Below are 110,268 nucleotides of genomic sequence, written 5' to 3'. Positions count from 1 at the left end.
CTATCCATGTTACAAGTAGGGTAACAAAGTCATAAGCAGACTTGTTACCGCTTGTTCGATCGCTTGTTGTTCGACAAGGGCTCGTATGATCATTAGGGATCTCGTCCGCATCTCTTCCTTAGGCACCTTCATTCACGCTCCAATACCGAGGAGTTTTCCTTGAAGTAGTTTCGTTCCTCGATGTGAAGTTAGTTGTGGCTCTTCCGTAGCAACCGTTTGCGGAAGCTATGGTTATGTCCGCAGCGACTCGTGAGTGTCTGCGGTTTTGTCACCCCATATTCGCTTGAAACGGGTTTGTTGCTCGGATGTGGCCCTTGAAGGATCAGGAGTCAGGGTTGCTGATGTGCGTTCGCGTACATTCCCTTCCTTCTTCTTGTTAAAGAAGTTGTTCATGCACCCTCTGTGGTTGTGAACCGGACAGGAGGGATTTGAAGCTTGAAGAGAATGAAGGCAATGCGGTTAACCTGTTTCTGAGATGCAGTTCAGTCCAAAGAACAACGCTGGTTCTGAGTATCTGACACACCTGAACGGGCTCGTGTGTGTCGTTTCTGCATATTCCACGTGTGCTCGTGGGTAGTGCGGATAGGTATTATACCCCCTTATAGTGTGGAGATATATATTTTTGCCTATTTTTAGGGGTATGTAAAAAAACGACATGCGGTATGGGTTATGGTGCGGTATACCAGAGAAACCGCATGCCGCTTATAATTGGATAATGTAGTCGCTTTTTGTTGCATACGTGGCTGATCTCACGTGTGAGTTGGTGGAAGTTGGTGAGATCATTCTGGCATGTGCTGAAATGAAAGGACATTTGCACTGCCCGAGGCATTAAATGCACTGTAGCAAGGAGTGTAAATGTCTCTCTTGTTAGGCGCGTGGGTGGCCACGCGCGCGTGGTAACCGTCAGCGGAAACGGCGCTCGACACGTGTAGCCGCATAATTGGTTCTTTTTGAACGTGATGATTCGTTTCTCCCTCCGCATTAATTGCGATGGGTATATAAGGGGAAACCGTTCATGGTTTCCCCTCACTTATTCGAAATTTCAAAAATTTGCCAGTGAGAGAAAGAAAGTTACTTTGTCTTCTCCGATCAATTGTTTGAAGTTTCCGGTGAGGTTTTTTGAGTTTTTCGAACTCATTTTCTGTATTTGTGATGGCTGAACCATCGAATCCACACAAGGTGGAGGGTGAGAACCCTGAACAGCCGGTAGTGGCGGCTGATGAAGATGAAGATGATGACGTTGATGCTGCCGGTGGTGGGCTACCGGTGTTGAAGTGGTCAAAGAGTGGTTTTAAAAACCTGATGACCACTATTCATATGGCTGACGACTGGAAGGCTACTTACCCACAAGAGGGGGACACCGGTGCCGATGCTCCGGCCGGTTATATTACAATGTGGGCAGATTTTTTCACCGAAGGCAACCTTCGGTTGCCGGTGACGGTGTTTGTTGCGGAGGTGTTGGAGTACTATCATCTCCATATCTCCCAACTTAGTCCATTTGGGATGTTCCGAATCAGGAACTTTGAGTATACCTTTCGTGCTCATGGGCTGCCCATTACTATTGAAAATTTCCGGCGGTTTTACCAGCTGACGGTAAACACCGGTTTTTTCTCTTTTACTCAACGTCATGGGAGTTTGAAGTTGATGACACCCCCTAAGGGTGTGACCGGCTGGAAGAAGAAATTCTTCTATGTTAAAGCCTGTGCGGTATATGCCAATATGACTTTCCGGGATGTCAATATTGGTGTCACTGATGAAGATATTCCTGTTGCCACTGCGAAGACTGTGGACTGGTTCTCTAGGCTGCGGCCTATTGAACTCAAGAAGTTAGACAACAACCAGCTGTGGGTGTTGCGGATGATGCTTACTAGGCCGGACAGGAAGGCAAGGCTCCTTGTGCGGGAAAAGAGTGGTGGTAAGCCTGTTACTCTTTATTGTTTTCCTTGCTTCATTATCCTTGTAGTAATATGCATGCATGTGTTGTATCAGAGCCTGCGGTTGGTCTGTGGAGGATGTTTGAGCCCGATTTCAAGGGCAAAGTTGAGCTGATTCCGGTTGAGCTACGGGAAGGTTTTAATCTAGAAATTTTGGCAACTTCCGCGTACCCAATCGTGATGTGTTGCAGGCACCCGTGCCAGAAGGCCCAGGTATATATATATATATATATATTTTTGTAGTTGTTCTTGTTTTCATAGATCACCTTTGTAACTTGTTCGCTTCATTGTTTCGATGCAGGTATTCTTGGGGATCTGGGGAAGTTTGAAAAGCGCATCCCCAAGAAGCACATGGAAAGGAAGCAGGTGAAGAAAACCACGCGGGGTCGTGGTAAGGAGAAGGCTGAGGGCTTAGTTGCCCCTCCTCCGGTGTCTCAGGCCGCAGGTACCTATCGATTATCGATCTTGTTATCGCAGATATACCGATTACGTGGTAGTATCTGATACCCTTGAGGGTTTGGGTGTTCTAGGTGGTGGTGCGGCTGCGGGTGGAACTGCTGCGGGTCCCCCCGTTGTTGGTGAGAAGAGAGAACCAGAGCAAAAGGCTGCTGGTGGTGGTGAACCGAAGCGTCGGAAGCTGCAGTCTAAAAGGGCTGCTCCCGTGCAAAAGAAACCTGCGGTTACTGCTGGTGAGTATAACTTTCTGCATTGTTTTGCATGCACATCGTGTTGGATTAATAGTTATTGCTCTTTGTATTTGCAGAACCACAAGATGCAGGTTTTTCGTTCTTCGATTTTCCTTTGTCTCCTTCGCATACCGCTGCTGTGGATGCGGGGGTGCCAAAGGAGCCTGAGGTGCCAAAGGAGCCTGCGGCACCTTTTGAGGTGATTCCTGATCCCACCGTGCAGGTGGAGAATACGGTGGAGAAGACTGTTTCCCAGATATTTGATACTGTGGATTCCTCCAACAATCTGATCTCTCCCAATGAGGGTGATGGATTGGACTTGAGGTTTTCAGATGTTGGGAAACAGAAGTCGGATGCTGAGCCGCGGCAGACTGATGCTGAGCCACAGAAATCTTCTGCTGGTGAGAAGGTTACCGGTTCTTCTTCCGGTGGTGCGGGTTATGATGGGCCTCCTATTCAGCCTGGGGAGTCTGAATTGGAGTACTATTACCGCACCTACACACAGGATCGAAGTACAGCTTATCATCGACCCCCCTGGACTGTGATGCAGGGGGATGATATTTCGAACGATCCTTCCGCGTGCAGGGAGATTTTGGGTGGTCTGGGCACCCAATTTGAAACTGAACGTGCCCGTGCCGCACCCCGTGAGCTGCGCATCAACCAACTTTCTTCGATGCTAGTAGGAAGTTTCATTGTGGCGAATGCCATTTTGGAAGATTACAAGATGCTAGGCTGCAGGGAAGAAGAAGCTACTCGTTTGCGGGCCGAAGCAGAAGAGTTGGTGAAGGCTGCTCATGCGGGTGCGGAGCAGCTTGAAAGAGATAGAGCTGCTTTTGATAAGCAGAAACAGACTGCAGAGTGGGCTGCAACTGCTGAGCTGAAACAGGTTCGTACTCTTGCCAAGTTACTTTCTGATGAACGCAAGAGTTGGAACGAAAAGTTTTCCAATGAGCGCAAGAAGTGGAATGAATCTTGGGCTAAGCAGAATGACAATCTGTTTCGTGCTCGTCAGGAGTTGACGAATGCCAAGGCAGTGAACGTTGCCTTGGGCAAAGAGAAGGCTGCAGCTGAGGTGATTGCGGTTAAAGCGCAGCAGGCGGAGGCCCGGGCAGTAAAGGCGCTTGAAGAGGCCAAGGAAACGGGGGCTCATGCTGCAAAGGCCCTTGAGGAGGCCAAAGAGGGTGAGAGTCGCTTTTCTAAGACTCTTGAGGCGGCGAATGCTGAGCGCACCCGTTTGGATCAAGTTGTTGCCAGCCTTCAGGTATGATTCGTTATTTCTGTTTGTATTTTTCTTTCCGCCTTTTGAGAATGTGTACTGATTTTGAGTAAACTGTGTTTTGCTATTTGAAAGGCTGAAGTTCAGGCCCGGGAGGTCGCGGTTACAGAACTCACAGCCCGCGTGACTGTTGCGGAAGATCGGGCTAATGCTGCCGTTGAAGCCAGAGATGCTTTGACTTCTTCGCTCCAACAACTTGAGGCTGATCGTGAGTGGATGCGGAGTCAAGGCATTGCACATGTAAGTATTTTGTGACTTTGTATCAAAGGTTAACCATATGATGACCTTATTATCCTTTTGTTGCAGATTGTTCAGGCCATCATGGATGCTCCTGAAACCGCAACTGGGTTGGACTTGGTCAAAGAACGTGCCCGCGATGCCGGTTTTAAAGCTGGTTACAGCCGCTGTATCGGTCATATAAACGTCATGTCTGAAGGCGGTTTAACTGAAGAGCGATCCGGGTTTCGCGACGTGGATACCGAAGGGCGCCTTAACGCAGCTGTTGCCTCCTTTTATGATACGTCCCTCTCTTGCGTGGAGAAGTTGGACGAATGTTTAGAGGCTGCGGATTACGTTGACCGGTTGCGGATGCTGTATGCCGATGTAGAAGAGGAAAATCCCGCTGGTGGCGGCCAAGATGGCGCGGGTACCAGTGGTACAAAATAGGGTTTAGGTTGGCTAGTGTGCCCCCTTTTTTGTTTTCCTTTTGTAAATGTTGGAAACTCTATGTAATCCATTAAGCACCGCGTGGGTGCTTGAATTTTTTGAATATAAAGTTTGTTGTTCAATTTGTACAAGTGTTTTTACTTCTTGCATGTTTGAACGTATGTATGCGGAACTCTACCCATTTGTGAATGGGGTCAAGTATACTCCATACCTTTGTCGTATGAGTACGCGTCAATTCCGTCATTTGCCCTGTTAGGGTTTAGAATTGTGTAAGTTTTGTAAAAACTTGTATATCCGGAACTCTACCCATTTGTGAATGGGGTTAAGTATACTCCATACCTTTGTCGTATGAGTATGCGTCAATTCCATTGTTTACCTTTTTAGGGTTTAGGAATTGTGTAAGTTTTGTAAAAACTTGTATATCCGGAACTCTACTCATTTGTGAATGGGGTCAAGTATACTCCATACCTTTGTCGTATGAGTACGCGTCAATTCCATTGTTTGCCTTTTTAGGGTTTAGGAATTGTGTAAGTTTTGTAAAAACTTGTATATCCGGAACTCTACCCATTTGTGAATGGGGTCAAGTATACTCCATACCTTTTTCGTATGAGTACGCGTCAATTCCATTGTTTACCTTTTTAGGGTTTAGGAATTGTGTAAGTTTTGTAAAAACTTGTCTATCCGGCCAGATAGATACTTAATATTCTGCCTTTTGCTGGCCTATTACAATATTTGTGTGTGGTTGGCACTTTGTGTGGGTATCGCGAATGAAGATTTTGCCAATCTGTTTTTGCGGATACCGCAAAGTGGAACACGCATTTGTAATAGTAGTAACAAACAATATTGCATTGAATTGCTCTTTTATTTAATTGCAAATGGCCTGCGGCCCGATAGGTTACATGAAATGTAAAAACATGGCTTACATGTAACAGCGTCTAAGCTGTTGTGCATTCCATGTACGTGCGATAGGTTCGCCTTCTAACGTTTGCAATTTGAACGCGCCTTTTCCCAAGACCTCATTGATGAGGTAGGGTCCTTCCCACTTGGGGGCAAGTTTTCCTGGGCGTTCAGCATTAGATGCTTCATTGTCACGGAGGACGTAGTCTCCCGGGTTAAAAGTACAAACGCGGACCCGCGAGTTGTAGTACTTTTCCAGTTTGTATTTGTACTTGGCCTCATTGATGGCAGCGTTTTCACGCCTCTCTTCCAAGAGGTCTAAGTCAATCCTGCGTTCCATACTGTTGTCTATTTTTTCAATAGCCAACATTCTGACAGAAGGGATGCCTACTTCCGCGGGGATCACCGCTTCTGAACCATAGACTAGGCTGAAGGGTGTTTCCCCATTGCTCGTTTTTGGGCTCGTACGGTGAGCCCATAGGATACTTGGGAGTTTATCGACCCAACCACGTCTGGCTGTTCCCAACCGTGCTTTGATGCCTTCCACTAGACTTTTATTGATACTTTCGACTTGGCCATTCCCTTGTGGGTGTGCCACTGATGAGAATATGTGCTCAATATGCAGTTCTTCTAGCCATTTTTGGAATTCGTCGGCAGCAAAGTTGGTGCCGTTATCGGTGACGATGCACATTGGTAGACCGAAACGGCAGATGATGTGTTCACATATGAATTTTCTTGTTATCATAGCAGTGGTCGAGGCGAGCGGTTTTGCCTCTACCCATTTTGTGAAGTAATCAACCGCTAGTATGATAAATTTGGCCGCACCTGGTGCGTCAGGAAAAGGTCCTACAATGTCGATTGCCCATTTCTGGAAGGGCCATGCGGTGGTGACCGGGACCAGGTTGTTTTTGGGGCGCAAAGTTTTTGGAGCATGTCGTTGACAGTTGATACATTTGCGCAATTCTTTGACGGCGTTCAGGTGCATGCCGGGCCAGTAATACCCAGCATTCATGATTTTGACCACTACCATGCGTGGTCCTGCGTGGATGCTGCACATGCCCTCGTGTATCTCTCTGATGAGGTATGTGGCATCCTGGGGGTTGACGCATCGTAGGAGGGGCCCTAGGTATGATTTGCGGTATAAGATACCGTCTCCCATTTGATAATGGCATGCTTTGTATTGTAGCTTGCGTGCCTCTGACTTGCTTTCGGGAGTCACACCTGATTGCAAATATGCAATAATTGGTGTCATCCAAGATGTTGTGCCGTATTGGATGACGTTGACCTCGCAGGGGTACTGAAGGATTTTGTAGAATTTCGATACGTATCTCCTTTGCCAGGTGTTGGAAGCTGGTGGATGCCAGTTTGGAGAGTGCGTCTGCGGATTTGTTTTCACTTCTGTTAATATGTCGGATATTAAATGAAGTGAACTTTGATGTTAGTTGCAGGGCTTGCTCGAGGTAGAGGATCATGATATCCCCCTTTGCGGCATAGTCGCCGCGTATCTATCCTGCAACCAACAAAGAGTCGACGTGTGCTTCCAGATGTTGCACGCCGAGTTTGACTGCTAAACGTAGTCCTGCCAGTAAGGCTTCATACTCGGCCTCGTTATTTGTGCTTTTGAAATCGAGGCGGATTGCATATGTAAGTTCTTGGCCATCAGGGCTGACGAGTCGCAGACCTGCGCCCGCACCTTCTTCGTTGGAGGCCCCATCGGTAAATAGTGCCCATGTTTCTGAGGAAGATGGTGTTGGTGCAGGGTTTTGTGCTTCTTCGCATTCTTGGATGCGATTCACCGGTACTTCGGCGGCGAAATCAGCTAAGATTTGGCCTTTAATCGCGGGGCGCGGTTTATAGTTCAGCGTGTGCGCGCCCAGCTCTATTGCCCATTTTGCTAATCTCCCAGAGATGTCAGGTTTGGATAGGATCAGGCCGATCCTGTAATTGGTTAGCACCGTGATGACATGGTTCGCGAAGTAGCGTCGCAGCCGTCTTGATGCGTGCACTAGTGCTAATACCAATTTTTCCATTATTGAGTACCTTGTTTCTGGGTCGTTGAGCATCTTGCTGATGTAATAGATGGGTGTTTGAACCCCCTCCCGCTCCACTATCAATACCGCACCTACCGCGTTGTCCGCGACAGATAGGTATAATATGAGTGGCTCATTCTTGCGTGGTGCGGTCAAAGTTGAGAGTTGTATCAAACACTCCTTCATTTCCCGGAAAGCGTTCTCCGCCTCTGCGGTCCACTGGAATTGTTCCTTCTTTAAACAGTTCCACAGGGTCTTGATGAAGGGATAAGACTTAGCTGCATGGTTGGCTAAGAATCTATTTAGTGCGGCTAGGCTGCCGGCCAGCCGTTGCATGTCTTTCATCGTTGAAGGCGATGGCATGCGCTCGATCGCCTGAACTTTCTACGGGTTTACCTTTAATCCATCTTTGGTCACGATGAACCCAAGGAATTTGCCTTCTTCCATTCCAAACGAGCATTTTCCTGGATTGAGCTTTATGTTAACGCTTCGCAGAGTCTGGAATGTTCTTTCGATGTCTGTGAGCATGGTATCTTCCTCCATGCTCATGACGACTAGGTCGTCCATGTAAATTTCGACACTTTTGCTTATTTGCCCGCGGAAAGTGTCATTTATCAGTTTTTGGTAGGTTGCGCCCGCGTTGCGCAACCCAAACGGCATTTTTGTATAACAGTAATTCCCGGTAGGAGTGCGGAATGCCGTTTTGTCTTCATCCTCGATTGTCATTTGTACCTGGTGGTAACCTTTGTAGCAATCAAGGAAGCACTTCCATCTGAATGGTGCCAGATTATCGACTTTTTCATCGATTTCTGGGAGTGCGTAACAATCCTTTGGGCAGGCTTTGTTGAGGTCCTTGTAATCGACGCACATGCGCCAGCCCCCGGATGGTTTTTCTACCATGACTGGGTTGGATAACAAAGTCTGGTATTTAACTTCCCGCAGGATGCCTGCGGAGAGCAGTTCTTCCACCTGCTCTTGCATCGCCTGGTTTTTAGCGGATCCAAGGTGGCGTTGGCCTTGGATCACCGGTTTGATACCTGGCAAGGTATTTAAGTGATGTTGCGCAATATCACGTGGAACCATGTCATGTCTACGGGTGTCCAAGCGAAAATATATTGGTTCCTGAAGAGAAGTTGCTTCAGGTGCGCTTTGGTGGTCGGGGACAAGGCGTGACCCAATGTAATCTTTTGTTCTGGGTATCTCGCGTTGAGAACCCATTTTTCTGGTTGGTTGTTGGGAGTGGGCCTTGCGACTTTGGTCGGACGTATTTCGTCCGACATCATGACGTCTCTTCGTGCGTAGATTATCGCGACCCCCGATTCGATTGGGAAACCGACAGCAGAATGGGGGACGGACGTAATCATATTGAAATCGCCTTGGGATTCCCTCCCGAGGAGTACGTCATATCTGGAGGTGTGAGGTACAACCATGAAGTTTACCTCTTCTGTTCTTGTGTGCCTTCCGCTGGTAAGACGCACAGGAAAAGTAATCTGGCCCAGGGGAAAGACTGTTTCCCCTGCGAACCCGGCCAACGGGTAATCTACTGCTTGCAACCGATCTTTGTCCTCCTGGTCGAACTGGTTGAAGCATTGTTCGTAGATTATATCAGAAGTACTGCCCGAGTCGATGAATAGACGCTCGGTGCAGTAATGTGCCAGTTGGCCTGTAATTACGACGGCGCGCCTGTCGCGCGGTCCGCCTCGGAATTTTGGAAAGACGACTTGCTCGTCTTTCCAGTCATTGTCCGGCCTTCTCGCCGCTTTGTGCGGCCTACCTTTACCTCTGTTGATCATGTGCGTGGAGGCCACATACATGGTCTTCTTCCCGGAGGAGGTGCCTTCGCCATGAGGGGTGATACGCTTGGTGGGTTTTTATCCACCCGGCAAAAGATGTTGCAGTTTCCCCTCTTTTAAGGCTCGCTCAATCTCCAGCCGGAGACTGATGCAGTTGTTGGTGGTGTGGCCCGAGTTCTTGTGATACTCACAATAGAGTGTGAGATCCTGATTTTTCTTGGACTTCATTGGTTGGGCCGGTCGCAAGAGCTGTGCGTCCGTGAGAAGGACTTCGCTTGGCGACACAGTGATCTCGGTCCAGTTGCGTACCCGAGAATCTTTCTTTGGGGCCCGGTTGTCCCGTTGGGGATTGTAGTTCCTTGGGTCAAACGGGTTGGTCCGCGGGAAGTATGGTTTAGAAATATCGCGATTTGCAATGTCTCGGTTGCGTTTATTGTTACGCTTGGACCCTTGGTGGGAGGTTTCGGCTTGGGGCTGTGCCTTTGCCACATGCGGTTCGAGAGACCGCTGCGTCTGGGCGTATGTCTTGACCGCGGCAATGACATCTTCCCATTTTTTGGGCAATCCCTCCTTGCCAGAGATGGTCATAACTATCTGCCTGTCCCTGACGGCCTTGATGAAATGGTTCCGTGCCATCTGTTCTTACACGTCACCTATCTCTAGGCACTCTTTATTGTACCGGACGACGAATCCTTCTAAAGATTCGTCGTCCCTTCGCCAGATGTTCATGACGTCCAACGAGTCACGTACGTGACGTCGTTGCTGGCTGAAATAGGCGAGGAACTTTGCGTGCAAGTCCTCGAATGAGGCCAGTGATCCCACTGGCAAAGAATCGAACCATGCCCTGGCCAGGCCCGTGAGGGTCTGGGGGAAAAAGTTGCACCAGGTAGGTTCGTCCCACAGGCCGTTGCACCCCGCACCCATGAAAATGTTCATGTGGTCGTCCGGGTCGGTCGAACCACTGTATTTCCCCACATGGAATGGAAATTTCGTTGTGGTGACATGGGCTCGTGCAATTCGCGGGGCGAATTTGGAGTTTTCGGCCGCAGCCTTTGGTCTGTAGGGTTTATTCTCAGGGCGCTTTGCAGCCCTGAGGTATGTATTGCGGGGGTGAGTGGGAGGAACATAGTTGCGTCCTCCCGGTCTGCTGCAGGTGTCATGCGAATCTCCATAATATGTATGGTCGTCCGGGTCGGTATGACCATACCCTTCGGTGTATGGCTGTGGGCCCAACCGGCTCTGAATTCCCGAGCCGTGTCGGGATGCGGACCGTCGCCTGTCCTCACCGTAAGGACCTAGGCGGGTATGCACTGGTCCCCTGGTGTGGGACCCGTACGAGGAATCATCCTCGTTGATTGTGTGGACCGAACAGTAAGATGATCCGCGGTCTTCACGTCTGCTTCTCGAAGCTGGACGTGAATGTGCCCTGCCTTCGTATTGTAAAATACGATCGGCAGGGGTGTGCGGTGCTGGGGTGGGCCCAGCTTGTATCTGCGCTTCCGCACAAGCGCGGTTGTATGTTGCATTCAGCAGGGTTGCCTGCTGGTCGTACCAGGTATGAAGGTCCATGCCTAGTGGGATCACAGATGCGTACTGTGATAAGTCGTGTCCGAACGTAAGGGATGGGCCCCTTTGCGTCGACGGACCGATATGTCCGGGTTGCGAGGTTGAGGGGTTGACCCCTACCGGAACTAGGTTTGTGGGATTTTGGTTATCCCCAGTGTTGTTTTGGTGATCAGTCATGATCTTGAGAGAGGGAAAAGGATGGTTGAAAAAGTGCTAAGAGTAGCGGTGGGCGCCAATGATGAAACAATGGTTAACCGGGCAGGGTTAACTCACTGGTCTCGTCAAGAAGGGTTAATCCCTTCCTCTCGAGGATCGCTGGCTGGATCACCGGTGGGTTGATCTCCTGCACAAGGAAACAAACCGTGACTCGTAACAAGGAGGATGGGGTGGGGGGTGCTCCTTGTTACCACTCTCCGGCGTGAGAATCAGTAATCTGCTTGGGAAGCAAAGTATGATAGTAGTAGTAGTGAGAGAGTTGTGAAGAGATACCTCAAACCTGGTTTGGGGTTGGTATTTATAGCCGAGGAGTGAAGGAGGAGGATGAGGACAGACTGACGACGTGCTGCACCTTTGCAGGTGTGTCAGGCTTGTCGGGTGTGGAGGTTACGCCACGTCAGTCTGTTACTTACGTAGCCCTGACAGATGACTGTTATTGGCGCTACTTGCACTGGTGTGTCAGTCCCACTTGTTGGGCGTATAGGATGCGGTGCGAGCCGCATCGCTGCCTGCGGTAACATCTGATGTTATCGCGTCTCTTGCTTGTGATCAAGAAATACGCGAGATGCGGTGCTAGCCGCATCGTCGCCTGTGGTGACTGTTGCTGTTATACAGCTTCCTTGTATTGATAGAAGTGTTCACTGGACGCGGTGCGAGGCCGCATCGCTGTGAATACTTCCGTTTTCATACACCAGATGTGATGCTACGCCGCATCACTCTACCGTTCTAATATTCCAGGTAAGTCCTCCATCACTGGACAGATTGGATTCACCCACTGTGTCGATGCGTTCCCGCATGGACATAAGTAGGTTGTTAGCTAATGGGGGTTTTGATAAGGGTAATGGTCACTCGCGATCGATGCTGACGCGAGATCTGGGACCATACCCCTTCAGCCCCTTTATATATATAAAAATAAAATAAAAAAGAAATTACAAAGAAAATGAATTTAATTGGTAAAATAAATGTGGGCCCCATCACCATCCCTATAACGCTCGCCAAGAAGTTAACGAATTTGCCCATAATGCCCCATAGTGACCAGGAAATGGGAAAAAGACGCCATGGGACGCCAAAGATGGTGAGATGGCAAAGCCACTGAGCCACACCACCTGCTCTTATAATTTACTACTTTTCTCTATGTTTTCCATTTTTATCTTAATGAACTATTTCTTTTCTAAATATATTCTAACAAAAAAATAAAGCAATATTAAACATCATTTAAATACCAACTTAAACAAAACCGACAATCTTTAACCTTAAAAATAACCGACAATCGTTTGCATGGGTAATAAATTAACTATGGCTAGATTTCAAAAAATAAAACCCGTAGGATTTTCTTTTTGCATTTGTAATACGTTTAATATGCTTTTGTTGATAATACAAAACTTAGTTTGATTCCTTTTTTATAAGACCCGACCCGACTGATCTAAACCGGACTGGACCAAAAGATTTATTATATAACAATAGAAAAACAATTCAGAAAAATTTCCGCTCCCATAAAAAAAATTTCTGGGTCCGTCCACTGTTTAGAAAGGTTTTTTTACCCGTAAGAAGCCAATGATGTCATCCGTAATTTTGGTCACCTCTACTCTCTTGCTCGAGAAAACCACCTCAATCCGTGTTTTCCAAATGAGCTAATAAGAGATAAGAATTATCGATTCGACCATCTTCTTTTTTACCTCCGATCCAGCAACAACTTCATGAAGATTTTTAAGATCCAAAAACGAAAATGCATATACCAAGAGGACAATCATTGCCATATCACCAAATAGATATGACATGAGGTGAGATTGTGTTCAACAACCATATAATATACTAGGAAGTATATTTAGGCTATGAGGTGTGGATAGAGCCCCATAGGGCTTTATCAAGTCCACATAGGATTCACGTCAGCTATGGAGCCCCTTTAATTTGGAGGGTGTGGATGGAGCCTCTATTAAACAAAATAAAAAAAAAAAAACATTTGATTGGTCCAAATTGAAGGTTTAGGCGCTATAGAGTGTTACCATGATGGAGCCCCACATGAAGGGTGTAGTGATGGATGGTGACGTGGCGGGGATGGAGCCCCATGGAGCCCCCACACCTCATAGCCTTAGGTAAGAATAAAGTAGGGTATGATTAGGGACATTATATATTCACATATTATCTTAAATGTTGTTTTTTTAAAACCTTTGCAATACTCTACTAAAAATAAAGATATTAAATTCCATATTCTATGGTATATGTATTCTTGAAAATAATAGCATTAAAAAGTTATCGGATTTTATAAAAAATGGAGTTAATGATGATGTCTATTCCTTCTTTTGCTATTCCACCCATACTCTACATAAAAAAATGGAGTTAATGATGATGTCTATTCCTTCTTTTGCTATTCCACCCATATTCTACATAAGATTAGATATGAATGTTTTCACAGTTTAATCAATCCAGTGCTATAAAAGGGGAGACATCTACTACAAAGTATATCTTTTTTTAGGACAATGATTCACAGACCAATTAGTTTGGGGGAAGTGGGAAGGTTTACCCACTTATATGGGGTGACGAATTGTGTCTCCGGTTCAAATTGACAATAATATGTCAACCGTGGGATTCCTACTCGTGACCTGGGTGATCAAAGGCCTAACCGGATGATCTAGCCGTCCAAAAAAGTATCTTTTTTTTTTTTTGGATATACCATGAAACACAAAATTTTATTATCTTTGAGTGTATAACATTGCTAAACTTTTTTTTTGTGTGAGATATACCATAGATAGAAAATTTTTTATCTTTGATTTGAGTGTATAATATTGCTAATGTTTTTTTAATTATTTTAAGATGGCATGTGATTATATCACCTCATAGGTAATTATACAACCTAATAGTACATGAACATATAACCATGGTACTTATGTCCTTCGCCTAAAATACACGTGTCGCATTTTGATGGCTTCCGACCTCTCACAAATATAACATTCGTATAATAATTGCCCCACGTACATATATACACACACGCACACCTACACACTAGAGGGGTGCCCTCGCATACATAGGGAGGTCTATATTAACTTTGAGTACACTCAAGATCAACTATCGAACCGATATAGCAGAAGACTTGCTTAGAACGCTCGGTCAAGAATTACTTTAACATAGTCATTCACATTTCACTTTTGTTGTGAGCAGTACGAATGTACACTTAATGATTCAAATAAATCTAATTTGCAGTTATGGTAAAAACGGTATCACATTAAACCTTTATGAAGCCCTCGAGTTGTTCATTGCAAGAGAAATCACATATCCAAACACCACTACTCTAATAAGCAACATAAATCTCTCTTTAATTTCTCTTTAAATTTGAAATATACCATAGACCACAACAAACATAAAAAAGGAAAAGAAAATTATAAAAAAATGTGACCAATGGCTTTGATTAATACAAAAGGAAGGTGGTGTGGACCATGAACAAAACTAGATACAATTACACCAGCTGTAGCTCTTATGTAATGGTTTGTCAATTGCCAAGAAACGAAAACCGTTTTTGGCGATTATTTATAATCCGATCCTTTGGGGATGATGTTCCCGCTTGCCGCATAAGCTCTGTCAGCACACAATTATCATCTTATCAGACTCCCAATTTACAATATATTCATTTGTGTGTACAAAATGAGAATTTTGATCTTTTGATCATGAAGGGGACAATCATGATGTGAAAGACATAACAGAGGGAACAATCAACCACTAAAATATGATCTTTTTTTTTCTAAACGGCTAACTCACACACCCTTTAAACCTACTTTTAGTTCAGTACGGTTTTTTTATTTATATATTTTATTTAAATAGTTTAAAATTCTCACTAATAATATATTTAACACATTTTTTGGATATTGTATAATACATAATATTTATCTATGCAATGTTTTTGTATGAAAGATCTTGATTTTATTCGGAATTTAATATATCTTCGTTTGTGTTCATGAACGATTGTTTGTGTTCGTTTATGTTCATAAATACTTGTCTGTGTTCATGAGCGTTCCTTTGTGGTCATGAACATTCGTTTGTGTTTACGTTCGTTACCTGAAATTAACGAACAAATATGAACACATTCATTTCCTTAACGAACGAACACCAACAGAAAATCTCGTTCGGTAAGTGTTCATAAACAGTTCGTGAACAGACGTATATCCTTAACGAACTTCGTTTGGTTCATTTGCAGCGCTATCTCCCGCTGTGTATGTGTACGTGTGTATGTACATGTATTTGTATACATGTATATATGCATATGCATATAGGAACTAGAGCTATCTGAAAGAATGGAAGAATAAACTCACCTCGTTTTCTTTCAAGCTCTTCTGCGAGTTCTTCTTTCCATCTTCTTTGTCTCTCTGAGAAGCTTGCACTACAATTAACATGTTTTAATCTTAAAGTCTTGATTGCATTTTGTTGTAATTAGCACATATAGCATGTAACAAGAGATTACTAACAACAAACCTTGGACTAATGGCATGTTTTTGAGAATCAAGAACATTCTCATTCAATTGAGCATGTGAAGGTGACAAACATTCATGCAGATTTGGATCATTTACGCCCCCGATATTTGATACTCGGTCAGATCTATTAGCGGATCTGCCGATATAAGAAACATCAACAGCTGAAGATAGCCTCTTTCTTAGCAGCCTGTTATTACTATTAGGTGATTTGCTTTTAGGCGGTAAGTTGAGGTGACTTGATGAGTTTTCCTTGTTTTCGTTCCCAACGGGAGAAATGGCTGCGTTTAAGGAGTTGTAAAACTCTTCGTATAGAGGCGTTTGCATCTTCTTTAAATCTAAAGCCTGTATAGGTAACCGAAAAGATTAAGTAAGTTAACCTCTACTATAGGTCGCAATTTCGGCACATCTTTTTAAAAAATGGTTAGAACGGGTTGAAGTAGTCCGAAGTGTTTATTGCAATTCTCACGGTTCTCTACATAATTGGAATGAAAACAACTTCCTAGTTATTTAATTTAAGGATTTAGATTATTTATGTGACAAAATTGTCTTGTTTAGAAGAAAAAATAATTAGATAAAAAAGTGTATGGGAACTAGAGGTGGGCAAAAAACCGGTTTGAAAAAAAAAAACGAACTGGTTTGGAAAAAAAATCCGGTTTCAACCCGACTCGGCCCGACAGTTTGGATAGTGGTTCATATTCTCGATCTCTAAAAGCGGTTTATAAACCGAAACGATTCTAAAAATCAGGTTTTTTTTTACCCAAACGGGTTTATAAACCGGCTCGGATTGATTCAATCGATTTGGGATTTGATCCTTGGAAACCGGTTTGGAAAAAAAACAGGTTTGTTTTTCCCTAAAAAACCGGTTTGGTTTTTTTTATGAAAAAAAAGAAAACATTGTGGGCGGCTTTCAACCAGTTCGACCCATTTGACTCGTTTTCTTTTTAGCTAACTTCTTTCTATTCTACTAGACTGGTTAGATCCAATTGTCAATCAAATGGATCAAAACTGCCAAACTTTAGCTTTATTACAGAAAAAAAAAAAAAAACTGTAAAAGAATTCACCTTCTCATCCAGAAATGCTCTTATCTTTATTTCTGTATCTTCTTCATCTTCCTCAACTCCAGGAGTCCCATTAGGAAACGTAAAATCATTGTCTTCATTACCTAATTCTCCAGGGATCTCTGTACTAATTTCCGCAACTTGACATGAAAACAAGTTCACAGCGTTTGTTCCCACTTCCGGACTTCCATCAAACCGGCAGGACCAGTCATCATCGGGTTCATTCATGGGATTAAAACTCTGTCTCAAACAAGATATTAATAATAACCTCGTTAGCATTAAGATACCCTCGTTCGAAATATGTGTATGTGTATGTGTATTTGTTATACCTTATTGACATTATTAGTGAGTAAAGTGGAATCAAGTTTCATAGATTTGCCAGCCATGAGATCATCATCCAACTGACACATGTCATCGTCGTATCTGTTTGAACCCCACATTGGTCCTCCGGAAAATTTCTCAGGGTATATAGTCGAGCACCTCACACTATTCATATTTTGAGCATCCATGGTACCATGCTTTGTTTTCATCTCTGGGCTAATGCTGCATTAACAATCACCTTTGCATTTGTTATTGCAAAATCTACAGGCGGCAAAATGGGATCCGATTGCTCGGGCAGGTTTAATAACAGGTCAAATCAGTTTAGATACATTTTTTGTCCATTTGACCCAAAACAGTTTTGTCCAATTTTTTTTTTAACTTTTTAAAAATAAATCTTGAGTCAAGTATGATTAGAAAATTTGTTTTATTTCAAAACTAGAGAAGTTTATGAATAAAATACACTTCAGATGACTTTTGACAAGTTTCATTTTGAGCGCTTTTTTTTACCCTTTTGACCCGTTAGCATAGTTGTTAATAGCGCTCATAGCAGGCACTATAGCGAATAGTGTAGCGAAGTGCTCATGTGTCGCTATCTGATTTTGGCGCCTCCATAGCGGGTAAATAGCGGGATTTTTGTTTTTGTTTTTTTCTGTTTCAATATAAATAGCGGGATTTTATAGGTATAAAATAGCGAGATTTTAGGATTTATGTTAAATATACGTATAAAACAGCGTATTTGGATATAATATACATATAGAAATAGGGATTTTAGGTTTTATGTTAAATATACATATAAAACAGCGTATTTGGATATAGTATACATATAAAATATTTCTAAAATTTTCTTCACGTGTGTCGCTAAACATAAAATAGCGCCTGCTATTTCATCGCTGTCACTACGTAGCGTATAGGTAGCTTGTCGCTATTGTCCGCTATTCGCTATTAACAACTATGCCCATTAGAGATAAAAGCACAACCTGAATCAACCCATTCATACGTATATGGGTGAAAAATACGTATTCGATAGCTAAAACTAATATAGCTAATAAAAACAAGCTGATGACAAAAAATCTTACGGTTTTGTGGGTTCCTGCCTAGACGTTGATAATTGATTGCCAGATGTGTCCTGATATCAAGAAAAAATGGCAAGATTTTGAATACTAATGGTAAAAGAATCTTTGATTCTAAGAAACTGAATTACGGATGCTTCATGCAAGAACCTTAACCATAACTGATGTGCGAAAGACCGGATGAGTCTCGTTATACTCCCCAGTGACAAAAGGATGCTGCAAAGAATCATCAAAAACCATGAAACCGAACATTTTTTTAAGTTGAAGAGGAAAAGAAAAATGCTCTAAATACAAATGTGAGAATCACCTGCAGCAACTCGGATGCATTAGACCGGAGATCCGGTTCCCTGCAAGCGCGTTGGAAATTATTTAAATGTAAGAAATAAAAATAAAATGTTAAATATGTAGAGGATAATATATATTAGATGTGAACAAAGAAATGAGAAGTCCGTGCTGCCATGCATAAGGATGGACAAAATAATAGACAGTTGTATGAAATAAATAACAATTACAAGAACGTAAACAAAATACATACTTTTGAAGGCATTTTAATAGAAACTCCTTTGCCTCAGAAGAAAGATGGTCCGGTATAGGTGGATGAGCTTTTGTTGTTCCTATATGGAAGAGAGCAGCAACCTGAAGGGAACACACATAATTTACTACGCATGTAAATAGCGACAAGCTACCAATATGTCGGGCTAGTGAAGACTTTATTGGGTCGGTTGTTTAATAAATACCCCTCATTGTAATTGTAATCTTGCGCCTTCTGTAATTTTTAGTTTTTTGATAAGTATAAATAGCGATGCCCATTAGGATTCTTTTTTGTTTCACGATTGAAAAAAGAAGCGTATTTAGATGAAATATACATGTAAAAATAGCATATTTTGATTAAATACTACTTTATCGCTAAACATGAAATCGCGGGCACTGTTTCGTTGCTATCACTACGTAGCATATAGTGTTAGGTATCAAGTGACGCAGCGGAACCAACACACACACAGACGATAAACACGCAAACAAAAATAAACACGGCACAAAATTTTTACGTGGGCACAACGCCACGTAGCGCACTATAGCGAGCACTATAGCCGCTATTGACAACTAGGGTGTGTGTGTGTGTGTCATAACTGATTCTAAAACATTAACCAGAAACTGTCACATTCCAGTGCACTCACAAATTCACAATGCATAAACAGATGCATGTAAATACCTACCTCCTGATATTGTTCGCTCCATGGAGGCTTTCCGGTTGCCATTTCGATAACAGTACATCCAACACTCCATATATCAGCAGAGCTACCAATAAAACAAGGTAAACATAATTCATCTAATGGTGCAAGTGAGTGTATGACTGCATACTGTAAGTCTTAATGTTTTGTATCATTTCCACATGTATAGCGTACATACGCATGAGTTGTGTTATTTCACTTACAAGCTATGGCCAGTCTGAAGTATAACTTCAGGAGCCATCCAATACGGGGTGCCCTTCATTGATTTCGCACCAGTCATTGTAGCCTACAGGATTATACGAAAGCACTCAGTTACAGAGAGATTTTTTCAAACAGAAATAAATATTAAATATTGAATCAGATAGCGTGCATACCAGCTCAACAACTTTCTTGGAGGCCCCAAAATCTGCAAGTTTAATCTGTCCTTTATTATCGACAAGTATATTTGCCCCCTGCGAGATCATTTGTCACATTTTTTATATATAATATATACACACACTAATGGCTAACACCATACTGTACAGCTAGGGGTGCAAATGAGCCAAGCGGCTCGAGAAAAAGCTCGAAACGAGCCGAGCTTTATAGAGCCCGAGCCGAGATTGAGCCTAAAAAAAAGCTCGTTTATTTATCGAGCCCGAGCCTGGCATGTGAAGCTGTCAGGCTCGTCGAGCCTTAGGGTAATATTAGTTTTTATTAATATTTAATAATATTTACCTCTTATTTAAAGTTGTCTAGTAAACGAGCTGAGCCGAGCTTATTTAAACTTGTTTACGAGCTGAGCCCGAAGCTAAAAATAAGCCTGTTTAGTAAACGAGCCCGAGCTTCACTTATCGAGCTTGTGAACCTAAACGAGTCTATTATTTTTCTTTAATATATTAACTAATAGATAATGAACGAGCCGGGCTCGAGACAAGCTTGAGCTCGGGCTTGGCTCGGCTCGTTTGCACCCGTGTACTGCTTACGGACACACCCATATATATTTGAAATTACCTTAATGTCCCTGTGCATGATACCATTTTTGTGGAGATACTCCAGCCCCAATAATATTTGCTTTGTGTACATTCTTATCACCTGCTCCGTGTACAAACTAGAGATAAGTTTGAATTTCCAAATGTTAAAAAAGTTTAACGAGAAATTCTGAAATTTCAAAACTGTCCACTATATATTTTGTCTTTAGAAGGGAAATCAGCCTTTAGTAACATTAGAATTTCGAGAACCGTAATTCTAAATTCACAACATCTTTCTAACCTTACGACGATTTATAATAAATTATGAAAACAGTAACTTACCGATTCAGGGAAGGAACCAAATTTTCCAAGGAGTGATGAGATGGATCCACCGGGAACGAATTCCAAGAAGATATTTAAAGACTCCTCCTCTCTAGCGGTTCCCAGGTACCTCTGTAACGTAATTTAAAAAAAAAGTTAGTTGAATTATGATAGAAATCGCCATTCACAAATTGCAAGATGATTAATAGGTACTTACAACAATATTTGGATGTGAAAGATTCTTTAATAGCTTCACCTCTTCTTCCAGCTCCCGGATGTGTGCCTATCATGTTTGAAATTTTGAGTTTAATTAAATATTATTTAAATCCCAGTAAATAACCATTTTTTGTTCATTATGAAAGACTATCTACGTTTAAGTCGGTAAATGATTATCAAGCAAGAGTGAAAACTAGCATGGCATATAAGAGATGTTATCATAATGAAAGAATTACTAGGTAAAAGGTTGAATTTTCTATGATCGACTCCACAAATTAAAATCTTCAGTAACAAAGCTTACTTGCTTAAATATGTATGACAAAACTATAAAAGTACACAACTAAAACATATATCTTCTCTACCACATGTCAAATTATGGATCTAACTTTATGAACGGGAAAAATACTAGATTCTCAGTTTTCCCTCTATCTAACAATACCTATCCACCAAAACCTCAATGGGCAATGTGTGTGTTGTATTTAATTGCTTATATGACTTCCTTTACTAGAGGAAGAAAAGGTGATCCACAAGGCTAGTAGATTATTAAATAAATTGGCCCGTATAGATGGATCATGAATCAGTACTTAAATCGACCAAAGAACTACTTGAGTCACATTCAATTACAGTTTTGGACACAAAAAATAATAACTAGATATAAGGAGGAAGAAAAGTGGAAACAACGGCCATATTAACCACTGAAGAAAAAAAAATATAGCCCAAATTAATAAAAAAATATGAACATAACCCCAAACACAAAAAAGCACAACATGAAAGCTTAATTTTTATATAATTTAAACTAGTTTGCCCTTCACAATTGTATTTTAAACTACTAATCTGTAAATAGTAATTGAACCAGTTACGGACCGAAGTGGATCATGATTCATTAGCTAACAGATCAAATTTTGACCTACTTAGATAGATAATCAAATCATATCAAATTACTTAGCAAAAATTTAAGCTTATGCTAATAGAAACACACCTGTGTTTTGTCTTTCGAAGCCGTATTCACAATAATTGAAACCTGCATATCAATAATCCAAATCACAAGTCAACACCAAATCAACAAAATTATTAAGTAATAACACCACAAATAACATCTATCATAAATCATAAATAATCATATAATTAACATCAAATTAAGCCTTAAACCTGTTTAACAGCAAGTAACTCCCCCGAATCCAGATTCATCCCCATATAAACCCTACCAAACGCTCCACAACCGATTAATTCCCCTTTCCGCCACCGGATCTGAGAACCGGCCTCTTCTTTCTTCATCCTCCTCGGTGGCGGTAGTGCTTGAACAGACGATTTATTAAAAAGTCCGATTCTCGATTTTCGAATGCTCGAACCGATTTTTTCAACAAATCCGCCGAACGAGGCACCGACGCCGTCGTCATTGCCGGCGGCGGCGGCTGAGGGTTTGAAGACTAGCGATCGGCGAACGGATCCGATGAAATCTTGCATTGTCTGGTGTGGAGTGTGAATTTGAGGATGATTAAGTGATGAATTTGAACATGAAATTGTGTAGTGATGAGAGAGAGAGAGAGAGCCGTTGCTAATATTGAGTTTGAAAATTGGAAAAATAAAGAAATGGAAAAATGGGAGTTTACGTTGGGGGATTTTTTGTTTATGCGAATCAATTTTGCCCTAAAAAGACTCCTTTTATTTTAATGTAATAATAATTAAAGAGTGTTGTAGTTTGACTCTTGTGTCCTTTTTAAGTATATACCGAAGTGATTCCCTCTTTGAACGGTTACTTATAAAAAAAATCATACGGGACTTAATTGGTTTTTTAACATTTTGTTATACATAAGCATGCAAACGAACCAAACGTTCGACGAACAGTTTGTAAATCGTTTGGTAGGAAGTTTGTTTGTGTTCGTTCGTTTATTAAACAAACAAACACGAACAAGAAATTTTGTTTATTTAGTTAAATGAACGAACATGAACAGAGGCCGCGTTCGTTCATTTATGTTCATGAACGTTTGGTATCGTATTCGTTTATGTTCGAGAGTTTATTAGTGTTTTTAACTTTTATATTTTATTTAAATTTAAATAATAGTTCATTAATGTTTTTAACATTTATATTTTATTTAATAGTTCAAAGTTCCAACAAATAAAATATTTAGTAAGGGGATATTGGATTTAAATAAGCACAACTTTCACCAATTGGCCGATAATGCTCCCAATTTTCGCTTTGTACACCAGAACTTCCAACTTTCAACTTATTGGCCGATAACACTCCCTAACTAACTGAACCCTAACCCAGTTAGTTTTTGCTGACTTGGCATCTGATGTGGGCTGACGTGGCATATGATGTGGCAGCTGACATGGAAATGTTTGATGACGTGGGAGCTGACATAGCATTTTTGATGATGTGGCGGCTGACATCAGCTAACTGGGTTAGGGTTCAGTTAGTTAGGGAGTGTTATCGGCCAATAAGTTGACGTTGGGAGTGCTGGTGTACAAATTGAAAGTTGGGAATGTTATCGGCCAACTGGTAAAAGTTGAGGTTATTTAAATCCAATAACTCTTTAATAAGTGTTAGTGCATTATATACTTTGTTCATGAACGTTTGTTTGTGTTCGTTTGTTTTCATTTGTGTCATGAACATTAGTTTGTGCTCATTTGTGTTCATCAACGTTCGTTTTTGTTCGTTGCCTAAAATTAACAAACAAACACAAACGAACACGAACAAGTTCATTTCCTTAACAAATGAACACAAACATAACATCTTGTTCAGTAAGTGTTCATGAACAACTCGTGAGCACATATATTTCTTAAAAATCGAACATAAATAACGTCTTGTTACTTAAAACCATATAAATAGTTATGTATATATTGTTTTTATGTGATCTATATAAAATTTGTTACTTAAAACCATATAAATAGTTATGTATATTGTATTTTGTGATACGAATTTCGTTCTCTTTGTGCATTTAGGTATCTTCCATACACTACCTACAAATGCTTATACGACTTGCATGATTAGTTAACAGTCATGTTTTGGTTTATCAGTTTTGGATAATCACTTTTATGTTGGTTCAGAGCTTAAGATAAACTAAAATTAACCTATTTATCCTTTTTTTATAGAATTTATGGAAAACTTTGTCCTCGTTTCACAAAAAGTTAATATTTTTCATGGAATTTCATGGAATTTCGTAATCTTTCAAATTATATAAAAAGATGTCAAGCATCTACAAATATGATCAGCTATTTTCGGAGAAAAACATATGCTAACTGTGGGTTTACTTGTGTGATTAATAGTGACTAAGTGTACATTAGGCTGCACGGTATGGAGGACCATCCTGGTCCGTCCTCTACCGGCGACGAACCGCCCTCCACGCCGCCCCCCTCCGTCACCGTCTTCGACGTCGAGCTGCGGACGTTCAAGACGATCCAAGCTGGTGGGCCCCCTTTGTTTGTGATTTGTACACCATATGTAGACCTTGTTTCTTATCCCTATACTTTTCCATCAACCTCTGTATAATGTGTAACGTTTCCATAGTTAACCATCCTGGCATAAAATCAAACTGGTTCACCGTAACTTGAGTTTATTTTCTAACTCTAGTCTTAATCACCCTCACCCAATGTTTCATAGTGTGGCCTATCAACTTAATCCCTCTACAATTCTCACACGCATTCAACATCTTCTTTGTTCTTATATAGTGGCACTATGACACTATTCCTCCATTAATATGACATTCTTTCAGATTTGATGAAAGACTGAACAAATTTGTTAGCCATTGGGTTTCTTCATCTTCTAAACACTTTCACACCTCGACTGGGATGTTGTCCGTACCAACTGCCTTAGCCTTTCCCATCTCCCTAAGTGCTGCCATCACCTCTCAATGTGTGATCTCCTGACAATAGAAGTTATTATGTGGTCGCCTTTGAGTTGTGGGGATGTCGTTTTGCCATTGGTCAGTCCTCCTGTTGTTGAAGAGATTATGAAATTAGGTTTGCCATATCAACTTAATGTCTCGTTCCCTAACTAAACCTCCTCCATCGTTTCCCTTAATATACTTCCCTGCTCCTAGATCCTGCTTCCTACGATCCCTAGCTTTAGCACTCTTGAACATATCATGTTCCTTTTTTTTGTTTATAAGTGTTCATACATCTTCTTGTATGTTGTGTTCTTTGCCTCAGTCACTGCCTTCTTCGCCACCCTTTTAGCCTTTTTGTATCTCTTCCTCAATCTTACACTCACGCTCTCCTCCTCGTTTGTGCAATGGGTTCTCATTTCTTATGCAATGGGATCTGAAAATCGAGCAAGTATGGGAAGAGGTTGTACATAACTGACGGTAGACTGAGTGATATGAGATGGATAGACGGAGAGTTTGAAAATTAACTATGGCATATTATGGTGGCGGATTCATGGTAGGGTAGTAGCGATTTCAGGCGAGGTAACTGGTGGATGGTGTTGGTGTTTCAAAAGAAGAAGGGGGTGGGGGGAGCAATAAGAATGAAGAGGGGGAACCAATTGTTTTGGTGCTTCAAGGGATGTGAGTGCTAAGATGATGGTGGCGCAATGAAGATGGTGAGACCGATCTGGTGAGAAGGCAACAACGGTAGTGTATTATGGTGGCGATGGTGTTATAATGTGGTGGTCATGATGGTGTATTGTGATGGTGGTGGTGGTAGGTTGGTAGGATTTGATTTGTGGGTAAATAGATATAGAAAGATAGATGGTTTGAGTAGGTGTGTGTGCCTGCATATGTATATGTATATTTTTTGTTGATATTTTTAATGTTAACGGTATTTTGGTAATTTCACAAAAGGATATGATTTGTGGGTAAGTAGAGAGAGATGGGTTAAGTAGGTGTGTGTATGTGCGTTTGTGTCTGCATATGTATATGTATCTATTTTGATTTTATTTCTAATGTTAAGAGTATTTTGGTAATTTCATAAAATCTAACTGACAAAATCTAATAGAGTTTGTCTTTTGAACTTGAGAAACTAAGATTAGAAACCATTAATGTAACGCCCTGCTATTTCGTACTTTCTATATGTGGAAACCTTCGTTTATTATTCTATTTTTGGTAACTTTGTATTCTTGTAATCGTTCGCTCGTTGTAATCGATGTAAAATCCGATACTTAAATCATAATGAAATTCGTATTTTCGTTACATTTGAGTTTTATACGTCTTATACATGTTCATGCGCTCAAAAACATTATTCATGTGACACTTTATTCATACTTTGTGCTAAACATGTCAAACTTGCAAACTTGTAAACTATATGCTAAACTTATACAATTTCGATACTTATTTACAGCACATATACGTGTTTATACTTGTTTTATATTGGTAATATGAAATAATTACATTCTATACCCTTAAACATGTTTCTTGTACCTAAAATACCCTAAAATGCACTCAAAACATCGAAACTTGGAAGTTAAGGGGCTAAATTGTAAAAAAAAATCAAACTTCAGCCCACCTGGGGAGAGTCATGGCCCGCGAGAGGAATGGGCTTGGGCTTCGCGGCCCGCGAGAGCAGCCCAACTCGAAATCCTTTGATCAGACGCGATTTTTTGGCGCAATTTGGTGTGTTATTTGAGTTTTAAACTCATTTTGACATTAAATACCCAACCACAACCTAACCCAACACTCCCCTATAAATCCCACACCTAATCCTTACATTTTCCACTTTGCAACTTGTCTAAAACACTCTCAAATCAGTTCATATCTTGCTGCTAATCTGAAGTTCGAGCAGATTCATACCAAGTTACAAAAGTATGCACAACTTTCTCAATTTTTAACGGTTTTCATCCATTCTTCTTCCCACTTGCTTGGAACAATCTTAGGAACATTTCCAGGGGTTTTCCATGGAAAACCAAGCTCTGGAATGTCACCAAAAAGGCTTCAAAGTTGACTGTTTGTTTATGTTTTTCATTTAAACTTGTTAATCTTAGTTGAACTTGAGTCTAACTCATCTCAAACCTATGTCCTAATGCTCATAATCAATTGAATAGTTAGTTGGGCTTAAAAACAAGGCTGAGAAATTATTACTCAGAGGTTAAAACCTCACAAACATTCTGTTTTAAGAAGGGTTTTACCCACAAGAAGTCTTCAAGCTTAAAGCTTGATGTATGTGTGATTGTTAGACTAGCTTGGGCTATCTTTCATAAAAATCCACTCACTTCTTGATGTTTACCATAGATTAGATGTTCATATTTCATTATTCCTTGTAAGTTCATGACCCTCCTTGTTGTTTATAACAACAAGCGTAGCGGTGAACAATGGAGGTATCTAATTGGAAGCTTTGATCTTCCTACCTCATGCATTCTATGATACTTAGAGGTGCCTAAATGAAGACTTTAATCTTCTACCTCATACTTGACATATGTGATATTATATACACTATGTATTACTTATGTAACAACCAAATAATCGAACTCTTGGTGATGAACTAATGGACATTCGTCAAGCTAGTAGATTGTATCATCTTAGGCCTTGACAACTTGTCACGATTCTAATGGAACCTTGTTCCATGAAAACATTTAAAACTCTTTTAGAGTTTCATAGTATCAAGAACGAGTGTCGTAGGTGTTAGATGATTATTTTTTTATGTTTACTTTCATGTAATTTAAAATTTCGAATCTAAATCTTCCGATTTCCCCGAATTCAAACACCTATGTGTCACACCCCAACCGATGGCGGAAACATCGGGATGAGACGTACAAACTGTTCAAAGACATCATAACACTAAATGTGACAATATAATTAAATTCCATTTATTAAAATTCCAAAGTTTCATACATTGACATAAAAAGGAAATAACAAAACATCAAACATAGATTATTTCATAGGTGGGTTTCTAGGCCATCCTATTTATTTCTTCAAATCTTGATTCCTCATCCTGCAGTATGCATTTAAAATAAAGTCAACAAAACATGTTGGCGAGTATACAAGTTTGATAGTAGTATAATATGTTTGAAATAGATTAACATGCTCAAATCCACGTGACTATATGATTTCATATTAACAGTTATACTCGTAACGATGATATCTATGTGTTCAAACCAAAGTTTAACGCAATTAACATAGCCTAACCCTAGAAGGGTGGTAAATGAGTAACATAGAATAAACCTAACAATACCCATAATATTATGGGAGGGGCGTTACAACCTACAGCGCTGCCATTGTTAGGGGAGGCTTGCAAAGTTAATGAACACACAAATCATAAATGTTTAACAGTAGCATAACATGAATAACATGAGTCAAATAGATTCACATGAGATGTGGATTGAAAGTGCAAAAATGTTTAATATAGTGTGTTTGATATAGAAATGCATACTACACCCATAAGTGTAAAATAGAAAATGGGTCATGTATACTCACCTTAGGTTGCGTTGCGATTTTCTTGGAAAAGATTAAGAACAAGAGATTGCCCAAAAGAATGTGCACAAGAGATTTACCCTATTAATTTTGAGGATTTGTTAAATATTGGGAATTTATTTAAATAACAAGACATTTATAAAAATAATATTAATATTTCTAAAATAGCAATCATATGTCTCATATTTTTATATTTAATGAAATATATGACAATTTATTTTATAAATAAGTGAGTAAAACTAAATGTATAATATTAGAATAATATTTCTGATTTTTCCAACATATTATAAATACTAAAATTCTGGATTATTTAGATAATAATTTCCTATTATTATATATATAAAATAACAATTCTGATTATTAAATATATATATATATATATATATATATATATAAATGATAATTCTGCTTTAATAAAAATAATAATTCTGAATATAAATTCAGATTTAATAAAGTAATAATTCTGAAATATAAATTCTGATTTAAATAAATCATACTTCTGATTTTATAATATAAATTCTGAAAAATAATAAATTCTGATTTAAAATAAAAATTCTGATTTAAATAATAAATCTGATTATATAAATAATATTTCTGATTTTATAAAATAATATTTCAGATTTAAAATATATTATTAATAAATCTGTTTTTTTTAATATTAATCCTTATTCTAAATAGATATATTAATAATGTATTTGTATAAAATATATCTGATTATAGTTAAACTAGATTAGAACCCCGTGTATTACACGGGCTGAATAAATGTGAATTTATATATTAAATAATAAAATAATATATCTTTAAAAACTTTGTTTATTACATGGATTGAATACATATAATTTTATATACTAAAAAATAAAAAGTTATATCTTTAAAAACCCCTTGTATTGTTGTACAGGTTGAATAAATATAATTTTATACATCAAATAATGAAGACTAAATTGTCATTTTAGTACCTGAGTTTTGTCCAAATTTGTCATTTTAGTTCAAATAGTTTTTTTTTGCCTCTGGGTCCCTGACTTTTCCCTTTTGTTATCATTTTGATCACATACACTAACTCAATCCAAAAACTCCATCTTTAACCAGGGGTATTTTGGTGATTTTCATTTTAAATGTTTTCAATTGCCATTTTGATCCAATTCCAAAAAATCAAAAAAATTCCAAAAAAATTCTAAAAAATCATAAAAATTCTAAAAAATCATAAAAATCCGTTTCGGCGCGAACCGTTTCGAACCCGAACCGTTTCGAGCTGAACCGTTTCGACGCGAACCGTTTCGACCCGTAATTTACAAAAAAAATTATATCTTTAAAAAACCCCGTGTATTACACGTGTTGAATTTATATATCAAATAATAAAAAAATATATTTTTAAATACCTCATGTATTACACGGGTTGGATAAATGTAATTTTGTATAGTAAATGATAAAAAAAAGTTGTATGTTAAAAAACCCTGTGTGTTACACGGGTTGAATAAATGTAATTTTATATAGTTAATAATAAAAACTTATATCTTTAAAAAACCTCGTGTAATACACGAGTTGAGTTCTGATTAATTTCAGATTTTGATTTCCTGCATTTTCTCTCCTATTAAATAATAATAATTTTTCTCTCCTTAAAATTACATCTTAAGTCATATTCTTATTTTTATAAAACATATTTAAAAAATATGTAATATTTTATTTAAAATAAATATATTTAAAACATTTACTGATTATAAAAAGTTAAATATATTTAAAACATATTACTGATTATAAAGAGTCATAGACAATTTAAATATGTTACCTAAATTTGGATGTAAAAGTATAAACGTAAATATTAAAATAAAATCTCTCTACGATATAATAAAACTATAATGTAACCTATTCCTATATCTAAGGAAATTTATTATAAAAATAATAATTTAATATTAATAGTATATTTTCTAAATAAGTTTTTAATCTATACTATATCTCTACCTTATAATTATATATATTAAATAGTAGGGGATGGTTCAAATGAAAACCACTTTTATTGTGAAAACTCGAAAACTAACTAAAAAAAGCCTAAAAAACACACAAAATTTTTTTTTTCAATTTTTTTTTATAAAAATCGCTAGTTTTTATATATAAAAAAACTTTTTTTCAAAAAAAAAAAAAATTGTGTAGTGCACATGTGTAATAATACACATGTGTAGTACACATACATATGTGCAGTATTACACATGTGCACTACACAAATTTTTTTTTTTTTTTTTTTTTGAAAATTTTATTTTTATATTAAAAAACCTGCGAAATTTTGATTGCAAAAAAAAATTAAAAAATTTTTTTTTATGTTTTTTTGGCTTTTTTTAATTAGTTTTCGAGTTTTCACAATAAATAGTGGTTTTCATTTGAACCTTCCCCTTAAATAGTATATCTCTATGTATATCTCATAAATAATTATTTAATTTTAAATAATTATTTAATTTTAATAGGCTAAAAAATAGATGGCTCCAATGAGTGACATGTGTCCTCAAAGTGGTTTCTTTTATTATATAGTATAGATACATAAATAAATAGAGATTGTATTGACAATAATAATAATATTAATAATAAAACTGAATTTATAAAAGGAAACGGAACTGTAAATAAAAATTAAAAAAAAAAGAACGGAATCGGAAACTGTAATCGTAAAGGAATCGGTTACCGGCAGACGGCGGTGAAGGTGGTTGCAGACGGCGGCGAGTGGTGGCTCCGGTGTTCCACGGCGAAGGTGGTGGCTCCGGCTCCGGCGACGAAGTGAACGGAGATGAATCGAGTTCGAGTCGGGTTGTGGTTTGTTTCGGGAATCGACAATGAAAGGAATGAATGATGAAGGATTGGTCGGGTATAAATAGGAGATTGAAGTCGTCAGTTATGAACGTGGAAGGTCAACAGGAATTCCGATCAACCAGCCAAAAGGTCGAAGAAGAAACGAACAGTTCTGGGCGGTTTAAAGTTTAAATTCGCGATATTAATGAGATGTTAAATACAATGGTTTTTGGAATTCATAACGATAACGAAGACAGCCCAGTTGGTTAATGCGCGTGTTTGAGAACTAGTGGTCGCGGGTTCGAATCCGGTTCCCACGCGTATGAAACCCATTTTTTTTATAAACAGTTAATTGACTAACTGGGTTAGTCACTAACTGAGTTTTCTAACTCAGTTAGTGCTGCCCTTTGATAATATTAACCCAGTTAGCTGAAATAACTGGGTTTTCACTAACGGGGTTAGTTCAATTAACCAAAATACTCAAAATCATAAAAAAAATCAGTTTTTAATATTTATTTATTTAATTTTAATTATTAGTTTATTTATTTAAAATATTAATAAAATAATATAAAAATCAGTTTAACCCAAATTTTGATATTTTTACCGAATTAACGTATAAATTCCCAATTTTCGTACGGTTTAGGGTAATCTCTTGGCAACGATGAATTTAAGAGTTGAGATTAAGATGAAATTTCACTGTTTTTACGTGTTTAACATAGTTTCAACATGTTATTAATTGTTTCAACAATACATAGCATTCAAACACAAATATGGATAAAATCATGCATTTTCATTATGATTTCAAATCTCGAGTACAATTTGGGAATAGAATCAAATACCACAAAGGTACAACTTACAAAAATAGAAAGTACAAGTAGACTTGCCAAAAATGGAAAGATTGAAAATACGAGGTGTCACACTATGTTTTCTTCATGTAGAAGGACAAGGTGTTCCAAAGTAATCCATACACCAATATCACTCGCGGGATTTCAAGAAGGAAAGCTTGCAAAAACAGTGAGCATACTCGACCCCTTTTCCTTTTAATCACTTCTGGGTGCAACATGTATGCTATACAAACTACACTTCACTTTGAAACTATTTTAACAAACTCTATCCATTGTTGAAACATGAAACTATGTGTGATGCTTGTTAATCTCATATGCCATGTAAACTATCTGTGTTAATATATGCTCATTAACTTTGCTAGCCTACCTTAACAATTATAGCGCTATAGGATTAATGCACCGCCCACGAGACTTGGGGTATTGTTAAGTTAAACATGTTAACCTCCCGCGATACTTTGGGATAGGCAAAATTAAACGCGTTGGAAACTTGGGTTTGAACATATTGTTACACAATCTAGGCATACTAGTAACTCGCATATTACGATTCATGTTAGATATGAGTAACTTTTAGTCTATATTATGCTATGTAATCAAACTTGTATGCTCGCCAACTTTTTGTTGATATATTTTAATACACGTTGCAGGTTGATAGTTTGATGATGATGCGATGAAGAACAAAGATTAGGTGGACTTAGATACACACCTAAATTTAGTTTATCATTTGATGTTATGTTTTGTTGAACAATGTTATCTTTCTTTGAATCCTTGTATGACATTTAGTCTATTTATGAAATTTGAATTTTAATTATATTGTCACATAGTGTTATGAAGTCTCTTGCAATCTCGTTTTCGTCTCATCTCGATATTTCCGTCATCAGTTGGAGTGTGACAATTAAGACTCGAATCAAGACAAGCTTTGGATTAAAATAAAATGGTTAATATGCCCCAATCCATAAAGACTTAAAAAAGGACTTTACTATATCTAAAATCCATCAATATTTGATAAGGATGTGTTTTATTTCTTTGAAAAAATACTTTTATTATTATTTTTTAACCGCTGATCTTTCTCTCTAAAATCCTATACTAAATTACATCTTCCAAGGATTGAACGTTGGTCTTTTTATAATAGGTAATTCCTCTTAACCACTAGACCAAAACCTAAGTGGCTGATAGGATGTGTTTTAGGATCAAGATTAATGCTTATTATTAAAGGACCCATGTTAATCTTATTAAAGGACCGCATTGCGTTGATTTACGTCAAGATCTCGCCTGTTTACAAGAATCCGAACGTCCTCTCCTCAACGTGTGGGTTTGTGTCGACGTTTTAATGTTATTTTTTCACACTCTAACGCCACTGTAACGCATGAATTTTCGTTTACTAATTTACACTTTCCGTTTACTAACTAGTGTTTAACCCTCCTGCTGCTGGGCTTAGGTCATAAAACCGTGCTAGGCAGTAAGTAAACAACGACAAAAACCGAGAAAAAAGTAAAACAAAAAACGCGAATTTATACCGTCACGTGACGTCAAAATACGCAAAGACAAACGCGAACTTATACCGTGAGCTGGCGTAAAACATAAAGAAACTCAAATTTACAGCGATAAAACTTTAAGTTAAGAAAAAATAAAAAGAAAAACTTGTAGACCAACAAAATGAAACATAGATATAGAAGAGACTACAAATGTAATTCACAATAAAAGACCAAAAAAAATATCACTACAAGACAAACAACAAAAAGATTAAAAAACACCATCCTTTACCATTCTATGTGGTGAAATGAAAAAAAAAAAATTAATGGGTGACATTTTCGTAAATAAGTCTTAAAGTGTGGTGAAAATAAACGTAAAAATCAAAAGATTCATTTTGATAATTAAGCCTTAATTAAGGGATTGTTTTCTTAATGTATCTCTAAATGTTATATAGCAAGAATTACTATCGATGGAGTGGTGCGTTTCAACTTTTTTTAGACACAGAGAAATGAAAATTTGGGTATTTTTCCTTATTTGATTATTTATTATAAACGATACTTTTTTATCCATCTTTGAAACCAAGCAAAAATATAATACAACTATAAGAGCATTCACATTCTATCCATCAAATCTTGAGAGATGGGTTTTTAAATTATAAAAAGTGGTTTAAGTGGTTGTGAGTGGAGGAGAGAGAAAATGTTACTGTTCATCTGTATATTTGGGGGGACACTGTTCACCCTGTATAATTTTTTAATATATTTTAAAAGTGGTTGTGAGTAGAGGAGAGAGAAAATGTAATATATATTGAAAAGGAGAGAGAAAAAGTATTTGTTTTTAGTGGAAATATATTGATATAGGAGTTGTTTTTTAGTGGAATGTATGTATATTTTTAGTGGATTGGATGTGAATGCTCTAATAAACTATAATAAAGAGTGGTTTGCTTGTGGAGACCCTATTTTTTTGAGGGCCTAGGCCACCTAAATCTAGATTACTTATACTATAGGTCCGACTTTGGTTTATTAGCAAAGACAACTTTTAAACACCTAGATTTGAGAGAAGAATGTTTTGAATTCAAGTCTCTCATTCGTAGAGTTAAAAGAAATTTTTCGTTAAAAAATATAGTAAGGGCATGTTTGGCTAAACTTTGTGAAATAACTTATTGACTTATTGGTTTTTTGAAAAAATCAGTATAGAGTGACTTATTGGCTTTTTCCCCTCACATACATCCCTTTTACCAAATATCATTTTAGAGCTTATGACTTTTAAAAAAGACAATAAATCAGTAAATTGTTTCAAAAAGCTTAGCGAAACATGCTATAAGAATTACTAGTGCACATATAATTCATAAAGCTAAAGCTATATTACACAATGATATTTAAAATTTTGTTGACTTGAATAATAATAGTGGATTGCGACTTGTTTGTATCTTGTACTCTACTAATCAGAGCCCCATTCATTCCCCCATGTTCTCAATCGCAAGGTTACGTATGCCTCATCATCATCATCACTTTCCACACCTCCTACTTGCATCCATTTTCCAAGATATAACTCTTAAAGATCAATCATCAATGGGTGGTTTTGATATGGAATCGTTAGTAGATGCAACAGCAGGCGCTATTGGATCCCTCGCTAGCACCACCATCTTATACCCTTTAGATACCTGCAAAACTAAGTATCAAGCTGAATTACGTACCCCCAATCTCAGAAAATACAGGTATTTCTTCCACTTTGGGCTTTTTGTCTTCTCTAACTTCAGGGTTTTGTTGAGTTCTACCTCAATTAGATATTCTGATGATTTATGTGTGAATTATTACTAAAGTTAGGTTTTTGTATGAATTAAATTTGATCAACGTGATGAACTCCTGATAGTGACACCTGTGTATTGATAAGCATAATCACCCCCTCCCGGCCTCCCCCAATACACACACACCGCTCTGACTAGGCGGGTAACGGCGCTAAGGCCATGTGTTGTCAAATAGTGCCCCATGCCACATCAGCTGTCCGGGGCGCCAAACATCGTGCCAGATCGTTAACGGGGTGCCATCCAAGCCACCGCCATTCCAATAACGAGTGAGTGAGAGAGCTCATGCTTACGTGACAATGATGTGACAGTCACTTTTTGACGTGGCAGTAAAAAATTGTGAGACGGTAACGAAAGCCTAAGACTATCTCCAATGCTAAGGAGGCCCTTAGGCGCCCTTAGTTGCCTAGTAACCTGCCACATCATATCCATACAAATCCTTAAAATCCATACAAATCCTTAAAACCTCTCAATTTTATCTTCAACCATACAAATATCCTTACATATCCTTAGATTTTCCACATCGTCACCTGTTTTTTCTTTAAATTCAATTACTTAAATTATTGAAATGCATCTAAGTAATTCAATGATTAAATAGTTAATACAAGTAAATAGGTAATATCTAAAATAAAAAAAAAAGTACATTGATAAAAAAAATAAATACACATGCAACAGATTAGTTTTTTGAATTGGATTTTTCTGAATTTGCTTTTTAACTTAATTCCGTCAAGATATTTTTTACGCTATTTTTATATCGGTTTGTAATTCGGAATAAAACTTAACTCCATTAAGCTATTTTTAACACAGACTATTATCGGCCAAAAGTGGACCAATTCGGATTATTATCGGCAAATAACTGAGTTGGGATTATTATCGGCCAAATTGAAAAAGTTGAGATCATTTAAATCCAATTTGCCTTAAAAAAAAGATAAAAACATAACTAATGCATTACATAATAACAAAACTAAATTAGATTTAAACATAAACATTTAAAAATTAAACATCAGATTAGATGGTTGAAGCTGGTGGAGTTATCTAATTAAAATCTTATTTAATTAGCTAGTTGACAAATTATATAATATAAAATATGGCTTCAGTGGCACAATAACCAAAATCCTTTAGCCCTTGCAGACGGATCTATTATAGTTTTCGGATGAGAATTAATGGGCCCTTAAATGTGGATGATTCCACATCATCATGGGCATGGACGATTCAAATGCGTTGTGGATAGTCTAAGGAGGCCGGAGTTAGGTTGGTAACGGATGTGATGGGATGAGAGCATGGGGTCCACCAACTTTTCACCAATCAGACCATGCGTAGTCGTTGGGGTGAATAATGCCCCAGCCTAGGGTGTTTTGCGCCATGTGGCAACCCAGTCAGCAATGGGGCATTAACGGGCGTTTTCTAAAATGGGTGTAATGGGGATGTGGGGCATTATGTTAAATGAGATGTAATATAATCAGTGGCGGATTCAGGATTTTTTTTCAATGGCGTCCATTTTTTCGGTGTTCAAAATTTTCATAACAAAACGTTAAAATTTTCGGGTCGGTCCTCGGTTGGGTCGGGTCATAGCGATGTTTGAACTAGATTTAAAAAAAAAGGAAAAAGAGCTATACAAGGATTGAACCCATGACCTCTTGTTAGTAAAGAATAGGAATTTACCACTATACAAGGTTTCTTTTTCTTTCTATGGTGTCCACCTAATTGTATTTATGAGGTCCTTATACAATTTAATATACCGAAATTACTAATTTTTTAAAAAACATTAGGGTCCGGGGACCCCACTCACCCCGACCCACTCTATGTGGGTCCGCCCCTTAATATAATTAAATAAAACAAAACCATCAAAAAATCTTATTGGACAAAGAATAGGAAGATGAAGGGTGATTGGACAAACAAAATGGGGGAAGGCGTGGAAAATACAACGCCAAATGCCATTTTAGGTTGAAAAACCCCCCTAGGGGCCGAGCTTGGGAGTGTTTCGGGCGTGCTTGGGCTTAAAAACGCCTAAATCTATACGAGTACACATGGTCTCATGCACATTTGCACACACAATTCATTTTTTTTTTCTTGTATTTAATTTACATGTGAAACCATTAGGGGAGGCGGGCCACTACGTTATTTTTCCGTTATGGATCAATATAACGCGTTATACAATAACAATTCCCACCGCCGCCATAAACATTAACGCGTTATTGTATCACGAAATCCGATTTTCGTTATTTTTTCAACGCGTGATGATTTATTTTGTGAGGGTATTTGTTGGTTGGGGGAAATTGTTGGGTGTGGTGGTGAGTGATGACCACCCCCACTAAAAAAGGTTGTGAGTGATGAAAAAATGGTTGATGACATGGCAGAACTTGATTGGTGCTTGTGAGTGATAGAATTCTATCACTAGTGACCACCCCCCCTCCCCTTACAGATTTTTTGAGGAAAAAGTTAGTGAGATCCCCCTATCTACGTGACAATCACTTATACACTTTTTAGTTAAACCACTCCACATGGTGTGAATATTCATTTTAGCTAAATGTTAAATCTCATGTTGTTCATATATTGAACAGGAACCTATCTGACGTTCTATGGGAAGCGATTTCGAAACGTCAGATTCTTTCGTTGTTTCAAGGGTTAGGAACAAAGAACCTGCAATCATTTGTTTCATCATTCATATACTTTTATGGGTATAGCTTCTTTAGGAGGACGTATATCGAGAGGTCTGGATACAAGTCTATTGGTACCAAGGCTAACTTGCTTATTGCTGCTGCTGCGGGCGCTTGTACCGTTGCCATAACCCAGGTTAAATCACAAATCACATTAGTACATCTTATAATATATATTACATGTGGCAAGATTAGCGAGTTGGGTAATGGGTAACGTTTTTGGTATGGCTCGGTTGGGTTGACTCGGAACACTTTTTGTCCAGTACTTTTAGTTTTGTTTATAAGTAATTAGCGTGCCAATTTAATTTTTAAACAAAATGCTTTACAAAGTTTTGTGTGTAAAAATACACGAGTAACGGAGTAAGTACATGGATGGTCCTTGTGGTTAACCAAAATTTTGGATTTAGTCCCTAGCTTTCCAAAAGTACACAGATGGTCCCTGTGGTTTGTACTTTGTAATGGATTTAGTCCCCAACTTTTGCCAAAAGTACATGGATGGTCCCTGTGGTTTGCACTTTGTAACACATTTAGTCACTAAAAGTTGGGGACTAAACGCGTTACAAAGTGGAAACCATAAGGACCATCCGTGTACTTTTAGCAAAAGTTAAGGACTAAATGCGTTAAAAAGTGCAAATCGTAGGGACCATTCGTGTACTTTTGGAAAGCTAGGAACTAAATCCAAAATTTTGGTTAACCACAGGGACCAGCTGTGTACTTTTTTTGGGAGATTTCCGACCTATTTGACCCCTTTGCTTTTTAGCCAACTTTTTTGACTCTACACTTTGACCCGTTAGAGATGATACATAAACCGATTCGCTCATAAGTATATGGGTCGAAATTGATACCCCTAATAAACATATAGATGAACATGAATATGCAATCATATTATTGGTTGTTACCTAACATTGATGACTAAATCTGTGGTGTTTCTTCAGCCGTTGGATACAGCTGCATCAAGGATGCAAACAAGTGACTTTGGCAAGTCCAAAGGGCTATGGAAAACCCTTTCAGAGGAAACGTGGGGAGAAGCGTTTGATGGTCTCGGCATTTCAATTTTGCTCACAATAAATCCAGCAATTCAGGTAATTAGTTACCGAGGTATTAACATACAATCAATTATCCTTAACGGTTTCAGATTTTAGAATAAAATGCCATTTGCATCCCTGAGGTTTAGCCAGTTTTGCGACTTTCGTCCAAAGGTTTGAAATTTTGCCATTTTCATCCGGCTAGTTAACTCCATCCATTTTTCTCCGTTAAGTCAGGGGAAAAATAAACCTGTGGACGAAAGTCGCAAAACTGGCCAAACGACGAAAATGGCATTTTACCCCAGATTTTATAAGTAGTGTGTTTGACTTAAAAGTCAACATGCCGTATTCATTTGGACCGAAAGAGGGCATTTTGCCTGCCCTTACAAAAGAAACCGATTTACTTGATGAATGATGTTATCTCTAACCTGTTTTTTTTTTTTTTTTGTTTTTTTTTTTTTTTTGTTTTTTTTTTTCAGTACACTGCATTTGATCAATTGAAACAAAGACTATTGGCGGGACAGATTGGTAACCCGCAGTCACTTTCTGCCCTGAATGCTTTTCTGTTAGGGGCAGTGTCAAAATGTGCTGCTACCTGCTTGACATACCCAGCTATCAGGTAAATTCTTCTTTGCGGGTCAGATTATACAAATAGGTTAGTTTTGACTTTTCGAGTCAAACAATACTTTCTGATTCAAATTGATATATCAGTTATGTCACCAATTTCACACAATTTACGATTTCCGTATACATTCTTTTTGGGTAACCAGCTTTTTTTGAGGCTAGAAAAAACCACCAAAAAGTCAACTCGGTCAAAGGTAAATGAATAACGATAAACACTTGACAGTTGACACAGTTAGAACATAGAATAAAGTCAATATGGTCAAAGCTCCACGTCATCAGTCATATTACCGAAGTTGGTTAATTTTTATTTACGGAATTAGCCCACTAAAGAATGGACTCATAAAAGTCATTTTGAGTTGATTTTATAACTGTTTGACCAGAAAGTCAACTTGTAAATGTATAAAAGTTGAACTGAAACATGTACTACACGCAGATGCAAGGTAATGATTCAGGCTGCAGAATCAGATGAAGATATCAACGAGGACCCAGAAGTAAGATCAAGAAAAACAGTATCCGGGGCACTCCATGCTATATGGAACAAGGAAGGGTTCCTAGGATTCTTCAAAGGTTTACGCGCCCAAATCCTAAAAACCGTGCTAAGTTCAGCGTTGCTGTTGATGATCAAGGAAAAGATCACAAAGAGTACGTGGGTACTGTTTCTGGGAATAAGGAGATTCTTGTTTTTAAGCAGAAGCAGGATAAAAAGCTCTTGAATGAGATGGAATGTCGAGTGTAATTAAGACCAAATGTAATTAGTTAAATAAGATTAATTATTGTGTTAATCTTTGTTGTTTCAAACATAACGATGCCTGATTAGATATATTGTTTATGTGTTTGTTTTACTGCTACTTACATGTCTAAAACATCATTAGTTTAGTTGATAACAAAACAAAAGGTTAAATGAAAGATGAAACATCATCCGACATCCTGAACCCTGGTATCAAGTGTTTATATATGATCAAACTCAGGGCCGGCCCTGAGAATTCGTGTACCCTGTTCGAGCTCGAAAAAATGTGCCCTTAGGCCTTAACGAAATTGGGTATTTGGCTCACTAAAGGTCTAAACCTAATGCCAAAGGGGTTACTAACTAATATAAACCATAAGAATAGTTTTGTAAGGGGGGCTATGTTGGTGTTTGTATGGATGTACCAAATTAAAAAAATATTTTATATATACATACCAGGTTTTTTTCAAAAAAAAAAAAACGTGCCCCTTGAAATATCGGGCCCTGACCGGTGGTCCTCCCCGCCCACCCCAGGGCCGGCCATGATCAAACTTCATCTCGATGCGAATGATCATTCCCATAATCCCATGGCTTGATACAAACTCAATAAACCAAGTGATTCTGCATATAAGATCAAAGTTCGAGCTAGGGGTGTAAATGAGCTTGGCTCGTGGTCGAGTTCTATGTATAAGGTTCAAGCATGGCTCATCTTAGGCTAAACTCGTTTAGGTTTGACTTGATTCAAGCTTTTACGAGAAGGTTTGAATTAGTTCACGGATTACTCGACTCGTTTACACACATGGGTTAGCTATAAAACATCCACCTAAAGGACACAAGTAGAAAGAACAAAAAGTATTTAAAACAACAAATATTATAAATTAGTAATATTTTATCTATCAATCAGGGACTTGGGGTAATAAATTTACTGGATTATAAGGTTATCCAAGATAAAGAGAGAAAGTGGGGATTAGAGGTGTCGGTGGAGGGTGTTGATGGAGGTGGGTGGAGGTTGAAGATGAAGTACGTGGCTGAGGGTGGAGGTTGAAGATAAGTAGGTGGTGGGTGAGTTCCACAAATAAATAAAAAGATTATTGTTTTTTTTTAGTAAGGGCATTTTAGTAATTTTACATGGACTTAACGGCGAAAATTAACCGCCATCTACTCTAGGGACTATCCGAGTAACAACTTGACAAACCACAGGGAGCATGTGTGTAATTTCCAAAAGTTGGGAACTAAAAGTGAAATTTCACCAAACCACATGGACTATGCGGGCATTTTACTCTTAAAATCTTTAATGTTCTGAAAACCGGACTACTCCGACAACATGTGATCTTAAAAGCAACAAGGGATAATGGAAGAATCAATGGCTTTCCACTCGTTTTGGCCGGTATTGCTTTAGCTTCCATTGGTCTTTTTAATCCACTTAAAATCATCAGGTTTCTTTATGTTAGTCCATTAACTCGTAACTAAATTGATAGTATTTACGCTTACGATCTAACCAGTGTGGTTTTCCAATCATGCCCTTTAAAAGTAATGAAACTATTTTAGTTTTACCAAAACCTAAAATCTCAAAACCATAAAAGTAAAAGCTTTAAACGATGTGCATTATGTGTTGTACTGGTTGCAGTATATGTAGTACCAGTTGTATAAGTTCTTGTAAAAAGAGTAGGATTGCCAGTTGTTTTATATAGATCTCCAGTTGTTCATTAGGTGTCTATCTGATGACGATTTGAGTTATAAACCTGAGTACAAAGTGCCAAGTGCCTCTGATACGTGTCTTTCTCCTTCACAATTTAGGGTTTAAACCCCCAGACATGCCATTTACTCAATTACTCTTGTCCTTTAGTACGTTTGTTACACTTACACCATTATAATTTATTGATTTGTCATTTAGTCAACTTTCATTTACATCCCTTTACTTTACTTTTTTGTCATCTATGATTTGTCATCTAGTCAACTTTTGTTTACACAAAACTAAATCACGAATAGTGATTTTCTTGTCCGTTTGTACGTTTGTTATACTTACACCCTATACTTTATTGATTTGTCATTTAGTCAACTTTCATTTACACCCTTTTATTTTACTCTTTTGCCATCTAGTCAACTTTTGTTTACACTCGTCGTACTTTATTGTTTTGTCTTTAGTCAACTTTTATTTACACCCTTTTACTTTACTTTTTTGTCATTTATGATTTGTCATCTAGTCAACTTCCGTTTACACTCGTCGTACTTTACTCTTTTGCCATTTAATAAAGTTATCAAATATCTAGGGCTGACAATTAGATACATGTATATGACACGATTAGATCTGTTTACTTAAAAATGATTTTTTATCTTTTTAAAAAAAATCAAAATTAGAAGGCTAAGATCCAACATTTCTCCTTCTTGGTACATAAAACGTAAAACTGTGTTATAGACATGAGATATAAAGTAGTTAAACAAGTCGTATTCACGTTTAGAACTTGTGATATTCGTGTCATCAAAGACCTGTTAAACATGCTGAAACACGATTAGCCCTACGCCCCTGCAAATATCGATACCATAACCAGCTCAGCCTCCTGCAAGCGTAGCGCTAATGATCCCACTAAACCCACTAAACCAATAATTATTAAAAAAAAAATGAAACAACCATCACTAGTGCTCTAGTGGTGGTCACAGGTATTTTAGTTCCACCTATGGTGGGTCCGAGTGAGTTTTCCCCTTCAGGTCTCAAATTCAAGTCTGGGTGATAGGAGTTTCTCATTGAGGGGTTTAAATTGGGAATCTATTGTGTGAGAGGGCTCTCTAGCACGGACCCGGTTAAGACAACGTATGTTAGACCTCCCGACATTCACGAATAGTTCACGCCTTTCAAAAAAAATTAAAAATGAAAGAAAAACATTGTAGGCTAGGTCTATCACCCAGGAGGCCCGGAAACAAAAACATCCTAAACCCAAACCCCCAGAAACACATGTTTGCAGCACCCATTAACCTCTGTGTAAACCCTTTATTAGCTGCTACTCATCAAGCTAACGGCAGTAGCAGCGTTAGGGCAAGACCCAACACCAAAACCCAGATGGAGATCAGTGGGTTAGACAGTAACGGCCGCCAATTCAAGAACCCAGATGAAATGTGGCAAGAAGAAGTTGGTGATTCACAAAAGAAGCATGATTGGTACAGCAACGGTGTTGGCTACTGGCAAGTAAGTTCGTATCTTTTTTCATTTGTTAAAGAAAGTTGAAACCTTTTGTGTGAAAAAAGGGACTAGAATTGAAAAAGGGAGAATCTTGAATTTGTGGTTTGAAGGGTGTGGAAGCATCGGTGGAAGGTGTGCTGGGTGGATATGGGCATGTGAATGAGCCTGATATTAGTACAAGTGAGGCTTTTTTGAATACCCTTTTGGCTCGTTTCTTTCCTGATGCTGGTAGAAATCAGCATCTTGTAGCTCTTGGTTAGTTCTCTTACCCTTGTTTTTTTTTTTTATTCAATCGTGGTTGTAAATTTGTAATTGATTGAGATGAAGAAATGGGTGTGATTTTAGAATATTTGTTAGAAAAATAGGACTGATAGTGTGATTTTAGAACAAAGAAAATGGTCCTTGAGCTTGCTTCGTTGACTTGACTTGATTCAGGTAGGTCAAAGAAGGGAAGATCGTGTGATTGCGCGAGATTGTATTCCCTAGGGGTGTTCATTAGTTATTGAAACCGACCGGACCACCCAAACTGAAGCAAGTTGGCCGGTTTGAGATCCAAAGTGTTTATAGTTCATGGTTCGGTTTTGATGGTTTTAGCGGTTTGGTTCAGTTTGGAACTTGGAACCGGTCGTATAAACCGAACTAGCCTTTAATCTTTATTATTTTTAGAGTTAAATGCCATTTTAGTCCTTGTGGTTTGGGCCATTTTGCAAGTTTAGTCCAAAGGTTTCATTTTTCGCCTGTGGGTCCAAAAACGTTTCACCGTTGCCATTTTAGTCCACTGGGTTAACTTCATCCACTATTTCTGTTAACGAGAAGGGCAATTCGGTCATTTTATATGTAATTCTGTTAACTAGAAGGGCAATTCGGTCATATAAAATGACCGAATCTTCCTTCTAGTTAACAGAAATAATTGATGAAGTTAACCCAGTGGACTAAAAGGGCAACGGTAAAACCTTTTTGGACGAACAAGAAAAAAATGAAACCTTTGGACTAAACGGGCAAAATGGCTCAAACCAGAGGGCCCAAAATGGCATTTAACTCTTATTTTTATATGTTTTAAATGTTTGGTATCTGTATTATAATCACGAACCATCTTTTATCATTTTTTGAAATTTTAGTATCAACTAATGATTTTGGAAAGACAATAAAAAATGGATAACCACCAAAATTGGAACGTTAAAACTGGCTGGTTTGGTATGTCGTTTCCCAAAACCGTAGTTAGCGGCCCGGCTTAAAATTTTCGTCAAAACTCGTTGGGCTGGACTGTGAACACCCCTAGACTATGCACTTTATTTTTTTTCTTTATTCTGGATTAAAGGACAAGTAAGTTAGTGCCCCGTGTACTTCCCCTATAAATTATTGGAGTAAGGTTCCAAATCACTAGAAATTCGTTATGTTTCTTAAATTTCTATTTATGCCACTGTCAACACGATCGTATGGGGCAACCTACATCTTTTGAACTGTTTTGTTTCTTAGTTAATAATACTTGATTTTTTCCTTATATATTTTTCTTAACCATCTTTGTATAGCAAAACATAAATTTTGGCTTCTAATGTTTTAGTTTCTATTATTATCCTTATGTCTTCCCTATCAGTTTCTGGTTAGAATTTACTGTTTATCGAAGCAGTGGCGGATCTAGAAAATACTTATAGGGGTAACGTTTCAAAAAAAAAAGGTAACAAAATCGAAAAAACGTCAAAAAACATAATTTTTTTTTCCAATATTTACACTACCGCCGGAGTGTCAAGGGGTAGCGGCTACCCCTTATAATAAGGTAGGTCCGCCACTATATCGAAGATTCTTACTTATGTCTAAAAACTGCTGTGTAGATTGTGGTTCTGGAATTGGAAGGGTGACTAAGAATCTTCTTATAAGATACTTCAATGAGGTAATGACTGTCTTACCCTTCGTTTATCTTTTAAATAACCGAAGAATAAGTTTATGCTCAAAAGAAATTATAGAATTTGAATTTAATGTTCAGCAAATGCTTGTCACCGGTTAGTTGAAATATATTTGTTTCTAGGTTGACCTTCTTGAGCCTGTGTCACATTTCTTGGAGGCTGCTCGTGAGAATTTGTCTCCTGAAAATATGATGGTATCTGGGGACCACAAAGCCGTCAACTTTTATTGTACCCCACTGCAGGTATGGATAAATAGTCAAATACTATATGTGTGTGTGTATGTATGCGTGTTTACGCCTTTTGGATTCCATAGTTGTCAATAGCGGCTATAGCGACCGCTATAGCGCGCTATGTAGAGAGGCGACCAAGTGTCGCTATCTGGGTCATAGCGACAATTTTTTTTGATGTAAATAGCAATTAGATATAGCTATAAAATAGCTGGATTTATAGGTTTTTGTTAAATATACATGTAAAATAGCATATATACCAAGGTATTTTGATATAATATACATATAAAAATTTTCAAATTTTTTTTTCTAGTGTATCGCTATTTATAAAATAGCGGTCGCTATTCGCTATTAACAACTATGTTGGATTCGTTATGGAGCATATCTCTTGTCTCAAATTTATGGCTCAAAACTTTGGTGGCTCAAATTTTGGGGTTGGGGTTACCGGGTTAGGGTTCAAATTTAAGGGCTCAAACGTTAAGGTTTTTTTTTTTTTTTTCTGATTTATTTGTTATTGTTCTTGTTTCTTGAGCTTCTTTGATTATGCATAGAGCTTAATTGGTTCTGCTTATATAGATAGAATCATAGAACCCCTTTGGTTGTACATAAAGAAAAAAAATCTCATAAATAGGGCATTTCATAATTTTTTTAATATTATTAAATTGTGTGTAATTTATTTTAGTATCCAATTTTTCTGGTATTCAAGAATTAACAATGTGGTAAAAACCATCTAGGATTAATTTTATAAATCTTATATATTGTCTGGCCCCTTGTGAATGTGAAGCTATTGCCTCGGTTTTCGGGGCTAATATACTCCTAATGCTACTGTATTATCATTGTTACAGTGACGGAAATTCACAATATTAACGAGCAAGATATTATACTAAGTTTGTCAATTGTCATATTGTCATTAAAGCTGTACATTCATGGCGATTAGCTCTAAAAATTTGTTGTTCATATATCTTAGGAATTCACTCCAGATGCAGGAAGGTATGATGTCATATGGATTCAGTGGTGCATTGGCCATCTCGCTGATGACGACTTTGTGTCATTCTTCGAGAGAGCAAAGGTATAATCACATCCTTTTCCCCCCTACTTATACAAGTTGTATTGTACAAGTCTTTGTGGTTTCAACACATGGTTTTTTTATTAAAGACGCCAAAATGAAAGTTGGGAGGTCTCGTTTTATGTTTTTATAGTTCGTTGGCTTTTTGAGACTTTGCATACTGGTAGCCAATACGAACTGGTTATGACACGTACGTTTATTTATGTGTAGGCTGGGCTTAAACCGGGTGGATTTTTTGTTTTGAAAGAAAACCTTGCAAGATCTGGTAGGTTTTCTTTGTGTTACCCCTGTTTATGTTGCCTCCTTTTTAATGTATATTCCCTTGTACATTCTTGCCCTTAAAGTTTCTAAATATAATATTTTTCTTGATTAGTCGTAAAAAGAAAATAGTGATTGCAAAAAATTGTTGAACTTGGTCCTTGTTTTTGTTATAATCTGTAAAACAACAAAAGCTTTTGTTCTTAAGTTTGAGTTTGAGTTTAGGGTTTAGGTTCTTTAGAAATATTTACGTTAGCCGAGTCTTGACATTCATGGATTCAGGATTTGTGTTGGATAATGAAGATAAGAGCCTTACAAGGTCACACGTGTACTTCAAGGAACTCTTTAATCGGTGTGGGCTTCACATCTACGAGATGAAGGTAATTCCAGTTATCGTTCGAAGTTTTCATGTTGGCTAAATGCTCACTTCATTTTCTAACTTTTTTTATTAATTTTTTTTATGGTAAAGATGACATGGTTGAATGGTTTTTAGAAGTTATATTATTGCAAATTTGTCTTTCCTTATTTTATAACAATTATGCTGAAGTTATTTTTTATTACATAATATTTATAGTTTTTAGTTGGAGTGTATTTAGGGCTGTAAACGAACCGAACGAACACGAACAACACCATGTTCGTGTTCGTTCGCTAAGGAAATTAACATGTTCGCGAACTGTTCACGAATGCATACCGAACATAAGTTTATGTTCATGTTCGTTCATTAAGGAAATTTGGTTGTTCACGAACAGTTCGTGAACACTGGTCTCGAACACAAACGAACGCAAGCGAACACAAACGAATGCAAGCGAATAAAAAATAACGCAAACGAACATTTAACTTGAAAAAAAAATAAAAATAAAAATATGGTTATCCTTAAACATTGGATATAAGTAGTTAAATACAACCATCAAATGATAAATCAAAACACAAGAAGTCTAATACACCACCAAACGATGTCTTAGCATGTCCAAATGTTAGCTAACTTAGAAAAAATACAGGGTTTCAAGTTTTCAATATGTTTAGATAAAAGTTTATTATTTATAATTTTTAATATAATCAAACGAACACGGACGAACGTAACCGAACATATTACCGAACGTTCACGAACGCAGTCGAACGAACGAGACCAATGTTCGTGTTCGTTCGCTAAGCTAACCGAACGAAATTTTTTGTTCGTGTTCGTTCGTTAAGCTAATCGAACGAACATAAACGAGCTTCCAGCTGAACAGTTTACGAACTGTTCGCTGAACGTTCGGTTCGTTTACAGCCTTAAGTGTATTTTTGACGTTTGACCAATGGTGGACCCTTTGCTTATGTGTATTATAATATATGCTTCAGGATCAAAAGGGATTTCCAGATGAACTATTTCCTGTGAGAATGTATGCATTGACAACAGAAATTCCTAAAAGAGTCGGTACCTCAAGACCAAAACGAAAGTCAAATAGACCGGCCGTCATCAAGTAATGTGGTGTTGCTACACAGGCTCGAGTTTAGGGTCCTCTTTTGTCTGTAGGAGTTGTGATTTTGTGTCATAGCGTGAAAACAGTGTTTGTGAGTTCTATGTAAGTCATTTTTAATGGAAGGCAGAAAAATGACATTTTTGATTAGTCGGCATCGATTGTTTTTCAATCTAAGGATGTATGTTAGGTGTCGTGAATTCGGCATGTTCTTTGTTAAATGTAAGGTTTATAGCGACGAGGAATGTTTTGCTGCGTGTCCTGTTGAAGCCCATATTGCAGCCGGCGTGTTAGGCGGATTAATCACGCTAGGGACTGTTCGACTAGTGTAAGTGTGGCGCATGAATTATTGAAAGTTTGAAACACAACCAACCGAAAAAGAGGACAGATTATCAAAGATGGCGTTGGCCGTTGGTCCACTTCTCATTTCTCACGACGTTTCAGTTGTTCGTAGGGGTATAAACAAGTCATGCCGCTCATAAGTTACTTGTGATCGGTTGGCTAGAAGTTGGAATCAAATCGAGCTTAAATGAGCTCGTTTAATAAACAAGTCCGAGCTTCGCTTATTGAGTTCAAGTAGACTCGCAAGCCTAGACGGCCAAACAAACGTATTAATTTTATTATTTTTTGTTAATATATTAAACGCATATTTATATGATAAAATAGATAATATATAATGTTATATAAAACTATACATGTACACGTTTGTGGACCGTTTCTGAAATCTAAATTTGGATAGTCAGTGCAAACTGCTCATGAAATCCATAGTTGATGGCCGTACAACATAGTACCGATACCGATATTGAGTTAAATTTAAAACCGACTACCATACAGATGCTCGGTCGGTACCAGTATTTGATACGAAATTTCTAATGCATGTTAGGGTTGTAAATGAACAGAACGAACACGAACAAGGCCTTGTTCACGTTCATTCGTTAAGGATATAATGTGTTCACGAACAGCTGAGCTGATGAACACTTACCGAACGTGATTTTCTATTTCATTAAGGAAAGGTATGTGTTCACTAACGGTTCACGAACACATAAAATCGGCGAAGACGGCGGTGGCTAGAGGTGGACGATGAGAGGTAGCGGCGCTAGACCTTGAAGCCCTTATCTTTGAACGAAGGTCGATAATATTTTTCAATGTGAATAATGAGAAATAAAATGGAACGGGGCATAAACAGGGTGGAGATAGGATTTCTTATATTATTTCTATGGGTAATGAGATAAATAAGAATTAAAGAATATAAAAAGTTTAGATAAAATAAATAAATGCTAAAAAATCTTTAATGAACATAAACAAACGAACATGAACTAATGTTAACAAACACATTACTGAACACGAGACATCTGTTCATGTCCGTTCATTTAACTAACCGAACTTAATTTATTGTTCATGTTCGTTCATTAAGTAAACAAACGAACGTAAATGAACATCCCGCCAAACGGTTCACGAACTGTTCGTTGAACGTCGGTTCGTTTACATCTCTAAGCACGATATCTCTTTTTCAAATAAAATATGCATACGTAACACATGCCACCGAACTAAAAAATCACCTTATCTAACCATGCAAAAATGAATCTTGTCTTTACTCTTAATTCTTGTATACAAATTACATTTGGTCACATTCTCAACAACTAATTTCACCTCCGACCCCTTCCTCTACCTCTCCCTCTTCCACCTCCTCCCCGCCCTCTGCCGCCTCCTCCCCGCCCTCTACCGCCTCCTCTACCTCCACCACGGCCTCGACCCTGAAACCCTGATCTATCAGACTTCAACCCCAGTGACTGTATCCCCCTTCTTTTTTCACGCGGATTATCATCATCATACTCGTCTTCCTCATACTTCCCCTTGCTTCTTGCTATAAATGAGATCTCACGTGACCCACCAGGGCCCGCTTTAACCTTGTTGAAACCGTTTGAATTTTTATTATTTTCTAAAGCTTTTACCCTCTCTTCCAATGGCAGAGCATCCTCTTTCGCAAGTGACTTGCGGTTTCTAAACGCTTCTGCATGCCTCTCATCCTTCACTTCATACAATCTGCACGTTTTTAGATTTTTTTAATATATATCTGTTTGACCCGTTAGGGATATAAAGAACCCGAATCGACCCATGAACAGAAATGATGATTACCTTGGAGCACGAGTTTTCTTTCCGTCTTTACTTGTATTATCTGTATGTTTATCAGCCGAAGACTGATGTTCTTCTGATGCATCGGAATCACTTTGATGATCTTCATCTTCTTCGATAAACGGGTCGAAATGTTCCTTCACTAGCGATTGCTGCACAGGTGCAGCTAAAGGATGCAAAGCCCGATACTCCATAGAGTTTTCATCAACTTCGAAGTCCTGAAAAGATTATTACAAAAATGGATCATTGAGTGATAACAAAAAAAGGGTCTCAATTAGGGCTGCAAACGAGCGAACCGTTCGAGAACCATTCGGCGGAAAGTTCATTTGTGTTCGTTCACAAACACGAACAAGAAATTCTGTTCCTTTAGTTAAATGAACGAACATGAACAGAGGCCGTGTTCGTTCATGTATGTTCATGAACGTTCGGTAACGTGTTCGTTTATGTTCGATAGTTCATTGGTGTTTTTCGTTTTTATATTTTATTTAAATACTTCAAAATTCCGATAAATAAAAAATCTAATAAGGGTCAGTGTATTATGTATTATGTTCGTGAACGCATGTTTGTGTTCGTTTGTTCCATTTGTGTTCATGAACATTAGTTTGTGTTCATCAACGTTCGTTTTCGTTCGTTGCCTAAAATTAATAAACGAACACGAACACGTTCATTTCCTTAACAAACGAACACGAACATAAAATCTCATTTGGTAAGTGTTCATGAACAGTTCGTGAACACATATATTTCTTAACAAACAAACACGAACAAGGTCTTCTTCGTGATCGTTCGGTTCGTTTGCAGCCCTAATCTCAATAAACAAATCTAACAATTAAAATCAGTTTCTTAAGGCAAACGTTAAAATTCTAGAAGCATTTAAATTTTTAAGGAAAAGATAGTCTCATACCTCATTACTAAACAAAGATTTGAACCGGTCATCTTGTAGAACATCGGAAGTGAGTCCCTTCTTTTTCTTATTTGGCTTCTTGGTGTCGACTACATCGGTTTCTTTTTTAGTGGCTTCTAATTCCTCATCTTCTAGAAGACGTTTTGCAAGACTCCGGTTAACCTTAGGCAGCTTCTTCTTAATCTGAAAGAAAAGACAATAATCCCAAAATCACACACATATGTGAAAAAACACTCATCAGCATAATAAAAAAAAGTCGACCACAAAAACAAAATAACCGTAATCCGAGTACTGCGTTCCTGCTCTTCCTTCTCCCGCTTTCGTTTCTCTATATACTCTTCGTATACCATTGGATTAGCCGCTGCCTGAGCCTACAAATACGTTTCAACACAAAAATTTACAACAAATAATAAATACCAGAAAAAAGAGGGTTACTTAAAAAGGAGAGGATCATGAGAAAACTCTATCAAACGATTGATATTTGTGTTGAATTTTTCTAGGGTTTAGAGTTTAATTTTTAAAGGTTAGGGTTTAGCTTTTAGCCGTTAGCATTTAGGGCATGGTTTTAAAAAACGCTTGAGGCGTGCGCCTCAAGACGCGCCTCGAGGCAAAACGGCCAAAAAACGAGCCTGAGCGCGCCTCATGGTGTTTTTAATGTATATGCGCCTCAGAGGGGCTGAGGCGCTAAGAAAGCTGCGCCTCAGGTGCGCCTCAAGGGATTTTGACAGCTGTTTTTTACGTTTTTGACTTTTTGTGTCAATTTCAAGCATTTCATGTCTTTTTAATGTGTGTTTTTGATGATTTTGATGAATCTGTTGATGAACTTAGTTAGTATTAGTATTTTCATAATATATATAATTTTTATATTTATTTATTAATACCGCCTAGGCGTACGCCTCGTGAGGCGAAGGGAAAACGCCTCGAAACTCATTTTCGTTCTTTTAAACCTTGATTTAGGGTTAAGCTTTTAGGGTTTAGGGTCTAGTTTTTTGGGGTTTAGGGATTAGGATTTACAGTTTAGTAATGGTCAGATAGAGTTTTCTTGAGTTTTCTTGAGTTTTCTCACAAACAGGAGTTTTCTCATGATCCCTCCCCAACTTACACAACAATTTGTAGTATCCAACATAATTTTTTTTCTTAAATCACCTTTTTATAGAGGCGGAAATCGATAAAGAACCCATGCATGTAGGCTCGTAGAAGATTTGTGCCAATTAAATTGGTCAGATTCAACTTCTCAAGCTCCTCCTTTGTCAAAAATTTGTAATCATCATAAATAGTTGTTTGTGCATCCTCCTCCAGCTCTTCCTACATATAGACATGTTTATAATAAGCTCCAAAAAAAACAGAAATTTAATCTAATATCAATATTTCAAATACATACCGTTAGGTTTTCCATGTATGAACACCACTTTGGAGCGGGTCCCAAAGATGGTAAGAAATAAGACGGGATTTGGCTGGTGTCTAGAGCCAATAGCATTAGTCCACTTTCATTGAACACACACATATCGTTTATGGCTCCACCGGTTGGTTCAATACTGGTCATTCCTTCACCCTAAGACCAACGAAAAGTCGAAAAACCCCCGTCATTTTAATTGTGTATATTTAATATGATTCTATCATAGATTTTTAATAACGTATTAACAATAAACAATCATGAAGTTGTATGTTCACGACATGCTAATTCTTTTTTAATTATGCCTGACAATTTATAGGATCAGATACACCACTCAAGGTACTTTTGGCAAAAGTTGGGGACTAAATGCGTTACAAAGTGCAAACGACAGGGATCATCCATGTACTTTAATAAAGTTGGGAACTAAATTCAAAATTTTACAGGGGCCATCCATGTACTTAACTCATTATCTCTCTCTCTCTCTCTATATATATATATAATACACACTTACAGTTTCTGGGTCCCAAATCCGAACAATATGCTTATCAGTAGTAATTAGCTTTGGCCTCTCGGAGTTGAGAGTTTGATGCCACTTGATATTCAATATAGGGCTTCCATACCTATATATATATATTGCCAAATTAATAAAAAAAATACAGCAACGTTAAAATTGTAAAAGCCTGAAATGCTAGCTTACATGTGATCTTTTACTCGAAGAGGAGATGATGAGCGCAGATCATAAATCATCACCTGAAAAATAGTAAAATTAAGTTTTTTTTTTTAAATTACAAATTTGACAAGGAAAGACTAACCAATCATACAACAATTGTGTTCGGCATGATAGAACATAATGTAAAATACGGAAATTTGACGGTGAGATTTTGAGAATACCTTTCCACCACTGCTTCCAACAGCCATGTGATAGCCTCCATCTCCGTCGAACTCTATAGCGGTAACCTCCTACATGATACAAGAATTCGATAAGTGTTTAACTCCAAACCACAACCCTACGCTACAATAAATGAATTTCTATTAAATAATAATAATATTTAGCATTTTTGCATTTAAATTACACTAGTTAGTAGTTACGGTCTACACGTTTTCCGAAGTGCCTAGTCCTCAATTGCTAAATCTAGAAAAGACTGTATAGGACTTTTTAGAAATAGATCAAGCCAAATAACTGGTCATAGTCTCCTACGACTACAACCCGTCAATAAAATTATTCATCAAATTGTAATGATGGCATATCATATAAAAAATTAAAGTTTTAATCTGCATGAAGAAAACAACCTCATCACCCTCGGTTACAGACGTAACCGCATTGAGCCTGGCAACCGAAGATTTTATTCGCATGTCAAAGCATTCAACGGCACCATCCTCACCGCCACCAGCAATTAGCCCATGATACTTGCTAAAATAATTACAAAAAATATAATATAAAAACGTTTTAACTACAAAATGAGCAAAATGCAATATCATCTACGAGGCCTAACTCACCTTCTTGAGACTACATTTAGTGCTGGGGATTGTGTGTTAAGAGAAGATAGAAATCGTCCCTGCGTAAAAAGGGTTTATATTAGCTCCAATTATAAACAAAAAAGATTAATAGTAGAGTAAAATGTCATTTTCATCCCTAAGGTTTGGCCAAATTTGCGACTTCCGTCCAAAGGTTTGTTTTTCCGCATCTGGATTCAAAAGGTTTGAAATCTTGCCATTTTTCATCCGGCTCGTTAACTCCATCCATATTTCTCCGTTAAGTCAGAGGTATTTCCGTCTTTTTTCTTAACTTAAAGGGCAATTCGGTTTTTTTACATAAGGTGAAAAAGATTGAATTATCCTTTAAGTTAACAAAAAACAAGCCTTTGGACGAAAGTCTTTGGACGAAAAACAAGCCTTTGGACGAAAGTCGCAAAATTGGCCAAACCTCAGGGACGAAAATAGCATTTTACTCTTAATAACATCTCATAATAACAGATAAATAGTGAATGTGTTTGGCAAATAACCTGCTCTAAGTTAATTCTGTATAGATCGGGAGAAGAAGCCGCACATATCAAATCACATGACCAACAATCGTATAAAATATCCCTTCCCATCCTACTCACACAAGAAGGGATCGAATAAGATTGCAGAGAAATACACATTTATGTTAAATAGAAAAATGTGTTATGAGAGACGGTTAAGAACCTTGGAATGCGTAAACTGTAATGACTTCCGTATTTAGCGTGTAGATTAACAGAACGATCGGCACAAAGGAATGCAAGCTTTGAATAATCATCACTCAACACCTGTTTAAAAGTGAAAATAAATATCAGATTTTAAAGTATAATACAAACAAAGAGATACAGATTTTAATAATTTAAGCAAAAAAAAAAAACCTGGAAATTGATAATCTCTGATATCAGATGCCTTTCAAACTTCAATGATAACTCCCTTAACTCGTATACTTTGACTTGCGGTGGGTAAATACCTAAAACTCTCAACCAGTCAGCAAATATGATAATACAATTCTACCACATGATATAGAAATAGCCAAACGGAACATGAAAATACATCACAAGTTCCCAATAACCTGAAGCAATGAGAAATTCGCCATCCGGGGTAGCTTTAATTCTAGTTGTTGCAGTTTCAAATCTTAAATCTTGGATCAAATCCACCCTTTCCATGTAATCTATACACAGAGAAAGAAAGCTGTTAAAGATGATAAACAAGAAAATCGTTCTTGAAAAACTGTTGAAAATAAAGTGCAAACCGGATTACAAAACTGTGATATGAATATGGATTTTCAGTTGAACACTGACTAGCACCAAAAATTCACATTCAAACTTTTGCAGATAATCTGAATGAATAAAAACCGTACTTTTGTCCTTGCGAAGAGCTCTAAGCTTCTTCGGCGGGAGCCAAGTGGCCAGGGAGCGGTGTTGAGCCGCTACTGTATACATCTTCACTCCATTTATAGATGTAGACTTTAGGTTACCTCCTTGGTAAGCCATGATGACTATTCTCAACCCCAAGAGCTGTACATGTAATGCCATATTAACGAATTAATTATCATTAACATAAACGAACTGGTAAACTTGAATAACTTAAAACAACGAAACTCGACAATTGATTCTAAACCAGCAGCGGAGAAATAACAGATTACAATTTTCAACAAAAAGATACATTTTTAAGCCGATATATAGGCCTGTAAACGAATCGAACGAACACGAACATAGGCATGTTCATGTTCGTTCATTTAACTTTAACCGAACACGAACATATAATCGAACACATTTTTTGTTCGTGTTCGTTTATTAAGAAATCGAGCATGTTCGTGTCCGTTCATGTTCGTTCGTTTAAAGCCTAAACGAACAGTTCACGAACATTAACGAACACAAATGAACATAAACAAAAAAAATTAACTTAACATATTTGAATAAATATAAACAAACGTAAATTAACATATTGAACAAACAAGCCTAATATATTACAATTCATCCGAAAACACATCTAAATTAGAGTTCATAAATATACTAATTAGTCATATAAATATAAGTAGTTAGAGAACCTAATATTTATATAAATCTAACTATTTATGTATTTACTAAAATTTAAACGAATGTTCATGAACATAAATGAACGAACACAAACGAACGTTCATGAACATAAATGAACGAACACAAGGTGTGTTCATGTTCGTTCATTTAATTAAACGAACAATTTTTTTTTTTGTTCGTGTTCGTTCGTTTATTAGATAAACGAACATAAACGAACTTCCCGCCGAACAAGTTCATGAACGTGCAGTTCGTTTACAGGCCTACCGATATATGTAATGTCATATTAATGAATAATCAATGATCATTAACATAAACGAACTTGTAGATTTCAATAATTTAAAACAACGAACTCAGCAATCGATTCTAAACCAGCAGCAGAGGAATAAGGGATTTTAATTTTCAAATAACAGATGCATTTAGAGGCAAAATAAGTTGAATAATACATATCAAATTATCAAGTAGTGAGTAATTATTCCAGTTTCTATGATGAAAACATTGATATATAGATAATAGATTAGTAAATTGAGTTCAAATGCTGCAAAAACTCATAAAGCAGTTTCTAAACCGATTAAATTGAAGCACAATAAACGACGTATAAGCATCTAGAATTCATTTATATAGAGTGAAAGAGATGAAATACACTTACATTAGGATCCGATTCGAGAAACGAAGGAGGTGTAGAACAGTGTGTTGACTCAGGGGGTAGCAGAACCCTTGGCTTCCACGTTCCACTAAAACCCTAGTCTCGCAACACAATCCCTAATACAGTAATACCAGTACTTTGAAAATTAAAACTATATATATATAGTTAAAATAATTGAATAAAAGGTTGGTATAAAGAGAAATTGGGATATAACAACATTTTATTTATAACTGGGGGCAAAAACGTAATTTTAAACGGAGGGCGAAACCGTAATTTTAAACTGGGAACAACATTAAAGATGAGTTTTTGAACCGAGGGCAAAAGCGTAATTTTAAGCGAAGACAAAATTATAATTTTATTTTGAGATGCGGACAAAAACGTAATTTTAAACAAAGGACGAAAGCGTAATTTTAAACTAGGAATAAAATTAAATTAAAAATGAGTTACTCCAATATGGAAGTGACAGGCAGCTAATAATTTTGAGCTAGGGGGAAACATAATTTTATTTTGAACTGTGGACAAAAACGTAATTTTGAGCTGAGGACGGAAGCGTAATTTTGAGCTAGAGGGAAAAACAACATTTTATTTTGAACTGGGGGCAAAAACGTAATATTAAACGGAAGGCGAAAACGTAATTTTAAACTGGGAACAAAATTAAATATGAGTTTTTGAACCGAGGGCAAAAGCGTAATTTTGAGCTAGGGGGAAATTATAATTTTATTTTGAGCTGGGGGCAAAAACGTAATTTTATGCTGGGAATAAAATTAAATTAAAAATAGGTTGGTCCAATGGGGAAGTGCCAGACAGCTGTCTGACACTATTCCCCTTAGCTTGTAATTGTATATGTAGGGAATGGATGACCTTTCTTGTTTATTTGAAACGTATTTGGTCTTTAACTTTTATCATGGATGGTTGTGGTGGTTTGCACTTTGTAACGCATTTAGTCACTAAATGTTGGGGATTAAATATGTTACAAAGTGCAAACCACAGGGACTAACTATATACTTTTGGTAAAAGTTAGGGACTAAATACGTTACAAAGTGTAAACCACATAGATCATCCATGTACTTTTAAAAAGCTAAGGACTAAATCCAAAATTATGGTTAACCACAGGACCATCCATGTACTTTACTTTAAAAAAAATTATTAAATACCTACGAAATAAATTAGGTATTGTTTGGTATGAAGGAATGACAGACGAAATGAAATGTACTATTGCGAGATAATGAAAAAAAAACGTATTTGATTGGTCAAGGTAATGAAATCACTCGTTACATAAAGCATTTCATTTTCTCTAAAAACCTCAAATTCATTTCATTCACCACCTTGTTTTTTTTCATTCCATTACCACTCTCACCCTTCATCACCACCACCTCCACCCTCCGTCACGGACCAACGGTGCCACCGCCGACTAAACCAATGTTTACCACAAATACAGAGTACGTTATGGATATCATGCATTCATTTATCATTCCGGACAAGTTAGTGTGACCAACCTTGAAGAGTTTGTCAAACTAAATAGTTATATTCACAATATACATGGCTATGTTAGTTAATGGGTATCCTAAGTAGAGGACTTTCCGTGGTAATGATATATCTCATGTGGCTATGTATGTACAAGTATGAAAAACAATTCATAATTTACAGCATTCATTTCTCCCGAAAAAATATAAAAACAATTTAAAAACGGGGCCGCGTTACTCATTGTTCAATAGTGCTCATTGGAGTTGTGGAACAAGTGTGCTACTCATCTACCTACAAGTTATATGCCCAAATAAGATATCGGATCTAATCCGACCGACACATGACCAGGTCTCCCCCTAAACAAAGTGCACATAGTGTTGATAAGGTTATTAGTTGGTGTTTGTTAGTACAACAAAAATGTTTAACGTTTATTCTTAAAACCAGGGTTGTATACTTTTGAACATTATAAGTTTTCACGTTATAAATACTTCACATTAAAATAGCCTTGGGATGTATATAATTATCTTATAAAAAGTGGAGTTAATTACATAGTTAGTCCCTGTGGTTTGCACAAAATATCATACTTAGGTACTAATAGTTTAAAATCACCTTATAGGGGATTAACTTTTCATTTTGTAACGTTTGGAGGTATTAACTTCTAAGGTATTAACATAGTTAGTCCCTATGGTTTGCACAAAATAACATAGTTAGGTACTAATAGAATGTGATTTTAAACCTACAAATAACGTTAATACCTCCAAACGTTACAAAATGAAAAGTTAATACCCTAGAATGTGATTTTAAACTATTAGTACCTAAGTATGTTACTTTATGCAAACCACAGGGACTAACTATGTAATTAACTCTAAAAAGTGTGACAAGTTTTAAGACTTGTCAGTTATGTTCCCCGACACTTGTCGGTTTTACCGTTTATTATCGTTATTCTTCGTGTATGGCCAAAATGGCTCCAAACCCTTGGATTAATTTGAAAAATGTTTTGGAACATCAAAATATACCATTTTGAACTTAAAAATCTGTAGCGTTTCATTTCTATAATTTATAGATGTTGATTTTTAAATAAAAGTAACTTTGAAAATATACATGATTTTGTAAACAAATTTGATTAAAAGAGAATGACTCACATTGCAAGTTTAGACGGGCAGTATTTAGCCTACTGATAAGCCGAATAACCTATTTTAAACAATAATGCACACAAACCAGGTTAGTAACTAATACAACATTTACGATAACTCACGAGATACAACCCTCACAACGAATGACAAAGTGCGATACTTAAATATCCAGCGAATTCACAACGAATAACAGAGCATAGCCCGGATTTGAGCAATACCCAAATATCCTGTTGGAATCACGACGAATAACAAATATAACCCTAATGCGGGCAGCACTTAAACATCCATTGGATAGTTTCAATCGATCGGATATTTAATCGTAGCAGCGATCGAGTTATTACCCGGTATTGTGGCAGCGATTCGTGCTATGTGTGTGTTTTAGGACTGTTTCTGATATATCTCAGCGTATATTTTGAGTTTTAACGTCGTTCAAGCGCCAAAATTCGATTGCCAACCCCCGGTTCAGTAAATTCGGTACCGATACCGGTTCGGTACCGGTACCGGGTCCATTTTGCTCATCCCTATAGTGTACTCAGATCAAGCTTTGTTCAACATTAAAAAAAAGATATCGGATTTAAATAACCAAAACTTTCACTAAATGGTTGATAACACTCCTAACTTTCAATTTATACCACACCACTCCCAACTTTCAACTTATTTTCCTATAACACTTCAAAACTAATTGAACCTTAACCCAATTAGCTGACGTCAGATATCATGTCACTAAACAAGTGGCACATCAGATGCCATGTCATCACAAATACCACGCCAAATCCTACATCACTAAACAAGGTGGCACATCAGCAAAAAACTAAGGGTCTGTTTGGTATGGGGTAATGGAATAGACAAGAGAATGGAATGGACGAGGTAATGGAATGGACAATGGATCATTACCATTTCATATCTTGTTTGGTTACCATGTGGGAATTGAATGAATTATTATTGTGTATTGTTTGCTAGGCAAGAAAAACGAAGGAATAAAACAAGCGGTGAGTGTTGGTGGTCGGTGGTAGTGATTGTGGGTGGTTATAGGTGGCAGTGGTGGGTGGTGGCAGCAGCAGCGAGTTGCGGTGGTTGCGACGATGACAACGATGGGTGGCGGTGTTGGAGGTGGCGACGACGGCCATTGGTGGTGGTTGGTGGCGACGACGGCGGTTGGTGGTGGCGGTGGTTGTGACGTCGACGGTGGTGGTGGGACAGTGGTGGTGGGTGGCGGCGGCGAGTGGCGTTGGCGGCAATGGTGGCTGTCGGGTTGGCGGTGGAGGCGGTGTCAGTTGTGGGTGGAGACAGCGATGGCGTCGGTGGTGGTGGTGGGTTGTGGTGTTGTTGATGAATGATGCAAGAGGGGATTAAATGAAAAAAACCATAGAGGGTGGATGAAATGATTTTGAGAAATGAAATGTCTTATCAAAATGGGTGATTTCATTACATTGACCAACCAAACATCTTTTTTTCTTCATTCCTTCGTAAGGATCTTTTTCTTCATTCCTTCGTAATGATCAATTCCATTCCGTATCTCATTATTGCATACCAAACACTACCTAACTGAGTTAAGATTCAGTTAGTTTGAGACTCTCATAGAAAAAAGTAAAAAAAATAAAAACGCAAACAGTGTTGTTGACTTTTCAAAAAGTGTGCGTGTGAATCGGGTTACATTCACCCTTTTCTGCCCTCCACTCTTCCATTCCATATTCCACAACTCTCTTTTCCTCTTTCTTTCTCAACTGCTTCTTTTTTAGGGTTCAACCACCGTCGCATTCCACCGATGAACACCGCCTCGCCTGCAGGTGGCTCGATCACGCATCAAGCCGATGTTGTCGTTAATGATCATGATCACACCTCAGAAGAGGATGTCTGCAGTATATGTCTCGACTCTTTTGACTCGCATGATAATCCCCCCACTGTATGTATATACTCTGCATTCTCTCTGATTATTATTGTTGTTGTTATGAATCATTAATCTGAATATCTGATACTTTGATTGTAGTGTAATTTTCTGGTGATTACTTTCTACAAAAGAGTTCGAATCAATTTTTATTTTAATTTATTTTATTATCATTATTGTTGTTACTATTTTTTTTTATACAAATTCATGTGTTTTGTACATAATTTTTTAGCAAAATTTTACTGTTAGGAAATTGTATATAAAGTAATGTGGGAGTATTGGTCGATCTGTATTTACAATATATGATCTGCTTTGGATAGGGTAGATGGGGGTATATCGATCTTTGGTCGAATTAGTCCTGAGATATGGGTTTTAGTATATGGTATGATCATGTTAAACTGTGACTGCTGTAAACGAACCGAACGAACACGAACAAGGCTATGTTCGTGTTCGTTCGTTAAGGAAATTTGGATGTTCGTGAACTGTTCGCGAACACATGACGAACGGAAGTTTGTGTTCGTGTTCGTTCGTTAAGGAATTTTGGTTGTTCGCGAACAGTTCGTGAACACAAACCACGAACGCAAACGAACACAAATGAACTTTAATTTTGAAAATTAAAAAAGGCATCATTAATATTAAACATTGTACACAATGAAAGTAGTTAAATATAACCTTTTAAAGATTGAAGGGATGGATAACATTGGGTTCAATCGGTTGGAGATAAGTTGAATGAAGGAGCGTGATATCAAAAGAGGGAGAGGGCCAGAGAGAGGGAAATAATACATATGGGGGAAAGTAAAAAATAACATTAAAAACTTTTAGAAAAATAAACATAAAAAACCGAACATAAACGAACTTATTACCGAACGTTCACGAACGCAGTCGAACGAACGAGACCTTTGTTCGTGTTCGTTCGTTAAGCTTATCGAACGAAATTTTTTGTTCGTGTTCGTTCGCTAAGCTTATCTAACGAACATAAACGAACTTCCCGCCGAACGGTTCACGAACTGTTCGCTGAACGTTCGGTTCGTTTACAGCCCTAACTGTGAGTGAATATGAGTATTTTCATGGGTGGTACTTTCTTGTAAAGTTCTTATTTTCATAGCACTTCAAGGACATGAACATAAAACATATGTTGGTAGTAAATCGTTTTCTTTTGGTTGCGTAGAAAGCTATCCTATTGTTATCTGAGTGTCATATGTTTTTAAATATTAAATAGATGCGGTTTGAACTTTTGATAATCCTGGTGGGAATTGCGCTTTTGTATAATAAGTTGTATCTTTATGGTCTTTTGCTGTGTTCAGGTAACCACCTGCAAGCATGAGTTTCATCTCCAGTGTATTCTTGAGTGGTATAAACTATACAATTACATTTTTATTAACTTTAAATAATCACATTGCTTGCTTTATGAGTTATGACCCTCACACTTTTTGGTTGGTGGTGGAAATTTCTTTTTGTTAGGTCACAAAGAAGTAAAGAATGCCCGATATGTTGGCAGGTGATTGTGTTGAAGGATCCATCCAGGTATAAAATGACATTGCAATGAAAAAAAATAGATTTATGTAATTGTATGAAAATTCAAACTTTGATCGTATATTCTTTTTTTACAAGTGTATTTTTAAATAAATAGTTTAATTGTTCTGTTGTTGCACAATATAGTCAAGAGCTTCTGTCTATGGTTGAGGATGAAAGACGCATAAGGTCTGTGCGCAGGGTTCGTCATGTGTACGAGGATCCAGAGGTTGATCATGTACGTTCTATACTTCTATGGTCAACGTATATACTGTTAGGGTTCTTTCACTCTATAAATTTTGTTTTAATTCCCTCCGAGGTTTATATGTGGCCTGTTATTTCAGGATGTTGAGTATGCTGGTTCTGAATTTGAAGAACAAGTTATTAGAAACTTTGAGGCAGCTACAAGAAACATGCATTATAGTAGAAGAAGGAACAACCATAGACTTTTAGGAGTTGGTCCTTCACAAATTCATCCTTCGGTTCCTAGGGATGATGCGTCAACTGGACCGGAAATGTATACTTCACTTGAGGATTTCCATAGTTCTAGCTCGATGTCTACTTCCATTGATCAAACTTCACCATCTGCGGGTTCACTTATTAATAATGCGACATCTCAGACTCCTGACAACAGGTATTGCACAGTAAAACCTGGGTATATTTTTCAACATATGCTTTAAATGCTGTTCTTTTATAATGTTCTTTTAAACGTCTGTGGGGTTGGGTAACGGGTCAAATGGGGTAGGGTCAAAAGTCAAAACAACTAATTCTTTGATTCGGGTACAGTTGACACAAAACACTTTTGTTCAGTTTTTAATTGATAATTGTGTAAGTTATGGTTACAGAAACTGTATTATTTGAAAAATTATTTTAATATTTTGAACAAAACAATTTAGGAGAGTGTATGCATTAAACGTTATACTTCAACAACTTTTGACTCATTTGACTCAGTATCCCCTGGAGCCAAGTTTTTTTTTTCTTTTAACATATTGACCAATTAGAGATCAAACACGACTAGGTTTGACCAAATGATGATTTTGGGAAAAATAAATCTTCAAACAATGGAACCGTTGTTATGTTCTGGCATTGCTAAAGTGGCAACTTTATTTAGTTGTGCAATTGTAGAGTGTTTTTTGTCGGAAATTTTTATTCAGTTGTGCATTTCTATCTGGACGATGTTACAGCGTTGTTGATAGCCAGTCACCAAATGGTAGCCCGGGAAGACCATTAGCAGCTGATATTCATGCATTTTCAGAGTCTGTAAAATCTAAGTTTTCTGCTGCTTCAGCCAGGTATGTGAAATTGTGTTAAATGGTGTTAAATTGTTGACTAGTTTATTGACCCGAGGAAACGTAAATTAGAACTTGCGTCATTTTTTATCTAGCGTATTCTGTCAGCAATTGGATATGGAAATAGAGGTAAACTATAATTCTTTTTTATTTTTATTATTAAAAGGGTGTACATTTAAGTTATCTTGTGAAATTCATTATTAAAATTAAAAGATAGGCTTTTTCACAAAATGTCCTATTTTCATTTGCTGTCTTCTTTTTTTACCAGCTAACTCGCACACTTTTAACCTATTTTAAAAGTTACTCCTTTTGTCCACCACCTTGATATTACTAGGCTAGAAGCCCTTTGGGTATTGAAGTTTATTTTTAAATATGTACAGTTAAGTTTTTATATTGTATACACAGTATAATCACTAGCTCGTGATACATATAAAAACAAAAAAAAAATGGGAAATGATAACTAACAATAGTTAAAGGGAGTACTTGGTAACTTTTTTGTAAGAAAAAATAATCATAAATAAAATGAAATTTATAATAGGAGTATGTTAGAATTTTGTAAAGTAATTACTTAATAATAGCAAGGGTATTTATGTCTATTGTTTGAATAAATGACCAGTTATTTCGCATGACCCTTGTCCAGATTAGAGAATATTCTGTTCAGTGAGACTTTTGAAATGATTTGACACCTCTTTTAGGTACAAGGAATCAATCTCAAAAAGCACTCAAGGTTTAAAGGCAAAATTACTTGCTAAAGATAGTTCAGTTAAAGAATTAAGCAGAGGAGTTCAGAGGGAAATGAGTGCTGGAGTTGCTAGAATCTTTGGACGTTTGGATTCTACGCTAAAAAGAAATAACGATGGAAACTTTTTCAAAGGTAAACGTACTCAAGATAGTTCTGCTGAGACTCCTAGGGATTTGAGCGCCAGTGTAGAAACTATGCATCTCTAAGTTGCTTCTTGGTGTGCGGAAAGGAAGTGATAATAGCAAAGTGACGTACACTGATGAACGAATCTGCCATCGTGTTACTTAATGGTTGGTTTGTTTGCGTCCTGCAATAACTATATTTAGCATTGTTCCAAGTTCCACTTATGTTCCAAAAACATTGGTTGTCTTATAACTTTTCCGTCTTTGTTTACGATTACTATGACAAGATGGGTGAAGAGATGGAAAGAGATTTGTTGGTGAAATCCTTCTCTCTTTTCCCATTTGTACTGTCTTTGCATGAGAATATTCTTCTATATGAGTTCACAAATGTTGCCTGTTGCAACTAAAGTGGATGATGATGATGATATGTGACCAGCAATCTTCATGTGTGTCTAAAAAAATCATTTTGATTCTAGTGTTGCTTCTTTCGATGTTTTCATGAAACTCTAGCATTGATTAGTAAAACAATCGGTAAATGTGATTTTGAGTCTTGAAATCTGGTCAAGTTATGGTTCAACTTGTTTGATTGGTAATCGGCTAGTTTAAATGGAGGCGGTTTAAATGGGCTTAACCAGACCGGTTAAGTAACCTGTTTCCGCTCCAACAGCATGTTTGGTCATGGAAATGCGTTATTTCTGCACGGTCCATTGCTAAAAAGATAACCAACCATTAAGCATTGGAATAAAAATTACGATCGTTGTCAAAGGCGGCATGATGCTCCCTGCAGTCCTAGCTGTCCCCCTTGGCTGAGCGGGGTGCAGGACGACCATACCTCATGGTCTTATTTAACCAATAAGAGTAATAAACTATATCATCCTTTTTGTATAAACAGTTTGATCAACTAAAAGTGCAATTAAACAACAAAAGATAAAACAAGATTTATAAATAACATCAAGAGTTAATTAGACAAATGGGTCCTGTGGTTTATACTTAATTTCGTCTTTGGGTATTAACTTTATTTTTTAACAGGTTTAGGTTCTATGGTTTCAATTTTGTAACATCTTTGGGTACTAACACCAAAATTAGTTAATTAATGACTAAAATACCCTTGCATTTTTTTAAGTTTATCAATATAACACATTTGGGTACTAGCACCTAATTTATTTAAGTTTAAATCAATTTTACAAAATCTATTTATTTTTTTTATTTTCATCTTTTTATTATATCTCTTAATTAACATAAACTCTATTTATTTTTTTATTTTCATATTTTTATTAAATTTCTTATTTAACATAAAATCTATTTGTTACACCAGTATTTTTTTTAAATAAAATCTACCAGCTATATAGTTTTATGTAAATTAAATTTCTTACTCGTTTTAAATAATGTAAACCTTACTCGTTTTCAATTTTGGATTGAAATGATTGATAATAATAAATATCTTTCATGTAAAAAAATATAAGCCTTTTTTTAACTCGATTTTTTTTTCATTTACATTTTACTATTTTAGAAAGATATTTAATTTACATAAAATTATATAGCTAGATATTTTAGATAAAACTATATAGCTAGGTATTTTAGATAAAACTAAAAAAATTTAAGCCTTTTTTTAACTCGTTTTTTGTAAAAAAAGTATTTAATTACATAAAACTATATAGCTAGTAGATTTTACTGGTGCAACTAGTAGATTTTATGTAAATTAATATCTCTCTAAAATAGTAAAATGTAAATGAACAAAAAAAACAAGTTAAAAATGGCTTAATTTTTTTACATGAAAGATACTTATTATTATTATTATTATTATTATTATTATTATTATTATTATCAATCATATATATCCAAAATTGAAAACAAGTAAGATTTACATTATTTAAAACTAGTAAGAAATTTAATTTACGTAAAACTATATAGCTAGTAGATTTTATTTAAAAAAAATCTATTTAAAAAAATACTGGTGTAACAAGTAGATTTTATGTTAAATAAGAAATTTAATAAAAATATGAAAATAAAAAAAATAAATAGACTTTATGTTAATTAAGAGATATAATAAAAAGATGAAAATATAAAAAATAAATATATTTTGTAAAATTGATTTAAAGTTAAATAAAATTAGGTGTTAGCACCCAAATGTGTTACATTAATAAACTTAAAAATACAAGGGTATTTTAGTCATTAATTAACTAATTTTGGTGTTAGTACCCAAAGGTGTTACAAAATTAAAACCATAGAACCTAAATCTGTTAAAAAATAAAGTTAGTACCCAAAGACGAAATTAGGTATAAACCACAGGACCTATTTGTGTAATTAACTCTAACATCAATGAGGGAAAAACAGTTTACGCAAGTACTTTATGCTTTAAATCGGTAGTTAAAAATTGAAATCTTGTTTTATGGGGGATTAAGAAATTCACAGCAAGTTCTTAGTTCTCACAACAGCATGTTTGGGTTTTGCCAGCGATCGTGAAACTAATCATCGTCAAAAAAGTGGGTCAATGCAGGACGAGCTAGAGGAAACTTCATGCTGAACAACAGTATCTAAACTTAATTAAATCCCAATTTCATAGAAACCGTGTTTCCAACCACCAATGTGGTCCCTGTGACTTAAACCAATTATTATATCTCTCTTTACAAAAAAAAAAAAAAAAAAAAAAAAAAAAAAAGAGAAACAAGGATCAAAGGACTTTAGTTGACTTGGATGAATTCAACACACTACTGATAGGATATATTATTTTCCATGTAGCACTCCCTACTTCATATCTATAAATGTGTGATTACATAGTTGGAGATATTATCCAAACTACCCTCCTGGTTCATATCTATTACTATGTATGTATCGTCATCCTCAGAGTCGCGGCAACTGTGTCGCCAGTTTACGTTATCTGAGATTCAGCTAGCAACCAGAAACTTTGATGAGTTATTAGTCATAGGCTTGGGGGGGTTTGGCAAGGTTTACAAAGGAACCATCTATGAGCCAAATCTTTTGGCTGCTGCCATAAAGCGGCTGGATTCGACTTCTAATCAAGGAGCATCGGAATTTTGGGCTGAAGTAAATATGCTTTCTAACCTAAGGCACTGTCACTTGGTGTCTTTAATTGGTTATTGCAATGATGGGCAAGAAATGATACTTGTTTACGAATATATGTCAAATGGAACACTTGAAGATCATCTCCACAGACGCCAAACCCCTCTATCTTGGGTGCAAAGGCTCACAATATGCATAGGGGCTGCTCGCGGGTTAGATTATCTTCACACTGGTACAGGTATTAAGCATGGACTTGTGCATCGTGACGTTAAAAGCTCAAATATATTGTTGCATAACAGTTGGGAAGCTAAGATTTCAGATTTTGGATTGTCGAAAATATGTCCGAAAAACCAGCAGACCACTCATGTCAACACTGTCGTAAAAGGCACGTTTGGATATCTTGATCCTGATTACTTTTACACCGGTAAGCTGACCAGAAAATCTGACGTGTATGCTTTTGGAGTAGTGTTGTTTGAAGTTTTGTGTGGGAAACGAGCAGTAGATACAACTATAGATGAGGAGCACTGGGGTTTGGCTAGATGGGCTCAAGACTCCATTAAAGAAGGCAGGCTAAAGCAAATCGTTGATACTAATATAAGGGAGACATTATCCACTAAATGTTTGAAGGACTATGCAAGGCTAGCAGATCGGTGTTTACATAGCCATCCAAAGAAACGACCTACAATGGCGGAGATTGTGGCGGGTCTTGAGTCTATTCTAGCCTCACAGGAGAAAGCCAACAAAACATTGCATGGTGGGGGCATGACAATATTTGGTAAAAGAGTACCAATGTTTGTCTTTCCATCCAATGGTAACAACTCAGGTATCATTGTCTCTTCCACATTTCGGTGTTTAGATTACCATTCTTCGAATATATCGTTACATCTTGTTATTTTTTGCACATGTAGTAGAAAGTACAAGTTCAAGCTCCTTAAAGTTATTTTCTGATTTTGTTGGAGACGAAAGCAGAATACCGTACGAGTTTGATTATGATACTATTTGTGTTGCAACTGATAACTTTTCTGACGCTAATGTAGTTCCGCAATCTGCATTTGCTTCCATGTATAAGGTATCCATAATAACATATCAAATTACCGATTCCAAAGGCTTCAAAAACTCTTAACTAGTTGGTCTTTTCAGGGGACGCTAGAAAATGGACAGAGAGTCGGAATTGCAGGACCTTATTCTAGTTCTGAATGCCGAAGAGCTGAAGATGTATTGTCATTACTGGTGCAACTTCAACATGAGAATTTGCTTAAGTTGCTTGGATATTACATTAAAGAAGCAAAACCGTTCTTTGTGTTTGAGCTTGCAGCTAATGGAGGCTTGGATCGCTTGATATATGGTATGAGTACTACTCATTTTAAAATATGTACATCTCATGCTCGCTGTCACTGCATGTTCGACACAAAGCGTACTACTACAAACATGCATTTTGGGATTTTGTCTTTGTAGATCCTAACTGCGATGTTTTGGGGTGGAATGAGCGGTACAAAATACTACTAGGTGTTGCAAGGGTACTTCTTTACCTTCACAAGGATGCTCCCATTCGGATCATACATGGTGATGTCAGACCTGAAAACATTCTTCTAGATGAAAGCTTAGAGCCCAAACTCTCAGATTTTAGATTTGCAAGATGCTTGATTAACGAGACTGATTGTGTTGATACGGATGTGATTCATTGGACCTCGTAAGTACATGCTTAGAAACTATGACTGGTTTTTTAAATGTTCCTTTGTTGAACAATTCACGGGATCTATCTAACGAAAGTTTCTTATTGGTTCAGAACTCAATATACTTCTGCTTTTTCACAACAAACTATTACAACTTTGCAATGATACTTAAGGGACAATGATACGATTTTAAATGACAGAGACTGTCATTTAATACAAAACCAATTTTAAGCAGAGAACTATGAGAACTGCATAAACACATGTACCTATTGCTTTAAATATGATACATAAATTAGTTATGTAACCTCATAACACATTCTCTCTCTCTCTCTCTCATAATATTTGGCATGCACTATGTACAAGTGTTTTCGAGCCGGGGGTCTCACTGGAAGCAGCATCTCTATTCCTAACGGGTAGAGGTAAGGCTGTCTACATCTTACCCTCCTCAGACCCTACCTTAGCTTTGCTATTGGTGGGATATGATGATGATGATGATGATGATGATGATGATGATGATGATGATGATATGTACAAGTGTTTATGCAGTCTCGCTGTTATCTACTTAAATTGATTAGGTATACAACGCACCTGGCAAATTGTGTCTTAGCAGGTTTAACAGGTATCTGATAACACGAACACCAAAAATTTTAAACATGAATATGACTTGTTTAACTACTTTATATCCAATGTCTATAAGACAGATGTATATTTTATGCACCTAGAAGGAGAAAAATGGATCCTAACTTTCAAATTTTGATTATTTTTAAAAACGTAAAAAATCACATGGTTTACTTTTCTGTTATCGTGTCTTAGCAGGTTACCTATTGCCAGCCCTATGTTCTATTCTGAAAAACATATTGGTGTAGTAGTTTAAATGATTTTTCCTTCGGTTTTGTAAGGTCTCAGCATGGTCGTTTGTCAACTAAGTCCGATGTCCTCAGTTTTGGCATGTTGATTTTGAAAACTATAAGTGGATGCAGGACATACAATGGCATTCCTGCAGCTAATGAAAACTTCCTACAATATGTAAGTGTGATTGTGGATGATCATATTTAAAAGTGACAATTCTAATCCATTTACTTATGAGTTGGCCAAATGTATTATCCTACTGTTGCATTATTATCCTACTTTCTATTGTCATTTTTGTTGGTGGAACATTAGGTGTGTAACCGTAACTACATGCTTGTTGGTTTTATCGTAGGCTTGGACGAATTGGTGGGAAGGAACATATTCAGATATCGTTGATCCTAGAATTGATGCAGATTCAAGTTCCATAAGAAGATTTATCCACATTGGGTTGTTATGTGTTCAAGCAAATGCAATTGACAGACCAACAATGAAGGATGTCAACAGCATGCTGCTTAGCAGTTCCTTTCTTACCCTCCCTATTCCTAAAAATCCACATATTATGGAAGATGAGTGTGCTTGTACAAATGGTCATGAAGTTTTGTCGAATAACTACGGTTCTGAGACAGTTAGAGGAATTGGTATTGGAGCCAGAACGGTTCCTGCACGAGTTTTAGAAGAGGATTTGGCTTATACAAATAGTCAGGAAGTTTTGTCGTCGAATAACTATGATTTTGGGACAGCAGAGGACTTCATTTTGGAGCTAGAACCCCGATAAAAGCCTTTTACGTGTATGAACAGGGTCGTGCATATTAATTGATAGCAAGTAGCACAAAATATAGGCGAAAACGACAACGCATTTGTACCAAGAGTGTATGCCTAATGTATGCTTCAATGTTATTATTTCAATCCTTGCATATTGATGGTGGTGGAACTGCTAATGATAATGGTTCAAAACTTCATATGGATAAATCACAAAACTTACCTAGAAGTAAAGTTTTTCTTCAGTATTTACTGCCTCCTAAATTAGTCAATATAAAAAATAAAGCATTATTATAGTTATAGTAATAGTTTTTCTTCCAATCGTATTTCACATATTAACTCTCTAATGAAATTTGAAAAATAAGTGTTGGTAGCCTAGTGGCATTATAGCCTAGTGGTAGCTTGGGGGTGGGATAAGGCTTATGACCATTAGGTCATGGGTTCGATTCCCACAAAGGGGGTTTTCCCAGATTTATTGGGTTTCCTCCTGAATTGTTGTATAGGCATTGTTGCCTAGTGGAGATGGATATGATCGGGTGGATCTGCTGGTGGCACGATGATACTCCAGTGGTCCGTCAGTGATCCAAATTTGCCGTTAAAAAAAAGTGTTGGTAGGTTAAACCCACAAAATACTAACAAACCACTAATAACTATAATAATTAACAACAGTTATATCATAGAAACATACTTTCTAGAAAATTATGATATTATTGTAATCTGTGAAAGTGTAAAATACAATATTGCTTAACGTACGAGCGTATGCTATGGAAATTACGCATGTTGAAACATAATTACGCATGTTGAAAGGATTCCGAGTTTGTGAAGTAGATTCCGAGTTTATGGTCGTGTACGCATGTTGAAAGATAATTACGTATGTTGAATGAAGGTTCCGAGTTTGCCAAAGAGATTCCGAGTTTATGAAGTAAGTTCAGAGTTTGCGAAGTAGTGTTCCGAGTTTATGTCAACATGCGTGATTATATTTTTCACATGCGTGATTAGGGTTTTGAGTTTCACAATGTACGTAATTTTACAGCGTACGCTCGTACGTTAAAGAATATTGTACGTTAACCGGCCTCTTTCACAAATAGTGTGATGAGTAAACTCCACTAATTATAATCACCGGTGCCTATTTTTATTTGAAAAAAGTGTTTCCGTTAATAGGTGGGTTGGACATGGAACTAGGTTCAAGTGCGTATTTTTATTTGAAAAAAAAGTGTTTCAGGTAACTGGTAAGGCTATCTGGTATACAAATCGGTTTTTTATGCCCAACATGGAACTAGGTTTGGGTATGATCGCGTATTGGTGAAATCGGGATGGATGGGTGCTAAGTAAAAAAACCAAATTCTATGTACCCGGGTAGGGAAGGTTATAAAACTAGTTAAGGTGGGGTATAATATCGAATAGAGCAGCTGTCTCTGAGAATGATAAAAAAAGTTTACAATTTTTCTTTTTTTGAGGCTTGTGTGAGAAAAAAAAAAATTAGGCCCCTCTCTACAATAAAGACTCGTCAATCATATATCAAAATAAAACAATATGACGATAATTGTTATAAAATAAACAAAAAATAGTGTAGGAAAATGATCAAACTCACTTAAGCGAATCATGAGGCTCTCGTAGCGTTTTTGGAAGTAAAACTCTTGATCAAGTATTTATAGTCCATACCGATTCTTCTCTATATTTAAATATATCACAATCATCCATGTTCATAGTGTGAATGCACAACTCAAATTAGCATCGATTAAAACCAATAAATCTTTGTTTTATGTTACAAATAAATTAATACACCTAAAATTAGTTTCAACACCCTTCAGACAAGCGAAAATAACTAACACTTAAATACTTTCAGATTCAGTAAAAAGAACTGTAATATGTATAAAGATATCCAAATTAGTTTGGCAACACAGACCTTTTCATACAAATAAAATAAATAGAACTAGATATTGAGTTCTTCTAAGTTTATATTGATAATGGTTAAATGAGAAATAAAAAACCTACAAATGTAAACAAGAAAAAATGTAAAGTTTGTTATGCACATAGTTAAATGAGAAAAAAATAAAAGAAGTTAAAAATTTAAATTTATGAAAGCCCAAATTTAAATGTGAAAAGAAAATAAAAACTAAAAAATAAGCTTGTAAAGTTAGAATTGGTGACTTGGTGTGAGCTGAGCCATTTCCCCTAGTTAATAAAACTCCCCTGGCTCAAACAAAAACAAAACATGGAGAAACCAAAATAAATTAGAAAAGGAAAGACATCAGCCGGATTCGAACCCGGAATGACGGGTTTACTTGACAACCGGATCGAATGAGACTGTTCAAACGGACTTTCAAGCCGAACGAACAGCCCGTTCGATCGAACCTGTCGTCCGATCGACCGGACCAATCGATCCAATATCATTCATTTGTACTTCCGCGTTACTTATCGTTATGCTATCGAACTATTCAGGCTAACCCACTCCTAGCGCTCCCTTCAATCCATAACCAAATCACTGTGAGTATACTCGATCCCTTTTTGCTTTCAGCACTTTTGGGTGTTACATACGTTACCTATCAAACCACATTCAAACACAAACTATTTGAACGCTAACCGATTGCATGTGCTATTTGACTAAATGTATGCTGTTTATTATGTTTACACGTGGGGTGCTATCTACCTGCCTTAGCAACATAGTACTATAGTTTGGACTCAGCACCCGTTCACACGGGGGTTGTTAAGGACAATTATCTGCATGGATTACGGTGGTATTCATGTATTGCGAACTGTCTCGGACAGTCAATCCGCAGTCGTTGGTACCGATGGTCTCATGTCGATAATTAACATGCATCGTTTTCCTCTGTGTACGTGCCTGGTTATCCGTAATCTATTCGAACTCTATATGTTATTACTAAACTTGTGTGCTCACCTTTACTTTATATGTATTGACTTTATTTTAACGTATGTGACAGGTGTTTAAGGTGTTAGCTTGCTAGGAAAGCGAGGCAATAATAAAGCTTTAGAGCCCATCTAGCAGTTGTAGGTCGTAGCCTACCTAGGGGTCTCTAGAAGCAGATAAACAATTGCCATGGAGCCGTTGGAGTTGTCTGATCAAGCATCTATGGCATTAGCTATCTGTAGATCTTGTCCAGATGAGTCTTAATGACTCTGGGCAGTATTTTAAACATTTGGGTTGTAATAAATTGAATCTGAATTGTCGAAACAGTGTACTTGTTCAGATGTTATCTATGATAACTTGTTTATTTATTTGGGATACGGTATGGGACGTATCATTTAACTGAATTTGTAATAATAGTTGTTGTGGAAACTTCTGGACAATCTGTTTCGCTCAGTGCCGCGCCCCGATGATTCCGCCATCGGTTGGGGTGTGACACAAAAAACCACAATACAACGCTAATTGTGATAAAGACGTTAATTGTGATAAAGACTCTAATTATGATAAAATAAACAAAACAAAAACAATGTAGCAAAATGATGAAACTTACTTACTTAAGCGAATCGTGAGGCTCTCCTAATGATTTTGAAAGTAAAGCTCTCGATCAAGTATTTATAATCCATACTGATTCTTCTCTATATTTCAATGTACCATAATTATCCATGTTCAGAAAGTGAATGCAGAACTCAAATTAGAATAAATCCTAGTTTATCTTACAAATAAATTGATACATCTGACATTAGTTTCAACCCCATCTGGATAAACAAAAATAACTAACACTTGAATCTTTTTTAGCAAAAAGAACTGTAATATATGTGTAAACATATCCAAATTAGTTTCGCAACACGAACCTTATCATACAAATAAAATAAATAGAACTAGATATTGAGTTGTTCCAGGTTAAATGAGAAACAAGAAATACAATACATACAAATTTAAACAAGTAAACATGTCAAATTTGTTATGTAAATGATTAAATAGAAGAAAAAAAATCAAAGAACTTGCAAATTTATGAAGGCCAAAATTTAAATTTAAATGTAAAAATCAAAATTAAAACTAAAAAATATTGCAAAGTTGCAATTGGTATGAGTTTCCCCACTTAATAAAACAAGCTTAGAAAACAAAAGAAAATTTGAAGAAACTAGGAAAAAAGCAACATGCTGGGATTCGAACCTGGAACGGCCAGCTAATCACATAATTGTCCCTTCCATTGAGCCGAAGGGAGAATTTATGTTTCTTTTTCTACATCAACTTTATATATTTAAAACATCTATATTTTTTTAAACAACTTTGGGCCCTTAGATGCTTTGGGCCCTGTGCGGTGGCATCTCTCGCAAAGGCCCAAGGCCGGCCCTGAGGGGGCTCCATCCACACCTTACAAATTAAAGGGGGTTCCATGGCTGACGTGGATCTACGTGAATCCTACATGAATTTGATAAAGCCTCATAGGCCTCCAACCACACCCTATATCCTTAAAAGGGCCGGTGTGAATTATGATGAAATATGCCCACCAGTGGTCAAACATTCTTCTATATCAGTAATTATGTCCAAACAAAAACTGATGCTAAAAAAAACCGAAAAGTAAGCCACAAAGGTGAAAACCTAGCTATGAGTTTTGAAAAATTCTAAAATTTTTTCGGTAGACTTGGGATGTCAAAAGAAGGTTGTGGATCAATAATTCTTTTAAGTGTCTAGCTATTTTTAATAATATAATTTAATAGCATAAGTAACCACCAAATATAAATAACCTACTTGGACTACCCAGAAAATTCCCAAATTTTTACGGTAATTTTTTTTAATTATAACAAGCTTATAAACCAAATATCAAGTGAAAATTAATTAGGGAACCATGGTTTTGATTAAAGGATTAAATTTACATTTTAAATAGATTTATTTACATTTTCTTAAAAGAAATACTAAAAATAATATCTCCTAGAAACTTGTAAGGTCAAAAATGATTTCTGAAATTTCTGGAGTTATTTGAGCCTTGAAAGTTTTTTAGTGAATTTAGAGTCTTTACGGGTGTTTAAAACGACTTTTATTTAAAAATCAACATCTCTAAATTATAGAAATGAAACACTACAGATTTTTAAGTTTAAAATGGTATATTTTGATGTTCCAAAACGTTTTGAAATTAATCCAAGGGTTTGGAGCCATTTTGGCCAAAAATGAAGAATAACGATAATAACGGTAAAACCGACAAGTGTCGAGGAACATAACTGACAAGCTTTAAAACTTGTCACACTTTTTATAAGATAATTATCTACATCCCAAGGCTATTTTAATGTGAAGTATTTATAACATGAATACTTATAATATTTAAAAGTATAAAACCCTGGTTTTAAGAATAAACGTTAAACATTTTTGTTGCTAATAACCTTATCAACACTATGTGCACTTTGTTTAGGGGGAATGCTGGTCATGTGTCGGTCGGATTAGATCCGATATCTTATTTGGGCATATAACTTGTAGGTATATGAGCAGCACACTTGTTCCACGACTCCAATGAGCACTATTGAACATTGAGTAACGATGCACCGTTTTTAAACTATTTTTATATTGTTTTCAGGGGAAATGAATGTTGTAAATTATAGCCCCGTTTTTAAACTGTTTTTATATTGTTTTCGAAGAAAATGAATGCTCTAAATTATGAATTGTTTTTCATACTTGTACATGCATACATAGCCACATGAGATATATCATTACCTCGGAAAGTCCTCTACTTAGGATAGCCATTAACTAACATAGCCATGGATATTGTGAATATAACTATTTAGTTTGACAAATTCTTCAAGGTTGGTCACAGTAACTTGTCCGGAATGGTAAATGAATGCATGCTATCCATAACGTACTCTGTGTCTGTGGTAAACACTGGTTTAGCCGGCGGTGGCACCGTTGGTCGGTGACAGAGGGTGGAGGTGGTGGTGATGAAGGATGAGAGTGGTAGTGGAATGAAAAAAAAAAACAAGGGGGGTGAATGAAATGAATTTGAGGTTTTTAGAGAAAATGAAATTCCTTATGTAACGAGTGATTCTATTACCTTGACCAACCAAACACGTTTTTTTTTTATTCTCTCGCTATAGCACATTTCATTTTGCCTGTCATTCCTTCATACCAAACAATACCTGATTTATTTCGTAGGTATTTGATAATATTTTTGAAGTAAAGTACATCTGTACATGGATGGTCCCAGTGGCTAACCATAACTTTGGATTTAGTCTTTAGTTTTTCAAAAGTACATGGATGATTTATGTGGTTTACACTTTGTAACGTATTTAGTCCCCAACTTTTGCCAAAAATACATAGATTGTCCCTGTGGTTTGCAATTTGTAACATATTTAGTCCCCAACGTTTAGTGACTAAGGGCATGTTTGCATAAACTTTTCCATTTTTTCTTATTGACTTTTTAACCTCCTTATCTCCTTTTTGGAAAAGTCACAACCAACTGACTTTTTAATTTCTCCTTTTCAATGCCTAAAAAGCTTATTTTTCACCTTATTATCTAAACACCATTTCATAAAAACTCATTTTCCAAGAAGTCAATAAGTCATAAGAAGGTAAAATAAGCTCATCCAAACATGTCCTAAATGCGTTACAAAGTGCATACTACCACAACCATTCATGATAAAAGTTAGAGACCAAATACGTTACAAAATATAAACCACAAAAACCATCAATGTAATTTAAAGTTTAAACAGGCTAGGGACTTGATTAAAATTTTGCTTAACCACATGGCCTACTTCACTCTATTTTTTATATCCCAATTTCTCTTTATACTAACCTTTTATTCAATTATTTTAACATATAATTTTGAGAAAAATGCTCAGGTAGTTCCTATGGTTTGCTCATTTTTCATCTTTAGTCCATAACTTTCTAAAATTACAGCTATAGTCCCAAACTTTTGCAATTTCATTCCCGGATAGTCACTATCGCGAATGAGGGTTAGTTTTTGGTGTTAAGTGGATGTGAAATGACCAAAATACCCTTTATTAAAAAGAAACATTAATTAATTAAACACTTATAAAGATAAGTAGGGCCACCCTCTTGACACCCACCCACTACAGCCTAGCAGGCTTATACAAGGAAACATCAAATGCATCTGGTGAAATTTTATTAGCTCTAGAGAATTCTTTAGTTGCAACATTCAAAGTAAGAAGATCAAACCGATGTAGTGTCTGGTTTTCACCTACAACAGTATTAAAGTACAACTCCAAAGAATTTAAACTTCTACCTCCTATTACAAGTTCAACAAATACCAAGCTGTTAGTAATAAGAATGGTATAACTATAATATCAACAATTAGCAATAGGGCATTGTTGCCGATTAAAATGACCGTTATCGCATTGGAAAAATGAAAGATGTAAACTAAGCACTTGAACCTGGAAGAGATATTGATATTCCTTTCGGTGCCAATCTTTTTTTTTAAGGGATTTTTACATATTTCCCTTTTCTAAGCCTCCTTATTACATATTTCCCCAAGTCATAAAATCAATTACATATTTCCCCTTTTTTTTAGAAATTACCCAATTACCCTCTTAATAACCCATATGCGTAACAAGGCATCTGTGTATAACCCAAACCCTATACAAACAACATCAACGTTTTTCATCTTCATCAGGTATGTTTCTAAAAAAAAATGTACATCTGCTTCTTCTTATTCGTACATCTGCCCCGCAATAGTTCAAAAAATCGAATCTTTACGCATGTGATGTACACAGATGTTTTCGCTTCTGCTTCTTCTTATTAGCACATCCAAGGGCAATATGAGTATGCGGACTTTGTAACATCCCTATTCATCTTGATTGTGATTGCAAAGCATGAATCCCTTCTCTTGAGCCACCGATTACTTCCTGGTTTCAATTGTCTGGACACATTTACCTTTTTAGGGTATATAAGGTTATCAAATCCTTGGCACCATGCTTATTCTCTCTTTGATCATGTCTGTGTCATCTTTCAACCTGTTCTACCTTGTGCCCCTGTTTTGGCTATTTGGTGTTTTGTTTAATTTTACTTTGTATATGAGTATAATATTTACTATATCAGGCTACACGAGAATTTATACATTGCCTTATGGCTTGCTTGACTTGTGCTGGTGGACTATGTTCTGTATTTCCCATTACATGGTACTATCGAATTCAGGATTTTGGTTATGGTCTCACTTGATAACTGGATGCACTGGTAATTGTTATCGAATCGTACTTACCGGAAAATGGTTAAGCACAAACAAGAATGGTCGAATCGTACTTACCGTATCGAGCGTCGAAACAGACCCAGACGTAAATATATAATATCTTTATTATTTAGTCGACGTCGTACGTAACGAGCGCGGGTCCGTATCGAGCGTCGAAACTTAATTAGTCATTAATATATAATATGTTTATTATTTAGTTGAAGTCGTCCGTAACAAGCGTGGGTCAGTATCGAGCGTCTGTTACGCCCAAACACGTTTAACCTTAAAAATGACGCAGCGGAAAAAGAGCTTTAAAATTTCTTTCCTTATTAACGACATTACTTTCACGAAGGTTCCAAATTCTAAAAATGTTAAACGTTCTATAAAAGAATTCACAACATTCATACTAAAATTTAGATTCCTAGACATTATATACTTCAACTATGTGACCGATCCATCCGTACAATCCTTGCTCTTGACTCGATCTACGTCCGCTTCACTTCCTTAGCAGCAGAAGAAGTCCGTGTAGTACCTGTGGGCATCACATACAACTTAGCCATTAGTCGATGACAACATCATATAACATTAATCTCAAATAATTAAAGATTGAATAACGTTCGATAATGTAACTTGATCCATTCGAATAACCCTTCTCCTTCTCTTGTTCCAGATTCGGCTTAAATTTCATAAGAATCTGATGTACTCATTCCTGCATTACATACTGACCTCAAACGCATAATTAGTAACGTTAAAATTCTAACATATCAATTCATGCATACATACTTATGTACATACATAGTTACTTACATACATACATATATACATACATATATACTTACACATATACATACATACATGCTTACATACATACTTACATACATACATACATACATACAAGCTTTACTCCTTTGTGTACATTCAATCCCATTTAATACATATGTACATACTTTCATATATGTATACTCATACATCTATTTACATACACCCGAAAACATACATGCAAACATAAACACATCTACACGTACATGCTTACATACTTACATATAGTTATATAATGGATATAACGTAGTTAGATAGCCTTCACACAAGTTTGGAGTTGAAGAATGCGAAAAATATGAAAGAACCAGCAATTGGCGCAAGAAGAAACCAATCTGGCGCCACCTTGTGCCAGTTCTGGCGCAATACAGAAGACATCAGTCAGGGGCGCAACCTTGTGCCAGGGGGGCGCAACCTTGCGCCTGGTTCAGACCTGCAACTTTCAGCATGACGAATTTTTACCATTTTGGTCATAACTTTCTCATTTCTTGTCCGTTTTACCCGATTCTTTTTCCTACGTGATCGTAATTTAATCCTCTATCATATGGACTTGAAATCCCACGTTCGGTTTAAGGAAATTCTTAACTTACGCGCTTTCGACTTAATAATCATTTTCTAATTATTCGACCCGTTTATGTTTTCATCAAACCACTCATTTGTTTTAACCCAAAACATACATGAACATTATAACCATAATACTCTTATTTTATCCAGAGTTTCGTACTTGGGGTTTACGCACCCGATACCCGGTATTCATTAAACTCATCCATTCCATTTAAATCTACGAATCAAACTTGTTACTAAAACCTCCACTTGCGCAAATGTATATCTATTAAACCAAACTCACATATGAGTCTTTTGACTATTAAACCACATCTCCGATTCACGGATTGCGTACTTATGTGCAATTCTACCCATTAACCGGTTATACTACTATAGCCATTTCTTATACAACATTTCGATATAATCATAAGACCTCATTTTGACCCGTTTGGTCTACTTAGAAAAATTCACCGATTTCATTCAACTAAATCCATATTTGACATTAAACATTATGTTTAATTAATTAAAATGCTACATTACTTAAACAAGCTAAGAAGTGATTACGGAATCACTTACCTTATGCATTCGTGCTCGTATCCGTTTTCTTGCCACTTCTTGACCCGTTAGCCTTCCGTGCTTGATTCCGTCTCGACATGATCCCTATACTTCCATGTCATCGAAATCACATTCATATTAGTATACGCAATTGTACATGTTAACGATCATATCGATCGCATAATTCACATTTAACTTTCATTTGTCACTTCTAACAAGCATAATACATGTAACCAAGTTCATGTCATTTCAAACTCATGTAATCTATCGTTTCATCGTATTAAACACACACACGTCTAACACGTCATTAGCCTAACTCATGACACATAATTATTCCTAAACCTTACAGTAGCATTCATAAGTCGAACCATACCATTCGCATATTCGTTGACTTTTCAGAAAGTCAACAGTCAAGCATACAAATTTCCAACTCAAGAACATACGTCCATATTGATGTAGTGGACCATACTAACGACATCCTATGCATTTTGTAATCATATTCTTGCACACATACAACCATATAATTACTTACCTACGTACACACACATATACGTAATCCATTCCATTTATACTAGTATTTCTATAACTCCACAACTGACACTATAACACGTATTAAGCTAGCCTTATACTATTCCAACAATGATTCTTTTTAGGAATCTCATATGCTTCACATATATTTCTAGTTCACAACTAGCGGATCAAACAACCACATGGTGTGCATCACATCATTTAAACACATAGTACAAGCCACTAGTGCACCTTTCTACCCGGGCATGAAATCAACAAAATCTCCACATGGAATCAATCTAACACGTATTCTTCATGTAGGTTTACTAACAAATACATTATTATCACGTTCTATATATAATTACCTATTACTTGCATACAATTTCACATATCATTTCCATCTAGACATTTCATCAAACACTTGGTGTGCGTACTACTTTCTAAGCCTAATGTACAAGTAGTTCATGCTATCCTTCATACTTATCACTTCTATTTATCAACACAAGCAAATTTACATATCATACTCAATCTAAATAACAAGTATACGTTACATACTACAAAATACATCAGTTTGAACAAGAATTAGACATGAGTGATTCACCCATGTCGCCACCTTCACCACCAATGGTGGGTTTCATCTTCAAACATCAAATTACTCAAAATCCTTCATAACCCATGTTTTATATGGTGATTCTAAGACACATACATAATCAATTTTATTCAATTTCGTGGATTAAACATAACCCACTTCATACAAGATCACCAAATCTCAAATTTCAACTTACCAAGTGATTTATAGGGCTAGATGATGTAGAATCTTGATTCATGCAAGAGAGTTAAGGTTGGATTCTACCTCAATTCTTCAACATTCACCACCATGAGAAACCCTCATGTCTCCTTGCCTTGCATCGACACCAACATCAGACTTATGTCTGATGTTTGTGGTCTTCCCCCACTTAACCCAAACTTCATTCAAAATGTGCAAGATTAACCCTTGCACTTTGGTTAACTTATTTCTTTCATTATTTAGACTAGTATATATACAAACTAGGTTAACTAATCCTAGTTAGTCAAATCTAATTAAGTTATTTCACACATAATTCTATTATATGCTATATTTATTAAATATTATATTTTTTGGGGCGTTACAGCGTCGAAACGAACCCGGTCGTAAATATATAATATGTTTAATATTTAGTCGATGTCGTCCGTAACGAGCGTGGGTCCGTATCGAGCGTCGAAACAGACCCAGTCATAAATATATAAGATGTTTATTATTTAGTCGACGTCGTTCGTAACGAGCGTGAGTCCATATTGATGCTCGATACGAAACTACGCTCGTTACGGACCTGTATAAAACATTGTTTTATAAATAATTTTGCCTTGACAAGAGTAACAAGTAGAACCGAGGTGATACTACATAATCTGGGTAAATATGTAATTGATTTTACATATTAGAATGGGGGAATATGTAAATATTCATTAAATAGTTCATTAAGGGTAAAATAGTCATAAATAAGAGTCATTTAAATGAAAAGGGGAAATATGTAATATATATGAGTTAGGGAGGGGAAATATGTAATTGATTTTATGGTTTGGGGATATATGTAATAAGGAGGCTTAGGAGGGGGAAATATGTAAAAATCCCTTTTTTTATTTTAATAGTCAATATCATTCCACACGAAAAAGGACAATTACAAAGCAATGACAAGTAGTCGGGCAACAAGTTGCACCGCCACCCGATTCAAAAGTCGCACAACGTCAGGAGCGAGACCACCAAAGGTATCAAATGCAAACGAGACAAACACATGTTGATTCTCCAGACAGGCTTTCTCATGTTTTGCCACTTGTAATTGCCCGACTTGTATTTAAAAGAATTGGTTTTTATATTTAAAAGTGGGTGGCGGTCCATAAAAATTCATGCTGGTAGGCTGTAATATATTGTTGTCTTGTAAGGCCAGAGTAGACTCAAGAGCTACCACAACCTTGGCCATTGTAGGTCGCTGTTTTGGATCTTTATGCAAGCACTGTTTTGCAAGCTGTGCAAACTCCTTTAAACATTTAGGAGATACTGACCCCCTTATACTAGTATCAACAATTTGCTTTAGCCTACCTTCTTTAATGGATTCTTGAGCCCATACTGCCAGACCCCAATGCTCCTCATTAATTCTACTATCTACTGCCCGTTTCCCACACAAGACTTCAAACAGTACCACCCCAAAAGCATATACATCGGATTTTCTGGTCAGCTTACCAGTGTAAAAGTAATCGGGATCAAGATACCCAAACGTGCCTTTTACGCCAGTGTTGACATAAGTGGTCTGCCGGTTTTTTGGACATATTTTGGACAATCCAAAATCTGAAATCTTAGCTTCCCAACTGTCATCTAACAATATATTTGAACTTTTAACATCGCGATGTACAACCCCATGCTTAATACCCGTACCTGTGTGAAGATATTCTAACCCACGAGCAGCCCCTATGCATATTGTGAGTCTTTGAACCCAAGATAGAGGAGTTTGGCGCTTGTGGAGATGGTCTTCAAGTGTTCCATTTGGCAAACGACGATCATTTCTAGCCCATCATTGCAATAACCAATGAAAGACACCAGGTGACAGTGCCTTAGGTTAGAAAGCATATTTACTTCAGCCCAAAATTCTGATGCTCCTTGATTAGAAGTTGAATCCAGCCGCTTTATGGCGACAGTCGAAAGATTTGGGCCATTAGTGATGGTTCCTTTGTAAACCTTGCCAAAACCCCCACAGCCTATGACGAATGACTCATCAAGGTTTCGGGTTGCTAGCTGAACCTCAGAAAACGTAAACTGGCGGCACAGCTGTGGCGACTCTGAGGATGAACTGGTAGGGGCAGACATGATTATAGAGGTATAGATATGAAGAAAGAAAAGAGAATAGATAGTATCCTAAATATGTTATCACATTCATAGATGGATAGTATTGAAGGATTCATATAGCTTTATCATAGTCAAACATACATATTGATTATTGATATCCTGGTCAAGGTGTCAATTTATTGACTGGAAACAAACTTTCTAGGAAATTATGATATCATTGTATTTTCCACAACTAGTGCAACGTGATGTTAGGATTTTGGCCCAAAAAATCTTACATCCAGGTTATATCCTACATTGAGTTAAGTTAGTCTCATCAGCAATGGTAAGCTAGCCAATGGTGGTCCAGAAGACTTCTTGATTGATCAAATTGCCACTGGGGGACCACATAGTTACATTTTTCCAACTAACTATTGCTTAGGGATGACAATCGAACCTGAAGCAAGACACATTACGAACAGGTTTAGGTCTAGTAATTAGGTACGGAACCGGGTTTGCGATTAGCTTTTACTTTTTATAAACATGTAGATCATACACTATTTTTTTCACTTGTGCATTTAAGTTTTTTGTGTATACATTTTGGTATTTTATTTATATATATTGTAATTAGTTGGTATATTTTTATAGTGATAATGCTAACTATAATTGATTATTAGTTACCTGACGGGTTAATTTTTTAAATTAACGAATTTACCCGAAACCTGTAGGTATACCTCATACTAATTACCCGATAGAAACTTGATAGGTTATTGGACGAGTTTGGGATAAGCTCATCTAATCTGGTTTGGTGTTGGGATTGACTAAACCCGTCCCAAACCAGCCCCATTGCTATCCTTCCTATTGTTCGTGTCCTACCTGTTGTGAAAGGTACAGACTGATTAATGTTAACGTTTTAAGAGTCAATTTGGTGATTAGAAACACAGTTGGTACGAAATTACATTAATGTACCCTCCTCCACAGAATAATACAGCGTAATTTTAGTTAGGATTTTGACCTAAAGTCTTACCTCAATTGACTGACTCGATTTAGTCTCCTAACGATCTTCGAGTTCAGCATTGACGTGGTGGCCAAGACTTCTCCGTTGGTCAATTAACGCTGGAGTTACATTTCCAGGCTGAGTAAACTCCGCAAATTTTTTTAATCGGAGTTCAATTCCGGGAAACCGCATCCACCACCGATGTATCTGCTGCATCTTTTTTTTATTGGATCTATGTTGTTGGAGTGCTGTTACTGTTGTTGAATGCTGAATTTTGGAAAATTATGAAATATCCCCAAAGTGTGTTCTGAAAGTGGATCAGAGCTTCAGCACTTTTATCTTTCGCTTGATCCGAGTTTGTATGTGGGTCATGAAGCCCGAAAATAAGTGGATAAGCCTGCATTTTCAATGCGAGTTTGCAACTTTAATGTATAATTATCTTTTTTTGGTAAATCACCGTCCGTAACATTAGGGGATACGGAGTGGGTGCGGCAAACCATCGGCAATCGAGTTTGCCGAGCGGCAAACACCGCCGCCGATAAACATGGGGCGCGGCAAAAGTTAATGAGCGGTAACCCTTTGCCGACTCGGGAAAATGAAATGGAAAAAGGGGGGGCCACATCCAACGGTAATATTACCGTTTAAAAAAAATAATTTTTTTTTTAAAAATTAAACTATATATATATCACAATAAACCATTTAACCATATACCTTCAAGTTTATACTCATACAAACCAAAAAAATACCACCAATTCCTTCTAAAAGTTTACCATACAAAATGGCGGATGAACTCCCGTTATGGTTCCCACCCATGAGTAGCGACGATTCATCCGATAGTAGCATTCTTTTTTTTCAAAATCTAATCGAAGAAGCCGAACTTCAAGATACCGGCACATCTAACCGAAGGAGATATATTGAACGTCAACGTGAGGAGGGGCATGAGACACTCATGGCGGATTATTTTGTCGAAGACCCGAAGTACAACGAAGATATCTTTCGGCATAGGTTCCGTATGTCGAAACGTTTGTTTCTAAAAATTGTGTCCGATGTGGAAGAGAACGACCCGTGGTTTGTAGAGGCCCCCGATGCGCGAGGTAGGAAGGGCTTTACGCCCTTGCAAAAGGTGACATCGGCTATTAAACAGCTCGCAACTGGAAACACTCCAAACGAGAACGACGAGTACTTGCATATGGCCGAAAGAATTTCCCGCGAGTGCCTAGAATATTTTTGTGACACGGTTTGAAAAATATATGGTTCAGAGTTCTTACGTAGACCGACAAGCCACGACATGGCACTTTTATACCAAGCTCATGAGGAAAAACATCACCTTCCAGGTATGTTCGGTAGCCTTGATTGCACCCATTTCGTTTGGCGTTTTTGTCCGACAGAGTATCGAGGCCAATATATGCGAGGAGATCATAGATACCCGACTATTATGCTCGAAGCGGTTGCTTCTCAAGACTTATGGTTTTGGCATGCTTTAACGGAACGAAATGGAACCGCGCCAAAATGTCCATTTTACGTTAACAACCATTTATACAAACGTGGTTATTTGCTCGTGGATGGAATCTACCCTTCGTGGTCCGTGTTTGTGAAGTCGATCCATTACCCTCACGAAGTAAACGAAAAGAAATTCAAGAGGCAACATGAGGCGGCAAGAAAAGACGTCGAACGGGCTTTTGGTGTTTTGAAGGGGAAATGGGGTGTATTGAGTCGACCGATGCGAGCAAGATCGGTTAAAAAAATTAGGCTCTAGACGATACGGTGCTGGGCGAGTTGTTGAATGAAGACACCCATTGGAGACTCAAACACGATCTCATAGATCATCTCGCAAGTCAAGATTTACCCCATCTTTTGGCCGATTCCGACGAAGACTAGTTTAAATTGTTTCATGCTAATGTAATTTTATTGTTTTTTAATTTAGTGTAACTTTGATGTTTTTAATTTAATTTATGAAACTTTATTGTTTTTTAATTTAATGTATATATCCTAAATTTATTTATATTAAATAAATTATTGCAAAAATAATAATAATAATAAAAGTTTACCACTTCAGCAAGTGTTTAAACCATTGCCAACACTTTTCAGCAAAGTTTAAACACTTTTGCCTAATTGACATGGCGCGCTCTGATTGATCGGTTTTTTGTTTTGCCACTTTAAAGTGTTTAACCACTCCTTATACCCTTATGTTTTTTACAGCTCATTTATGCAGTAAATTACAAGCCTATGATGCATGTTTACACGTCTGTTGTTCATTCTTTTCTACGATTGGTTAACACTACCACAAAAAAATTTAAACACAGCACAATCTTCAAAGATTCCAACACGTTGGTTCGCCAAACCACTGACTGTCTGTTTACACGTCTTATCAAGGCGGTCTTTGAGAACAATAATAAAAATTTAGGCCTTGGGCGAAAAAAAAAATTAGACCCACTTATTATAATATAAACTCATCACTTATATATTAAGAAACCATAATACATACGACCCGATAATTGTTATAAAATAAACCAAAAGTGGTGTAGTTTGATAAAATATATTTATACACCCATGTATATATAAATATGTGGTTCAAATTAGTGATGTTTTTAGGCATAACATGTCATGTAATCTCAGTTTATAAAACGTTAATATTGTTTTTAGGAAATGAATCGTTACAAATCATTAACTAAAAATAAAAGTTAATCATGGGGTTTTAACTTTGAACTCATGACCATAAGACTATAACCAGTGGCGTCTCTGAGAATTTATGTACCATGTTCGAGGTAAAAAAAGTGCCCTTATATCTTAACGACAAACAAGGCATTTACGAAAATGACAAAATCGTATTATTCGATAAACAATGTGTAACATCCGCCAAAAACGGATCTCCGATACCCATCCGTTTTGAAAACCGGATCCTAAACGAACTTTTTTTATTTATATTAGATGTCGCGTATTTAGAAATTACTATAACTATTTTTTCGGGTTTAAAATGTTAATTTTATGAATGAAACTTGTTAGTCTCGTTAATAATTACAAAAGAAATAACTAACCTAGTTATAAATTTTAGATTAAACTAATTTCCTAATTGAAGTGACTGATTTGGTAATTCTTTAGAACTTTTAAGTGCAGGGACCAGTTGTGCAATTATTGAAAACTGTTAAATGAAACTCAATAAAAAAAGTGAACCAAGGGACTCGAACCCGGGTCTTAACGGGCCCAAAGAACTAACCAAAACACGCACGCCACTGCACCAAAGATCATTTTATGTATATTGTTTGATTCAATTTTTATTTATTAACATATATGTATCAGTTTTAAAAAAAACACGTGCCCTTCGAAATCACGGGCCCTGTGCAGAAGTCCTCCCCGCACACCCTGACAACCGCCCCTGACTATAACCCTAAACATTAACCAAAACTAGATAAAACTGTTAAATATTTAAGTGGATTGATAAATAAAAACGCAGAAAAAATTGTTTAAATAAAAATGCACCGGAGAGGATTAGAACTCATGACATTGGTTTACAAATTTGAGTGTCTTAACCATTCAACTAGCTTAACTTTTTTTGTTATTGAACTCATTTATTAAACATTTAACATAACGGTGCTCACTTAAAAATCTAGGCCTTGAAATTTTGTTGGGTCCTATAAACCCTTTGGGCCTTGGTGTCTGCTCGGGCTGCCCAGCCTTAAAACCAGGCCTGCGTCTCATTTATGCAGTAAATTTCAAGCCTATGATGCATGTTTACACGTCTGTTGTTCATTCATTTATGCAGTAAATTACAAGCCTATATATATTGTAATTAGAACCTGGCGTTTCATTTTTGTTGTTATTTCTATTCAACTCACCAACCCGCTTAAAATGTATCGTTAACTCAATGATGATTTCAACAATTTCGTTAACTCGGGGATAATTTTGGCAATTTATTCATTTATTCTTTTGTTTTTTAAATTTTATTTTTTCATTTTAAATAAAAACAACAATAATAACTATAAATATATATATATATATATACACACACACACACACACACTGGTAAGGTTATTGTAAAAAAGGTTAAAAGTGTGAGAAAGGTGAGAAATATTATGGAGATGACATTTGTCCTAAATCTAAATTAATTCAAAAGAGTAAACAAGTAATTTTATCATTAATTCAATTAATTAAAAACTTCTCATAACCGCAACCTTAATTATAGAAACTGGATTTTTTTAAAAGATCTCTATAAGCACCATTCAGCAGGTATATAACACCATTCAGCAAGTATATAACACCATTCATGGACTAAACATCTGATCCAAACATATTTTTTTCTCTGTATAAGTATAGCAATATGGTACTCATGTTAAAGATAAAAAACGCTCGTTATTATAGTGTAATTCTTTTTAAAAAAAAGTTACGTATAAAAAGTTATTGACGTTTAAAAAAGACGGGGAAAGTTACATGTGCATTAATGTTAGTTTCTTAATTTAAAAATGTTAAATTTACCTATATACCCTTAATCTATAAAATTAATATGTTTAATAATAAACATTATTTACAATTTTGCCATTATGATCTCAACCATTAGATCTTCTAATGGTGTAGATTCTTTCTTATCTTTCTCACAAAAAACCCTTTTTTACAGGAACCTCTACCAACACACACTTTATGTTTTTGTTAATTTTCTTTTTTATCTTTAAATATAAAATAATAATAATAATAAAAACAATGTTTGGCACGACGAGTTGACGAAGAGAGATGGGGTAAGAGTGCCGAGATGGACGAGATGGTTATGCTGGTGCTGGTGCTGGTGCTGGTGCTGGTGCTGGTGCTGGTGCTGGTGCTGGTGCTGGTGGAGAAGAGGGAGAGTGTGTATCGTGTGTGTATATATAGTATAATTATTGAAATGTCAGGGGTCGAATTAAAAAATTATTTTAGATGTAACAGGGAAAAGTTTCAAAACCTTAGGGATGATTTTGACATTTTACTCAAAAAAACAAAAAGAAAATAGAGAAATTGTCATAACATCGTTATAAAATTATAAACAAAACTTATTTACATAACTAAAGTCATGTAAGACCGTCCGTAAATGTTAATGTCTCCTAAGGGACATTTTCCGTCTCGTCCCTTTGAAAAATGTGTAATGGTTAGCGTCCTTAATGCCCTTTAAGTCATTACTTTCCAATATATTTAACGTTATAATAGAAACGCTCCTCCCATTTCATGCCCCTATAACGCATAGGGAACGTTGTTGGAGGAGTTATCAAGCCCCTTCATTTCACTTTAATGCCCATTATGCATGGTCTAACTGTTGGTGCACTTGTGTCTGTACTTTGTCTGTATTCGGTCACGATGTAAACGATGTCCTGTTTAGTGTTGTAAGTTGACCAAGTCAACCATCCTCCGGTTTGACTTGGACAACAGTTGGTAAATATTGAAAGATGATGTTCTGTGTCGAAGGATAGCCAATCGAAGGATATTGTAGATCCTTCGATGGCATCGAAAGATAGGCTTCGAATGATAGACCTCGAAAGGTGATCTTTCGAGGTCCATGCTGATCCTTCGATTACCTTGTCATCGATAGATGATCCTTCGGACCATCTATTGGATCTTTCGGACCAGACATCATGGGCTGGGTATAAATACCCATGCAGTGTATGTGTTAGTTCAGTTCTGAGAGTTCACATAGGTGCACACACCGAAAGAGAGAGAGACTTCTTGAGAGCATTCTGTCCGGAACTCACACACACTTTGAGAGTTTACAAGTTAGGTTTGTAAACATTGTGCTTGTAACCGAAACCTTCATTTGCATTAATACAATTTGTGTTAATCGGTGAACCCGTGTGTGTTGTGTTTATACTTGCTTAATCCCGGTTTGCTCGCTAGCTTGGATTCCGCACTCGCTAGTGGGTTAGTATAACAAGGTTTGAGGTTCGTCATCCGACAAAAGGGACCTACAAGTGGTATCAGAGCTTGGCTCTTTACCTTGTTTAAAACCGGGTTTTTCAAGTTCTTGGTGTGTGTTTGAACACTTGGTTTAACACCCGTTTTTGTTGGTTTTTCTACACTTTTAAACTGGAAAACGTGTTTTAAACTTACCGGGAGTGTTCATAAGTGGGCTGGGTAACTTGAAAACTTATTTTAAGTGACTTTGTAATTTCCGGTCATATCTCCGGTTGTTATTCCGGTGACTGGTTCTGGATAAGGGTCTTCTATTTTGGGTATATCTTATTTCAAAATCAAGGTTGGTAAGGTAGTACAGTCTGACCATACCTTTTTGCCGAAAGTTGACCTTCACCAACCCATCACCTTTTCACCAACCTATCACATCAACGTCAGTTGTGTCAGAACCTCTCGAAAGATATCCTTCGACTTCGAAAGATCACCTTTCGATCAAGGAAGGCTCGAAAGATTATCATCCTTCGACCCATCCTTCGAAGTCTGAAACATATCTTTCGTTAAAGGAATCTTTTCGAAAGACAAGTGTCCGAAAGATAGGGATTTATCTCGAAAGATAAGGATCTTTCAAGTGTGAATCTTTCGAGATTTTGAATCTTTCGAAGCCAGTGCTCGAAAGTCAACAGTGATCCTTCGAACACTGTTGATCATTCGAACAAATGTGATCTTTCGAAAGTCAGCTATACGAAAGATAAGGATATTTGATTCGAAAGATAAGGATCTTTCAAAAGGGAATCCTTCGAGTTCTTGAATCTTTCGAAACCATTGTTCGAGATACAACAGTAATCTTTCGAGTATTGTTGATTCTTCGAACAAGAGTTGATCTTTCGATTGTGGTCAGTTTATTGTTAACAAGTTTCGGTGATTTCAGATCTTTCGACCAGGATCTTTCGGCTGTGTTATCTTTCGGAATTCTTACTTAGCATTTATTTTGCTTATCTATCATGAATCCGAGTTGGTGGAATCCGGCTCCAGATAATGGTGAATATACAAGATCAAATGTCACTCCCTCATGGTGGGGTACACCGGCTCCAGACGATGGAAAATACACGAATACAAGGTCATCTCCTTTATGGGCCGAGTCGCCGGTATCGACATCTTCTCAGGGAAATCAATGGGCATTGGTATCGAATCAAACTCCGAGCATTCAAAGTATTCTACTAAGCGAAAGTGAAACAGGAAGTTTGAATCGACCTCCAAAGTTGATGCATTTGAATGAATATCCAGGATGGGTTGAGAGATTTAAAACATATGTTCTTGGTCAAAATACGGAACTGTGGATACGTTTCACCACAGATTTCGATCAAGCCATAGAGGTTGCTGCTTCAGATTCTGCTACGTTTGCTGATCTTCCAGAAGATAAAAAGAAAACCTATGATCTGGAAAAGAAGGCATACGCCATTCTCACTCAGGCGTTGAGCAAGGATATCTACCATCAGTTTGTCAGCTTCAAGACAACAAAGAAGTTGTGGGACGGATTGAAAAACAGAGGAGTGGGAAATGCAGCAACACGTCAAATGCGTCATGATCTTCTCAAGAAAGAATTCAAAGGTTTCACTTGTATGGATAAGGAGTCCTTGGGAGATATGACAAGCCGATTTTATCATCTGCTAACGGAATTGGATAATTATAGTGTAGTGACAACTCAAGCTGAAGTTGTGAAGAAGTTTGCTGATGCTTTGCCTCCTCAATGGAGTAGTTTCTTGGAAATCCTGAAGTACAACGGAGTGTTGAGAACTACTAATATCAACGAATTCGTGCAACTTTTGGAAAACAAGGATCAGGAGGAAACATTGAAGGCGAAGAGAGTTCCATTGCCACAGAATCCAGAAATGTACTGTGGAACTTCCAATTCTTCGTCTGCAAGAACCGGTTCACATGCTCCACTTCAAACAGCGTTTGTCACAAGCACAGATTGTTTTGGCAACCCAATACAAGTTCCTGTTAAGCCACCTCCCACCACAGACATGTATGGAAATCCAATCCAACCACCTCCACCTCCTCCTGCTCAACAACAACGTGCATGTTATGGAGGAACATCATCTGCAGGTCAACAATCAAAGCCAAGTACCGTACAGCTCGACACTTCAAGCTTTTCTAAAGTCAGTGTAGAAATAGCTAAGGAACACATGGAGCTACTTAACACTGTAGTGAGCGCGTACTGTGGGTTGATAGAAGGTCAGATTGGCAATATTAATCTGACACAAGAAGACTACCGGCAGATTGATAAAGAAGAGATGGACTTGATGGACATCAAGTGGGCCTTTGCTAGTGCTGTGAGAAGAGCAAAGGATTGGATGGAAAGTACTGGCAGAACCAGCTTGGAAAGTAAGCGAGACACCAAGTATGGGTTCGATAAGCAAGCTGTAAAGTGCTTCAACTGTGGTGAACGGGGTCACTTTAAACGGGAATGCACAAAGCCAGCTCAACACGGGAATCAAAACCCCTTCAGAAACCAAGGCAACCGGCAGAACAGAAACAATGATCGTGCCATGGTACCTGTCAACAACCAAACCAATCGGGCACTTGCGGTTCAGGTAGATGAAGGTTGTGACTGGTCAATCCAGTTGGGTGGTGATGCTCCTGATGGAACAGCATGTTTTGCCCAGATTGTGAAGGAGTTAGTTCACACCAGTGGTAGAGAATCTTCTGCCAGTGGTGGTGAATCGTCTGAAGATGAAGACTCCTCTGGATACAGTAGAAGTGTTGATGAAGAATCATCCAATTCTGGTGATGATCATGTGGGTGAGACATCAAATGCAGCAATCGATGCAGACATTGATGAACTTTTGGGGGAAGCTGCAGCAGAAACTCAAAGAAGATCTATTCTGGTGGATCAAGCTGCTTTTACTTCGTCTTCTCTCCATTCAGCCTTTATGGCTAATGTCGACGGTTCATCAAGTCAGGTATGTGTCGATGAACCCACTGCTGTTAATTGTGATGAATGTACTAGGTTGCATATTAGATGTGCTGAAATGGAGAAAAGTATGTCTGAGTTGCAAGGCAAACATGATGCTTTACAAGCTAGTTTGTTTGACTTGCAAGACAAACATACTACTGTGAATGAGAATTTGAGTGACTTGCAAAGTAAGCATGACGCTTTGCAAGAGAAATATGATGTGACATTCATCCACAATCAGAAGTTGACTGTGGATCTCTCTAAATGCACAGAAGCCAACATGTTTTATGAAAACCATGAAAAAGAATTTAAGTCAGTAATTGAAACATTAAAGAAAGATAAAACTGAACTGACTAAAATGGTTTCAAGAAAACAAACTGATATTAATTTGTATATATCTCGCCTTGAGATTATGCAAAAAGAGATGGCTTGTGTGAAAACCGAAAGTGATGCGATCCAACTCAAGCTAGACAGTTATTTGAGCTCTAGCTATGTGTTAGATCACATCATTGATGTTCAGAAGGAAAAGAGAGATGTCACATGCATAGGCTACAAGAAGTGTCCACCACCAGTGAGACATAATTATGATGCCATGCCTGATGAAGAGGACAGGGTATTCTTTGAACCTTCTGTGCCTCTAGATGTTAAGGAGTTTGCTGCAGGACTCGGATACCAAAAGGAAGTATCCTCAGATTCAGATGTGTCAGCAGATACATTTGTGAGTGCTGAACAGAATCAAGATCCTCCAGTTGTGATTGAGGATGCTGATTCGTCTGATGATGAATCTGATGATACTGTCCCAGCAAAGTCTGATGCGGTAGTCAAAAATGAGGACATACCTCTTGAGAATCACATTTTATGTGATCCCCCTGTACAACCCGCTAAGACTGTTGCAACTGAGTCCTCATCTGCAGAAGAGCCGGAGAGTGTGAATTTGCTGTACACTCTAGTTGGTGATGACAAAATTTACTCGGACAAAGATTTTCCCATTAAGAATGTTAATCAATCCTTAATCTGTAAAGTCTTTGAAAACTCGACAAGTAAGTTTTTGGGAAAGTCAGGACCATGTGTTACAGTTACACAGTGTCCTCCTATTCCAAAGGCTGAAATTCGAAAACAATTTGGAAACAAGAAATTACCAACGGTGCCAAAACAGCAAAATCACACCAAGCCCAAAGGAAAATCACCGGCTCAAGCTGAAAAGAAGCCTAACCAAAAGAAGAAGAAAAAGGTTAACTTTGTGAAATCGACGGGAACGGACAAAATTGAAAAGTTTGAAAATCAATCTAACTTAGATTTTGTCAAGAAAGCTATTGTCGAGAAAAGAAATGAACCAAGCAGTTCAAAACCTAGTACCTCGGGTTCACAAAGTTCAACATCATCGGTTAGACGATCACATGATTCTTCGGGGTTTGTTGAACGAAGATCATGTTTTGAGTGTGGAACCATTGGGCATATTATTAGAAACTGCCCATATCTTCATAAGCAAAAAGGAAAGGTTGATGATCCCCGTGGCAAAACTGACCGTAAGCCAACTGTTTCCACAAAACAAGATCCCCGACTTGTAAAAGAAAGGGAAAAGAAACAAAAACGGCAACAGGTCAAGAAGATTGAAAAAGCAATTAAAATCGATGTGGTTCAAAAACAATCTGTTGCTGTAAAACCAGACAATTCTACAACTTCGAACAATCAAGAAGTTAAAATCTTAAAGAAAGACACTGGTAAAACAAAACAGACTTGGAAACCTAAATCGGTTACTGAATCAGGGGGACCATCACAATTCACCAACCATCAAAGACAAGAAGTTATTGTCATTGATGAAAATGGAAGACCCAAGACCACAATGGCTTGGGTCCCCATCTCCAACTAATTCATTTGAGTTCATGTGCAGGGTGCTTCAGGAGGAACTATCAGTAGTCATTGGATTGTTGATAGTGGGGCATCCAGGCACATGACTGGCGACATGAAGCTTCTCTACGACGTTAAATCTATTAGAGGAGGTTATGTTGCTTTTGCTGGAGATAAAGGTGGATATATAACGGGTGAAGGAATGATATCTAACGGGATTGTCAGCTTTGACAAGATCAATTTTGTGCAACAACTTGATCACAATCTTCTCAGTGTTTCTCAAATCTGTGACAAGCAGTTCTCAGTACACTTTGATGCTAATGGATGTTATGTGCTGAAACCCGGCTTCAAAATTCCAAAAGAATGGATTCTCTTGTCGGCTCCAAGGATAAATGATCTGTACGTCCTTGACATGAGCCAGGCTATTACTACGTCTGCACAAGCAACTTGTTTCGTTTCCAAAGCCACAGAAAAAGACACTATCTCTTGGCACAGACGAATGGGTCACATTCACTTACGCAAAATGAATCATTTGGTTTCAAATGAATTGGTGAATGGTGTTCCCCTCAAAAATTTCCATCTTCAAGACGTCTGTGTTTCGTGCCAGAAAGGAAAGCAAACAAAGAAGAAGCATCCTACAAAGAAGATCAACACAGTGGCAGTTCCTCTTGAACGTTTGCACATGGATTTGTTCGGTCCTGTCAAGCACAAGAGTATTCGGGGTGATCAATACTGCCTCGTGGTTACTGATGATTATTCAAGATTTTCTTGGGTTGTGTTCATGGCACACAAGAGTGAAACCTTTGGTATTATCAAAAACTTGATCATTCAGATTGAGAATTTGTATAAGTTGAAGGTTAGGCGGATACGTAGCGACAATGGTACTGAATTTAAAAATCATTCCATGACGGAGTTCTGCACCTCAAAGGGTATTCTTCATGAGTTTAGTGCAGCTTATACTCCTCAACAGAATGGTGTCGCTGAACGTAAGAACCGCACATTGATCGAGACTGCTAGGACAATGTTGGTAGAGTCGCAGCTACCCATTCCATTCTGGACTGAAGCTGTGGCCTCTGCATGTTACACATTGAACCGAGTCCTTACAGTCAAAAGGCACAACAAGACCTGCTTTGAGCTTCTTCAAAAACGGAAACCAGATTTGTCTTATCTAGAACCGTTTGGAGCTCCATGCACAATCATCGATCCTAATGGAAAGTTTGGGGCAAGAGCAATTGATGGATACTTTCTTGGATATGCCACCCCTAACTTACGAGTCTGGAATCTAGAGACTAAAAGGGTCGAGGAATGGTCTGAGGTCAGAGTACAAAGGCACACCTTGCCAGTCAAAAATCCGGGTCAACCTTGGATGTTTGAGTACGATGACTTTTTCAATTCGATCAATGTTGAAGCCGTTGAAGAAAATGCTGCGGCTAGGATGTTTTTCGAGAGTGACAATGCAACAGTTTCACCGGTGGTTCGTCCAATTCTTGTTAATCAAGAACCATCTTCTTCGGTGAACAACAATACTCTCAACAATGAGGATTTTCATGATGCAAATGAATTGAACGAATCTTCAGAGGATGATGAATTTCTAGATGCAGATCAGGAAGCTCCTACAACAGCAGTTCATGGTACTTCAGAGGGTACTCCTCCAGTGGATGCCCATAGAACAGCTGAGGCTACTGCATCATCCTCTTCGTCAATTCCGGGCCTTGAATTGGTTGTTGATCTAAACCTCAACAACCTGGGTATAAATGTTCCAGTTCCAGATAATCCAGAAACAAGGATTCATAATACCCATCCTCAACAAAACATCATTGGAAATGTGCAAAGTGGCGTTCAAACAAGAAACATGTTGCGAAACAACAACAATGCAGGCTTGTATGCAGCTATTCGAGAATCCGGGCAACAAAACGACTGGTCCTTCGCGTGTTATGTCTCACAGGAAGAACCAAGAACGTGGAAAGAAGCCTTGAAGGATAATGCTTGGGTTGAAGCAATGCAGGAAGAGCTGCAACAATTCCAGAAGCTGGGTGTCTGGAAACTCGTAGAGAAACCTGCTGGATACAAGAAGATTGGTACCCGTTGGGTTTTCAAATGCAAAAAGGATGACCGCGGAGTTGTTATCCGAAACAAAGCACGTTTAGTCGTTCAAGGTTTTCGTCAGATTGAAGGGATCGACTACAACGAAGTCTATGCACCAGTTGCACGTCTCGAAGCAATTCGAATCTTTCTAGCCTATGCGTCCTTCAAAGGATTCAAGGTTTATCAGATGGACGTAAAAAGTGCATTCTTACATGGTGTGGTTGAAGAAGAGGTGTACGTCGAACAGCCTCCAGGTTTTGAAGATCCTATCCATCCCGATCGGGTTTGGTTGCTCAACAAAGCTCTTTATGGTCTTCATCAAGCACCACGAGCTTGGTATGCAACCTTATCACACTATCTGCTGGAGAACGGTTTTCGAAGAGGTCTTATCGACTGTACTCTTTTCATCAAAGAACAAGATGGAGATCTTCTTCTGGTACAGGTATATGTTGATGATATTATTTTTGGTTCTACTAATGATGTCTTGTGTAGGGAATTCGAGCGCATTATGCAGGATAAATTCGAGATGAGTGCTATGGGGGAAATGACTTTCTTCTTGGGCCTACAAGTACAACAAACAGAGTCTGGGATATTCATCCATCAGACTAAATATGTTGGTGACATCTTGAGCCGGTTCCAGATGTCTGATGCAACGCCCATTGGTACCCCATTGCCAACTAATCACGGAATTACTCCAGACTTGAAGGGAGAAGCTGTTAGCCCGTCAAACTATCGCGCTATGATCGGATCTCTTATGTACCTCACAGCATCAAGGCCAGACATAATGTACCCAACGTGCCTGCTTGCCAGATATCAAGTTAACCCGAAGGCCTCACATCTTGCTGCTGTCAAAAGGATTTTTCGTTATTTGAAGGCGTACCCTGACACCGGTCTGTGGTATCCTAGGGATAATAACTTTGAATTGGTAGCTTTCAGTGATTCTGATTTTGGCGGATGCAAAATCGACGGTAAATCCACAACGGCTGGATGTCAGTTCTTAGGAAATCGCCTAGTCACATGGCAGTGCAAGAAGCAGACGTGTGTCGCTACATCAACATGCGAAGCTGAATACATTGCTGCCTCCAGTTGTTGCTCCCAAGTTCTTTGGATCCAACAACAAATGCGGGACTACGGTTTTGAATTCCTAACTACTCCTATTTATGTTGATAATTCTGCTGCTTTAGATATCACTAGAAATCCTGTGCAGCATTCAAAGACCAAACACATCGAAATCAAATATCACTTCATACGTGATTGCTTTGAGAAAAGGCTAATCGATGTTGTTAAGGTCCACACCGATGACCAACGTGCCGACTTATTTACCAAAGCATTTGACAAATCTAGATTTGACTTCTTATTATTGGTAAACGGCATTAAGGTCAAGCAAGAGTAAAACCAACATCGGAAAATCATTTTTGTACATATCTTTGTGTGTTTTTAAATTTCTCTTAGTTTATTGATTTTAGGGGGAGTAAATCCAAAAATCTGAAAATCCAAAAACATCGAAAAATTTCAAAAACACAAAAACAATAGAAAATCAAAAATGAGTTTCCTGGCGAGCAAAAGAGAAAATGATAGTACATCAGTGGTCTATCCAAACCTCTTTAAACCTTAAATGAAAAACGATAAGCAGCTCTATATAAGATGTATTGGTAGGCTCACAATCATTTTAAAGTGTGCAGGGTGATATAAATCTTAATCGACTGAAGACCAGGTGGGAACCATTCATTGGCATATGGTCTTAGTACCGAAATTTCGTTTGATAGATTGCCGAGGTTCTGAGATATTCGGTCTTTATGCTGCTTATCATCTGGGTATCATGGTTGTATCTTTTACCGAAAAATAACGGGGACGCAAGTCTAGATCTTCCATGATACTATACATACGTGTACATATTACATACTGCATTCGACCTCAATAAGTGATAAACAATCACATGTCCAAACAAATAAGTGATAAAAATATCACATTTATCCGGGTGTCAAGTTCGTCTCTCTGCTGTACGGAAGTACTGACCTGTTCACGGACTTGCACCTGTGCCCTCATGCATACGAAAATCAAGTTCCTCATCAATAAGTGATTACATCACATAGGGCTTGTTTTCAAATCAAAATAAGTGAGTATCTCACATCATATACGGTCAAACAGATGATAATCAGTATACTCACCGGTAAGATGAACCCTCGTGCATACCTTGATACGGGAATGTGTCGTGATGTGGATGAACACCGGTCGGTAAGTATAAATCATACATTAACGTATCCTCTAAACATGATTACATCTGATAAGTTGAGCTTAAGTGGACAACAATACCGATAATTGTTATAGGATGCTTATCTTAATGTTAACTAACTGAACAACAAGAGTGTTTTGGCATGACCGTACACTGATATGATTCTCTTACCCTCGAAACTCGCAAAAAGAATGTTTGTATATATTTATTTATTTACTGCTTAACTTTTATTGTTTTTCTTTTAAACAGTTTCGTCGTTTGGTGCATATCAGCACGACATTAGCGGTGATGTCGTTTGATAACACTCAAAGGATTTTAAATTGTTGTCTTTTAATTTCAAAAATACCAAAAAGATTTTAGGCGTGTTTTAATATAAACTTTATAAAAGCCAAAAAGATTTTATTTCTGCTTTATTTTCGATCGTACGATGTTGGAGCTCAAGTCTTCGTTACCTGAAACCTGACTGAAAACCGAACTGACTAAATCTTCATAAACGGTCAAAATTTGCAGATTTTGAAAGTTAGAATTGAAAATTGATAAATTTATTAAACTTTCAAACTGTCGGACGGTGTTTGATTTTGACATGGTCACTCGTGTGTCATTTGTTTATCCTATTCCAAGCAGTTGTTCTCATTACGCGTTTAGATTTCTTGCATGTGCAGATTCTAAAGGCTAGGAGAACATGGTCGATGACAAGCCTTGGAATGAAGACACGACGAGAAGGCGCTCAAAAGATGAAGATGATCGAGTTGCCGCTGGCAATCATCAACACCACAAGGATCTCACTTCATAAAGATAAAGTCTTTTCACGAGCATAACTCAAGGGGGAGCTTATGTTAAGGGGGAGTTTGTCAACACACTTCCTACATGATACGGGTAGTTTGTTGATACACTCTCGGCTTTCAAGACGTGAAGACTTTGAAGATTCTCCGACAATGAAGACTGAAAGGACATCAGAGTTTTGAGAACTCGAAGACCAAAGACCGTCGAAGTTCGAGACGAGTCTACAACTATAGAAGATAAAGACAAAGCTACAGCCAAGGGGGAGTTTGTTGGTGCACTTGTGTCTGTACTTTGTCTGTATTCGGTCACGATGTAAACGATGTCCTGTTTAGTGTTGTAAGTTGACCAAGTCAACCATCCTCCGGTTTGACTTGGACAACAGTTGGTAAATATTGAAAGATGATGTTCTGTGTCGAAGGATAGCCAATCGAAGGATATTGTAGATCCTTCGATGGCATCGAAAGATAGGCTTCGAATGATAGACCTCGAAAGGTGATCTTTCGAGGTCCATGCTGATCCTTCGATTACCTTGTCATCGATAGATGATCCTTCGGACCATCTATTGGATCTTTCGGACCAGACATCATGGGCTGGGTATAAATACCCATGCAGTGTATGTGTTAGTTCAGTTCTGAGAGTTCACATAGGTGCACACACCGAAAGAGAGAGAGACTTCTTGAGAGCATTCTGTCCGGAACTCACACACACTTTGAGAGTTTACAAGTTAGGTTTGTAAACATTGTGCTTGTAACCGAAACCTTCATTTGCATTAATACAATTTGTGTTAATCGGTGAACCCGTGTGTGTTGTGTTTATACTTGCTTAATCCCGGTTTGCTCGCTAGCTTGGATTCCGCACTCGCTAGTGGGTTAGTATAACAAGGTTTGAGGTTCGTCATCCGACAAAAGGGACCTACACTAACTAAAGTCAAAGAACATTTGGTTAGGGGGGACGGTGTGATATCGGGGGGTGGATGGGGGGAGTGGGGTTGCTGCGGGGGGAATGATACCGGGTGTTTGAATGGGGAGTGGGGAGTAGGAGAGAGGGTGTTTTTTCGGTGAGTATACACCGAAGATGAAGAAGAACAAAGGGAGGAGAGAGAGAGAGAGGAAAGAGGGCGAATGAAATTTTTTATTTTTTTAATTGAGTTGGTGTTTGAATCACTCCTAGTGTTTGAGTAGAAAATGAGGAGTGAAGGGGGGAGTTGACATGGCTTTATATCATTGGTTAAAGAAAAATCAAACACCCTAAAGTGTTTGAATCATACCCTCCACCCTTAGGAACTTGAATTTGAATAGCGTTAGGTAACCTGTCCTAAGACTATGAGGCGGGGGTTGGGGCGTGGGTTGGCTGAAAACGCCCAAGTCACCACCCCGGGTGGGCTTGGGTTTGGGCGTGGCCCCTTGGGCAGGAGTTTAAGCCCGGGCGTTGGGCATGCTCCTATCCGCTTGTTGGCTAGGTCATAGCGGGCCATTTAAATTTTAAAATATAAGCGTTTGGCCAAGCCAAACGGTTCACCCACCCACCTGTCCACATCGCTATATAACCCCCAATCCCACCGGCTGTCCACATCGCTACCCCAACCGAAGTCACGTACCTGAACCGCTACCCACAAACACTTGTTCGATGGCCTTTTGGACGCATAAGGAAGAGCTAGCCCTTTTGTAGGTCCCGTTTTTCCGGTGGATCGATAAAGAAAACCTATCCTTGTTTATCAAGAACACGGTAACAGGTTGGAATCCCCGTGACGGTGCAAACCAAACAAAGTTAACAAGAACACGCGTAACCAAAAGATTCAATATCTATTGATTATGGATGAGTACAACCACAAACATATACAAACAATGTTTTAATGGACTCTCACTAAGTCTCTCTACGCTCATAAGTTTCACACAGAAACAATGAGGGGTATTTATACAAGACAGACACAGACTATGACGAAACACAAAGGACTCGGCGAAACACCTTTGGGCCTGAAGAAGCCCAACAGACGACGAAACAGGGATAGCCGCGGCGAAACACCATAGTCTACGAAACACATTTTGAATATTTCCATGAATTTCAACATAATGACAAAATGTGTGACATCATCATGACATCACTAAGGTGATGTCATGGTGATGTGTCGGCGGGAAAGGCCGCGGCGCTTCGTGCTTCGCGTGTCGAACTCTGGGGCGCACGACGGAGGAATGTCGTGACGTCGGGCTTGAGCCGGACCTAACCGTGTCGAAACCAAGTCAAACCGAGCCGAGTCGAACCGAGCCGAGTCGCGTCCACACAAAGTGTATCAACAAACTCCCCCTTGGACGCTACTCGTGATGGTTCGTCTTCTGTGATGGTTCGTCTTCTGTGTCTTTCATGTCGGAGGATCTTCAAAGTCTTCACGCGCCGTAAGAAGAAAGTGTATCAACAAACTCCATTTTCATTTAGGGAGTGTGTTAACAAACTCCCCCTTAGATTGAACTCTCCATTGAGTCATGCTCGTGAATCTTTTGACTTGTCAAATCTTCAGATCCTTGTGGTGTTGATGAGGGGTCATCGGCAACTCTATCATCATTATCTTTTGAGTGCCTCCACGTCGTGTCTTCATTCCAAAGCTTGGTATCGAACATGTTCTCCTCGCCTTTAGCATCTGCACATGCAAGAAATCTAAACGCATAATGAGAACAACTGCTTGGAATATAGTTTCCATAAACAAACGACACATGTGTGACCATATCTCAATCAAACACCAACCGACAACAGTTTGAAAGTTTAGAAAATGATCAATTTTAATCCTTTAACTTTCAAAACTTGTTAACTTCGACAATTTATGAAGGTGCAATTGTTTTCCAGCTTACGATCAGGATTTTGGGTAGGATAGACTCGAGTTCCAACATCGGTCAATCAAAAATAAACTAGAAGCAAAATCTTTTTGGATTTTATAAAGTTTATTTTAAAACACACCTAAAATCTTTTTGGTATTTTTCAGTTTTCAAATGTAAAAACGGAAAAAAAATAAATAAATATATACAAAGATTCAGGAACGAAAGCAGTAAATAAATATTTACAGACATTCTTTTTCGGAGTTTCGAGGGTAAGAGAATCATATCAGTGTACGGTCATGCCAAAACGCTCTTTTTGTTCAATTAGTTAACATTTAGATAAGCATCCTATAACAATTATCGGTATTGTTGTCCACTTAAGCTCAACTTATCAGATGTAATCATGGCGAGGGGATACGATTAGTGTATGATTTATACTTACCGACCGGTGTTCGTCCACACATGACACATTCCCGTATCAAGGTATGTACGAGAGTTCATCTTACCGGTGAGTATACCGATTATCATCCGTTTGACCGTATATGATGTGAGATTCTCACTATTTTGATTTGAAAACAAGCCCTATGTGATAGAATCACTTATTGATGAGGAACTTGATTTTCGATGCATGAGGGCACAGGAGCAAGTCCGTGAACAGGTCAGTACTTTCGTACAGCAGAGAGACGAACTTGACTCCCGGATAAATGTGATATATTATCACTTATTTGAGGGATATGTGATTGTTGATCACTTATTGAGGTCGAATGCAATATGTACACGTATGTATAGTATCATGGAAGATCTAGACTTGCGTCCCCGTTATTTTTCGGTAAAAGATACAACCATGATACCCAGATGATAAGCAGCACAAAGACCGAATATCTCAGAACCTCGACAATCTCTCAAACGAAATTTCGGTACCAAGACCATATGCCAATGAATGGTTCTCACCTGGTCTTCAGTCGATTAAGGTTTATATCACCCTGCACACTTTAAATGATTGTGAGCCTACTGATACATCTTATATAGAGCTGCTTAACATTTTTCATTTTGCATTTCAGTTTAAAGAGGTTTAGACAGACCACTGATGTACTATCATTTTCTCTTTTTCTCGGCAGGAAACTCATTTTTGATTTTCTATTGTTTTTGTGTTTTTTGAAATTTTTCGATGTATTTGGATTTTCAAATTTGGATTTACTCCCCCTAAAATCAACAAACTATGATAAATTTAAAAGACACAAAGATATTTACAAAAATGATTTTCCGATGTTGGATTAACTCATGTTTTACCTCAATGCCGTTTACCAAAATTAATTTAATCAGAAATGATTTTATCGAATTTTGGGAAAATGAGTTGGCACGTCGGTAAGCAGTGCGGACCATGACAACATTGACTAGTTTCATATTGAAACAATCACGTGTGAGGTGATATCTGAGATCAACGTGTCTGGCCAAAGAGTGCTATACGAGATGATAATAATTCATAAAGCAGCTTAAATATCGACAAGTATAGGAGAGATTAGAAATTTAATACCGTATCCTGCAGCTGCTTCGTGCATTGCAAAGAATCTGAGCACTCTCCCAAACTGGATATCCACCCGGTGTGGACTTCAAAGTCGATTTTGTAGCTACTTCACTTAATCGGAGATAGCTCTACACAGCAACAAGATCAGAAACCTCTGGTTCCGGTTGGTCTTCCACATTGCACCAGCGAAGGTTCTTGACTTTCTCTTTGAGAAGTAGTGCGCGGTTGTTCAATCCATGCCAAGGCATCCGCACACCCGGTTGGTTTGTTCAACAAACACATTTTCTTCAATCACACCGCGAAGAAATGTACACTGCACGTTCATTTTGTCGATTGTGAACTTCAGACGTGCTTGATGTGGTCTAAATTATACATATTTTAGATAAATATTTCCTAGACTTTTGAATAGATTTTGGGTTGTTTCAATTAAAATCCACTTGTAGTTGGTTCATATTTGGATTTTAATGGTTTTAAAAGAAAATGAGCTAAAATGGTTTGAAGATGACATTTAATGGACATTGAGATTAAATGGAATTCAATTAGAAATTAATTATGAAATTAATCAACACATGTCTTGAAAAGAAAAATTCTTACACGTTAAAGAAAAGAAAGGAATGTATAACTCACATTTATTGCCATGACTTTACTAATGTGTGCATTTAACTTATTTATCTACAGGTAAATGGTTAAAACTAAATCAAGAAATTGGCATCATTGTGAAGGAATTTTAGTGGGCCGCCAGAACAAAAAAATTCCAGTGGTTCAGCCATGCATATTTTGACAACATCATATTGGGCTTTGGCATCAAATAAGTGGATTAATTAAAAAAAAAAAAACCTAAAGCATAAGATATATATTGACGTGAGGTTGGAGGTTCCAAAAGGGGTGGCATACAAGAAGTGGCGGCAGCAAGAGACAAAAATAGTGGGTGGAGCCAATTATTTTCGAGAACAACAAGAAGGCAACGAGCAGCAAGAGTTTGGCCAATCATCACTATTATTTTGGAATTAGTGGAGGTGGTTGGCGTCTATATTTGTTGATTTTCGAAAGCAACAGTGGTGTCAGTTGGGATCGCAATTCAAGAAACATCACAGCTGTTTGTTTGTTTGGCGCAAGAGGAAAAAATAAAAACACATTCGGTTCGTGTTTGAACATCACGGGTTCGATTTTATTTTTATTAGTTTAATCTTTTGTGTTGAACCCATGTTTTGTTTGATTTTTAGAACCAAGTTTGTCATGCTTTTGAATATTATGAGTAGCTAAACGTTGAAACTACCTAGGTTTTGATGAACTAGGTGATTGTGATGCGTTTGTGACTTGATTTCGGTTAATTGGTGTGATTTACATGATTTGACTTTAATTTTGATCTTGGCATTGCATGTTGGTGTATGTTAATTGATTTTTGGTTGATGAATTCAACGGTTTAGGCACGAAGAAATTCTCCCTAGACTTAGAGTTTAATTTGAATCCTTAATCTTAGGGTTTTCGGTTTGGGTATTGTGTTGAGAAATTGACCAATTCAACTAATAATTAAAATTGATTTACTAAAACTTGCATCCTCATCTTTTGACTCGAAAGACGATAAAGGTGAGCTAGGTTATTAGCTAATCGTTGTTGGGTAGATTGGGTGACCGATAGCTCGGGCTCGTTTATTTCATCGCGTTTAGGGTTTCCTAGGATTTCAATAATTTAAGTTAGGTCTGCTTTGCGATTTTGGAACCCTCTCTCAACATCACTGTTTCCGAGGTCAAAGGGTTCTAATTTCGTAGGATTTGGTATTGATAGCTCGAGCCGGTCCGTTCTAGCACTTCACACTTAGTCCTGCTTTCTCATTTGGGACATCTCTAGCGGGGGGTCAATTGAGGGAAATGGATATTTAATCGTTGTCACTGTCATACTAGCATTGCATGATTCTAGGGATTCTTTGCCTAGGTAGTCTTTATATTATATATATTTGATCACCATTCGCTCGCGTGCTTGTTTTGTCTGCCCGTTTCGTGTCTTGTGTTTGCTTTTAATTATTAATTAATTATTAAAAACCATCTCAAAATCGAACTTAAAAATTGACTATCTATTCGACAGAGGTTTATTATCTAGGGTTTGCATATAGTGTCCACGGATTGATATCCGGTCTTGCCATCTACACTACACTGCGACCGGTGCACTTGCCGATTGTGTGTGGTTTAGGTTGTGATTCCCTTTTAAAACTTGTTTGAATTTAATACACACATTTTCACACATCAGTGCTGCAGGTGCGTACATTTTGATTTGAATCTATCCCGGGGACCCGATCAAAGCCATTAACAATCAAACTTTGGAATGATTTTCGTTTTGTCGAAGCTTTTCAATCTCTTCAACAAACAACTCTGTTTCCGCTTTCTTTTTCTCTCCATCAAAGGCAACAATTTCTTCTATCGCCTATCTTGTGCAAGGACGCTCCACTATCAACAATCTTATGACTATCGAAAGTTCCTCCTGGAACATCCTACACACTCACTCAGAGATTAGTTGGAGAGGGGGACCCAAGCCTTCATAGACTTGGGTTGCCCCTGAGAATCAAGAAATGTAATTTCAATTTCCTGATGATTTTCAAACACAACACCTCCCCCTGAACTTTCACCTGTTTTAGGTTTCCAAGTTTGTTTTTGTTTACCAGATTGTGTATTATGTACAGTTTCTGGTTTTAATGGTTGTGACAAACTAGGTTTCCTTTTAACCGTTTTGACTTCAAATTCTAAAGCCTTTTCAACAGCTTTGATGTTATGATGTCGTTGTTACGTTTCTTGTTCTTTAATGGTGTGTTTATCATGTTTTGGAGAAACAGGACGACGTTATGAGTGACCTTGTTCAGAAGGGGTTCTTTCAACAAAATTTGGTTTGGGCGAGTTTGTGCAGTCTTTAATGATGTGCCCAAACTTCCCACATTTAAAACACGTTCTCCTTTCAACAAACTTAGGAGAATTTGATCGACTAGCAGATGTCGAACCTGTAGAACCTGAGGTACTTGCTCTTTCATCACACCCGTTTGTGTGTTGGGTGTAATTGTTATCGCTATTATGTTTCAAAATCTTGACTTGTTGAACAAAATCGGTGTTTGATTTGTTTTCAAAAGTCTCAATTTTATCTGTACCATTTGATGCTACAAATTTAACATCTTTTGCTTTCTTCTTGTAACGAGCTCCTTTTGATTCAACCTTAGCCTTTGGCTTTGGAGCTCGTTGTTGTTGTTTACCCTTAAAAGCAATTGGTTGTTGCTTTGTCGGTGATTTCTATTTTCCAAATTGTTTTCTGATTTCAGCTTTTGGAATTGGGTCACATTGAGTTACAATGACTCCTAGAATTGTCTTTCCCAAAAACTTGTTTGTAGTATCTTCAAACACTTTGTCAATCAAAGATTGATTGACGTTTTTGATTGGAAAATCTTTGTCTGAAAAAATTTTACTATCACCGACTAAAGTCTACAACAAGTTATTGCTTTTAACAGCAGACACACTTTCCTTGTCATCTTTGACATCCTTGACAGGATCTATCACTTGCTTGGCAACAGGTTGCACGGCAGGAGTAGGAGGATCACAAAGAATATGATTCTCAATTGGAATTTCTACTCCTTTCGTCTCATCAAGTGATTCATCCTGGTCACTTACATCTGATTCATCATCTGAAGAATTATAGTCCTCAATGGTTGGAGGACTTTGATTTGAAGCACATGATGACTTTTCTTTGTTATCAGATGAGCCCTCCGATGAATTGTCCGGTTTGAACCCTAGGCCAGTAGTAACTTCCTCATAATCAAGAGGCACACTGGGTTCATACTAAGGCATATCCTCTTCATCAGGAATTTTGGTATAGTTGTGTCTCAAAGGGGGTGGACACGCCTTATACCCTACACCTTTCACGTTCCCTTTTAGTTGTTGAACGTCAATTATGTGATCGAGCACAAATCGGGAGTTAGAATAACTCTCCAATTTTTGCTTGATAGCATGATGCTCGCATTTGGCAATGGCTAACTCCTTTTTGGTTTCCTCAACAATGTTAATGTAATCATTAATACCAACTTGTTTGTGATACACAACTTTGTTTACTTCGGAAACACTTTTCTTTAAGGTTTCAATAACAGATTTAAATTCCTTTTCATTTCGAACTAAAGCCATATTTGCCTCTTTGAACTTTGACGGTTCAATAACCAAACTCTGATTGTGACTATGAATCGTTTCAGATTCACGTTTCAATTCAGCACATTCATGTTTCATCTTAGCACAATCACTACATATGCTAGGAGTTTTAGATTGTACCTGACTTGTAGAAGCTGTGACATTAGCCACAAAGGCAGTCTGAGAAGAAAAAGATCCATCTTCAGTGAGAAGCTTCTCCATTTCTTTCGATGTAGCATCAGCTTTCTTGATCAAGCCAGATTTCCTGTTAGCATCATTCGGCACATTATAAGCTTCAGAATCAGTTCTTTCATTCAAATTCAATACTTCATCCGAACTGCCACTATATCCTGAACTGTCATCATTTCCCGAAGATTCACCATCATTGACATTCTTGACAATTTCAGCATAAAATGCAGTTCTTGTTTGATCACCGTTTCCCAACTGTATGACCGGACCACAATTGACACTTGGATCGAATTGAGGTTGTGTTGTGGAAACTTGAGGTTGAGGTTGAGGTTGTGCTTGAGATCACGAAGGATAAGCACTTTGATTGAACTGTGGAAACTGAGATGAGCTTGTATTTGATAC

General features: G+C 37.4%; 8 protein-coding genes across 11 annotated transcripts; 5 read left to right on the top strand and 3 right to left on the bottom strand.

Moving 5' to 3' along the window:
• Positions 1–14,359: 14,359 nt before the first annotated feature.
• Positions 14,360–22,272, bottom strand: LOC110894129 (mitogen-activated protein kinase kinase kinase NPK1). Of its 3 annotated transcripts, none has more exons than XM_022141311.2 (17): positions 21,836–22,272; positions 21,666–21,707; positions 20,688–20,753; positions 20,492–20,602; positions 20,193–20,273; positions 19,577–19,654; positions 19,406–19,488; positions 19,188–19,269; positions 18,509–18,609; positions 18,281–18,320; positions 18,124–18,189; positions 17,980–18,029; positions 16,912–17,125; positions 16,586–16,822; positions 15,526–15,866; positions 15,366–15,433; positions 14,360–14,634 (listed from the first exon to the last, which is right to left on the bottom strand). In XM_022141311.2, the coding sequence occupies exons 1-17, from the start codon at positions 22,148–22,150 to the stop codon at positions 14,549–14,551; spliced, it is 2,061 nt and encodes a 686-aa protein (XP_021997003.1). In that variant the 5' UTR covers positions 22,151–22,272; the 3' UTR covers positions 14,360–14,548. The 3 variants fall into 3 exon arrangements, with proteins under 3 accessions (XP_021997003.1, XP_021997004.1, XP_021997005.1); XM_022141312.2 differs by having other exon boundaries at positions 18,130–18,189; XM_022141313.2 differs by having other exon boundaries at positions 18,136–18,189.
• A 12,235-nt stretch (positions 22,273–34,507) lies between these two features.
• LOC110894130 (peroxisomal adenine nucleotide carrier 1) lies at positions 34,508–40,068 on the top strand. Its single transcript, XM_022141315.2, has 5 exons — positions 34,508–34,827; positions 37,476–37,707; positions 38,507–38,653; positions 39,076–39,215; positions 39,654–40,068. Exons 1-5 carry the CDS (start codon positions 34,577–34,579, stop codon positions 39,931–39,933), a joined length of 1,050 nt encoding a protein of 349 aa, XP_021997007.1. The 5' UTR covers positions 34,508–34,576; the 3' UTR covers positions 39,934–40,068.
• Positions 40,069–42,835: 2,767 nt separating this feature from the next.
• LOC110894132 (alpha N-terminal protein methyltransferase 1) lies at positions 42,836–48,285 on the top strand. Its single transcript, XM_022141317.2, has 8 exons — positions 42,836–43,125; positions 43,230–43,374; positions 44,949–45,007; positions 45,143–45,262; positions 46,215–46,316; positions 46,524–46,578; positions 46,854–46,951; positions 47,910–48,285. The coding sequence occupies exons 1-8, from the start codon at positions 42,895–42,897 to the stop codon at positions 48,033–48,035; spliced, it is 936 nt and encodes a 311-aa protein (XP_021997009.1). The 5' UTR covers positions 42,836–42,894; the 3' UTR covers positions 48,036–48,285.
• A 1,287-nt stretch (positions 48,286–49,572) lies between these two features.
• Positions 49,573–56,762, bottom strand: LOC110894131 (nucleolar protein 10). The gene is made up of 17 exons (XM_022141316.2): positions 56,638–56,762; positions 55,313–55,469; positions 55,025–55,123; positions 54,831–54,922; positions 54,640–54,740; positions 54,459–54,549; positions 53,953–54,011; positions 53,746–53,866; positions 53,347–53,415; positions 53,153–53,205; positions 52,967–53,075; positions 52,444–52,614; positions 52,209–52,367; positions 51,341–51,433; positions 51,063–51,245; positions 50,165–50,379; positions 49,573–50,071 (listed from the first exon to the last, which is right to left on the bottom strand). Exons 2-17 carry the CDS (start codon positions 55,443–55,445, stop codon positions 49,675–49,677), a joined length of 2,145 nt encoding a protein of 714 aa, XP_021997008.1. The 5' UTR covers positions 55,446–55,469; positions 56,638–56,762; the 3' UTR covers positions 49,573–49,674.
• A 4,145-nt stretch (positions 56,763–60,907) lies between these two features.
• Positions 60,908–65,256, top strand: LOC110894133 (E3 ubiquitin-protein ligase RHF1A). Its single transcript, XM_035980794.1, has 7 exons — positions 60,908–61,134; positions 62,421–62,467; positions 62,578–62,640; positions 62,776–62,866; positions 62,973–63,262; positions 63,813–63,920; positions 64,613–65,256. Exons 1-7 carry the CDS (start codon positions 60,997–60,999, stop codon positions 64,863–64,865), a joined length of 990 nt encoding a protein of 329 aa, XP_035836687.1. The 5' UTR covers positions 60,908–60,996; the 3' UTR covers positions 64,866–65,256.
• Positions 65,257–67,492: 2,236 nt separating this feature from the next.
• On the top strand, positions 67,493–71,308 carry LOC110894134 (G-type lectin S-receptor-like serine/threonine-protein kinase At1g11300). Of its 2 annotated transcripts, none has more exons than XM_022141320.2 (6): positions 67,493–68,625; positions 68,714–68,871; positions 68,943–69,147; positions 69,258–69,492; positions 70,375–70,501; positions 70,677–71,308. In XM_022141320.2, exons 1-6 carry the CDS (start codon positions 67,605–67,607, stop codon positions 71,097–71,099), a joined length of 2,169 nt encoding a protein of 722 aa, XP_021997012.1. In that variant the 5' UTR covers positions 67,493–67,604; the 3' UTR covers positions 71,100–71,308. The 2 variants fall into 2 exon arrangements, with proteins under 2 accessions (XP_021997012.1, XP_021997011.1); XM_022141319.2 differs by having other exon boundaries at positions 67,494–68,625; positions 68,711–68,871.
• A 12,029-nt stretch (positions 71,309–83,337) lies between these two features.
• Positions 83,338–85,999, bottom strand: LOC110892459 (receptor-like protein kinase FERONIA). Its single transcript, XM_035980793.1, is given in 3 exon segments — positions 83,338–84,160; positions 84,163–84,458; positions 85,458–85,999. Coding segments are annotated over 3 exon segments (1,038 nt in total). The 5' UTR covers positions 85,508–85,999; the 3' UTR covers positions 83,338–83,468.
• Positions 86,000–86,205: 206 nt separating this feature from the next.
• On the top strand, positions 86,206–86,670 carry LOC118484996. Its single transcript, XM_035981187.1, has one exon. The coding sequence runs from the start codon at positions 86,206–86,208 to the stop codon at positions 86,668–86,670; it is 465 nt and encodes a 154-aa protein (XP_035837080.1).
• The last annotated feature ends 23,598 nt before the right edge of the window (positions 86,671–110,268 follow it).

Source organism: Helianthus annuus, chromosome 12, assembly GCF_002127325.2.
Source record: "Helianthus annuus cultivar XRQ/B chromosome 12, HanXRQr2.0-SUNRISE, whole genome shotgun sequence".
Lineage (NCBI taxonomy): Eukaryota > Viridiplantae > Streptophyta > Magnoliopsida > Asterales > Asteraceae > Helianthus > Helianthus annuus.
The sequence above is the reverse complement of the archived record's forward strand: the minus strand, read 5'-3'. Positions and strand labels throughout refer to the sequence as shown.

What these genes read in the sequence shown, in the direction of transcription:
- LOC110894129 (XM_022141311.2), bottom strand. Translation starts at nt 22,150, where the DNA reads ATGCAAGATTTCATCGGATCCGTTCGCCGATCGCTAGTCTTCAAACCC. An exon ending in GCACATCAGTTATGGTTAAG is followed by an intron (nt 18,030 to 18,123) that starts GTTCTTGCATGA and finishes TCTTGATATCAG; the next exon opens with GACACATCTGGCAATCAATT. An exon ending in AGAGCTTGAAAGAAAACGAG is followed by an intron (nt 14,635 to 15,365) that starts GTGAGTTTATTC and finishes GTGTGCTGACAG; the next exon opens with AGCTTATGCGGCAAGCGGGA.
- LOC110894130 (XM_022141315.2), top strand. Translation starts at nt 34,577, where the DNA reads ATGTTCTCAATCGCAAGGTTACGTATGCCTCATCATCATCATCACTTT. An exon ending in GTACCGTTGCCATAACCCAG is followed by an intron (nt 37,708 to 38,506) that starts GTTAAATCACAA and finishes GTGTTTCTTCAG; the next exon opens with CCGTTGGATACAGCTGCATC. An exon ending in TTGACATACCCAGCTATCAG is followed by an intron (nt 39,216 to 39,653) that starts GTAAATTCTTCT and finishes TACTACACGCAG; the next exon opens with ATGCAAGGTAATGATTCAGG.
- LOC110894132 (XM_022141317.2), top strand. Translation starts at nt 42,895, where the DNA reads ATGTTTGCAGCACCCATTAACCTCTGTGTAAACCCTTTATTAGCTGCT. An exon ending in ACGGTGTTGGCTACTGGCAA is followed by an intron (nt 43,126 to 43,229) that starts GTAAGTTCGTAT and finishes TGTGGTTTGAAG; the next exon opens with GGTGTGGAAGCATCGGTGGA. An exon ending in TTATAAGATACTTCAATGAG is followed by an intron (nt 45,008 to 45,142) that starts GTAATGACTGTC and finishes ATTTGTTTCTAG; the next exon opens with GTTGACCTTCTTGAGCCTGT.
- LOC110894131 (XM_022141316.2), bottom strand. Translation starts at nt 55,445, where the DNA reads ATGGCTTACCAAGGAGGTAACCTAAAGTCTACATCTATAAATGGAGTG. An exon ending in CTTCGAGTAAAAGATCACAT is followed by an intron (nt 53,076 to 53,152) that starts GTAAGCTAGCAT and finishes ATATATATATAG; the next exon opens with GTATGGAAGCCCTATATTGA. An exon ending in AACGCAGTACTCGGATTACG is followed by an intron (nt 51,246 to 51,340) that starts GTTATTTTGTTT and finishes CTTTTCTTTCAG; the next exon opens with ATTAAGAAGAAGCTGCCTAA.
- LOC110894133 (XM_035980794.1), top strand. Translation starts at nt 60,997, where the DNA reads ATGAACACCGCCTCGCCTGCAGGTGGCTCGATCACGCATCAAGCCGAT. An exon ending in CGCATGATAATCCCCCCACT is followed by an intron (nt 61,135 to 62,420) that starts GTATGTATATAC and finishes TGCTGTGTTCAG; the next exon opens with GTAACCACCTGCAAGCATGA. An exon ending in TCTCAGACTCCTGACAACAG is followed by an intron (nt 63,263 to 63,812) that starts GTATTGCACAGT and finishes ACGATGTTACAG; the next exon opens with CGTTGTTGATAGCCAGTCAC.
- LOC110894134 (XM_022141319.2), top strand. Translation starts at nt 67,605, where the DNA reads ATGTATGTATCGTCATCCTCAGAGTCGCGGCAACTGTGTCGCCAGTTT. An exon ending in ATCCAATGGTAACAACTCAG is followed by an intron (nt 68,626 to 68,710) that starts GTATCATTGTCT and finishes TTGCACATGTAG; the next exon opens with TAGAAAGTACAAGTTCAAGC. An exon ending in ATGAAAACTTCCTACAATAT is followed by an intron (nt 70,502 to 70,676) that starts GTAAGTGTGATT and finishes GTTTTATCGTAG; the next exon opens with GCTTGGACGAATTGGTGGGA.
- LOC118484996 (XM_035981187.1), top strand. Translation starts at nt 86,206, where the DNA reads ATGGCGGATGAACTCCCGTTATGGTTCCCACCCATGAGTAGCGACGAT.